The 143,782-nt window shown below is 46.5% G+C and overlaps 5 protein-coding genes and 3 non-coding genes across 11 annotated transcripts in view; 1 reads left to right on the top strand and 7 right to left on the bottom strand.

Moving 5' to 3' along the window:
• Window positions 1-24,777: 24,777 nt before the first annotated feature.
• On the bottom strand, window positions 24,778-58,130 carry LOC118587937 (myelin associated oligodendrocyte basic protein). Of its 4 annotated transcripts, none has more exons than XM_036194129.1 (7): window positions 57,980-58,130; window positions 53,141-53,221; window positions 37,858-38,067; window positions 37,332-37,648; window positions 33,350-33,572; window positions 26,616-26,695; window positions 24,778-26,525 (listed from the first exon to the last, which is right to left on the bottom strand). In XM_036194129.1, exons 3-4 carry the CDS (start codon window positions 38,061-38,063, stop codon window positions 37,366-37,368), a joined length of 489 nt encoding a protein of 162 aa, XP_036050022.1. In that variant the 5' UTR covers window positions 38,064-38,067; window positions 53,141-53,221; window positions 57,980-58,130; the 3' UTR covers window positions 24,778-26,525; window positions 26,616-26,695; window positions 33,350-33,572; window positions 37,332-37,365. The 4 variants fall into 4 exon arrangements, with proteins under 4 accessions (XP_036050022.1, XP_036050023.1, XP_036050021.1 ...); XM_036194130.1 differs by having other exon boundaries at window positions 37,370-37,648; window positions 57,980-58,129; XM_036194128.1 differs by having other exon boundaries at window positions 37,376-37,648; window positions 57,980-58,128.
• A 23,171-nt stretch (window positions 58,131-81,301) lies between these two features.
• On the bottom strand, window positions 81,302-85,956 carry Rpsa (ribosomal protein SA). Its single transcript, XM_036192915.1, has 7 exons — window positions 85,876-85,956; window positions 85,103-85,268; window positions 84,243-84,361; window positions 82,432-82,677; window positions 81,916-82,044; window positions 81,661-81,826; window positions 81,302-81,467 (listed from the first exon to the last, which is right to left on the bottom strand). The coding sequence occupies exons 2-7, from the start codon at window positions 85,233-85,235 to the stop codon at window positions 81,373-81,375; spliced, it is 888 nt and encodes a 295-aa protein (XP_036048808.1). The 5' UTR covers window positions 85,236-85,268; window positions 85,876-85,956; the 3' UTR covers window positions 81,302-81,372.
• LOC118588121 lies at window positions 82,230-82,374 on the bottom strand. The gene has a single exon (XR_004945522.1). It is a non-coding gene; the product is annotated as a small nucleolar RNA SNORA62/SNORA6 family (small nucleolar RNA).
• Window positions 83,978-84,180, bottom strand: LOC118588119. Its single transcript, XR_004945520.1, has one exon. It is a non-coding gene; the product is annotated as a small nucleolar RNA SNORA73 family (small nucleolar RNA).
• Window positions 84,560-84,712, bottom strand: LOC118588120. Its single transcript, XR_004945521.1, has one exon. It is a non-coding gene; the product is annotated as a small nucleolar RNA SNORA62/SNORA6 family (small nucleolar RNA).
• Window positions 85,957-88,561: 2,605 nt separating the features above from the next.
• Slc25a38 (solute carrier family 25 member 38) lies at window positions 88,562-103,168 on the bottom strand. The gene is made up of 7 exons (XM_036191620.1): window positions 102,962-103,168; window positions 96,997-97,118; window positions 96,040-96,124; window positions 93,069-93,248; window positions 92,757-92,931; window positions 90,540-90,706; window positions 88,562-89,482 (listed from the first exon to the last, which is right to left on the bottom strand). Exons 1-7 carry the CDS (start codon window positions 103,088-103,090, stop codon window positions 89,360-89,362), a joined length of 981 nt encoding a protein of 326 aa, XP_036047513.1. The 5' UTR covers window positions 103,091-103,168; the 3' UTR covers window positions 88,562-89,359.
• An 11,040-nt stretch (window positions 103,169-114,208) lies between these two features.
• On the bottom strand, window positions 114,209-115,287 carry Ccr8 (C-C motif chemokine receptor 8). The gene has a single exon (XM_036192067.1). The coding sequence runs from the start codon at window positions 115,277-115,279 to the stop codon at window positions 114,218-114,220; it is 1,062 nt and encodes a 353-aa protein (XP_036047960.1). The 5' UTR covers window positions 115,280-115,287; the 3' UTR covers window positions 114,209-114,217.
• Window positions 115,288-135,545: 20,258 nt separating this feature from the next.
• The window catches only part of Cx3cr1 (C-X3-C motif chemokine receptor 1), an 11,801-nt gene continuing 3,564 nt past the window's right edge, over window positions 135,546-143,782 (top strand). The window contains exon 1 of the mRNA XM_036193083.1: window positions 135,546-135,747. The gene's annotated coding sequence lies outside the window, so the exon portion shown is untranslated. The remainder of the gene's footprint in view (window positions 135,748-143,782) is intronic.

Raw genomic sequence — 143,782 nt, 5'->3', positions numbered from 1 at the left:
AGGCACCTTTGTGGTTCTTTGGGAACCCGTCCTAGGCATGACAGGCTTATGTAGGACCACATCAAGGAAAAGAACATCATTAAAATTATAAATAATAGTTGACCTTTCTTCTGTCTTCATCTTTGTAACTGGACAGCTAGATATTGAAGCACTAATCTAATTAATCTTATCAATACAAATCAGGAGTCAAATATTGAGGTAAGAATTTGAAAGATCAGAGAACTGGGAGCAGCCACAGTCACTTCCTACCTCTTCTGTTCCTCTGTCCAAAAGGGCCAAGATCTTCTCTCAGCCCCGCCTTACCACTTCCTGTCTTCTGTCTATAGTCCTCCAAACCTCTATGGTCAGCTAGTGGCTAGCTCTACCCTCTGACTCCAAGCAAGCTTTGTCAGAACACAATCAAAATATCACACAAGACATGATGCTGTCCCTATGCTTAGCTAGGTTCCAAAGGAAGCCGAGTTCTTCCTTGAGATTGGCAGACTCTTGAACCAAGACAATATAGCATCTTTCAGGGGTTCTAATGAAGATTTAAGTCACACTACTCCTGGCCTGGGTAGAACAGTTATTCTTCTCGTCATAGGTAGAAAGCACAACTCCATTCCAAGTTCCCTGTAGATCAAGTTGACTAAAGATGGACATTGTAGCCCAGGGTGAATTTGGGTAGGGTGGAAAGACAATCTGTTGTTGGTGAGCCTGGCAGGTTTCTCTACCCAGAATGTGAATTATAAAGCCACGGTCCCAGCAGCCAGTCATGGTGGTGCACATCTATGACCCCAGGGCTCAGAGATGGAGGTAGTACAGCCATGAATTCAAGATCAATGTGAGCCACATAGAGAGAACCAGAACAATAGCCTGTGCTTACATCCTGGGATAGGTAGTTACCTGCATAAAGAACCAGGGTTTTTGTCATCCTAATGGTTCTGTAGAGGGTGTGAAGGAGCAGGAATGATGTATACACCCAAGAGTTGAAGACTTCAAGTCCTTCTGCAAAGGACTTCAAGCCCAGAAGCCCAGTCAGACTTTGCTTCCTGTGTGGTGCCTATCAGCATAACCCCTTTTCTTAAATCTACACATAGCTCATTCTACCTCTGGCTGCACATGGTGCCCTGAGGCAGACACTCCTTGTCTTCAGTGTGAATGTACAAAGATGGCAGGGTGGAGAACAGGACAACAGTGCAGCTATTGAGAGCACAAGACTGCCTGAACAAACACTGTCCCAGGACTTAAGCTGTATTCTTGAGACACAGAGATACAGACACAAAAGGAGGATGGAGGCACACAGAGTTACAGATACACAGGGAGGCAGGCACACAGGGATGCAGGTATATACAGGGATGCGGGGACAAACAGGGATGCAGGTATACCCAGGGAAGCAAGCACACAGGGAGGCAGACACACACAGGGATAGAGGTACACAGGGATGCAGGTATACACAGGAAGGCAGGCACACACAGGGATGTAAACACACACAGGGATGCAGGCACACACAGGGATGCAAGCACACACAGGGATGCAGGCACACACAGGGAGACAGGCACACACAGGGAGACAGGCACACACAGGGAGACAGGCACACACAGGGAGACAGGCACACACAGGGAGACAGGCACACACAGGGAGGCAGGCACACACAGGGAGACAGGCACACACAGGGAGGCAGGCACACACAGAGAGACAGGCACACACAGGGAGACAGGCACACACAGGGAGACAGGCACACACAGGGAGACAGGCACACACAGGGAGGCAGGCACACACAGGGAGGCAGGCACACACAGGGAGACAGGCACACACAGGGAGGCAGGCACACACAGGGAGACAGGCACACACAGGGAGACAGGCACACACAGGGAGACAGGTGCACACAGATGCAGGTATACACAGGGAGACAGGCACACACAGGGAGACAGGCACACACAGGGAGACAGGCACACACAGGGAGACAGGCACACACAGGGAGACAGGCACACACAGGGAGACAGGCGCACACAGGGAGACAGGCACACACAGGGAGGCAGGCGCACACAGGGAGACAGGTGCACACAGATGCAGGTATACACAGGGAGACAGGCACACACAGGGAGACAGGCACACACAGGGAGACAGGCACACACAGGGAGACAGGCACACACAGGGAGACAGGCACACACAGGGAGACAGGCGCACACAGATGCAGGTATACACAGGAAGACAGGCACACACAGGGAGACAGGCACACACAGGGAGACAGGCACACACAGGGAGACAGGCACACACAGGGAGACAGGCACACATGGGTGCAGGCACACACAGGAAGACAGGCACACACAGGGAGACAGGCACACACAGGGAGACAGGCACACACAGGGAGACAGGCACACACAGGGAGACAGGCACACACAGGGAGACAGGCACACACAGGGAGACAGGCACACACAGGGAGACAGGCACACACAGGAAGACAGTCACACACAGGAAGACAGGCACACACAGGGAGGCAGGCACACACAGGGAGACAGGCACACACAGGGAGGCAGGCACACACAGGGAGACAGGCACACACAGGGAGGCAGGCACACACAGGGAGGCAGGCACACACAGATGCAGATATACAGAGGAAGACAGTCACACACAGGGAGACAGTCACACACAGGGAGACAGGCACACATGGGTGCAGGCGCACATATGGGCACACATAGGGATGCAGACACAGAGGGGCATGCTGGAAACAAAGCTGTTGTGATAGGCAGTGCTGCAGTAGAATTGGCTCATGGAAGGAAAGTAACACTCTTAGAAATGAATCGTTTTGTTTCACCGATTTGAACATACTCTTTCACAGCCCAACAGTCGTGAGTATCAGGACATGTGACAATCACTGTGAAACAAACAAAGTCACTAAGGTTTCATCAGGAAACTCAGCCACGGCTGTTCATAAAGTCACTTCAACTGAGCTGTATGCACTGTCACACCTACAATATATTGAGACTAACTTCAGGGGAATTTCCATATGATTTAGCAGTAGAACAAAAAAAATTCATTGTGTGGAGACTGGAAGGTGGATCAGTCCATGAAGCTCCTGCCATGCAAACTGATGAGTACTTGAATTTGGACCTCCGGAACCCATCTAAAAGCCAGGCACAGCAGTATGCATCTGTAACCCAGCACTGGGGGTGGGGATTAGGAGATTCACTGGCCAGTCAGCCTAGCTGAATCAACAAGCTCCAGGTTCAGTGAGATTCACCAATCTAAGATAGAGAACCATTAAGAAAGAAAATCGATGCTGGCTTCACAAATACATGCACTCACTTACACACCCTCGCATGCAAACTTGTACATCCAGCGCACAATCATTGTGTGCATGAGTTACTTTTGCTGCTGTAACAAAATGTCTGACAGAAGCAAATTAATGATGTGAGGATTGATTTTTGGCTCAAGGTTTGAAGAGATATAGTCAGTCATGGTGGAGAAGGCATACTGGCAAAAATGTCGCACAGCTGATCACATCACGTCTGTCATCATGAAGCCAGGAGAGAGATATAAATACTAGTTCTCAGCTATCTTCCTCCTTTGTATTCAGCCCATGACCCCAGCCCATGGGATAGTGTCAGGGAACAGCCTCAGGGGCCCACCCTGAGGTGTGTCTCCTAGGTGACTCCAAATCCAGTCAACCTGACAAAGAAGACAAACCATTGTGTTTGTGCATGGAAATGGAGCAGCCATATTTATATCTGGAGGCTGGACATGCAGCTCAGATGGTAGAGTGTTTGCCTAGCATGCAAGAAACCCTGGGTTTAATCCCCAGCATCTCCTGTGGTGGAGCACATGGTACCAGACTTAGGAGCTGAAAGCCAAAGGACCAGAGGTTCCATGTCATCCTCAGCTACAAAGTGAGTTTGAGATCAACATGGGAGACATGAGACTCACATATTATATTAATGAAGCATATTTGTTGTTGAAGGAATTATTGCTATCTTGTATTTTTTCAAATGAATACCTAAATACTTTAGGAACCTTGTGGGGAAAGAAACTGTACATTGTTTCTGAGATAAATGTGCAAAATGGTTCATCCCTCACCACAGGGTAGTTAGACCCCGCAGAGCTTAGCTTGCCTAACTGTGACATGTACTATTCGAGAGCCTCTCATCTGCAAACATCGTCCCTTCTGCTCCCCACAGAGTTTACTGCCTGTGGGTAGATCCCATCTTCCACGCCTGTCAGCAGAGGGCTACACCTCTCCCATGGAGGGCTCTGTGAGCTGCAGGCATTTAATGTTCTCTTCTTGTTGCCAGACAGAAATCTAGAGGGAAATCCAAAGACGAAGACTCAATTACTTTCTTCAGCCACTGGGAAAACCTTCCATGCTTGTTTGAACATAATGGGTTTGCTTCTTATTCTTAGAATATCTTCTCCTTCAGGAAATGCTAATGATGTCCCAATAACATTTACACTCAACACCAGTAAGAAAATGTAAGTCTGTTCTTCTTTAAGATTGTACTCACTTTTATCTATGTGTACCAGTGTTTTGTCTATGTGTGTGCCAAATGCACGCAGTACCCACAGAGGCCAGAAGGTGACACCAGGTTCCTGGGGCTGAAGTTACAGTCTGGGAATCAAATCAGGGTCCCATGTGAGCAGCCAGCATTCCTAACCATGGAGCCATCTTTCCAGCCTCAGGTCACTTCTCTATGTTAGTGTGTGGCCTTAGGCTATAAGCTTGTATAGGGTAAATTGACTAGATACCTTTGATTTCAAGGCTGGATTAATGATATGTTTATATTTGTCACTAAGATATAGTAACATTCAAAGGACATATAAGCTCTGAAACATACATTTGCAACTGAGCATGTGACAGTCACCATTTTTAATTACATATTTAATTCATATTATGCTAAGGAAGTCTCAAGTCTTTCAAAGCATTGAAAATAAAGGATCTCCAAGAATCTGGTCGCCACAGGTAGAAATGATTCTAGTAGCATCTCTAATTCCTTTGTAATTAAATAGTTATTGGCTGCATATTGTGAATTGGTTTTTAAAAGGTCGGGGGGAGGGGAGGATAATAAGTGTGTGGCCTGTGTTGCTGCAACACCTAACCCACCCGTGCCATCCAAAGCATCCCTACTGATGAGAGCCACACAGAACCAGGTGTAACTATCTATTCAAAGTAGCATTAACTGGTGTCCACCTCTCTCAAGAGGAAAAGGGCCTGTCCAGTTCTAGAGAGCCGACATTCTACAGGAAGACAATATCCTATGTTGTGGGCCTCAGTTCCCCTGAACAGGAACAAAAAGTAGTTGTCTCATGGCTCAGTAGGAGAAGGCACCTGTCCTCAAACCAAGACCTAACAACTTCATTCAGTCCCAGGACTCAATGGAGCAAACCGCCTCCTGAAAGTTGTCCTCTGACCTCCATTTGCATGCCACCATACATGTATGTACACGTATGTGCATGCATGTGTGCATGCACATGCACACACACACAAATAAATAAACAAAAATTAATTTTAAACAAATTTTAAGGTATCAAATCACAGCCAGAAAGGTGTCCAGGGTCAAGTTAAATTAAATGAGATGATAAATAAGTTTGTACATGGGAGGAGCTTAAAGAGTCATATGTCACAGGTCTGGGGAAATAAGTAAGGTGCTTGTTACAGAAACATGAGGGCCCAAGATCAGATCCCCCTACATAAAAAAGCTGGCCATGACCTTGTATGCCTGTAACCTCAGCACTGGGGATCGGAGATGGGTGCACCCTGGAACTTACCAGCCAGTCAATGTAGCCAAGGTCATGGTTCTGTGAGAGACCCTTCATCAGACACTAAGCTGGGTCTGGGAAGATGCTCTGTGTAAAGGTGCTGGACCCCGGACCCACAGAGGGGAGGAGAAAACCAGTACTTACAAGTTGTCCCCTGACTGCACACATGTGCACAGGGAGAATGGGGGATCACATGAAGGATAAACGTTTCAGACCTGTATGACAAAGATTTTTTAATGACCTGCAGTCTCTTTTACCAGGTCAGGAAAGATGTCCATGCTCACGATCATCTATCTTCCTACAAGGGAACATCTCGTGCTAGGGATCCTGAGTCAACTACAAATGCATCACTGGAAAAAGACTCGAGGTCGAAAGACTGCAGCATCAAAGATGGAAAATGACTCAAGATGAAAGACCGAGACTTTGAAAGAGAAAAAACATTTGCTGACAAATTGTCTTGTGTTAAGTCCTGACAACAGGCCTTCTTTACAGTGAACAGTAGGAAGTTCAAAGACAGGGAAAGTCAGTTTGCCAGGCTCCTTGGACCAGATCCCACTGGTTCTGAACCGCTTCTCCCCGGTGCCTCACACACTGAAGCCCTGAAAGGAAGAGTGGGGAGGACAAATTCCACCAAAGCTATTGCCTTGGGAATGCATCGGCAGACATTCGCCTTTAATGGTTTTTTGTTTGTTTTTCAGTTTTTGTTTTTGTTTTTGTTTTTTTGTTTTTTTGCCAGAGCTGAGGACCGAACCCAGGGCCTTGAGATTGCTAGGCAAGCGCTCTACCACTGAGCTAAATCCCCAACCCCTGGCTTTAATGTTTTATTCTTTGTTTCCCATGAGACAGCCTGACTTACAGTTACAAATATCAAACATGACCTGTCTCTGGGATTCCGAGAGTTAACATGACAGTCCCACACACTAGAATGTCACCAGCATGAATACGGCTGTGTCCACGCTTCACTAGCCTCATCATGTGCAAAGAAGCCAGAATACAGGGTCCCTCAGGGTTTGACATGTGGATGGTCCTCCTGTATGCTGCTCTCATTGGTTAATAAAGATGTTTGGCCTATGGTGAGGCAGGGTAAGGTTAGGTGGTGCAATCAAACTGATGACTCTGATGAAGAGGGGCAGAGTCAAGAGAGACCTAAGCCAGCCCTCCAAGAAGCAAGATGCCAAAGGACTGATAAAGCCATGAACCACGTGGCAATACATATAGATTAATAGAAATGGGTTAATTTAAATGTAAGAGCTAGCTAATAAGCCTGAGTGACTGGCCAAACATTTATAATTAATATAAGCCACTGTGTGGTAATTTGGGAAGCAGCTGCCAGCTATTTGGGATCAAGTGAATGGGACAGAAAACTCTGCCTCCATTTACAGGACGCAGCAGCCACAGCCAAGAACATGCTATTGGACTGGCAATTCCGTTTGTAATGAAATCTAGTCAGGAACACTCAGGAACCTCCCCACCTGTCAGTAGTCCCCACCCTTAGAAACAACTCAGAGAAGCCAGAATCTGACAAGTAACTGATTATGAATACCAGGCACACAGCCTTATTCACTGAATAAGGCAAATCTATGGAAAAAGTCAGTAAGTTGTGTTCCTTCATGTCATGGACTAGCTGTTTTAAAAGTTCTTCTCAAAAGGAAAATATTTTCTTCTCTCTCCCACTGTAGATGTGTATATGTATGTGTGTGTGTATGTGTAAGTATGTGCATATATGTATACATGTGTGTATGTATACATGTGTGTGTGCGTGCATGTGTACATGCATGTGCATGTAATGTGTGTATGGCTCTGAAATCAACCTTGCTCCTCAGCATAACATCCATCTTGTTTTGTTTTGTTTTAAGCAGGATCTCTCACTGGCCTAGAACTCACCAAGTAGGTTGGTTGGCTTATGAGCCCCAGGAACATGCCTGTCTCTGCCTCCCTGGAGTCAGGATCACCAGCACACAACACTACTGCCGGGTTTTGTACCCGAGTTCTTGTGCTCCGTGCTAACTGAGCTACCCCTCCAGCCCTGTTGAGTGCCACTGTTCCTGGAGAGAAATGAACATGTCTGCATGAGAACGGCGGCTCCCACAGGCTCGGTCACACATCTGAGTACTTGATCCCCAGTTGGTGAAACACACAAATGCTTAGTTTTCACAGTCCCAGAGCCTGGGGAGTCTACAAATTACGCCATGGCCTCCTGCAAAGGCCTTCTGTTGGCCACACAGAGTGGAGAGCACCGGTCAGCAATCTTACTCCTCTGTTGTCACAGCACATACCCTGAAGGGTTAGAAGGTGTGGCCTTGTTGGAGGATGTGTCACTAGGGTAGGCTTTTTGTCCCCCAAAAGAATAGCAGCTTTCCCAGTTAGCTCTCTCTGCCTCATGCTTGTGTCTCAAGGTATAAGCTCTCAGCTACTGCTCCAGTGCCATGCCAGCCTGCCTGCTGCCATGCTCCCACCATGATGGTGATGGACTCACACCCTAGAATTGTAAGCTCCAGATAAACTCACTCTTCTTTAAGTTGCCTTGGTCATGGTGGGTGTCTTAGTTAGGGTTCCTATTGCTTCGGCAAAACATAATGACCAAAGAGCAAATTGAGGAGGAAAGGGTTTATTCAGTTTATTCTTCCACATCATAATCCATCACTGGAGGAAATCAGAACAGGAACTCAAACAAGGCAGACACCTAGAGACAGAAGCTGATGCAGAGGCCATGGAGGGGTACTGCTTACTGGCTTGCTCAGCCTTTCTTATAGAACCCAGGAGCACCAGCCCAGGGATGGCACCACCCACCATAGGCTGAGCCCTCCCCTACTGATCACTAATTGAGAAAATGCCTTACAGCTGGATCTCATGGAGGCATTTGCTCAACTGAGGCTCCTTCCTCTCTGAGTCTAGCATGTGTGAAGTGGACACACAAAACCAGCCAGTACAACTGACCCCTTGTTGACTTGATACACCAACACATCACTATTAAGCCACAACCTATCCTTTCTTATTAATCCCCAAGATCTCACATTAAAATAAATAATTTTAAAAGTTCCACAATCTTTACAAATTCAAACACATTAAATTTTCAGTCTCTTTAAAATATCCAATATCAGAGAAATCCATGTGTCCCTCTTTGGGCCTCCTTGTTATCTAGCCTCTCTGTGGCTGTGGACTGTAAGTCGGTTATCCTATACTTTACTCCTAATGTCCACTTATAAGTACACACCCTGGGTAGGGGAGATTGCAGAGATCTCCTGGGTAAGCTGGGGGCAGGGCTGGGTGGGGAGATGGGAACTTGAGGGAGTGGGTTGGGTGGGCTGGGCACAGGAGGTAGGATGGAGGGGGAAAGAGACGTCTTGATGGGGGTCCATTTCAGGGTTAGGGAGAAGCCTGGTGTCAGCTAAGACCCTCTAGTAATAGTGGAGAGGGTGCCTGAACTGTCCTTTCCCTGTAATCACATTGGTGACTACCCTAATTGTCAGCAGAGAGCCTTTATCAGGAACTGATCGAAGGAGATGCAGAGGTCCACAGCCAAGCATGGGGCCAGTCTCCGGAAGTCTTCCTGAAGAAAGGGAGGAGGGATTATAGGAGCCGGGGGGGGGGGGGGGCAATATCATGATAGGGGGAACCCACAGAGATGCTGACCTGAGCTTGTGGGAGCCCATGGACTCTGTACCAGCATTAGGGAGCCTGCATGGGGCCGACCTAGGCCCTCTGCATGTGTGTGACAGTTGTGTAGCTTGGTCTCTTTGTGAGGCTCCTAGCAGTGAAATAAGGACCTGTCCCTGGCACTTAGCTGGCTTTTGGGAACCTGTTCCCCATGTTGGATTACCTTGCCCAGCCTTGATGTAGGGGGAGGAGCTTGGTCCTACCTCAACTTGATGTGCCATGCTTTGTTCAAGCCCCTGAAATGCCTGTTCCTTTCTGAATGGAGGAGGAGGAGGAGTGAGTGGATGGGGAAGGGGGTAGATGGGAGGCAGGTGGGGGGAACAGGAGGAGAGGAGGGAGGGGAAACTGTAGTCAGCATGTTAAATAAATAAAAAATGTTAATTAAATAAAATAAATTAAAAAAATAAAATATCCAATTTCTTATAAAAGTTCAGTCTTTCATCTGTGGGCTCCTTTCAAAACCAAAATCAAATTAAATACTTTATTCAAGAGGGAAGAACCAGAGCACCATCACAATCTGAACCATGCAAAACCAAACTCCAACAGTATAAATAACTCAATGCCCAATTAGCTGAGATTCACTCACAATCTAGACTCCTCCAAAGGGCTTGGGTCTCTTCTCTGGCTCTGCCCTCAGCAGCACACACAGCTTGTCTTCTAGGCTCCAGCTGGCTCCACTCCACAGCTGCTGCTGTTCTTAATGGTCTTCCCATGATATTGGCATCTCTAAAGTGCTGGGGTCCCTCACTGCAACAGGGCTGCACCTTCACCAATAGCCTCTCCTAGGCTCTCTTCATGGTGCCAAGCCTTAACATCTTTGCATGACCCCTTCAGTCCTGGGTCATCAACTGCCACTGAGGCTGCACCTTCACCACTGGCCTCTCCTGCCTCCCACAGAGCCAACCCCCAGCTGTTCTCTACAACCCCTTCATGCCTCCAAAACCAGAACCACCTGGGTTATGCTTACACATTGCCACGACCAGCTGCCAGCACAAGGTACAACCTTGGCTGTCTCTAGACTACAGCTCTCAGAAAATTTCACCTCAGTGATGCTGGTCTCTTCTTAATCACCACTAATTTCTTAGCTCCAATAATCAGCATCAAGTATCCTAGTGAACCAAAGTTTTGTTTTAGTAGTTAATCTTGTTAATCACAGCTGATTCTTCAGCCCCAGCTAACCAGAACCACAGAATCTTAATGCAGAATAACAAATGGTCCTGATCGTCTTTAAACTTCCCTCTGAAACTTCCCAAGCCAGGCCTCCATCCTCTGCACTGCTCTCAACGTTCTTATCTCCAACTTACCACAACACAAAGAGCTCTTAACACCCAATGGCTTTTCTAACCCCAAGTTCCAAGGTCCTTCTACAATCCTCCCCAAACATGGTCAGATCTTTCACAGCAATACCCCAGGACACTGGTACTGATTTGTCTTAGTCGGGGTTCCCATTGCTGTGGCAAAACACCATTACCAAAAAGCAAGTTGGGGAGGAAAGCGTTTATTTGGTTTACGCTTCCACATCATAGTCCATCATTGGAGGAAGTCAGCACAGGAACTCAAGCAGGGCAGGAACCTGGAGGCAGGAGCTGATGCAGAGACCACGAAGAAGTGCTACTTACTGGCTTGCTTCCCATAGCTTGCTCAACCTGTTTTCTTATAGAACCCAGGAGCATCAGCCCAGGGATGGCACCACTCACCATGAGCTGGGTCCTCCCCCACTGATCACAAAATGAGAAAATGCCTTACAGCTGGATCTCATGGAAGCATTTGCTCAACTGAGGCTCCTTCCTCTCTGAGTCTAGCTTGTATAAAGTTGACACACAAAACCAGCCAGTACAGTGGATTGTTTGTTCGTTTCTCTGTGTAGCCTTGGTTGTTCTGGAACTCACACTGTAGACCAGGCTGGCCTTGAACTCCTGCAGATCCACCTGCCTCTACTCAAGTGCTGGGATTAAAGATATGTGCCTCTACTGCCCCCCCCCCGGGGGGGGGTGGTCATGGTGTTTTATCATAGCAATAGAAAAGTAATGAAGGCCAGGGGCCCCCAACAGACCAAAGTAATGATTACCCACAGTCTACCATGGTGAACAATGGTACATTGGGGTTACACACAGGAGTACAGGTATGAGGGGTCACCTACAGGAGCATGCACTACTCGGACAGCTACATCTGAACACCCACCCCAGCATGGGTGATGACCCATGAGAGCTGGAACCTGGGAGCTCACTACCTGACTAGATAGATTGGAGAGCCTCAGCCAGGTAGCTCTTCTCTTCTGGGCTTCTATAACTTTGGGGAGGGGGTCTAGTGAAATTTGTTTCATCTTCCTTAATTTGGGAAGGTTGTTTACTTAATTCTCAAAGGGCCCCATCCTCCCTCCTGGGAGGAGCTTTTCAGTTCCATGGGAACTGCTACACAGCACTCCCCTGTTCTTTATCAATTATCCCATCTCAGGTCTTTTGTTACAGACACAGAAAGCTGACCAGGACACGGGAGGTGAGCCTTCCTACAGAAAGCTGGTACTCCAGGCTGACTGAGGGAGACAAGACCAGCTCTGGCATTCAGGCCACGTGATCCCATTCTCTCATCCCACTGTGTGTGTGCACATCCTCAGCCCATTTCCCAGCCTCAGCGCTGACTGCAGCAATTCCCCCCTGCTTCCTGTAATTGCTCACAGTTCTAAACTTTCTGCCATGACCAAGTGGTTCATGCAACTGCTTTTGTATCTCTAGCAATTTCCACTTGCAGAAAGTAAACTAGGGACAGAGCACAGAAGAGATGTAGTGGGTAGCCATCCCAGCATTGGCCTGGAAGTTCCAACCCCCATTGAGGCTTCAGTAATGATCACGCCCACAAGGCTGGGCAGAGGAGGGAGCGGAAGAGGAGGTCGCTCTCTTGGTTCGGGGACACTGGACACAGGAGGTAGACCGAGCAGAGTTCTCCAGAGAACACCGCCGGACTGTGCTATACCTTTGCCAGACCCTGCAACCTACCCCTTCATTTGTAAGTTACCCCACAAAATAAACCTCCCTTTTAACTACGTGGAGTGGCTTTAATAATTTCACCAATAAAGAGCGCTTCTCACTCCCCAGCACTCAGCAAGAGGTAGCCAAGACTTCAGACAGCAGTGAGGCCAGGAGGAGCCCCATGCACCAAGCCACAGGCATCCCTTCATTTCCCTTCTCCAAGGCTCCTCCTGAAGGGTCCAGAAATACAGGAGTAAGATGGGAATACAGGAATAAGATGGGAATACAGGAATAAGATGGGAATATAGGAATAAGATGGGAATACAGGAATAAGATGGGAATATAGGAATAAGATGGGAATATAGGAATAAGCTTAAGAGATGGAAACTGACAGCCATCAGCTTGGCCAGCAAAAAGAGATTAACCTTTAACTGGGCCCTTCCGTGTTTTATGATGGGCAGCTCTGTCAGCAACCCAAATGTTAGTCTTTTACTAAAGACTGCCCTCTGTAGCCCTGGGATTAGCTATTTTTTAGTAACTTCCTACCACTCACTACCAAAACCAAAGTTAACTTTTAATGAGTTCTATGTGACAACCTGCTTTGCATTGCTTCATATTCCTCCCACTATGGGAACCCAGCCATGTCAGGAGAAGTTGAGGCTTGGGCAAACATCAATGAACTGTGTCAGGAAGGGCTGCAGTGATATACAAATATGGTTTAGCTGAAACCCTCTAAAGCCTTGTTAATGGAAAATTGTAAAACCTAAAAGCAATTTTCTCTAAAAGTTTAACTTCGAAATTGTAAAAATTCTTTTGTTCATGCCTAATGCTTTCCCCTTACTATAAAAAGGGCTAATAACCCCCCTCCAACTGCCACAGCCCCAGAATCCCGAACTCACTGTGGTCACACCTAGCTGATAAGCTTTTGTGTCCCTCGGTGATTTTCTTTTCCTTCTTTGGTTTCTTCTGCAATAAATTCTGCTTCTGGTTTAATAGACTTTGGTGGTCTGTCCCCCATTATTGATTGACCCCGGATCCAACATTTCAACTCTGAGGATGGAGCTTAGAGGTTTGCATTCAGCTCCACTGGCCTGCAATGTCCTTTGCTAAAGCTCTCTTCTGAAGGATGAGCTTCTCATTAAGAAATAGAACGAGCTCACTCCACTGGATATGGAGCCTAAATTGGCCAATTCAGTTGGTTTGATCTGAGCCATGTCTCTCTTCCTTAATACCTAGTAACCCTGAGAAAAACCACACCGACTCTGTATTAGTTATCTCTCTCATTGCCATGACAAAATGCCTGAGCACCTTGAGGTAGGGTCCTGGCTTGAGGGTGCAGTCCATCATGGCAGGGACAGCATGGTATCATCAGCATGAAAATGCTGAGTAGTTTTTTAGTTTGGTTTTATCTTTTTGTGGTTCCTAGGACCTCCTGTGTGCTAGGACACCCGTTCTACCATGGAGCTGTATTTCCAGCCCTTTTGTGTTGGTCTGTGTTCTGAGACACGGTTCATGCAGCCCAGGCTTGCTTTGAACTCACTGTGTGGTCAAGGGCGACCTTGAACTCCTGATCCTCCTGCCTTCACTTTCTAACAGTGGGATCACAGGCCTGGGCCACCACACCAGGATGGAAGTGAGGAATTCTTACCCTTGAAGGAAGCTCTGAGCTGAATCTCTTGCAAGAGCTGTGTTCGGGCAAAGCAAACACACATGAATGCAGCTGGTGAAATCAGCCCCAGCCTCACAGAACAGCTAAGCAAAAGTGGGCTGGGCTTGCAGGCGTGCTCCTGGGATAGTCACATCGGTTGATGCCTCCGTGTTGATGGCCAGGGAGCGACCTAATTCCCCTAGTGCAATCTTGCAGGGTTGCACCTGGCTGATAACCAGTTATTGAGGAATTAGATTTCATCTGACCGTTGCCATGCAACTGAGTGTTTCCCAACCACGTGTTTGCTTCTGTGAGAAATTACAACTGGAGCCACGTGCGGTTCTTGCTTTCCTCTCCAAGCTCAGTTTAAATGGAGAGGACATAATAAAAAGGTTCAATCTACTTGATCAAGGGGTCTGCAACCATCTGCCCAAAACTCTGGAAGCCCAAAGCAGAACTGCTGTTTCAGACACAAATAATAAAAGTATGGACTCCCGAAAGTTATCCTCTGACCCCCACACCTCCACACATAAGCTGTTGCCTCCAAGTGTGTACATATATGCATACGTGCATGTATCTATGTATGCATGCATGGGATATTTTTTATGGGGAAGAATAAAAGTAGTGGAGACAGACAGGTTCTTTCTTCCTAAAATGTAATGAGGGGGTCGTCTGCAGCCCCTGTGTGCCGTGGCCCCACTGTGCTGTGGCTCCCATGACATCCTCTCCCTTTCACCCTCCAGACAGGACGGTTTGCTCTTTCTGCAAGGTTTGCTTAGCTCCTCATGACATGTCCTCTCCTTCTGTCTTCATGTGCATCAAGACCTCCTGGACTTGGAGCCAAACTCACAAAAGAGCTCAAAGCTCCATTTGCCTGCGGAGCACCTCCAGCCACATCCACAAAGTGACACTAGAGTGCTGAGTTAGCATACCGCAATCCATGCGCGTGCTCTGTAAGTGGATTAACCATTCTGCAGGCCTCTTCTGCTGACCTCAGGGTTTCTTCTTGTCTTTCCAGAAGCTGAAGAATGCTGAGACCACAGAGTGAGGATTCTGAAGCTGTGCCAAGTGGACTCTGGGTAGGCTACAAAGAGACTCAGACTTGGCATCACTGGGTGACCCCCACCCCTTGAGAATCATGCACTGTCCAATTCCAGGCAGGGGTGCATCTGCAGCAGAAGTGAGCTCAACCAATTTAATAATGATAATGTTTCCCTAAGATTGAAGCAGGGATTTTGTCTGCATTTATCTCTGTATGTGTGTGTTTGTGTAGGAGTGCAGGTACACGTGTGCCACAGCACACATGAAGATCTGAGTACCGTCTCAGGTGGCCATCCTCACCTTCCATTTTGTTTGAGTCTCTGTGATAGGAGCAGAAGGGTTACTGACCTATCCTTTTACATGTGTTCCTGGCATCCAAACCGATAATCAACCCAGCTCATACCACTGTTCAGAGCTGGTAGGCATCACAAAAACAAGATCTGCCCGTGCCTTGGCTTTGCCTCCCTGTGTTTCTGTCTGCAGGTGACCTCAGTCTCCAAGTTCAGCGTGTCTATCATCTGCACCCTACCCCTTTCTCCTCTGGAACAAGAACTCGGCTGTGGCTCCGGCCACACCAACACTGCCATGCAGCCTGCATTTGCAAGCTGTGTGCCGTTTCTCTGGCCTCATTACCCAGAAGAGGAAAACAGCAGATGCATTTCCCCTCAAAGCCATTTTCATCTCCTCAAGTCAGAGTCAAGACAAATGCTGACTCAGAAAGCTGACTCTGTGAGGAAGCTTCCAATTGCCTCTTACTCCTGAAGAAGAGAAAAATCTCTCTATGAGTACAATGATAATTAGAAGTCAACCTTCATCACTGGCATCAGCTCAGCCAAAGCAAGACACAATGGCCCAGTGGCACCGAAATTATCAACACAAATACCAAAACATTCCTGGAACCTCAGGGCAGAAGCTCCTGTGAACACCAACAGCCACATAACTGAGAACATAGGGTTCAAACCGTCTTTCAGGACCACTAGGTAATATTTCCAAGATGGTTGTTGCCCTTTGCGGGGAGGGGAGAACGAGTTTGGATTTTTTTATATTATTATTATTATTATTATTATTATTATTATTATTGTTATTATTATTATTATTATTATTATTATTATTATTATTATTATCATTCTAGGTCTCCTGGGAAATGTCTGAAGACTCCAAGGTGATCATCTCTGCCATCGTCATTGTTCAGAGAGGAGACTGGCTGGAGAGACAGAAAGAGGAAGCAACTGGCTCAAGGGGCCCCAGCTATTCATGGCTGGAGACTCCACCCCGACAGCTTGTTCTTCCCAGCATTCATCTGTTGCATCATGGAGTAAATCTGGCCTCAGTTCAGCTGCACAAAGGGTGTTGTGAAAGGATATATACTACTCAGTGTTTCTAGGACTTGTATATTATGTGCTTCTATCAAAGTAGGTAAACTTGGCCTTCCAAGGTAACATCTTCAATGGGGGGTGGGGAGGCAGCTGAACTTTAATGTGAAACTGCAACCAGCGCTCCCTCTCATGGGTGTATATTCAGGTGTCAAGGTCTTTGGAAAATAGACTTGAAATTGAGAAAGGCTACATGAGAGAAGGGTGAGGAGGGGCAGTGCTAAGTGGTCGTAGTATTGAATCAGCTCCTAATGACTTCTGCCCATAGATCAGAGTGTCTCTTAACCCTCATCAGAGAAGCTTCTTTTACAGTAGATGGCGATTAACACAGAGACCCACAGACTAGGCAAAGTGAAGAGGGTGAGAGACTCTGGAGAGTGCTCAGCTGTAACTCTGGTACCTCTGAAAGAGCAGAGACAGTGGATAATGACAAGGGAACAATGTCACCTGGATGCAACAGGACAGCTGCACACATGAGCTCACAATGATTGTGACAGCGTATACACTGTGCAAACCCCAGCTGATCAAACCCCAGTGTGAATAGAGGGGACCCCTAGATGAGGAGCTCTTGACAATTAACAGCTGCTGGAGAGGAAGAGTCAGTTTTTCATAAGTGTGTGGGCACTGGTAATTGACCAAACTCCAGTGGGCACACATCCAAGAGTATATGGGCAGTATCAACTGTACTTGATGAGGAGAAAAGAAAAAAAAAAGACACTAAATTGAGTGGGTAGGGAAGAAGGGGTGGACCTGGGAGGAACTGGGAGGAGTGGGGAAGGGATGGGTATAATAAAAGTATATTGTGTGAAATCCTTGAAGAAGAAGAAGGAGGAGGAGGAGGAGGAGGAGGAGGAGGAGGAGGAGGGAGGAGGAGGAGGAGGAGGAGAAGGAGGAGGAAGAAAGAGAAAGTCTACTTTTATTACTGTTTAATGAGTCATTGTTTGTGTGTGTAACTAGGTGATTTTTATCCCCCTTACTCTGAGTTTTAGAAATTCTGGGAAAAAGAATCTTTTCAGCTTAAGTGAAAACAAAGCTTGTTTGTTGACATTTGGTTGGATGGGGCGTCATGGTCAGCCATGCTAGTGTGTTTCTATGAGGATGTGTCCAGGTCAGGTGAAAGTGAGTGGAGAGAGCATGGGCCTCATCCAACAGTTTAGGGCCCACATAGTGGGCAAAGGCTGACTGTCCTGCCTCAGGAGTAGCTGTGACACTCACTACTGTTGGACTTTGTGTTAGTCAGGGTTTCTACTGCTATGAAGAGACACCATGACCACGGCACCTCTTATAAAGAAAACATTTAATTAGGGCTGGCTTACAGTTCAGAGGTTTAGTTCATTATCATGGTGGGACATGGCGGCATGCAGGCAGAGGTGGTGCTGGAGAAGGAGCTGAGAGTCCTATATCTTGCAGGCAACAGGAAGTGGCCTAAGACACTGGGTGTATCTTGAGCATATATGAGACCTCATAGCCCGCCTCCACAGTGACACACTTCTTCCAATAGTGCAACTCCCTTTGGGGGCCATTTTCTTTCAAACCATCACAGACTTAAAGCTTGTTTAGAGTTACAAGCTTACTAGCCTTTGGATTGGAACTGACACCAATAGGGTCTCCCTGGCCTCAGGCTCTTGGGTTCCCTCAGATGAAAATCTCTCCATCAGCTCTCATGTCCTGAGTCCTCAGCTTACAAGTACAGATCTCAGAACTTCTCAGCCTTCAGGCTCACAAGCCAGTTCTTTGTTTGTTTGTCATTTTGTTTTTGTTTTTGAGACTGTGTTTCTCTGTGTAACAGCCCTGGTTGTCCTAGGATTTGCTCTGTAGACCAGACCAGCCTCAAACTCAGAGATCCACCTGGCTCTGCCTCCCGAGTGCTGGGACTAAAGGCATGTGCTACTACTTCCTGGCACAAGCCAGTTCTTGATAATAAATATCTCTAGGGGCTGGAGAGATGGCTCAGTGGTTAAGAGCACCGACTGCTCTTCCAGAGGTCCTGAGTTCAATTCCCAGCAACCACATGGTGGCTTACAACCACTTGTAATGAGATCTGGCACCCTCTTATGGCCTGCAGGCAGATATGCAGACAGAACACTGTATACATAATAAATAAATAAATCTTTAAATATCTCTATACACAAACAGATTGATTCTATATTCTGAGAAGCTTGACAAACACATTTGATTTTAAGGAGCTTGAAAAAAAAAGTGGTAATCTGGGGACATTGCTCCTGCTAGCCCACAGTTGGTAGCAGTGTTGGGGCACAATGAGAAAGAAATCAGTGAAATGATACCTACCTTTCACAATAGCCTCAAAAAAAGAAATCTGGGGAATGGAAAGATCTCCCATGCTCATGGATCAGCAGGATTAAGAGTGGGGGGGAGGAACATCTAAAAAAAGCAATCTACAAATTCAGTGCAATCCCCACCAAAACCCCAACATAATTCTTTACAGAACTTGAAAGGATAATTTTAAGCTTCATATGGAAACACACACACACAAAAAAAAAACAGGATAATCTAAAATAATCCTGAATAATAAAAAGAATCGCTTGAGGTATCACTAGCCCCAATTTCTGTACTATAGAGCTATAATAATAAAAACGGCATGGTATTGGCATAAAAACAGACACATTGGTTGATGGTATCAAGTTGAAGACCCAGACATAATTCTACATACCAATGGACACCTAGTTTTTTACAACAACAACAAAAAGGCTCAAACTATACACTGTAGAAAATACAACCTCTTCAATAAATGGTGTTGGTCAAACTAGACAGCTGCACGTAGAAGAATGTGAATAGATCCATACTTATCACCCTGTGAAAAACAACTCAAATTGATCAAGGACCTCAGTGTAAGACCAGATGCCCTGAAGCTGATTAAAGAGAAAGTGGGGAGTAGGCCTGAACTCGTTGACACAGGAAACGACTTCCTGATCAGAATGCCAATAGCAGAGGCACTAAGAACAACAATTAGTGAATGAGACCTCATGAAGCTGAAAAGCTTCCATATGGCAAAGGGCACCATCATTTGGACCAGTCAGGATGACCAAGATCAATAGAACAAATGGCAACTTGGGTAGGCAAAGATGTGGGGTAAGGGGAACACTTATTTATTGCTGGTAGAAGTGTAATTTGTACAGTCTCTGTGGAAATCATTCAGAAAACTGATAATAGATCTACCTCAAGATCTAGCTATACCACTCTTGGGCATGCACTCAAAGAACCCTACATCCTACCACAGAGACACTTGCTCAACCATGTTTATAGCTGCTCTATTCATAATGGCCAGAAATTAGAAACAGCCTAGATGGACACTAACTGATGAATAGAAAATGAAAATGTAGCATGTTTACACAATGGAATATTATTCAGCTGTTAAGAAAAAATAAAATTATGATGGAGCTAGGAAAAAGTCATTCTGAGTGAGGTAATCTAGACCAAAAAGGACAAACATTGTATGTTTTCTCTTACATTCAGATGTTAGCTTTTAAACTTCCTATATATGAAGAACCACAGAGTTTAGGTACCTAGGAAGGGACCAGGAAGGAGTAGAGGACTCCCAAGAATGGGGAGTAGATCCACAGTGTTAGAGACAAGCAGGAAACGGAAAAGGAGGGCTAAATAGGGAGGGGTGGGAGAGAAGGGTAAAGAGGCAATCTGGGGAGGGACAACTAATACCAAAGGCCATTCATAATACCATATGGAACCCTGCTACTGTAGAAGTTTCCTAAAATGTGACATATATGAAAATAATTTAAATGGAACCACCAAATAGTAGGTGAGATAATTCCCCAACTAGACATCTCATGCCACCAAGTAAAACCTCCAGAACTCAACAATTTGTTGTCATTAGCCAAAGGGGTCCCATGGATAAGGTTCTAATGCTGAAGACACCACTTATTTATGTCATTGAACACAGAAGTTGAGCTAGTACCCACCCAGGAGCTTCATCCCTACTGACTAGGGTGCTGGAAGACACTCTGCACACTATTGGAGGAGAAAGATCTCATCAGTGTCACCCAGCTGCAAATGACTAGCCTGTAAGTGGCCACTGGTGTAACGGTGGCACAAACATTATGGGATAATCAACCACTTTTTAAAACTGGATTTAAGGCCCACTCCAAGAGAAAGAACTCGGGCCTCACATTGCTAAAGTGGCCAAGAACCTGAGAGTAGGTTTTCCTGGAAGCCTGTGACCCACTATTATTCTGTTAAAGGAACAAAGCAATAAAATGACTCTTAATTTCATACTATTATACCCACAGATCAGAGCTTTACCCAACCCATATCAGAGCTATTTCTTCTTCAAGTAGATGGAAATTAATGCAGAGACCCACAGCTGGACAATATGCAGAGAGAGATTCTTCAGAGCACTTAGTCCTAGATGGGATGTCTTCTCAAGGCTGTGTGGAAGGGAAGGTGGAAAGACTGTAAACGCCTAAGGTGAGGGGTGGCTACAAGGAAACAGTGCCTTCCAGACTCAGAAGGACTGGTGCACATAGAAACTCACTGAGGCTGTGGCAGCATCCCTAAGATCTGCTAGGCAAGCGCTCTACCACTGAGCTAAATCCCCAACCCAACAGCCGACTATTAAAAAATCTGCAGAGTTAACCACTCCTAGTCAGGTTCTTGACTACACAGGGCTTCCCAGTAACTGATTTCAGGAGAGTGTGCTTTCTGGACAGTCTGGTATGCTGTCTTTTTTACATCCTGGACTTTCCACTATCTGGTGCTCTGCCCAACCTTGCCTTCTTCCAGCATCTAGGTTGATTCTGACTCTTTCCCTGCCCTGAGATATGGACTCAACTGTCCCTCACAGAGAGAATCACTTCAGAATCCAGAGGCATGGGGCCCACAAACATCTTTGGTCCATGTTCCAAATAAAATTGTTCAAAAATACACAATAGTACAAAGTATTGTAAGGACAGAGAAGATAAAATCTCTAAAAACACATCCATGGATTTGAGTTAGAAGTGTGGGCTTGTCATCCTAACACTCAGGAGGATGAGGCAAGAAAGTCATGAGTTCAAGGCCAGCCTAGACTATTTATCAATATTCTGGCTCAAAAGGAAAATTAAAAGGCTGCTGTGGATGATTGATTGGTAAATAAAACACTGATTGGAGCTGGGCGGTGGTGGTGCACGCCTTTAATCCCAGCACTCGGGAGGCAGAGCCCAGGCAGATCTCTGTTAGTTCGAGGCTAGCCTGGGCTACCAAGGGAGTTCCAGGAATGGCGCAAAGCTACACAGAGAAACCCTGTCTCGAAAAAAAAAAAAAACCAAAAACACTGATTGGCCAGTAGCCAGGCAGGAAGTATATGCAGGACTAAGAGAGAAGAGAATTGGGAGAACAGGAAGGCAGAAGGGAGTCACTGCCAGCAGCTGCCAGGACAAGGAAGATGTAAGGTGCCAGTAAGCCACAAGCCACATGGCAAACTATAGATTAATAGAAATGGGCTGAATATAAGAGTAAGAGCCAGTGGTAGGGCGTTTGCCTAGCAAGCACAAGGCCCTGGGTTCAATCCTCAGCTCAAAAAAAAAAAAAAAAAAAAAAAAAAAAGTAAGAGCTAGACAATGGTAAGGACTGAGCTAATGACCAAGCAGTTTAAATAATATAAGCATCTGTGTGTTTATTTTATAAGTGGGTTGTTGGACTACCAGGGCTTGGCGGGGGCTAGAGAGAAGGTCTCCAGCTACAAAAGGCCCCTGGCTTCTGCTGGGTATTCCACATCATCTGTTTTAGTCCCTTTGCCTCAACTTTAGTAAAGTTTATTCATCTAATTCTGAGCAGCATTTTTCTCATTTTCTCAATTGTTAGGGACCACGAAACATTGTCTCTGATCCCACCAAAGCACAGGTCCACATCCCAGTGCTGCCCACCGCCCCATCCCACCCACAGCTCATGACGTATCTGTGTTCAGCCATCCCGAAACTGGCTCCACAGCATCTGGGTTCTACCAATTCTCAGGTCTCTAGCACTTTAACACCAACATCAGACAGGAAAGAAGCCCCAGTTTCTTAGGGAATCTCCCCAAAAGCTAAGAGCTCAGGGCTGGAGAAATGGTTCAGTGGGTAAAGTACCTGCTGCCAAAAATGACCTGAGTTCGATCCCCAGGATTCACAGGGGAGGGAGAATCAACTCCTGCAAGTTGTCCTCTGACTGCCATGTGTGCACACTCATACACTCACTCATATACACACTCATACACACACACTCATACATACATTCATACACACACTCACACACACATACATACATTCATATACACACTCATACACACACACTCATACATACATTCATACACACACTCACACACACATACATACATTCATATACACACTCATACACACACACTCATACATTCATACACACACTCACACACACATACATACATTCATATACACACTCATACACACACACTCATACATTCATACACACACTCACACACACATACATACATTCATATACACACTCATACACACACACTCATACATTCATACACACACTCACACACACATACATTCATATACACACTCACACACACATACATTCATATACACACTCATACACACACACTCATACATACATTCATACACACACTCACACACACATACATACATTCATATACACACTCATACACACACACACTCATACATACATTCATGCACACACTCACACACACATACATACATTCATATACACACTCATACACACACACTCATACATACATTCATACACACACTCACACACACATACATACATTCATATACACACTCATACACACACACTCATACATACATTCATGCACACACTCACACACACATACATACATTCATATACACACTCATACACACACACTCATACATACATTCATACACACACTCACACACACATACATACATTCATATACACACTCATACACACACTCATACACATGCTTGTGTTCACACTCACGCTCATATACACACACTCATACACATGCTCATTCTCTCTCTCTCCCAGTAAATAAATGTATTTAATTTATGTATGTAATTAACTGAGAGCTTAGGACCTTGAGCATGAGATCGGACAGCTTCTTGACTGATAATGACAGTTAAGGTGGGACAGCAGAGGGTAATGATCTGTATTCGACCATCTTGTGTGAGAGCAGAGGAAGGGATTGTCAGCCACAAGGAAGGAAATGGGCATGAGGGGTAGGGAAGGAGCAGGATGGCAAGGGGCCAATAAGAAGTAAGTACAGGATACCTGCTGTATTTCATATGTGCATGAAAACACTCATTGCTTTGTGTGATAACTTAAAAAGCTACAAAAAGACAAAAAATAAAGAAAATAAAGAAAACAAAAGAATAACAGCAGTAAAATGTAAAATAGAAACAAATACCATTTTCAAGTTTAAAAAAAAAAATCCCATGTTGAGACAGGCAGATATCTGTGAGTTGGAGACCAACCTGGTCTACTCAGGGAATTCTGGGTCAGCCAGGGGTATGTAGTGAGACCCTGTCAATAATAATAATTTTTAATCCCATGTCAAATTTTTCCACTGAAGCCCCACAAACTGAATTTATCTTATATATCCCACGTAGATTTTCCTTGGTAGTGACATTAAGTTTTAAATATACATTTTTTGTTTATTTTATGTGTACAAGTGTTTTGTCTACACATATGTATGTACACCCTGTCTGTACAGTGCCCATGGAGGTCTGAAGGGGACATCAGATGCTCTGGACCTGGGCTTATGCATGGTTTTGAGCCACCATGTGGGTGCTGGAAACGGAACCCAGGTCCTCTGGAAGAGCAGCCAGTGCTCTAACCCCTGAGCCATCTCTCTAGTCCGTGACTTTGTATATTAGAGGCCCACAGGTAAGCAGACAGTAGACTTGCTTTGCACCAGCCTGCGCCAGTTCATGGTTAAATGATAGTCAAGTGTGGGACAGACACTAGAGAGCTGTGAGTGCTACCTTCAAGAACCTACTGGGCAGCCTCGTCCCCTTCATTCTGAGAAAATCATCACCGTGGGAACATTCACACTATGGGAATTAGCAAATGCTCACCCAGGGCTTCCTACCTGGAGATCCCAACAACTCCAGGCACATGCCTCAGTTTCTCCCCAAACCTAAGATTAATTAACGTCCAGGATAGTCTACCATATGTCAGACATTGTGGCCATGAATTCCTACTCAAGAAACTTATAAAGAACAGCTTTTGGAGTTTTGTGTAATTTCTCTAGTATTTACTGGGGAATGTTCCTCAGAATCCATATTAAATAGAAAAACATTACATAACGATTACAACGCGCTTCAGCTATGATGCCCAAGGCACATTATGCAGCGACCTACCAGCTTGAAGGAATCTCCAGACAGGCTTGATCCACCCCCAGGTTTTATTTCAACAGAAGACAGACAAAGTGTAGTAGTTTCTGGTTATTCACATTAATGGGCTAATATTTAATGCTGTGCATGGGCTAACAAGTGCTCTATGTCTTGGGGGTGGTATGGAGGGAAGGGTGAGATGAGCAGATGAGCGAGCACTAGGGATGGAGTCCCCATGATGTTTCCTTAATGCGTTGGGGTGAAGCTCACCAGTGGGCTACTGTGCACTCCTATCTCATCCCGGTTCTTCCCAGCCCAGTTACTCACAGGAAGGTGACAGCCTTGGGCAGCTCACCGTTAGGACCTGTTCGTCAGAGAGGTTGTCACTTAGATGTTCATTTAGCACCAGAGTTTCTGCATGAAGTTGTTCTGCAGTTAATCCCCTGCCTTTGCATCGGGACTTCCAGGGCCACACCGCACAGGTTAGGAAGCTGGGACCCTTCGGGGATCGGATCTTGGGACAGTATTTGGCCTGCTTCTTCTTGCTGGGGTGCAGCATTCTAAGCCATCTCTTCCTTCCTCCTTGCTGTCTTCCTCTCTCTCCAGCTCCACACCTTGAACATGGCCCCCATCCCTGCACTCCAATCTGAACTTTACCAGGTCTGGCTGTGAGGGTGCAATGGTGGACTTTGGGGTCTTTGGGCATCTGCCTGTGCTTGGCCACCCCAGTTCCAGCACAAAACCGTTCCTGATGCTCTTCGTGTCCCTACATTGAGTGTGCCTCCACCCAGTACTGCTCATTTTACATCCCTCCACATTCCCCAACATCCTCTTGTCCTCTCCTACTTACCTGGTCCCTAAAGGAAAATTTGAGAGCTGTATTCCAATTGGTTCCCTTTTCTCACAAGCCAAGGACTCTATCCCAGACCCAAAATTGATTCAAAGCAAATGTTTTTGGTGTTTAAGATTTATATAACCGTGGAAACATCCCAGGATGTTCACAAATTTCCCATTTACCCTCTCCAAACAAATGTATGTCCCCTAGTATTGTTAAACTATTTCTACGTAGCTTTTAGTCTGGGTTATTTCTTCAAGCCAGGAATGATTTCTTATACTTTTATTTCTGAGAGGATTCATTTTTAATGTCTCTGTCTTTTGCTATCATTTTAAATTTTATTGCATAATAGAAAAAGTATGAGATTTTTATGGCTTCTCCTTATTGAGCAATAAGCAATATAGGATTGTGGGTTGTCGATATTTATACTTAGGCTGTCATACTGGGTTTGCCACCTTGTGCTTGCCTTCTGTAGTCCTGGCTCTGCTTTCTAGATTCACCTGCTTGATATGGTCTGCCTGACAGACTGGTTTTAACTGATGTTTAGGATTTTATTTGCAAATATCCCAAAATTGATTCTCTCATTCCCTTATGGAGAGACATTATGGCTAATTGCATTCTATCTTCTCTCTTAACTACAAACCATGATCTTTTAAACAAATTTGTGTGTTTCCCTCTTCTCTAAAAGTGTGTAAGTGTTCTCCAGGATGGATGCCTAAAATTATAGTCACTTGATTAGAGGTTTTAAGATACCCTGCCTTGCTAGTGTCCTGGGGTACAGTGGTATGATGACATGTGCCATGACAACATATAAATTCCCACCAGTAGTATCTAGGACTTTCCTCACATCATTGCCAATGCTTGGCAATTTCTTTCTTATATTTGCCATTTGGATAGTTGTGCAACGTGGACTTGTTTTGCACATCCCTGAAGACTCACAAATCTTCAGATAGAGGAATCTGAGTCCTGGGTAGAATAAACAGACAGAAATCTGTACTTAGTGACATCACAGTGAAAGTTCAGACCAAATAAACAAAGGGAAAAATAGAATCTTACCATGGAGAGTCAAGAAGATGGATGGCAAATCTCTCATTGGCAGTTACAGAGGGAGGTGATGGAATGGTATCGCCAAAGTGCTGAGGGGAGACAAAACCTGTCAACTAGAATGCTAAGCAGGGGTGTTCAATCCCCAGTTCTTCTGGCAGCTGCACCCCTACATTTCCCATGGGCTGCCTACATTCTTCAGAAGTGGGTACCCCATTAAAGGGATGGACATGTCTGTGAAGGAAGGCAAACACCTGAATCCCATGACCTTTGGTCATACAATCGATCCTAAAACAGGGAGACCAATACAAGAGACAAGACTGGCAGACGTCCATATCCCTGAAACCAGCTCAACCCTGCTCCCTCCAAGCCTTGGAGATGTAGCTCGTATGTTTCTGATTCTTATATCTGAGCTTCCTGAGAGGAAGCCTTTTCTGAGATATAAACAAAAGAGGAGATGCCAAGTAAAACACAGAGAAAGTAAGAGAGGAAACCAGTACAACCTAAGAGGTTATTAACAGAGCTGACAAGATGGTTCAGTCTGTTGATCTGAGTTTGATCTTGGGTCCCATGTGATAAAGAAGAAAGCTGCCTCCTAAAAGTCGTCCCCTAACCTACACACACACACACACACACACACACACACACACACACACAATATAAGTTCCAGCTAGATTAGATACACTTTTTTAGTTTACTGACAGGAGTTGTAGGCTTGGTAGAGGGCAGGTGGGCTGTGTAGCTCAACCAATGTGAAAAATAAAAAGAGAGGCAGCCACCAGAAAACAATGTACCAAAGCATTGTCCCTCAGAGAATGAGTTTGGTAGACCTACCTGCCAGCAACTTTCCCACCCAGAAAACAGAGGGACTCGATTTCTCTGTGTGTATTCCCACCCTGAGCACAGAAACCACTCAGGCCCCCATGCCATGGTCTTGCACACACATGCTCTGTTTATTGGGATGAAAGACAACACAGTCCATGGAAATGACAGAACTTCGGGGCTGGAGAGTTTCTGGAAGTTTCTGTAACCTGAGTTTGTCACTGAACAGGTAAATGACTCAAACACCACAGGCAGAGCTGTTGAAATGACACCGCTGGTTAGTGTCAGATTTAGAGGAAGCCTGGATCTGCTAACTCTGAAGTCACCTCCATTCCCTTGGACACAGCACTGCAATCTCCATGATGTGCCTGGGGAAGTCAAGTCAGTCACCATTTGAACACGCTAACCCTTTAGACTCTAAGCTCTTCCTTGGTGTGCACAGCAGCACTGTGGGACAGGCAAGAGAGACCACCATTCTTCTACCAGTCAAGAAAGTGATGGGTTAAAGGTCTTGTGCAAAGTCCTGCTGCATCCCAGTTCCATTTCCCTTGATGTGATAACATATCTAGATTGCAGAGAGAGAGAGAGAGAGAGAGAGAGAGAGAGAGAGAGAGGAGAAAGAAAGGAGGGAGGAAGGAAAGAAGGAGGAAGACAGGAAGGAGAAAACCGGAGGGAGAAAAGGTTTATTTTGCTCACAATTCCAGGTTACAGTCCGTCACTGCAGGAGCTGGAGACAGCTGGTCACACCACATACCCAATCAGGAGCAGAGAGAAGTGAATGCAGGCATGCTTAGTGCTCAGCCAGCTTTCTCCACTCTGATCGCATCGAGCCCCAAATCCAGGGATGGTGCCAGCCACTTTCATTAAGGAAATCAAGGCATAGCCCACAGACATGCCCACAGACATGCCCACAGCCCAACCTGATCTACACAACCTCTCCTGGAGACTCCACCATGTCAAGCTGACAGTCATCGGTTTATTTAAATTATTGTTTCATTAGCCAATATGGGCCTCATCGGTCAATGACATGGTAGTGAGTAGACCTTGCTGTGAACTTGAGGGCTGATGCTTCTACTTCTGTCTTTTAGATACAGTATAACAGTGTTTAGCACTCTAGGTTGGCTCCTGTAAACCATGAGTGAAAATAGAAATTAGTTCACCCCTGAAAGACTTTAAATAAGAGCCTGACATATTGAGACAAAATGAATTCTATATTTTGAATAAAATCATACACACAAGCCTGATTTTGTTTTTAGTCATTTAAGAATACTGCCCTGGGCTAAACAAGCTGCCCACCACTTTCCCTGCATGAAAAAGTCACTCTGTGAGACTCTCCTACATCATCGTTGTCTCCATGAAGGCTTAAGCCATCAGAAAAGCAGCTGCCTCAGCCACTTCCGAAGCTTTGTTGGAGGATAAACGTGCAGGAAAGGTGTCTTTTGTTTTCACAGAGACTTGGGGAGGAGATGAAATGAGCTGTCAGATAAGCAGCATCTTATGTGGCCCTGTGGCCCCAGAACCTTCATGGGAGGGGAGGATTGACTCCCTCTGAACAAACACCAAATAAATAAATCACTTTTAAAAATAAAACACAGATTCATTCAAAAGTGAGGAGAGAGATTAGGATAGCCTTCCTAGAGGTGATTTAGAGTCATTTCTTTGTAATCCTCCCTCTGCTGTCCTTTCTCTGTCCCTAGCCTGTCCTTGACACCACACCACCACACCACCACACCACCACACCACCACACCACCACACCACCACACCACCACATCACCATCATCACCACCTCACACCACCACCACCACACCACTACACCACACCACCACCACCACACCACCACACCACCACCACCTCACACCACCACCACCACACCACCACACCACCACACCACCACCACACCACACCACCACCACCACACCACCACCACACCACACCACCACACCACACCACCACCACCACACCACCACCACACCACACCACCACCACCACACCACCACCACACCACACCACCACCACCACACCACCACCACACCACCACACCACCACACCACCACACCACCACCACCTCACACCACCACCACCACACCACCACACCACACCACCACCACACCACCACACCACCACACCACCACACCACCACCACCACAGCACCACGCCACCACACCACCACCACACCACACCATCACCACCACACCACCACACCACCACACCACCACACCACACCACCACCACCACCACCACCACCACCACCACCACCACCACCACCACCATCACTGTGTGTGAACTAGCTGCCTCACGTCCTACATAAGGACAGGAAAGCAACGCTTTAGGCAAGGGCCACCCCACACCCCACCATTGAACTCAAGAACTCACTGTAATCTACAATTCTCCCTTCCTCTTTCCCCATTCCAGTTAAAAGGCCCCTCTATTCATGGACGTTTCCCTCACTGTTGTCCCAAAGCTCCCTTCCCACCTCCTAGGTTCTTAGGTCCATCAGCTAATTGTCCCAAGCCTCTTTGTCACACACTCTGCCAACTCTTACCCAAGAGCATTTCTTTTTTGTTTTTGTTTTGGTTCTTGGTTTTGGGTGTTTTTTTGGTGGGGGGAGGCAGGGTTATGGTTTTTTGAGACAGGGTTTCTTTGTGTAGCCCTGGCTGTCCTGGAACTCACTCTGTAGACTGGGATGGCCTCAAACTCACAGAGACCCACCTGCCTCTGCCTCTGCCTCTGGAGTGCTGAGATTAAAGGTGTGTGCCCCCACTGACCCCAAGAGCACTTCAATATACTCAAACAGCTCCTGAGTTAACCACCCACACCCTGCTAGTGCTCAGCTTCCTTCAAGGCCAAGATGAGGGCGTTGTGTTTACATTCATAAATTCCTGCTCTTCATTTCCCTTTTCTCTACACAGAGGGGTCATGTAATGGGTCACCAGTAATTCCTTGTGAACTACAATAGATGTTTCAGATTCCTCAAAAGGATTCATACTTTTGGAAATTATTTTTAAAACTGCTTTTTAAAAACAAATAAACATTTTTTAGTCAACAAGTATTTATTGAATTCTTATTAGTGCCAGATACCTGAAGACAGCATAAATCAGTTCTGGTAATCATGGGATTTACATTAGTCAAGGCATTGTTCAAGAATGAAACAATAAATAAATGAGCAGGATGATTCCAGAAGACTACAACCAAAACTTAGTGTTACAGATTCAGGTGCTGTGGAAGAATCTCTGAGATGATATTTGAGCTGAGGGCATGTGCTCGGGAACCACAGGCCAGAGCATGGCAGGTTCTGGGTAGCAAGCACATAGCCCCATGATGAGCACAAGCACTGAGGACAGATGCTGCATTTGTTCACATGTACACAGAGAGACAGAAAGAAGAAACCATGTGGTCTTTCTGGATAGGGAATGAGATTCTGAATTACGGGCAGGATTGGTCCATCTTAGAAGGACCATGAGTCTGGTACTCTTTCATTTTCTTTTTCTTTTTCCATTTTCATGTGTATGTGTTATGTGATGTGCATGTATATGGGCACGCATGTACAGAGGTGCACTCTATCTTCTACCATATTCACTGAGGCAGGGTTTCTTATTCAATCCCAGAGCTCACTGATATGGCTAGTCTTGCTAAGTAGTTGCCCTGGGGATCTCTTGTGTCCACCTCCTGAGGCTGGATTTAGAGGTGGGTTGCCAGGCCACCCAGCATTTATGTGGGTTGTGGGAATCTAAACTCCAGTCCCCATGTTTGCATGGCAAGCATTTCTAACCACTGAGTCATCCGCCAAGCTCTGAGCCTGGCTTCCTTATGAGTAGAGACATGGCCTCCTTTCTCCTAAGGAGAAACATGTTGGGAGGAGCAAGGAGTAACAAGGGTGAACATCTACTGCCTGTAGCTCTCTCTCTCTCTCTGGTTCTAGCGTTTGGAGTCTACAACTTATCTAAGTTTGGGCTTAGAATACTGAAATTGCTTCTGGGGCAGACCCATAAGGAGCCTGAATAGAGACAGATCTCCAGTTCCTCTTCTTCCACCCCCACCAGTTTGGGCTGAGTAGGGAAAGTGGCCCAAGTGGAGCACCTGCTTGGCCTCTGATGGGAACACAGTAGAACCCTGAGTTTAGGCCGGGGCTCTGAAGTGGTGTGTGTACCAGTGTGGACCTTTCATGGTGACCTTCTGTGGTTGAGGTCTTCAGGAAGACAAGAATTAACTTGGGACTTAGAGGGGTCCTCTAGTATTTACACTTGGGCAAGAAAAGAAGAGCTGGGAAATGTTCTCCCCAAGCTAATCCCAACACACATACACATACACACACACACACACACACACACACACACACACACACACACACACACACCTGTCCACAAGAGTCCAAGGCTCTTCCATCTGGCCCAATCTCTGTCCTCACAGCAAGTGCAGACATGAGGTACAAGCAAGTGGGATAGGGTTAAGGGTCCAGAACAAGAACTCATACTCAGGATCACTCTTTCCCAGAAGTCTGAGGCTACAGATCTTGGGGACAATCCAGAGCAAAGAGAAGGAAAGTTAACTGCCAACCATGCTCAACCTGTACAGTTGAGCCCTGAGCCCCTCATCCAGGAACAGCCTCATACTCTGGAAGAAGTCTTGGATTACTAGCCCTCTATTCCCCAGCACACATGCACTTTACTCTCCCTTCCAGAAGGTCAAGTTCCTTTCCCATTCTCTTGATCTCTCTTTACCACAGACATAGATACAGAGGGCCAGCCAGGGAAAGCCCTAGAGCACCATCTCCCCAGGAATTAGGGGAGTTTTGATTGGGAAACAGAAACTTTCCCAGCTCTCTTTCTAGACCTACACAAGTGCCTAGGGACATCTAACCAAGTCCAGGATCCCTCACAGGAGGGAAGGGGATAGGACAACAGGGCTGAAGCCATATGACCTTTCCAAGTTTTATCATTTGAAAGCATTTGGAGCTGTGCTGGTGAATCTGTACAGGTGACAGGGCCATGTAGAAGACACAGAACTATCCAGGTGAGTGCTAACTGTACATGTGACAGAGCCATGATACAGAACTATCCAGGTGAGTGCTAACTGTACATGTGACATAGCCATGATACAGAACTATCCAGGTGAGTGTTAACTGTACAGGTGACAGAGCCATGATACAGAACTATCCTGGTGAGTGTTAACTGTACATGTGACAGAGCCATGATACAGAACTATCCAGGTGAGTGCTAACTGTACATGTGACAGAGCCATGATACAGAACTATCCAGGTGAGTGTTAACTGTACAGGTGACAGAGCCATGACACAGAACTATCCAGGTGAGTGTTAACTGTGCAGGTGACAAGATTTCAAAAGCAGGGCTTTAAAGGGTTGTTCTCATCCAGACAGGGACAGGAGCTGATGATCTCAAAGCCCTGTGTGAGGCTGGAGACGGGCCTGCAGAGCGGACAGAGGCTGCTGCTCCTAATCTTTTCTCTGTTAGCTACGTCTGACATGGGAATTAAACACAACTCCTTTTGTCTAGGAACATCTCAGCACTTAAGGATTATACAACCAATTAGTATCTTACTCTAAAAATCACACAGACCTTCACCAGTGTCCACTCTGTCTCTAGCTACTGAGAAAGAAGGCTCTCTAAACAGAGAGCAAATGGCATGGGAAGAAGAGGAGCCCAGGCAGAGAATCAGGGAGAGAAAGGCTTAAGGATCAAGAGCCAGGTTCAACCACCAGATGCAGGGGTAGAGGGGAATAGAAAGAAGGAGGACTATCTGTGGATTAGCTCTGCAGACATTTGCCAAAGACCCTGGAGGCCCATGCACCTGCCAGAGAGAAAGGCTTGTAGATGAAACCAAAAGACCCCTTTCCTGAGCTCTGGAGCCCAAGGGGTCCTTTTAGGACTCAGTGAATGAAGTGTGGTACAAAGAGGCCCCTCCTCACCTCCAGGCAGGCTGCCCTGAGGCTCCCACACCGTGAGGACTGAGGGCATCTGTAAGTGTCGTATCAGCAGGTGTCTGACCCTGCATCATACTTGAGGCCAGGTAACTTGTCTGAGGGCAGATGGGTTATGAAGTAGTAAGTCCACAGGCGGAGGCTGTCCATACACAGGAAATCCCTTCTCTGTCACTTTTTTCTTGGCGTTGACCTGCTTCTCCTTTTCAATCTGATTTACAAAGAGAAAAAGAAAGTTTCACAAACTGGTAAGTGGTGTGTACTTCCTATACAGTCTTTAATACAACTGACTTCATGGACCTTTCTAAAGGATGTATTTATTTTTATTTTGAGGTGTGTGTGTGTGTGTGTGTGTGTGTGTGTGTGTGTGTGTGTGTGTGTACCACGTTCATACAGTTCCCACAGATGCCAGCAGAGGACACTGGAACTGAAGTTACAGTTTTGAGCCCCCATGTGGGATGCTGGGAACTGAACTCAGGTCCTATAAGAGTAAGGTGGTGTTTAACCACTGAGCCCTGAGTGAAAACTTGTGACTTTATTTTTCTCCTCAGAAATGCAGCTTTAGAAACCCTCTCTCTGGTTTCTCAACTCTTGTAGTCTCTGGTCAAAATGGACACAATTTTTTTTTTCTGGACTGAGCCTAGGAAAGATATATTTTCTTAAGTCCTCCTGTTTCTATGCATAATAATTTTTGGTTTCCTGGCTACTAGTTGTAAGCAATTTTGCAACACAGAACACAATAGCAATAACAGTACATTCCACTCCTAGAACAGAAACAAAAACATTTTACAACTTGTGACTGTCAACTTGCCTGGATTTAAGAGTAGCCAAGGAAATACACCTCTGGGTCTAGGAAGGTGTTCCCACAAAGGTTTAAATGAGAAGGCTCAGCCTGAATGGGGGGGGGGGGCGCCAGCTGATGGGCTGGGGCCCTGGGACTGAATATGAAGGAGAACGTGAGCTGAGCACCAGCGTTCATCTCTCTCTGCTTCCTGACTGACAATGCAAAGTGACAGACACCTCATGCTCTTGACACCAAACCTTGACACACAGTGGACTGTGTCCCTTCAAACTGTGAGTCAAAATGAACCTTCTTAACATCACTTTCCAGATATCTCATCACAGCAATGAAAACAGTAACTGATACCACGGACTGAAATGTAAATGTGTGCACACATGTGTAGACTATATGAACACTGTTATAAAGTTCTAACCAGGTTGACAGATTATGAACTAATTTGACAGGAATGAACTACATTCAAAAAGATAAGCAACATTTAATAAATTGATTACAAATATGTGGCCCCAGACAAGCACTGGTCACAAGTTTATCTAAAAGCTTGGACTCAAACCTGAAACTGAAGTCCTTCACATTAAGCCGTGTCAGACCGTGAGGTACATCACTTGGTCTCATTCAGTCACTAACATCAGCCAAACCTGAGTTGGGCTCTGGAGATATGAGTGTAAGATTGCCTGAGCCTGATCACACACAGTCCTGCAAGGGATACACAGAGGTAAACAAATCCATGCATGATGGTCGGTGTGTCAAGAGAGCCCAGCAGAGGACAGCCATCTGCTCAGCAGGAAGTGTGAGGGGTCATGAGACAAATCTGCCAGGACTCCTTACCACTGATGATACTGGCAACTCCCTAGATTCAAAAGAGGAACGCTCTGCCTCCAGGAGATACTGGGCACATCATTTGTAAGATCAGAGGGTGGTGGCCCACAAGAGTCAATCCTCCTGTAAAACGCCCCCATCTTGCTCTGGTGTAGCTTTCAAAGTTTGAAGTTACAAAGATTTCCCACAGAGCGGAGCAGAAGAAAGAAACAGCTCAGGATCATGTGGGGTTGGGGAAGCAAGTACCCGAAATCCATTCATGGAAGGTCTGCACAGCAGTGGGGGCTCCCTCCAAGAACAGGCTGGCTCTATATACATCTCAGAGTTGAATTCATCACATAAACTGAGTCCAAGTACTCCAGTGCGCGTCTCTCACTGAACACCAGGGTGATGTCAGTATCTAATGGTTGGCAATTGCTGCCACAGAAAGTCTAGCAGGGATTAGAACTTCTGTCAGTAATCCAAAGCATGTCTGGGGCCATTCTTGACAATAAACCTTGAAGATACCAAGCCATACCTCAAAATATGTTTTCAGCATAGATAGCAGTTCAAAACATACACACCTAGGTATATAGATTGAAATGAAAAATATGCTGGGCAGTGGTGATGCACACCTTTAATCCCAGCACTCAGGAGGCAGAGACAAGCAGATCTCAGTGAGTTCGAAGCCAGCCTTGTCTACAGAACGAGTTCCAGGACAGGACAACACAGAAAAAACTTATCTCAAAAAAAAAAAAAAAATGAAATATGCACAACTGTCTCTACTGAAGGACATGATTATAATGTATACCAAAAAAAGCTAGAATAAGTAAAATCACAATATATAAGACCAATGTGCAAAAGAAAATTATCTTTACTAGTCATAATGAACAATGGAAATTGAAGTTATAAAAAGGTACTTTTTATAAGTACTCTGGGGTGTGGATCCAATCTCACGGAGTGACAGTTTCTTACAGTGACAGCTCTGTAATCTTAGGATCCTGACATTAAATCCCAAATTGTAAAGACATGGGAAAGAATAAACTAAAAAGGACATGCCTGGACCACTCCCATTGAAAAAGAGTTACTTCTGCTTTCCATTGATATTCTAAAAACAAGTTATTCTCTGGTTTCTGCAGAAGACTTATTCAAAAGACTTATTATAGAGCCAAAAAGTCCTTTGTCTAAATTGTTTGACCTCTCCACACAATACCTCAGGAACAGCATCATATCTGAAAGCATATTGGCTTTTTAACCCTTTTCAAAGGTCTGGCCCAGCTGCTCTGATGGACTGTAAGTTCTTCCTGTTAATGTGCCTCCTACGCCTCCGATTTGAAATAGTCCATCAGGTCAATAAAGAAAATAAACTGTACAGTGGTTAAATATCTGTTCTAGTGCACTGCCTTAGGTCCTCTGAGATCAGAGAAGAGAAAATGAGTGTGCCGGGTGGGGCTCAGAGGGTACGTGAGGGCCACAGGACAGGAGCTGGTCCTGTCCAGGGTGGGAGAACACAGTCTGTGGTGACACCTTGGCTGATGTCTCTGAGTTTGGTGAATATGGTGGCGGGGGTCCAAACAAACCTGTGTCTGAGATGGAGTTTTTTCTCATCCTTTCCACCTCAGCTTGGATTCCACCCACTCAAAATGCCATCTCCTAACTTCCCATGAAGGATTGCCTCTTCTTTATAAATTGACGTCCTAAGCTCCCTACATTCCCTGTGTATCAGAAGTCAGCCAGCTGATCCAGCCATTTGCTGCAGTCCCTTGGAGGGATTTAGTGACCAGTCAACCTGGATTCACCTCTGCTAAGGTGTTAGTGAGCCGTAGCCAGTTAGTCCCCTTGCTAGGTAAATCACTTGACCTGGCACCTCACCAATGCTTTCATTTGGGGGTATCACAAACATGACAGCTGCCACAGATGATGTGGGTCATTTATTTAGGGATATTTAAATCGGACTTGTTTGCTACATCTGAAAATAAAGATACCCCCAAGCTTCACTGGTGACCCTTGAATGAGATTCTCAGGGGGGTTCTGGGATGTGTCAGGAAGGTGAGCGGGCCCTCTCCTTCCACACATGCTCAGATATGACTCCTGGGTGTCACCTCTCCTCTCTGAGGCACAAGAAGGGGGAGAGCAGACTCATGTCAGCCTGCCACTGTGGTCAACAGAATGAGCTGGTAAATGAGTGGCCTGCAGTCCTGTGGGACGGCACAGACGCAGCCTTCTGAAGTGTGGACAGTAACATCTGGGAGGAAAACAGAAGCCACGCCAGGTGTTTCAAACAGAGGGGGTTTAATGAAGGGAGTGGATTCACAGGCTTGGTACTGTGGAGAGATCCCCCAGGTTAGTACTTGCAGAGAGCCGCTTACTGACCTTAGGCTAGGGGGACAAAAGGCAAGAGATGGTGTTACCAGAACCTAGGAGCTCTGGTGGGAGACGCCCCACGGCTGGCGCCTGGCCCTCTGAGAGGGCTGCTGCGTGCTGGTTGCTTGGACTTCTGAGGGGGCTTCTGCTTGGCTGGTGGTGGTCGGACCTCTGGGCGGGGACGCGGCTGGCGCTCAGTCCTCGAAGGGGACCTTGGCTTGGCTGGCCTCGGAGGGGACTTTGGCTTGGCTGGCGGCGCTCTGACCACCACCGGGGATGCAGCTGGCTGGTGCTTGGGCCTCTGAGGGGACGTGGCACGGCGGCGGCTGGTGCAGAGAGGGCCAAAAGAAGCTGGAGGCTGCAGCCCGGGCTCTGCACCGTTGCTTAAGGGATGCTGGCAGGAGCTGGAGATAGCAGGAAAGCCCTACCCGCCCGCCCCGCCCTCTGCTTGCCCTCCTGCCTTCCTAACAGAGAGCTGACAGTCACAGGGGAACGTAGTGGAGAGACAGTGTCCTGGCCCAGAGCCCGCGCTCACCTGGTCTTCTGGCAGGCGCAGCAGATCCAATCCTCCTCCTTCTTCTGGTAGAAGCAGCCGCTCTTGCAGATGCTGTACTTGCGGTCCACGATCTCACGTTTGGAGTTGAGGAAGGTGAAGGGCGGGCAACAGTGGATGCTGAAGTGCTCCGAGAACTTCTGGTTCTTGGAGAGCCTGGGGCCCTCCTTGGCCATTTTCTGACTCATCTCACTGGAAACCACCAATAAGGGAGTGGGAGGAGACACAAAACAGCATGTCAGGGAGGACCCTTTGGCTTCAAGTCCACATTGGACATTGCTTTGTGGAACAAAGATGCAGAGCTCCGGTGAGGGCATTTAATAATGCTTATCTGTGTGTTCTCTCTCTCTCTCTCTCTCTCTCTCTCTCTCTCTCTCTCTCTCTCTCCCTCTGCATGTTTTTGTGGTGATGTGCATGTGTATGTGGGTGCTTGTGTACATGCATGTGGAGGCCTGAAGACACCCTCAGGTGGTGTCCTCAAGGGCTGTTCATCTATATTTTTTATTTCCTTCCTTCCTTCCTTCCTTCCTTCATTCATTCATTCATTCATTCATTTATATTTGAGACAGGGTTTCTTTCTAATCTAGAACCCATAAAGTAGGCTAGGCTGGCTACCAGTTGAGCCCCAAGGATCTGCCTGTCTCTGCCTCCCCAGCCCTGGAATTACACGCATGCCCCATCACGCCAAGCTTTTTAATCTATATTCTGGGAATTTAACTCAGATCCTCACACTTGCAAAGCAGGCACTATACGGACTGAGCTATCTTTCAAGCCCTTCATACAATTAACAAAATACAACAATGAAGAGAACATATTGCTGGGTGATGGTGGCGCACGCCTTTAATCTCAGCACTCAAGAGGAGGAGGCAGGCAGATCTCTATGAGTTTGAGGCCAGCCTGGTCTACAGAGTGAGTTCCAGAACATCCAGTGCTACACAAAGAAGCCTGTCTAAAACACAAACAAATAAAACAAAAATCCATCAGCGAGGTCAACATGTAGCTCTCAAAGCACAACCCTCAACAAAAGAAACCAGGGGCACAGAGAAAACGCTGCCTTTCTCTTTACATGGGGTCCCAAAATAAGCAAAACGGACCTAGTCGCTAGGAAGCAGAAGCATGGCTGCATTTGGGATTCGCAGGGCTGAAAACCTTCTTTCAAGGAAGGAGACAGTTAAGGAATAACACCAACACAGAAATACTAACAGTACTAACACAACACATGGGAGCTCAGATGACTTCACCAAGAGTTGACAGAGATGCACACAGGTAGTGGACTTGTGCTGCACACTGGAAACATGCCAGGTCTCAGCACACTCAAGGTCACACACACACACACACACACACACACACACACACACACACACACTATAATACATAGCTCCAACACCAGGAGGTGTAGAAAAAAGAATCAAGACTTCAAGGTCATCTTTGACAGAATAGGAAGTTCAAAGCCTGGGATATGAGAGATCCTGTCTTGAACTAAAATCAAACAGAACAAACAAAACCAGTAATTGTGCAGTAAGATTGCCCAGCAGGTAAAACTCTCGGCAAGCAAGTCTGATGACCTTGGGTTCGATCCCAAGAAACCACAGTAGAGACTTTCAGAAGTTGCCCTGCATTTCTGTCTCAAAAAAAGGTTTAAAGCCAGGCATGGTGGTGCACACCTATCACATTATCATATGGAAAGTACAGGTAACACAGAAGCACACCATAGCTTGGTACGACAATTCACACCATGATAACAGAACATCAAAAAACCTGTATTGGAACCTAGAAAACCTGGGTGAAGGAAAGTAATGAACTCTGAGGGTCTTGCTTCACAGTGAACCACCATAAACCTCTGAATGCTTGTCCCTGGAGGATATTTATGTGAAAAGACAGTGAAGGTCTGGAGGGATGGCTCTTCACTTAAGAGCACTGGCTGCCCTTCTAGAGGACCCAGGTCCAGTTCCCAGCACCCATGGCACCTCACAACCCTCTGTAACTCCAGTTCCAGGAGATCTGATGCCCTCTTCTGACTTCTACAGGCACCAGGCACACACATGGTAAATAGACATACATGTAGGCAAAAAAAAAAAAAGAAAGAAAAGAAAAAAGAAAAAGACAAAAAAAACTCATACCCGTAAGAAACAAATTTTAAGTAATTTTTTTAAAAATTAAAAAATACAGTTAAGAGAAAGGAATTTATACACTACAGTTGGGCATTATTACTTTCTAGTTTAATGTCATAGACACAATGTTACCTGCAGTATTTCTTAATGTTTTATAAAATCTGTGACACATGTAAACTTATAAACCCATTTATAGTTTATATCATATATCTGAGAAATCATTTTTTTCTTTTTCATGTGTGAGTGGCATGCATGAGTATATGCATGCATGTGTGTATTAATGGTTTTATGTGTGTATGCATGCACACACACATGTGGAGGCCCAAGGGTGATGTCAGGACTCATCCTCCACACTTTCCCACCCTATTCACTGAGGCAGGCTCACTCAATCAAACCCAGAACTTGCAGGTGATGGCTAGTATTGCCAGCCAGCTTGCTCTGGGATCCCCTGCCTCTGCCATTCATGACTGGAACTACAGGTGGGCCTCCACACTCACCCAACATTAACATGGGTTCTGGGGATTTGAACTCTGGCCCTCTTCTTATGGAAAAGCCTTTGAGCACCTAGCATCTCCCCCCTCTTCTGAGTGACCTTGTTATTTCAACACTTCACTTCATCAGTGAGCCCTTGCTTTCCCCAGTCCATCAATTTCCATGTGGACTTAGTATTTCCTTTGATTTTTCTTGAGGTTTGTTTGACTGGGAAGCAAGGACAAAGTTCATGGTCAGCTTTTCAGCTTCACTTCTTTCTCAATATGGGTGAGTTCTTAAGTTTATCAAAGATTTTTTTTTAATCCATTGTCAAATTACAAACAGATAAAGTAGTTTTGTTAAGTTGCTGTCTGACCTCAACACATCAACTAAGAAGAGGAACCACATGACCAACTCTCTGATGCTGGCCCAGTGTGTATTTAGTGTTGTTAAGAGTTCCATATTTGATTTAGAACTTTGCATGCTTCTGGAAACAGTTTGCAATTGTCTAGGGCCCTAGTTGGCTTTAAGTGTCTCCTTGACGCAGACTAGAGTCCCTAAGAAGGGGTTTCGATGGATGGACTGCCCAGATCAGATGACATGCTGTGGAGACTGTGCTGATTGATCACTGCTACAGGAAAGCCGCTGTGGACAGCACCATTCCCAAGCAGGTGGTGGTCCTGGGCTGTACAAGAAAACTAGCTAAGCATAAGCCCAGGAGGAAGCCATCAACCAGCATTCCTCCATGGTTTCTGCTCCAAGTTCCTGCCTGAGCTCTTGCCACGACTTCCTTCAGTGGTAGACTATGACTTGGCATCTGAAGTAAACCTTTACTCCCTTAAGTTGCCCTTGGTCAGAGTGTTTTATCACAGCAAGAGGAAAAAAGTCATACACATGGTAAAGATTTTTGTTTAATGCACACCAACTGTAACCTAACAATGTATTCCTAGGTATAGTAGTTATCTTGGATCATGGCACTATCTTGCAGAGACAGTGAATCCAACTCAACATGCCTGTTCCCAGCTCCAAGAAATAGGATTATTTCTAGCCTTTGGGCCTCACCACATAGCTTCTGCCTGTCCCCTTCCCATCCAACAACTACACAGCTCACTCCTTGTCTGAGACCTTGCTCAAAGGGAAGGTTCCTTTCAGAGTCTTCACAGAACCTTCCCTTCCTCTAATGAGCAAGGCTTCTCCTTGTGGCCTGACTTCTGATATAATTCTAAAAGATTTAAAGACAGAAGCATGTGAACACCTGCAGAGATGAAGTATGAAGGGAAGAAAATTGGAAAAAAGAATCATATTCACAATAGCAATAAAATCCTAAAATACCCAGAAATAAAGAGGAAACTAAAATGTGTAAGTTTCTATGGAAAAAAATGAAAGCTACAGAGATAATAACATAAATAAATAAAAAAGTGTATGTAGATAGAAACTGTCTATATCATAAAGATGAGAGTTTTCCAAAATAAACTCATGGATGCTGTGCACTTCTTACTAAAACCACCAAAGATCTTACATGAAGAGTTTCCATCTGACCTGACAGAGCAGATGAGAAACTCTCGGGGCACAGTTAGCATTCGGCACTCACAAGGAGCAAACCCCAAGGAATCATGGAGAAGAGTCTAAAATCCAAAATCCTAAAATGGAGAAGGAGGAGAGAGGGAGGACAGAGTCTCCCTCCCCAAGCCAAGAATCAGTGGCTGCTGGAGGGTAGCATGGAGTGACATGGAGTATGTCACCCACACACACATAAAGGCAGGCCTCGTGTTCAGGAGCAGCGGCCAACACAAATCAGACTCCGTGTTTTTTGTGGCAGCAGAGAGGAGTTGGGAAAGGGGAAAGAATATACCAAAATACATGGTATAAACTTCTCCAAAAATAAATAAAAATATTAAAAATTAAGTAAATTATGTTTTAAAGTCCTAAAAGAGTAACAACTATTTTTACACCATGTATGGACATGCATTCCTGAGAGTCAGAATTTAAAATAATCTGACACACTGCAATGTCAATGCTTGGGACGAGGCAGCATGGGGATCATAAACTCAAGGTCACCCTTGGCTACATAGTGAGTTCCAGGCCAGCTCAGGCCACATGAGACTCGTTTACATATTTTACAAATATTTTGTATTATATATTACAACATACTACAACAAATACTATAAATTTACAACGATTTAACTAATTAAAATAAAGAACATAAAATAGTGTGGCAATGGCCTAAAACTAGACAAATGGAACAGTAGGGTAGAGAAAACTAGAACTCCAAAGCAGATCTATATATACAGGAAAACTTGGTGTGTGGCAAAGGTGTCCTAAATCAACATCAGAAGGAGGGGATTTTTTTTTTCTGGTTTTTCAAGACAGGGTTTCTCTGTATAGTCCTGACTGTCCTGGATCTCGCTCTGCAGACCAAGCTGGCCTTGAACTTACAGAGATCCACCTGGCTCTGCCTCCCAAATGCTGGGATTAAAGGCATGTGCCACCACCACCAGGTGAAGGAGGGGATTCTTTGTGAAGAAAGCTAACATAACTGGTACAAGATGATATGACTAAAGGAATCAAAATTAAAACTACTCCACATCAGGGGCTGGAGAGATGGCTCTGAGGTTAAGAGCACTGGCTGCTCTTCCAAAGGTCCTGAGTTCAATTCCCAGCAACCACATGGTGGCTCACAACCATCTGTAATGAGATCTGGTGCCCTCTTTTGACCTGCAGGGACACATGCACGCAGAGCACTGTATACATAATAAATAAACAAATCTTTAAAAAAAATACTACTTCACATCAAAAGACACAACATCCACAGTCAAGACAAGCTGCGTTGGAACAATACAGCACATATAACACACAAAGAATTTCTTTTTTTCATTTTTCATGGGTATTTTACCTGAATGTATGTATGTGCACCATGTGCATGCCTAGTACCCACAGAGACCAGAAGAGGGCATCTGATTCCCTGAAACTGGAGTTGTGGAGAGTTGTGACCCACAATGTAGGTGCTGGGAGTCCAGTGGGAACCCCCCAGTGGAGCAGCCAGTGTTCTTCATTATTGAACCATCTTTTCAGCCCCCAAAGTCTCAAATTTTTGCCCGTCTGAGAGGTGAAGTATTTTGCAATACAGACTGGATAAAGTAAACTAAAATTCAGAAAAGTAAAATGAAATTCAAAATTTCAAAATTCAATTTGAAAACTCTGTAAGTATAACTTACTGTATCAACAGATGAAAGGGATGATATAGGCAGTAGTGTATTAAGGAAGCATCCCCTAGGGGGAACTGGGTGATGGCTCAGCAGGACCTGAGGACCTGAGTTCAATCCCCAGAACCTACTGTGTGTATCTGTAATCCCAGCAGTCCTACAGCAAAATGGGAGATGGAGACAGGAGAGTCCCTAGAGGGTCATGCGCCGGCTAGCCTGGACAGCAGAGAACAGGAAAAGGACCCTGTCTCAAATAGGGTGGAAGGTGAGGACCAACGCCTGAGGTTGTCCTCTAACCCCACAGTACCCATATTCACATATATTAACACACATGCACACACACACACACACACACACACACACACACACACACACGCACGCACGCCATATATACACAAATTAACTATTAACAAATAAAATAAAAAGAGATTTTTCAGTGAAACTCAGTGTCCACTCCTGACTAATCTCTCAGTATAGTAAGAATAGAATGTGATGTCTTAACAGCTTGGCATCCTAGTCAGACACCTGAAGAAGGACACCACTGTCAACCAATGTTGTGTTTGAAATCCTAGTCAGTACACTTTTTAAAATTTGTGCTGGGAGTTAGCAGTAAAGTGTTCACCATCACACACAAAGACCTGAATTAATCCCCTGGAACCTGCATTTTAAAAGTACAAAATAAAACAATAGCCAGGTATAGTGATATGTATATAATCCCAGCAGTGGGAAGGCAGAAACCAAAGGATCTCTAGGGCCTGCTGGCCAGTCACTCCAGACTAATTGGGGAGTTCCAAGTAACTGTGAAAGACCCTGTCACAAACAACAGTGTGAACACTGTCCTGAGGAATGAGACTCAAGGTTAGCCTCTGGTCTCCACATGAACCCACATGAACATGCACATATACATGTGCATACCAAAAATATTCTGGTGCTCTCAAACTCTACAAACCATTAGAGCGAGGGAGAGAGACAGAGAAGGTCCAACAAATTCCTAACACAGGGACTGCAGAGACCGCTTAGGGGTCAAGAGCATGGCTGTCCTTCCCGAAGACCCAGGCTTGATTCCCCACACCCACATGGCAGCTCACAACCGTCTCTGTAGTAATTCCAGCTCCGTGGAATCTGGTGGCTTCTTCTGACCTCTACAGGTACCAGGCATAAACATGGTGCACAAGACATACATACAGACAATGACCATACACATAAAAATACTAAATAAATAAATTGAAAGTATGTTTCAAAAGATCCTTGACATAGGTCAATATACAAGAATTCAAACATTGGCCGTGGTGATATTGTGTTCCCCAAAATAGTGTGCATCCTAATAAATTTATCTGGGGTCAGAGAACAGAACGGTCACTAGATATAGAGGCCAGAAAATGGTGGCACACATGCCTTTAATCCTATCACTTGGGAGGCAGAGATCCAGCCAGATCTCTGTGAGTTCAAGGCCACACTGGAAAAGCCAGCCATGGTAACAAGAGCCTTTAATCCCAGGAAGTGATGGTAGAAAGCAGAAAGGTATATAAGGCTTGAGGATGAGGAACTAGATGCTGGTTAAGCTTTGAGGCTTTTGAGCAGCAATTCAGCTGAGAACTATTTGGATGAGAACTCAGAGGCTTCCAGCCTGAGGAAACAGGATCCGCCAAGGAACTGGCTAAGTAAGGAAGCTGTGGCTTGTTCTGCTTCTCTGATCTTCCAGCATTCACCCCAATACCTGGCTCCAGGTTGATAAGAACTTTTAAGATTTGTGCTACAATTGGCAATATATTATATATTATATCACATAACACATAAAATATAAAATAAAAGATGCTATTCATGCTGACCACAAGATCACTGGACATCTCAGGTATAAATATATCAGACAATAGAAATAAAGAACTTTCCTTAAGAAATGTACACAATCAGGAATGGAGAGATGGCTCAGCAATTAAAGACACACCTGCTTTTTTTACAAAGTATGTGGGTTCAATTCCCAGCACCCACAGCTTACAACCTGCATACACACAGGTACTCACACAAACATATAAAATAAACATTTTTAAACTAAAAATTTTTTGAAGGCTTAAAAGGAAATATTTAATACAATAATATGCTTACCAGGTAAATCTACATGGTTAATGTAATTCTGATCAATATCAGATTTGCATGTAACTGACAAGGCCATCCCATAGTCCTTCTGAAAGCATGAAGACCCAAGGATAATTGAGATAGTTTTGAATAAGAAATCCATGTCATACCAAATATAAGCCTCACTATGAACTACACTAGCTGAAGTACAGACATATACACACAGAGACACATATTGAATAAGAAACCCATGCCATACCAATATCATCACTCACTATGAAGTTCACTAACCACATATTAGTTTGGGAAAAGACGTAGATCAATGAAACAGAATTGAGATTCAGAGGCAGATCCCCACATGTACAGTGGCATTATCTATAACAGAGAGATTGTTTAAAATGATCAGTGGGTAGTTTGATGGTTAATTTTAGCTATCGATTTAATTCAATCTAGAAACACTGAAAAGAGTCTCAGTGAGGGGTTTCCTGGATCTTGTTGAACATAAGAGCATGTCTGGAGGATTATCTTGATTATATTAATTAATGTGGAAAGACCCACCTATGTGGCTGTGGGCCACACACTCTCTAGGCAGGAGATCATGGTCTGTATAAGAAAGGAAAAAGTGTCTGGCAGTGGTGGCCCACACCTTTAATCCCAGACTCAAGAGGCAGAAGCAGGCGGATCTCTCTGAGTTGGAAGCTAGCCTAGTCTACATAGTAAGTTCCTGGACAGCCAGAGCTATAGAGTGAGAACCTATCTCTGACGGGAGCCATAAGCCTAAGTGGCCCTTGACACACATGCCGCCATATTTGGGCTTCTCTCCTATAGACCTTGCTTAAGTCTCCATAGCACCAGAACCTCTTCTCACAAATACCAGAACCTCTTCTCAGAGATCAGGTGACCAAGCTGCAGTTAGGCTATTAGGCAGTTAGGCAAGAGTAGATAGATAACCCCCAGAGCAACATTCCCTGCTAGCTGAACAACCCATGATTAAAGTCCCCTCCCTGCTTGCACCCCACTTTGCTCCTGCCTATATATGCCTTAAGAAGAAAATAAAATCTTGGAGCTTGATCAGACATCCTGTCTTGTCATTCTTTGTGTCTCTTGTCCCTCTCATTCACCGGCCCTCCCTTCAGGTCCCCATTAAAGACCCCACTGGCTGAGGCATGTATCCAAAATAAGAAAGAAAGGAAAGGAAAAAAGAAAGAAAGAAAACGGAAAAGGTGAGCCGGACACAAGCAGACATGAATTAACCAATGCTCTGTGCCCTTGACTGAGTATGACGTGACCAAATGTCTCAGACAAAGATCTGGAGAGGAGGCAGTAAACACGTGGTGTGGAGTATGAGCCGGCACTGCTGGTGCTTTGTGTATTTAACTTTCTTTGCCCTCATGACATCACAGTCACTCTACTTTGCAAATGGGAGAAGGCAGAGAATTGGGGAACGTGAAGGTGGACTAGAGTGGATTCTTAACTCTGACACGATATTCATCCTTACACAGGAAACAAGAAGAGCAGGGAGAGAAATGGGAGGAGAAGGAAGAAGACAAATCACACAGACTGCTTCGTGGGGAACAACGAAAATTCACTCTGTGGTGTTGTCACCCACTAAGGGAGGCAGGCACCCTCAGCAGTGACCCCCACATCAACACACCTTCAAAGCAACCTTCACTTATTTTCAGCCAAATCATGATGGTTCATGGTGCATGCAGATCATGCTTAGCTCTATTCCTATTTATCCCTTTAATCTTTAAACATGTGCTCCATGGCCTTAACCTGAGCATCCTTAAGAGGGTACTCCTTAACTGAGCATGCTCAGGAATAAACTCCTTAGCCCATGATGCTCATGAATGTGCTCCTTAACTGAGCATGCCCAGCAATGGGCCCTCCCAGTGTGATCTGTAGTCTCCCTGAATAAAATCTCAGGCTTCCTTTGTTCAAGGACAACATGGCTTTGGACATGACTCCAGAACTCTCCTTGCCTGTGGCTGGTAAGAAATCTTCCTCCATTCTTTCGTGCCTCGGTTGGGCTTATTATGACATTGCATTCACCAAGATATGAACCCATTGCCTTTAGTCATGTAATGACTTAAAGCTACAAGGTCAGAGGTGTGCACATGAGGGTGCATGTGAAGGTCAGAGGACAATTTACCAAACTTGATTCTCTACCTCCAGCTTACATGTGTCCCAGGGATCACACTCAGGCTGTGGCGCTTAGCAGCAAGTGCCTTCACCTGCTAACCCATCTTCCTGGCTTGGTTGGTAGTTATCTACAGATAGGCTTGACTCTGTAGTACTCAAAGAAAAAGAATTAACAGCTAGGAAATATCAGCTCACATCCATACCGATGGGCCCACAGAAAAGGAAAAAGTGACATCAGCAGAGGAGAGGAGAGGGCAGCCCATGAGAGGTGCTGGGGAGGAGCACAGGCCAGTGTACTGACTGCTATTGACACTTAGACCAGTGATCCTTGGGTTGTCAAAGAGCCCTGACTCCTTGTAAGGAAGGAATGCATGCACATGCCGGTGCACATCCAGTGTCTCCACTGTGAAAACAATGATCACCGGGCAGAATAAATCCACCAGCTCCCTTAGAGAACATTAGCAGCTCCTAACGCTCACTAATCTTCTCTTGGGCCGGAGGCTAATGCTTCCCTCTGAGTGTAGATTTACACTGTAAACACTGCAGCTTCTGTGTTCATCATCCACAGCAACCAAAATGGAAAAGAGAAGGAAGCCAACTCCAGCCGGAAGGCTATGAATTCGTGTCCTCCAGGGATGTTATTTTTTCCATGTGTCCCCTTGATGATGAGTGTGTTGCACATTAATACAATGAAAACTGGACAGCTGGTCATTGGCAACAGGTCAGCACCAGGTAATGGACGATGATAAAAGCATTTATTTTGAATTAGGAGTCTTTCCGCAGATAGCCACAAGAGGCCAAATCCATCAGGGATTTGGAGACTATGCAAAACACAACAGAATAAAAGGGTTCCAGTTATCCTGGAGGCAGTCGCCCATTGGGAACACAAACAAAGCCATGTTAAATGTCTTGTTGTATTGCTTTGTTTTAGGCAACAAAGACAACTGAGTGTGGGCTGCTCCACAGATGACTGTCTCACAGGCTATGCAAGAATTTCTTTCTCCTCCTCCTCCTCCTCCTCCTCCTCCTCCTCCTCCTCCTCCTTCCCCTCCTTCCCCTCCTTCCCCTCCTTCCCCTTCTTCTCCTCCTCCTCCTTCTTCTTCTTCCTCCCCTCCTCCTCCTCCTTCCCCTCCTTCCCCTTCTTCTCCTTCTCCTCCTCCTCCTCCTCCTCCTCCTCCTCCTCCTCCTCCTCCTCCTCCTTCTTCTTCTGTTGTTTTGGTTTTTTGGTTTTTTGAGGCAGGGTTTCTCTGTGGAGTTTTGGTGACTGTCCTGGATCTCGCTCTGTAGACCAGGCTGGCCTCAAACTCACAGAGATCCGCTTGGCTCTGCCTCCCAGATGCTGGAATTAAAGGCATGCCCCACAGCCTCCTAGCAAGAGTTACTTCTTTTTTTGTTTTTGTTTTTGTTGTTGTTGTTAATGACACTCTGTTTATTTATTGGTGGTGTGCACGTGCCCTGGTTCAAGTGTGGATGTCAGAGAATGACCTCCTTTCAGGAGTCAGCTCTCTCCATCTGCCCAGTGGGTCTTGTGGTTAGAACTCAGGTCTTCCAGCTTTCAGCAAGAGCCTCTGCCTGTTGAGCCATCTTACCAGCCTTCAGGAGGATGAGGCAGGCGGATCTCTGTGTGTTCCAGGCCATCCCAGTCTTCAAAGCAGTTTTAGGCAGTTACATAAGAGAAACCCTGTCTCTGGGCTTTTCCTGTTCTCTAACTTCTGTAAATCTTACTCTTACTCCTTGACTGGCTGTGTAGCTGGATGGCTGGCCCCTGGAGTCCTCTTCCTCTAGCTGCTAGATCTTCCAAGAGTTACTTCTTGATAAGCAAAGTCTCTCTGCTCATAGCAACTCTAAGAGGAGGAACATCTGTAACCCAAGTTTGACATCTCAAGCACATAGATAACACATGAGGCAAATTTTAGGTGTGAACATTAGTTACTACAATGGAGCAAAATAAACAAGAGGTATGGTAATCTAAATGTTACATAAGTAATACACCATTTTAAAACTAAAATTATACAATGTGTTATCATCTATGGACACAAATATTTTTGAGATTTATTTTTATTTTATGTGTATATATGTTTTGTCTATTTGTGTGTGTGTGTGTGCGTGTGCGTGCGTGTGTGTGCGTGTGTGTGTGTGTGTGTGTGTGTGTGTGTGTGTGTATGCTCCATGTGTACACAGTGCCTGTGGCCAGAAGAGGGTGTCAGATCTCCTAGAACTGGAATTACAGGTGGTTGTGAGCTGCCATATGGGTACTGGGACCCAAACCTGGGTCCTCTGCAAGAGCAGCCAGTGCTCTTAAATGTTGAGCTGACTCTCCAGCCCCTAGACACTGGAATCTCCATTGGGATTTAAAGTGAACAGATAATTATATCATCCTGGGTATATGGCAGTGGTGGCACACGCCTTTAATCCCAGCACTCAGAAGGCAGAGACAGGCGGATTTCTGTGAGTTTGAAGCCAGCCTGGTCTACACAGTGAGTTCCAGGATAGGTTCCAAAGCTACACAGAGAAACCCTGGCTCAAAAAAACAACAGTCACATGGGTGGCTAAATGTGGAAAGAGACAAGACTATGTGATGGTCACTCTTGATTGGGGACATGCTCACGGGCATGTCCAGTATTTCCAGTGAGGTTTAACTAAGGAGAGGAGGTCCACCCTGAATGTGGGCATCATTCCCTGGACTGGCAACTCAAATTAATAAAATTAAAAATTAAAAAATTTAAAAAAAAAAAGCAGGTTGAACGACAACAGTCATCTCTCTCTGCTTCCCATTGCCATGGTGATGTGACCAGCTGGTCACACTCGTGCCGCCACGCCTCCCGCCATGGTGGACTGCACACTCAAACTGTGAGCTGGAACAAACCATTCTCCCTGAGTCGATTTTGTCAAGTGTGTTGTCACAGCTTTGCGAAAAACAACTAACACAGGCTCTGCCTGAGCCTCAGGGCACTCCATGTTTTCAGGCGAGGTGAGGATGAATAGAAAAGCCAAGATTTGGAGGTGGGGTCTCAGAGCTGTGAGACCATGGCAGCCAGAGGGAAGAAGGGCTTCAGACGGTCACGTGTCTTGGATAATTCCAAGGGCAGCTTACTCTAAAGAGCACAGAAATGATGGTGACCACAGCAAGAGTCGTCCCCTGGAGTGGTTGAGATAGAAGCGAGATCTGAGGGTTTGTGGAGGGAATTTCAGCTAAGGATTTGGACAGAGAAAAAATAAGTAAAACAGGAGAGAAGTTGGAGAATGGAGGGAACAGAATGTGGTTCCTGGAGGGTGTGCGGTTTACAGGGGCTTTGGGGGGAGGTGCTGATGTCTGGGTGAGTGTTGGCATGTTGATTAGTTTAGTTAGCATAATGAGAGAGGTGAGAACATGCAAATGTGTTTGTCCAAAACATCTACAGAGAGGAAGTAGGTAAAACAATCAGAAAAAAAGCTAACAATATTCCTGAGGGAAAACTTGAGGTGTGAAAACATAGAGCACATGGGAAGGGTGGGCTGAATGCATGATCTTTGTTTTAAAAAAAAAGTGGGGGGAGACCGAAGGTAATGACTCAGATCAAAGCTCTTGCTGCTCTGAGATGACCAGAGTTCAGTTCCCAGCACCCACACTGGGTGACTCACAACCTCCTGTAACTTCACCTCCTGGGGACCTAGTGCCCTCTTCTGGCCTCTGCAGTAAGTACATGCATGCAAACACACTTTTCAAAGAAATGAGGAAGGATAATGGGGCCAGATGAAATTCTGATCCACTCACATCCATTTGTCCGGTGAAATGGGAAGCCAGGGTATCAGCTGAGAACAAGAAAGGGGAAGATTTGAGGATAAAGAGGCAAAGGAGATCTTGCAGCAATGTGGACAGCAGGCCATCAGCAGCTTTCCAGGTCTTGACCACAAGCCTGAAGTGCTCCCAACCTGCTCCATTGCGCTTACACCCAGCTGTTCTCAGTAGCAGGATGTCTGAGCTGAGATTTGTCAGGGAATTTGCAAGACTGCAATGATGGAATTTAGAATCTGTCAAATGACAATAACAACAAAAACAAGCTAGAAAAAGAGGGATTGATGGACAGATGTATGGACTCACAGACAGACAGAGGAGTAAGCACCATGTAGACTAGAAACGCCTTAGAAAGAATGATTGTGCCAGGCGGTGGTGGCGCACGCCTTTAATCCCAGCACTCTGGAGGCAGAGACAGGCAGATCTCTGTGAGTTCGAGGCCAGCCTGGGCTACAGAGTAAGTTCCAGGAAAGGCACAAAGCTACACAGAGAAACCCTGTCTCGAAAAACCAAAAGAAAGAAAGAAAGATTGTGAGAGATACTTAGCAGAACCATTTGTAAGGAAGGAAGACTGCAAGTGAGCCAGCCGCTTGCACAGTTGTTGATGTGGTGCAGTACTGGCAATGAGCGCGGCGACGGACGCATGAGACAGGGTGGATGACACACTGGAGTGCTGAATCCTTGGATGGAGTTGGAGCAGAAAGAGAGAGGGAAATTCTATTTAAAAACCATCAGTGGAGAAGGGTGAATGAGAAGCCAGCTGCGGACGGACACACACACACACACACACACACTGGCCCTGGGGATAGAGCACAAGCTTGAATGATGGTTTCCCTGCAGAGGGAAGAAGCTATAAAGGAAAGGATGATAGTGACCTCATTCTTGAAGCTGGAGGGATGTGAAGTACAAAATAGCCCCATGGGAGAGACAAGGAAACTTCCTTCCAACAGGACTGGCAAGACCCAGTCAGACCGAGACACAGAGGGAGCCCCTGAGTAAAGTTCACGGTCTGAGAGAGCACACTCTTTTTCCATTGAACGGCTATTGTGTGTGTGTGGTACAGGGGAGTGTAAGTGGACACATGGTAGCTTGGGTTACGCTTTCTCTAACACAGAGAATTAGTTTTCATACTTCTGTTCTCCAGACCTAGAATACCAGAGGATAACTGACAAACTATAAAAAGTGTTTAAGCTGCTGGGCATGATGGCTCACAGCTGTAATCCCAGCTCCCAGACAGAGGCAGGTGAATTTCTGTGAGTTAGAGGCCAGCCTGGTCTACATATGGAGTTCCAGGCTAGCAAGGGCTTCATAGTGAGACCTTATCTCAAGAGAAAGGAAGGGAAGAAGGGAGGGAGGGAAGGGTGGAGGGAGGAATAAGAGAGAGTGCCTATGGACGGTGCCTTTACTCAATCTCTTGCTGATTTACATGCTTCTGTGACATTCGGAATAGCTGCAGTCATTTATGTGACCACTTAGATGCAGACCCATACCTGTTTTTTCATCCGCATGCATCTGGTAGCCTGGACTCTGTTCCCAGCTTGTCTTTATTCTCATTTGGTTCGTCGTTGCCCCTAGGAATGAGGTGGTAGCACACACTGGTCAGTTAGCGTGCTAGACTTGGCTGCAATTCAGTCAAGTGTGTTTCACATGGAGGCTTGCTCTCCCAGTCCTAAAAAGGAGTGTGATGGATCTGGACACTGTCTGAAAGTCTGGGGATGAAGGAAGGATAAATCTCATGCTGTGTACTGTCTTATCACTATGGGGGAAAAATGACACCCAGCCGTTAACTTAAGTAAAAAGCCTTAAGTCAGGACTGGGAAGACAGCTCATTTGATAAGGCAGCTGTTGTGAGGGCCTGATGTGGCCAGAGGCCTCTTCATCAGGGAAGAACTTCCTGGAACTGTTAGGACGTTCCTTTTTACACCTTTCCAGGTGTCTTTTCTCCTCCACATTTAATATCGTTCCCATGTGGTTCTTAGACTGTTATCACTAAAATGTGAAGCCTGAGCTCGGGGCACACTTGGATCTCCATGTGCTAGCTCAGTGTTGGCCCCGGGGACTTCCAACAGATATTTGTTAATTGAATGGGTGAATGAATGGAAAATGAAACATGCCACAAGCTTTAAAAAAAATCAAAACTAAAAAACCAACAGGAAGAATGCCTGAATGTAGACTTCCAGTTAATTCAGAATTCTTTAAATTATCTGTTCACATTTTTAAAAATTATTTTGTGTGTGGCCACATGCATACTATAGCCCCAGAATTCTTTATGACATCAAGTTTTAACACTAAGTTAACTACACATCGGTGACTGGTTAACATCAGTTAATCAAGAGTATTGGTGGTGCCAAGACTATTCCAGGTATGACTACTGGGAACCTGGATGCCAACGAAAAGCTCCATGTGGTAGCAGGTAAACTGAGGTATAAAGGAAAACCACTTCTGCTTATCCTCAGTGTTGGGAAGGCACTGTGGTTCTGAAGTTCCCAACTCACTCAAAATCCGTGATTTAGTGGGTTATTCACTTGTGAGACTGTTGTTGCCTTATGGAAGGACTAATTCATTGTGTAGAGATGTGGGTTATAAGGGGAAGTGATATAGTCTGTTTTTTCAGTGAACTTGGGCCCCCAGGAAGGTCAAGAACAACAACAACAATAATAATGATAGTGATAAGAACAATATTAATAACAAGATAAATACAGGCTCTGACACCTGGTTTTCATTTGTCCCTCAGGAAGGTAGTGCCTCCCTTGAGGCCTCAAGGTGCAGATGCTCCTGGGAACTACAAGTAACAAGTCTGTCTGTCTGTCATTCCTTGGCTTCCTCCTATCAGAATAGTGGCAAAATCCAGATTCGTTTTTAAGCAGGCTGGTTCCATGGTCACTCTGTGCATAGATGCTGCAGAAAGGGTCACAGGAACAGCAGGAGTCAGGGTAAGCTGCACAGCCAGCAGAAGGAGTCACTCTCAGAGCCCAGCTGATATGGTCTAAGCCAAGGGACCTGGCCCAGCCAACTTCTACATTGTGAGAAGCAGACTAACTCTCAAGCACAAGACTTTCCTGGCCTCTCAGACTTGCATATCCTGGTCTAAAATTCTTTTGACTGAAAAAATGGGACTTCATGTCACTTTTCCACACCAAGATGGCTCATCATGGGAATGTATAATTAATTATAAAACACTTTATTCGCGGTTGTAGAAATAGCTCAGCAACTAAGAGCACTGTCTGCTCTAGCAGAGGTGTGGGTTTGGTCTCCAGCAACCACACTGTCATTCAAAATCATCCTTACTCCAGATCCAGGGACTCAAGATCCTCTCCTGACCTCCATAGACATCAGGCATACATATGGTATGCATACATACATGCAGGCAAAACACCCATACACATGAAATCAAAACACAAAATAAAAGCCTTTACCAAGCCACGTGGTAACATCTATGGCCTTAACACAGCAATCAGGATACCTAAAGCTGTTATCAGAGCTGGACCCTGGCAACTCACACAAGCTATGTTTGGTCTTCTGTCCTCACAGGTCAGTTAAAGAGACTAGTCAGTGAAAAGCAGGAAAGGATTTATTCATTGTGGTCAGGTGTGATCACAGGGTGGTGTGGCCATTGTGATCACAGGTGGCCTCTTTCTGGGAGATGTGTGTATATTCTGCCTCACAGGTTTTGAGAGTAAGAAGACCTAACTGGTCTTAGAAACATCTTGAGGTTTTAATTCCCATCAAGGAAGAGGTCTGTGCTGGGCATGGGTGTTGGGACAGATGCTTGGTCTCAAATCCACTAAACTCAAGGACATAGAACTATGGCATTCATTTATATCAAAGGGCAATTCAGCTGCAAACATTTATGAGTTTCTTATAATTTCCATGTATGGAGATCTTAGGTATTCCCTTAAAATCCTAGCCACTCTTCAGTGGAGCTTGGATTAAAAGTTTACATCATCAGTTCACCCTAGTCCAGTCCCAGCCCAGCAGAATTCTAGATCATCAGGGCAGATCCCCTGCCTCCTAAGCCCTCTCTACCCTGATCCTCAATTGTTTCAACTGAAAAAAAGGAGGGGTCTAACACCTTCATTTAATACCCCTGAGTGATTCATTATAGGAATACATAATCTGTCTATCTGTCTGCCTGTCTGTTTGGAGGCAGCCTGTTCTCCAGTTCTCTGTATAGCTGCAGATGAGCTTGAACTTCCGATCCTCCTGAGTCCTGGGATTGTAGGTATGTGTCACCACAACTATACAGTTCATCCAGTGTTAGTAATTGAACCTGGGGTGCTGTGCATGCTTGACAGGCACTAACTGAGCTGCGTTCCCAGTCCCACAAACCTTTAAGCATAAAACTCATCAAACCACAGGTGACTCTTTAGATACAGCAGTCACAGTCCCTAATGCCATGCTTTCCCAGTGAGGGTAACATCTGTGTTGAGTGGAAGTGCTGGAACCATGAGAGAAAGTGTCTTGACTGGTCAGGAGCCTGGTCATAGCATCAGCCAATATAACTATCAAAAGCTGCTTCCTCTCAGCTTCGTTCAGACCAAACACTGAAGGACATTTGACAACAGCCTCAAAGCTGCCAATGTCCTAACTGAGGAGATGGCTCAGTGGGTAACGAAGTTGCTATGCAGGACTTGAGTTCAGATCCCCAGCACCCACATAACAACCATTCATGGGCACTGTACATTTGTAACCTTAGCACTGGAGTAGAGACAGGCACATCCCTGGAGCTTCCAGCAAACCTGTCTAGGTCAACTAACCAGGCTCAGTGAGGGAACCTGTCTCAAAAACTAAGGTGGAGAGTGATAGAGGAGATCACATGACATTGGCTTCTAACCTCTACATACTCACACATGAGTCTACCTAGGCATTCATTCATAATACACACACACACACACACACACACACACACACACACACACACATCAACAACAACAACAATAAACAAGATAGTCAGAGAATGGCTGTCCTAGGTACATTTGCAGGTTAAAGGAATCTGAACAGACAAGACAACCAAAAGCAAAGTGTGAGCCTGGACAGGCTGCTAAAGGCATCAGTGAGCTGGGGGGGTTCGGGGTGGGGGCGAGAGGTAGGACTCGAGATTATACAGCAGATTAGTATGCTTCCTGTTAGTTTCCTGACATCAATGATGTGTGCACTTCATCTCAATGGCTGGGGGGAGGGGTAAGACGCAGGTGTTTGCACATACAGAAAGAGTAATCAGGAAAATGTGGAGAGTGTTAGCATTTGCATGAACTAGGCACAGCTGGAATTCTTCATACTGTTTGCAACTTTTCTGTAGATCTGAAGCAATTTTGAGATCTACTCACCAGCAATCCCCTGCATCCTAACTATTTCCCAAACAGCAGATCTGTGCACCTGGCTTTAGCGCATTCCCTGCCTACCTGTGCTGTTCACACAGCATCGAAACCTTTTCTCCATTTTTCTCCTAATATTATAGCCAAGTTCATTGCTTTATTCCCCTGGCCCAAATCTTTCTTCCACTGTTTTCCTCAGCCAGAGACTGAAGACTCGCATGACTTCCGAGAGATTTTGAATGAGACAGAGCATTATCACCAGTCCAGTTACATCTCACTGCTGCACACCCCAACTTACAAACCCAGCTGTGTGCCTAAGAAGGCACACTCACTTATATTTCTTTAACTTTAACTCCATCCACTCCTTTTTAAATGTTTTTGTTGGCATATGTTTATTGTACATAACCGTGGGCTTTGTCACATCATTTTTATACATGTACATTATTATTTCAGTCATATCTATGCCATCTCCACCCTCCCCCGTCTCCTTCCACTGCGGAATCCCCTCCCTCTTCCCAACTAGCCTCCCCTTCTGCTTTGGCTTTCTCGTCCCTGGGGGCGGGGTAAAATCCTGTGAGTTTCATTAGGGTTCTTTACAGGAACATGGCAACTAACCAGTGTTACCTGGTTACATGACCAGGACAATGTCTCTCTTCCCGTTAGCCAGCAACTGTACATAAATCCTGGGGGAGGGGGGCACAACAACTCGTTTTTAAGCCATGATGATAAATAAAAGAAGAAATAGGGTTGGGGAAACACCAACAGCACCATTGGTCTCTCTCCAGCAGCAAAGCTGTAAAACCAAGAAAATACAAGCATTTTCCCCAGACAGGCAAGCCCAGATACCAACAGGGACATGTCTGAGGCCCCTTTGCCCAGGTCAGAGTAAAGGACTGTTCTTTCTCTCTTGGGCTAGCTCCATTCTTTTACAACCTCCCAACCCCCACTGCCATTGTGGCAGGCTTCCCCTGCGACCCGTGGGAATGTATGCCCTTGCCGAGAGCGCCCTCTTACCTGCAGGTAGTGGCTGCTGCGTGAAACAGATTCCTGCAGATACCAGGCCCTTGTGGAACTGCGCTACCTCAACACATGCAGAATATATAGGGAGAGGTTATATGCCGGGGTTTTCGTTACAGAAAGTGTTTTTGATAGGTCCTCAGCCAAGACGTACTTTACAACAAAAGCCACACAAAGATGGTACAAAGGCCACACAAAGTCTAAACAAAAGGCTAAAGAACGACCAAACAAAAGCTAAAGAAAGTTGAAACAAAGAGTGAAACAGAGAAAACAAAGGCCAAACAAAGACAGGGACAAAGGCCAACAGAGTGGAAGAAAACTCTGAACAAAAGCTAAAGCCACAGCACGCATGCATGCGAGCACACCGCATCCACACTGCAGCCCATGCTCACTCCGCATCCCACCACCACATAGTCAACACCTACACACAAAGCCTCCCCCTCACCAAGGCTCATTCCTCACCACTCTGTGCACATGTGCCATATCTCTCCGTACCACACGGCTGCTCATCTCACAGAATGGCCATGAGCCCACTATGCTGGAGACATGGAGGGATATGCTTATGCCTTCCCATAATGTCAAAATGCATTAACAAAACTTTTCCAAGGTTCCATTGGTTGTTGTGGATAATCCTGACTTCCCTTGAACACAGGGTTTTTTATGCCAAATTTAATGACCAGAATTAGCTCTCAGATCAAACATTACATGTCACACTATGTGCAGGTTGGAGAGTGAGTCCAAAAGGATTCAGAGCCAAAGAGGCCCCACTCTAGGCAAAGCTGAAACAGACAGAACCACTACAGGTGTATTCTAGCTTCCTTCTGCTGCTAATAGAACACTCTGATCAAAAGGGACTTAGTGGTGGGGAGTGGAATTATTTTAGCTTAAACATCCAGGTCACAATCCATCATGAGGGAAGTCAGAGCAGAAACTCAAGTGAGAACTTGAAGCAGAAACCATAAAGGAATATTGTTTGTTCCTAGGTTCATGCCCAGCTAGCTCTCTTACAGAGCCTAGGACCATCCACCTAGGGAATGGTGCTGCCCACAGTGGTAGCCCATCCTATATCACTAATAATCAAAGAAATCCCCCACAGACATGCCCACAGGCCAATCTGATCTAGGTGGCCAGTCCCTCAGATGAGACTTCCTTCTCAGGTGATTCCAGGCATGTCAAATTGCCAGATAAAGCTAACTAGGACAAGATGGTAGATAAGTAGCAAGGAATTCAGGTGAAGAGCTTCCAGAGATATGTAAAGGTGAATGATAGGATACAGCAGCTGAGGCTTGGGACCATGGAGGTGAGGGTCATTTGGAAGGTTGGATGGACAGATTGATGTTCAGATGATGGACAGGCAGAAGGCAGTTCAACTGAGCCTTGTCAAGCACTGGGGAACATGCTAAGCTGAAACCCTGTGTACAAAGGCAGGTGTGCATGAGTGTGTGTGTGTGTGTGTGTGTGTGTGTGTGTGTATGTGTGTGTGAGAGAGAGAGAGAGAGAGAGAGAGAGAGAGAGAGAGAGAGAGAGAGAGAGAGGAATGTCTTCAGAATATGAAGACAGGAATTTTGAGTGTGACTCCCATTGCAATGTGGCTTGGAGTGTGTGGCAAGCTGTGGTATGGTAGGCAGTATGCTTCCTGTGGCATCGGGGCATATTGGTGGGCCTGTGGTTTGTGTGCAGATGGGCTGTGTCCTGCTCTAAGTCACTCCATGTTGTATGGAACTGTGGCTTTCGGGCTGTTCCCCACCCTGGGTGGCTCCACCTTACTAGTGACATTTGGTTCCATTTTGAGTGCAAACAGGGAGGCAAGATGGCTCTTGTGTGTGCACAGAAACACCACCTGTCCAGTCCCAGCTATGGAGTGCAGATGTGTAAATATCTCATTCCTGAAAGTGGCTTGAGCAAAAGAGACCTCAAAGCCCACCCCCACAGTGACACACTTCCTGCAACAAGGCCACACCCACTCCAGCAAAGCCACACTTCCCAATAGTGCCACTCCCTATGAGCTTATGGGGACCAATTACATTCAAACTACCAGGGGTGCGGGGGTGCAACATTACTTATTAATGTGAAGCAGAGACTATAGGAATGCTGCTTGCTGGGTCACTCCCAGGCGCATGCTCAGCTAACTCAATTGAGAGTCCCTCCTCAGATGATTCTAGGCTGTGCTAATGACAAAGCCAACTAGAAGGTGAGACAGCCAGCCATATGTGTGAAGATCAGAGACACATGTACCTACCACGTACACACATAATAAATAATGTACTAGTGGTTTTGTTGTTTTTGTTTTTATTTTGCATTTATTTATTTATTTGTGCTGTTTTGAGAGAGGATCTCACTATGTAGTGTTGGCTGCCTTGGAACTTGCTATGTAGACCAGGCTAGCCTGGAACTCAAGAGATTTACCTGACTTGCCTCCTAAATGCTGGAATCCAAGGTGTGTGCTGCCACACCCGGCTTATAATTTAAATTTTTAACATTGTTTTATGTAGACAAATTTCTAAATGGTCTTACTAAATAAAAAACACAGAGCCAGATATAAGAGTGGAAGCCTGAGAGAGATCAGGGAAATAGGGAAAGCCACAGTTAACCTCACCTCACCAACTCTGGAGCTCCCAAATGCGAGTCACTTCCTGTCTACCCATGCCTATATGCCTTGCTGTTCTGCCATCTGATTTGCTCTCTCTGTCCAGCTACATCACTTCCTCTTCCTGCCCAGCTCTATCATTTCCTGTCTGTCTGTACAGACCTCCAGACCTCATGGTTAACTAGTGTTGGAAATAGGTGTTTGCCACCATGCCTGGCTCTGTTTCCAGTGTGGCCTTGAACTCACAGAGATCCAGACAGATCCCTGCCTGCCAGGTGATAGGATTAAGGGCATGTGCTACCGTTGCCTGACTTCTTTGTTTACTTAAAATGGCTTGCTTTTTCCTCTGATCTCCAGGCAAGCTTTATTTATTAAAACACAAATAAAATATCACCACATTTCAGCACAAATAAAATATCACCACAGTTTTCTGGTGGTGCATGCCTTTAATCCCAGCACTCAGGAGGCAGAGGCAAATGGATCTCTGTGTGTTTGAGGCCAGCCTGGTCTACAGTTAGTTCTAGGGCAGCCAAGACTACAGCGAGAAACCCTGTCTTGAAAAGCAAAACAAAACAAAAGTCTTAGGATTTAAAACAATGACTTAAGGGAGTCTACCACTGTACTTCCCAGACTGTGTCCAGTCTCATGGGATGGAAACAGACAAAAGGCAGGCAACATTTACATATGCTCTGTTGTATAAATATGAAAATGAGCATTTTGTTTTATAAACAGCTCTCAGGCCATTGTAGTTATTGGAGGTAACCAATGGTAATGAATAGACTGTTCAAATCTGGGAAAACAAGCCCAAGTTTCTCCTCATTTGCCCTCAGTCTTTGCTTCAGGGCTAAGTCTGGCCCATCTACAGTTCTGACCTCTGCCTCACAGGTTTACTGCCTCTTGGGTCTCTGACTTTGTGTGGTAAATAGAGGACTCTGATGCCAGCTGGACTGCCAGCCGCTCACACAAAGCTCCTGTGTGTCCCCAAGCCTCACGCCCAGCGTCACTATCTGCCTCCCCATGTTCTGCGAGGGCCCAGTCACAATTGTTTCTGGTCAGTGATGACCTGTGTGCGAATGGACACCATGTTCCCTAAGTAAGGGACTGTTCCCCCATTTTGCTGTGTTAGAAGTCCCTTGACTTTATAACCAAGTCATCTAACCATTCATTTCATTCACAGTACACTGGAGAAAGAAACTGTGGGGTGGAATGGCACTGTGGCCCAGTCTAGCCACACCAGAGACCCAGAGGAAGGCCGTGCCCAAGACACACCAGTCTGCGGCAGTGATGCTGATTGCTGATGTCAGCTGTCTAGAGACATGTGTGCAGTGGGGCAGGAGTCTATGAAGGAAATCATCTTGGAAAAAAGCAAATCTCTGTATTCTAACCCTGTGCTTACTAAGTAGTGTCTGCTAGGTTGTTAAGAGAGCGCCAAAATGGCCCCATTGGGTAAAGATGCTTGGGACAAGCCTGACAAACTGAGTCAACCCCACAGCCCACATGGTCAAGGAGAGGACTGAATCCTATAAGCTATCTTCTTACCTCTACACTGTATACCATGGTACACACACACACACACACACACACACACACACACACACACACAAAGAGGGGGCAGAGCACACTCATACACACACACAGAGGGCAGAGCACACTCATATACACACACAGGAGGGTAGAGCACACTCAAATACACACACACACAAAGAGAGACATATACATACACATACACACAAACAGCACAGAGACACACAAACACACAGCCACAAACCACATATGTACAGCACACAGAAAAACATAGCCACCCAGCCACAGAAAGACAGACAGAACACAGACCACACATACATATGCACACACACACACACACACACACACACACACACACACACAAGCACACAAGATGTGCAGAGATGTGAAGTAGAGTGGGGAGCAGTTGGGAGGAGGGTGAGGGGTGAGGAGGGTGAGCAGGAGTGGGAGGAGGAGGAAAGAAGGCATGAGGGAGACAGGCTCACAGGACGTACAGAGGGAAGAACTGTCTGAATGGAAATGAAAAACTGACGTCCTCTACTACCACACACTAAGTGTGTTGGGCCACCAACTCACTCAGCAGATTTTCTCCAGGAAAGCTATTTGAAAGCAGGGAGACTGAAAGACAGAGAAGGGCAGAGAGGAGTCCCTTTGGATTCTATTTAACACTGGATGGAGGATTCTATTTCTAAGCAAATGAAGTCTTCATGTACCCCTAGAACTTTGTTTTGCCTGGTCCCCCAGAGCTACCTGAATAATGATCTCCACAGCTGATGACTCCAAAACTTTTTAAAAGACCTATTTTCTTTTTTCTCTTTCTTTTATTTATTTATTTTTTTTAATTTTGCATGCATTGGTGTTTTTTTGCCGTGGGTGTCAGGTTCTCTGGAACTGGAGCTACAGACAGTTGTGAGCTGCCATGTGGGTGCTGGGAATTGAACCTGGGTCCTCTGGAAGAGCAGCCAGTGCTCTTAACCAATGACCATCATTCCAGCCCCCAAAGACTTATTTTCAGTGAGGGGTGTGTGTGTGCACAAGTGTGTGAGCATGTGTGTGAGTGTTTTGTGTGCGTGCCGGGGTGTGTGTGTGTGTGTGTGTGTGTGTGTGTGTGTGTGTGCGCGCGCGCGCGCGTGCGTGTGAGCACATTACCTCAAAAGCCAGAGGAGGGCCTTGAATCCCCTGGAGCTGGAGTTGTAGACTGTTGTGAGCCACTTAACAAGGGTGCTGGAACCAAGGCTGAGGTCCTCTGCAAGAGCAGTTCACTCAGCCACTGAGCCATCTCTAGCCCCAGCCAAAACTTCCTTAAAACTTACAGTTAGGGGGTGGAAATGCAGTTGTCTCTTTCTTTGTTAACTTGTTCTGTTTGGGGCGGGGGGCTATTTAGATTTGGTTTGGGTTTTGTCTTGTTTCGTTTATTTATCTTTTGTTTGTTTGTGACAGGGTCTCTCTATGTAGCCCTGGCTGTCCTGGAACTCACTATATAGACCAGCTGGCCGCAGATTCACAGAGATCTGCCCACCTTACCTCCCAAGTGCTGAGATTAAAAGTGTGTGCCACCATATCTTGCCTTATTTTTATTTTTAAGACTGGGTCTTGGCAGTCTCTCAAGGTGACCTCTCATTCATGGTCCTTGCTCATACATGTTAGTTTGGGCTGTTTAGTTGACACAACTAAGCATCACCTGAGAAGGGAGTCTCAGCTGAGGGGCTGCCCAGATCATCATGGCCTGTGGGCACGTCTGAGAGATTGTCTGGACGGCCAATTGACCAGCCTTTGTGGATAGCCCCAGGTCCTGGGCGGGGGTTCTGTGTTGCATAATTATGGACAGTCTGGCTGAGTGTGAGCAGGCAGGTGGGCAGCAGGCAGCATGGTGCGTTCATTTCCCGCTGAGCCTGACTGTGGAGTCCAGTCACTGTCTCCTGCATCTGTGCTTCCCTGCACTGAGACAGTAACCTGAAATAGTAAAGTCCTTTCTCCACCGTGCTGCTTTTACTCTTTTGTTGATCTTGTTTTGTTCCGTGTTTTAATAGCAGCCACAAAAATCGAACCTAGAAACTCCTCCTGCCTCAACTGTGATTACAGGCTTGTTCCACCAAGTCCACTGGAAAAAGAACCAATTCCAGTAAGAAAGGGTCTGTTCTGGCAACCACTGCGCTGCACTGCCCCCTGGTGGCCAGAGCGAGTCATACCAACAGTTGAAGGGCATAGAATGACTACACAATGCCATTGGCTCTTCCTGGATTGTCCCTGCAGCTTCCTTATGGCCACTGAAGGCTGTGATATCAACCAACACAATTTCCACACCCTACCAGGTCCCACAGCAGGTGACTGCCATGCTGACAGAGATAAGAAACTACCCAGAAATGGGCCAAGCCCATTTACGTCTCTGTTCCGTGTCCCTTCCAGTTCACCGACTGTCGGGGAGTTTCCATGTTGTGACAGAACTGCTCCTGATCACTGCATTAAAGTACCCAGGATGAGCTGGGCAAGGTGATGCTCACCTATCTTCCCAGCACTCAGGATGTAGGGGCAGGAGGTCTCTGTGAGTTCAGGGCCAGCCTGGTCTGCAGAGAAGTTTCTGGCCATCCAGGCTACATAATGAGACCCTGTCTCAAAAACAAAACAACGAAACGCACCAGGATGGCTGAGGATATAACTTTTGGCACAGTGCTTACTTCCTACACACAACACTAGGGGTTCTACCCAAGCACTGAATAAAACCCATCAGGGTGGCTGTTGTATGATTTTTTTTTCCTCAGGAGATGTGAACAAACATTATTTGCTTAGATAAGGTACTAACAACAGAGAAAAAATTCTGCCCAAATCTAGTTTAGTGAACTAAAGAGTTTCTGCATGTTACAAGAGTACGGGTGAGGAGTTACAGAAGCATGGGTGACTCTGGAGCTGCCACATCACCCAGCATAGCATAGGCAGCCACCCACAAAACCTGCATCTCTGAGGCACCCAGCACAATCTGCAGACAGCTCAGCCTGCCTGAGAGCAACTACCCAGCAATCATGGCTGACTGTATAACCTTGGGGAGGGCCTTCGTGTATCTTATTTCAGGAATCTCCTGAGACTTCTGTGTTTACTTCCTGGATCTTAAGGAGCCTTCCTCCCTCTGGGAGCAAAGCAGAAAACATGCAGTTCCCTTCACACTGGAACCTCTGTCTGTGATACCAAAGCCCTCTTGACCTTGTTATTCAGACTGGACCCTTTTACTGGTGCTTCTGTATTTCCTGTGTTGATTGATGTGTCTTTCTGGTCTAGGTCTCAAGCCTGGCTGATTGGCTCTTTAAGTGGTGGATAATCCCCAAAGCACACTTGCCTTTGGGAGCAATGGGAAAACAGCACAGGGGTGTCAGCCCCCTCCACTGAGATAGTTCCAGAGACTAAGGTTCCCTCCAAGTAGGTTTGAACTTATTTTTAATGAGGGGTGTGTGTGTGTGTGTGTGTGTGTGTGTGTGTGTGTGTGTGTGTGTTTGCACACACATTTGTGCATGTGAGTCTCCTATTTGTTGTATAGGTCTCTTTTTTGTTAATCTTATTTATGTTTATGTATGAACACTTTGCTTGTATGGGTTCATGTGCACCAAGTGTGTACAGGTGTCTGAGGAGGCCAGAAGTGAAGGTTGGATCACCAGAAGATAGAGTTTCAGATGGTTGTGAGCAACCAGACATAGGTGCTGGAAAACAAACCCAAACAATATAATCTTAAAAAAAAAAAAAAACCCTCTAGCCAGGCATGGTGGAAAACACCTTTAATCCCAGCACTTGAGAGGCAGAGGCAGGTGGATCTCTGAGTTACAGGCTAGCCTGATCTATAGAGTTAGTTCCAGGACAGCCTGGGCTACACAGAGAAACCCTGTCTCAAAATAAACATAACAAAACAAAAAATCTAGACACAGTGGTCCACACTTGTAATTCTAAGACAAGAGAAGCAGAAACAGGAGGAGCCCTAGAGATTGTCAGTCTAGTTAACCTATTTGGAGAAATCTAGACTACTTAGAGCAGTGGTTTTTAACCTTCCTAATGCTGTGACCCTTTAATACAGTTCCTCATGTTGTGGTGACCCCAACCATAAAATTATTTTCATTTCTACTTCACAACTACAATCTTGCTACTATTATGAACAATAATGTAAATATTTGTGTTTTCCATAGTCTTAGGTGGCCCCTATGAAAGGGTTGTCTGGCTCCTAAAGGGATTGCCACCCTACAAGTTAAGAACTACTGACCTGGAGAAAGTGGATGGTATCAGAGCAATGGCACTTGGGTTTGTCCCCTGACCTGTGCACACACAAACACACAATCAGTTCCTATAACTTTTAAGTCAGGTGTGGTGGCACACACCTCTAATCTCAGCAGTGGGGAGGCAGAGGCAGTTGAATATCTGTGAGTTCAAAGCTAGCCTGATCTACGTAGTGGAAGCTTGTTTTAAAAAAGAAAAAGAGCCTGGTGGTGGTGGCACATGCCTTTAATCCCAGCCAGGAGGATCTCTTGTGAGTTTGAGGTCAGCCTGGTCTACAGAGCAAGATCCAGAACAGGCACCAAAACTACAAAGAAACCTTGTTTCAGGGGGAGGGGGGGGGGGGAGAAAAGCATATATGTAGCAGGAATCTTAAAGAGTCTTGTTAATAAAATCAAACTTGAGGCCAGTTATTGCAGTGAACGCTGGAAGATCAGAGAAGCAGAACAAGCCACAGCCACCACACCTCACCAATTCCTCAGCTGATCCTGTTTCCTCAGACTGGATGCCTCTCAGCCGAACAGTGCTGCTCCAAAGCCTAAAAGCTTAACCAGCCAAATGCTTCTAGTTCCTGGTTCTCACGCCTTATATACTTCTCTGCTTTCTGTCATCACTCCCTGGGATTAAAGGCGAGTCACCATGCTTGGCTGTATCCTTGAACACACAGAGATCCAGGTAGATCTCTGCCTCTGGAATGCTAGGATTAAAGGTGTGTGCTACCACTGCCTATCCTCTGTGTTATGTTATATGGCTGTTCTGTCTCTGACCCCAGATAAGTTTATTAGGGTGCACAATATTTTGGGGAACACAATACCACATTTCCCCTTTTTTGTCTAAAATTTAAAGAAGCTTATAACTAATACAAGAAAATTATCCAATAAGTATATACAATATAAATAGTCAAGAATTAACGATGTCTAGTCCATTAACATTTGACAGATTCAGATAAAAATTCCATTATATATATATATATATATATATATATATATATATATATATATATATTAACAATGTCCAGTCCAGTAACATTTGATAAACTCAGGCAAAAAAAAATTCATTACTTGTCTTATTTAAAACAAGTAGTTCCTTTTTAAAAGTATTTTTTCTTTTCGTAATAGATTCAGTAATCTACTTTTTGTCATTTTTATATCTTCCCCTTTTTCTTTTTACAGTAGATTCAGTGGTCTACCCACTTATCGTATTATTCTTCATCTTTTTTCTCAGAGTAGTTTCATATCTACCTCATATCCATATTCTTTTTTCTTTTTTTTTTAAACAAAACTCTGAATCTAATCTCCTTGTTTAGCTTTTTTCCTGACCATTAACAATTAACAACTTGTAACCAACCATTGTAAACAATGACAATATCCAAAACTCATTAAACAACCAAAACCTCCCATCCCACCTCTTGAGAATGTGGGCATCATTTTCTTAAAATTACTTCCTGCTTTCTGGGGGTGAAGACATCTTTAGGGAATCCTGAAAAGAAAATTTTGGGTTAATTGTCACATCCTGTATCATTTGTCCAGTCGCTGCATAATGAGAAAGTGCAGGGCTTGTCACAAGTCCTTGTTCAAGTAGTCTGTCAGGCTGGATCATCTCAGCCAGTCATCTCAAAATTATCCTGAGCAGTTTGTAGTCCAAAGTCAATCTTTCTGTGGTGTTAATCAGCTTAATGGCTTTATCATAGTCCTTGTGGAAACATCCTTGTGGTGTCCAGTCATCCTTTTGAAGATTTCAAAGTCACTGTTAGGCATGGTCATGGTTCCCTGTAGACATTTTTGTGTGTGTGTGCCTCCTCTGTGGTTTGGAGAAATCAGTCTGATAAATGTCTGTCTGTCTCTTGGAACCATGAATATTCTTCCCTAGAAGAGAAAATCTTCACAGCAATTTCTCCCCACCATTTGTCTTGCCAAACTTTTCCAAACTGACCTTTGCCAATGCTTTCTTGTAACACAATGGTCCTGGCAATTCTTTGTCCGAGGTAGCAGCATCACCGCAGTCACCAACATGATGAGAAGAAGCCAGCAACTCGGAACAGCAGCCGCTGCCTCCATAGTCCCACAGCTGCCACAGTTTGTAGCTCAGTGGTAGAGTGCTTGCCTAGCAAGCTCAAGGCCCTGGGTTTGATCCTTAGCTTAAAAAACAAAAAAACAAAAACAAAAACAAAAAAACCCCCACAGAGCCAAATGCAGAGTTAATAGCCCAAGAGGTCAGAGCAATCTCTAAGAGCTATGACCCCAGGCAACTTTATTTATTAACATACAAATAAAAAATCACATTTCAGTACAAATAAAATATCGCCATATTTCCCCTTTTAATAAAAAGAAAAAAGGAAAAAAGTTGTAACTAATATAAGAAAAACTATATACAAAAGTACAATAACTATATACCATATATACAAGCAATAAATACCTAAACAATGTCTAGTCCATTTGTATTGGACAATTCAGAGAAAATAATTCCATTATCTATCCTATTTTGGTAAGTCCAAAATGTACCTGATTCACTTTCTATACTAACTTATATTACTAACAGAACTGTCTTATAACGTCTTTCAAATCTATACTCTTACACCTCTTAGTGAGTTTCTTTTCTGAAATTCTTAATAAGGAAAACTATAACTATAACTAACTTATCTTCAACTCCCTCAGAGACCCAAGAAGGAAATAATAGCACCTAATAAAAAATAAAAACAGGAAGTGCATGCAAGCAGCTTCCAAAAAAAAATGTGAGTTGACAGAAACAGCCAGCTGCCTGGACAGTCACCTGAGGTTTCTCCGCAGTGTTGGGGCATCATCTTCAGCCTATAGGCTTAGTGTATCTGACAGACTCTTTTGTGAACTAGGATGTATACAAGGTCAACAGTTTGACCTCACATTTGATGAAAGCATCCACGTACCAGAAACACCTGAATTCCACTAGTGTCATGTCATGATTCAGGATTTTAAATTCTGGATATTGTTGATGTCTTTTCAATTCAGCTGTCCATTCTTCTTGGCTGTGTATATGTGGCTTCATCTTGGCATCCTGTTCTTCTCCACATCCCTCTATTAAGTGCCAGTCTACTATTGAGAGGTGTGAGCTTAGTTACTCTTCAAGAATAACTGTTTCATCTGCTATTCCACTGCACATCAGAAGCCATCCGTCCACCTCCTGTTCAGCTGCCTTCAAAGAAAAGGGCATGGTACCTTTTCCAGATTGCAAAGGCCACTCACTTCAGGGATGGCGCCATATTGTTCTGGCCTCAGAAGATGTTTTGTTAAAGCCACAACCACACTTGTTTTGGCAAGAATCGGCAGTCCTTTGTTTCATGTCCTGTCTGTCCTGTTTGTCAGCAGTTGATTTGAGGATACTTTTGTCACAATGAAAGTTAACTCCATATGCAGTTTCTTCAATGCCCATATTTTCTCTGAAGTAGATTGGTACTGCCAGGAGCCGACATGTCTCATAGTCATAACAAAAAAGAAAAATTTTCTAAGTTATTAAAACATTTTAAATGCCGTATTCTGTAGATCTCTGAAGGGTTTGAAGATGACTTATCTAAAATATATCTGCTAGATCTTGAAAACACACCTAATATGACTACAAGTTCAATTGTAATGTCTAACTACTAACTTTCATTTCTATATATCCTAATAGTTGGTAATAATAACACTCAAGGATCAGCAAATTGCATTACATTGTTAAGTACAATAACTTAAAATATGGTGATATTTTATTTGTACTGAAATGTGATTTTATTTGTATGTTAATAAATAAAGTTGCCTGGGGGTCAGAGCTAATAGAAAGCCATAGCAGAAGCTGGGTGGTGGAGGTGCACGCCTTTAATCCCAGCACTTGGGAGGCAGAGCTAGGCAGATTTCTGTGTGTTCAAGGACACAGCCAGTATGGCGACACACTCCTTTAATCTCAATACCAACCATAGAAGACCTGGAGGTCTGTACAGACAGGCAGTGACGAGGAGGTCATGTGATTGGGTTTACAACCAATGAGAAGGCAGAACAGAAAGTCAATAAAAGGACAGACACACAGGAAGTAGCTCTCTTGCTGTGGGGAAGGACAGCAGAGGCAGTGAAGGGTAAGAAAGGGTTTTTAGCTCTTAGCTATTGCTCTGACCTCTTGGGCTCTCAACTCTGCATTGGCTCTGTGTTTCTTACTTAATGAGACTGTTCATCTACACATATACTTTTTAAAATAAGTGGTAAAGAAATGCCACAAATATTCGCCCCCCCCACAAAAAGCTGCCATGCAATTGAATTAAAGAGGAGGTGGCAAATGTTGAGCTATGGTAGGGCAGTTCAACTCCAACTCAACTCCAGGACTCAAGAGACTGAGTGAGACAAGAGGTCTGCAAATTCAAGGCCAGCTTGAGCTACATAGTAATGTTGGGGGATGTTCGATCACACTGTGAACCCCAAGTTTGCATTTGTGTTAATAAAATTAACCTTGCCTCAGGAGGCTGCGTTGGCAGCTAGTTGACAGAAAGGAGTCATAGAACATCAGAAGGCATCCAGGAGAGGTAGACACAGGAAGTAATAAGGCGGGGTTTGGAGTGGCACAGCTCTTTCTGGTTGGGGAAGCAGAAGCACCGGTCTTTTGGAGATGCTGGCAAGGAGGGCAGCTAATTGTGACTCATCCTCTCTGGGCCAGCAGGCTTCACCCCAGCCTTTGAATCTTGAGTCTTATTTATAAATAGAACAATAGAGATTTAGTTAAAGCTACTTTTATTAGCAGCAACAGAACAGGTGCCTGTGGGAACAGAATTCTGCCAAGCCACTGCTAGAGAAGCAGGCCGGTCACTGCTGAGTTGCAATTGCTGGTTGAAATAGCAGTAGGTTAGCCGGGCGGTGGTGGTGCACGCCTTTAGTCCCAGCACTGGGAGGCAGAGGCAGGTGGATCTCTGTGAGTTCGAGTCCAGCCTGGGCTACAAAGTGAGTTCCAGGAAAGGCTCCAAAGCTACACAGAGAAACCCTGTCTCAAAAAATTTTTTAGATAAATATATTAATTAATTAATTTATTTAAATTAAGGTGCTAGTTTAACTACTTCAATTGATGTAAGAAATATTAAGGTCCATGCCGCAAAGCCACATGTGTTTCTAAGGTAGTTTTAAGTCCTACCAGAGTCCATAGAACACCCCACTAAACAAAGACACATAGGCAATCAGCAAGAGGGTTGTTTATTCCAGCATGCAAGGGTCTGCCAGCCAGACAAAAAAAGGGTTGCCATCCCTACCCCCACCCACAAAGCACATGCTCCTTTTATAGGCAGGTGGGAATGAGGTCATCCTGAAAATGATTGGCTGGGACTCCTTTTCCTGCTTTAACAGGGTACAGAAACTGAAATTGAAACTAAATTAAAACTCAGGCCTATTGGAGGCTGGACCAGGAGAAGGCCAGCCATGGGGTTGCTATGGCCCTCAGTCTCCTTCCTTGGTAGTTTTCAACGTGCATCTGGAAGCCTTCTTCCTCAGAGACACTTTCAAGGTGTGAGGGTGCTCCCAGGGCCCTTACAGGAGGCACCCTTTGTGCGACTCAGCCTCCCTCCTTCCTAGGTCATCTAGCCACCCCTAAAAACCTCCTGGCCTCCACTGTCTGGGCTTGTTTCCTCGGTTCCCACAACAGCCAGACGTCCTGCGGTCACACATGTGCTGGCCTCCTCCGTGGCTCCTGCCTCTCAGCTGTATGTAAGCACCTCAGCTCAGATCCCTAACTGGATTCCCGGATTTCTTCCTGATACTTACACCATGTTACCCTAGCCAACAGGCTCCTTGTTCAACCCAGGCTTTTCACTGGTAACTGCACACTCTTCTGGGCCCAAGTGCCAGACCAGCCCCATAAGACAGGTAGGCTAAGGTCTAACTGGCACCTTGTGGGGGGTGCATTTGAGGACCCCTGGGGGGAAGGGTCTGGAGTGCTGGAGCGAAACCCAAGGGTCCTTGAAGTCAACGAGGCGGGCATTATGGACTGGTGTTGCATTTACTGGGGGACACTGGGGACAGGGTGGAGGCTGTTGGAGTTGACTGGGGGCCATTTATGTTAATTCGGGGCAATTGGACTCAGGCGGGAGTCTGAGTTGACTGCGGACCATTGGAGACAGGCCAGTGACGGTTGGGAACAGAGGAATGTGGCTAGGAACTGACTTCCGGCCTTTGGGGACAGGCTGGAGGGTATCTGGATCTGGCTGGGCACTGTCAGAAATTAAATGGTGACCGTTGAAGCTGTTGGGGGTTGGCAGGTGACCATTAGAGACAGTTAGGAACTGTTAGGACCAATCTGGAGACACTGGGAGCTGGCTGGGTTGGAGCCACTAGGACTGCGTGAAACCCAGAGGGAGGCCAAACGTGTGCCTTGGTTGGATCCTCCAGGACCACAGAGGCCAGAAGATAGGAGCCAAGGAGCAGGCGCAGCAAGGACACACGCACACCAAAGAGTCCTGCCCCAGTGGCCTCCACTCAACTTGGACCCTCGAGGGGTGAGGAGGAATCCAACTTCCCGCCCAACTGTGGAGCCCGGGCTGATGGACGAGAGCATTCAGGGCACAGAGAGGCAGGCCTGGAACTCAGCAAAGCCTGGCCTGCATGGGGCTCAGCTGGTCCCCAAGTCCCGGAGCTCGCCTACTCTGATCCAGGAAGCCCCCGTAAGTGGGCTGCTGCATCCACAGGAGAAACACGGGGTCTTGGGTTGGACTGAGTCTCCTGTCGTACTGTGGATGTTTCCGGATCTGTGCGAACACAGGCTTCAGTATTAGAAGTCTGGACAGGGCCGGATCACCTCTGACTTCTTTCTCTCTACACCTGCGAGTGGCAATCCAGGTAGCCTGGGCAACTTGTCCCCCAAGTCCAGTCTAGGCCAGTGCTGCTCCATGTCAGGAGTGTGCATTCATGTACACAAGTTTGAGCTAAGCATGCGTGTGTGTACACGTGTTTGTGTGTATGTTAAGCATGTGTGCTAGAGGTGGCTGAGGCGAGTAGAGTGTATCAGATTCCCTACAGCCCTCTGTAAGAGCGGCAAGTGCTCTTAGCCACTGAGCAGACTCCCCAGCCCCAGGAAACTCCCTTTGGTCCTATGGCAGTGCCTTTCAGAAATGAGCTTCTCCATGTACACTGTTGGGTGGACTCTGAGGCCCTGATGCCGGGCTTCTTGTTGGCAGATGACAGTGAGGCCGATGTGACAGAAGCAAAGACAATGAATTAGAAAGTGGTGGGTTGTGTGATGTTTTTGTAAACCCAAGTCTGTAAAATCAACCCCTGGCTATCTTGATAACATGACTCAGAAACCACCCCCAAAACACCAGAGGTGCCATAGGCAGCCACGCAGCTCCCAGCCAGGCAACTCCCAGTCAGGCTGCCTCCTGCATCCAGCCATGTAGCTCTCCCGCCCCCCACCCCCAGGATAGCTAAACCCGAGGGAAGCTTGAGCTAAGATGGGATGTTGGGAAGATCCATAACCTACAAACCTGGTTCAAATCTCTGTTCTTCCTCCCCATCCCCACGTCTCTCACCTGACCACACGGTGAGTACTGAGTTGGAGGAGACCCAGTGAGATTTCTAAAGAAGTTGTCCAACTTTTAAAAGGAATTTTAAAAAGTTTATTGTGGGTACATGTGAGGCAGTCAGAGGACAGCTTACAGGAATCCAGTCTCTACTTCCACCATATAATCCTAAGGATGGAACTCAGGTTCCCAGGCTTGATGAGAGGTACTTTTAGTGGTTGAGCCATCTCAGTGGCCCAGTCGTCACATTTCTTAACCCAGATCCCCCTTTATAAGAGTCACTCTCTGGATAGCATGAGAGACTCTTACTTTGTCCTCCCACACTCTGACTCTTTCCTTTCCCATCCACAGGCATCACTCCAGGCTTGAACTAAGATGGCCATGGGGACTCAGAGGACCAACCTTCTCTCTGACCCTCACACCCCAGGGCCAGTGCTGCAGAACAAAGGCCGTGGGAAGTGGCCCTGCCATGTCTAGATTCAGGAATTAATGAGAGATGGTCATGTTTCAAGAGCTCAGCCCCACAGTGCTGCTCCCAGTTTGCTTTCTACATGGAAAAGGCCCAGAACTCCTGCCCTAAAGAGAATCAGTCCGGGCCCCTCAACATCCTTGCCTGGCACCTCCTTTCTTCAGGAAGAGAATTCCTAGACAAGGACTCAGCCCACAGCTCCCTGCCCTTCCTCTCCTAGTACTGGCTTTTCATCCTGGCGAAGGGTATGTGAACAGAAATCCACAGTTCCGTGTTTATGACCAACCCATGAGAACTAAACTGTTTTGTTCTTACACATTTTTTATCTTTAGCCTCCCAATGACTTGGGCCTTAAGATTTCCTACATTTGAAGTCTCTCTGCTCCGTATTTATGGGATCATCACCCATGGACAGACAGTTCTTATAACTTGACGATCCCAAGGTCGGAGAAGGGACAAGAGGAAGTGAGCTCTGAGAGTTGTGTTGCTGTGTTTCTGAGAAACAAGGAGAAAGGCTGGCAGCTTTGTGTGCCCACCCCAAGCTGTGCCCTGGGGCTGACATGTTAAAGTGGTGTCCTTTCTCCTTGAACCTTGGGTAGATCCTACGGCAGAAGCCATGAAGGGTCCAGAGTCAAATTCAGCAGCAGCTTTTCTTAGTTCTCTAGTTTTTTCTGTATTTTGGCCATTTCCCAAGTGTTAATCTCTCTTCAATTACAGCACCATGTTAAAGAGCCGTTGCAGTTTGCCTAATTGAAATACAGAATCTGGGAACACATGCTAAGCAGTGTACTTGCTCCTGGCAGTGGGGTTTGCAGTTGATTGCAGCTTGTCCTCGGTTCACTCTGGTTCTTTGCACTAGAGAGCCATCACATTCTACCCAGATTTTAGCTGCCCTGCTTGAGGTAGTCTGAGGTCTACCCTGTGCTAGGAAGTGTGAAAGGCAGGAAGACCCGCCCAGGGACTTCCTCCCTATAGAAGTCAGTGTCTCCAGAAAAGATTTGCCTTTATTCCTTCCCCACTACCCATAATTTTCTCATTTCTTCCCCCTCGGAGTTAATTGTTATGGGCTCCTAATAGGAGCAGCTTGACCATTATGGTCATAGTCTATTAGCTAAATCTTAGGAATATGGGTAGACAGAGATTTCCTGCACTGCTGTGGAATATTTGTACACTGTGTGAAGATGTGTTCCTATGACTGGTGCAATAAAGAGCTGAATGGCCAATAGCTAAGCAGCAGGTATAGGTGGGACTTTCAGGGTCAGAGAGGACTCTGGGAAGAGGGAAGGTGGACATGCCAGGAGATGCAGAGCAAGCAGGATGTTCAGGAGGAGAGGTAACAGCAGCCATGAGACATGTGGCAGAATGTAGGTTAATATAAATGGGTTAATTTAAGTTATTAGAACTAGTTAGAAACAAGCCTAAGGTATAGGCCAAGCTTTCATAAGTCTGTGTCATTATTTGGGAGCTGAAGAGACATAGAAAGACCTGTTACATTTGTTCCCAATGCATATCATATAAATCCACATAAGGCCTGAGAAAGCTTGGGGGGAAAAAAGGGTCCAACAGGCATGGCTACCAAGCACTTGAATGGGGTTTATGAGCAGCAGGTGGTACACTACTTGGTGGCAGGAGACTAGAAGTGCCTGCAGGAGCTGGGGCCAATAGACGGGCTCCAGGCCAGGGCCACAGGCATGAGGCTCCTCTCTCACTGACCTGAAGTGGGTGGCCACATGCTAAACAGAGCCACACAGCAGAGGGCCTAGCCACCGCTTAGCAGTGAAAGGTTTGGCTCATGGTCAGAAAAGGCTGCAGATACGCAAAGTCAGGTCCAGACTGAGAAAACCTCTAAACAGATACAGTATACTTTAAAATGTGCTTAGATGCTGAAGAAAGAATAGGAAATGGGTATGGACAGTCATAGAAAAATAGTTTTAAAATAATAAAGTGAAGTCTTTATAAAGAAAGTAAAGTAATATAAAAAGGATAAATCACATAAGGATGGGAAACACTATGACACAGGGAGTTTGGGCCTTATATGGTGTTTTGTTAATTTTTTTTGAATGGTAATGAACAGAAAACACCTACTGCTGAGAGATATTGGATTGTGGGAGGGACTGCCAAATTAAACCAGCCTACATATTTTAGGGACATCTAACTTTAGAATGGAAGCCAGAAAAATGTATTGTGTTGGGTGAGAGGTTATGTTTGCTTCCACAGAAAACGAAAAGCTGTGTATTCCTTCAAAATTAATAGACCAGAATTGATTGGGGGAGACCTGAGTATCCTGTCTAGAGTCGTGGAAAAAAGTCAAAACAGACTATAGGACAGGTGACTTATATGCTGATCCCTCTGCATGGAATAGATGAGACATGATAAACCTTGTTAGCTACAGAGTTATGATTTATTACACACCATCCTTTCATATGGCATGGATAGACAAGTAGCCCAGGTGATCCAGGCTCTCAAAGTGCCTGTTAGTTTCCTCAAAATTCTGTATCCAGAAAAACTTCAAAGCTATCTCAGATGGTCTAGTCTCACAGACTACTTCAGCCAGACCTCAGATAAGCTCTACACTTTCCCATCACATAGACTAAACAAAAATAATAATAATACAGCTAGCTCTTGAAGGCCTTGACCAGTGAGTGATGAGTGGGACAGCTGGTAGCAGGCGTGGCCACCCAGGTCAGCCTGGGTTTCTTTTGGTTCTCTATTTAGGTAGGTCTGCCTTTCAGTTCCTGAAGGAAGGAAGCACCTTACATTTTGCTTCTATTTGTGTTGTGTGAAATGGCACTTGCCATTCATTCACCTATAGGAACAGAAGCAGATGGATGATATGAAAATACTCAGACCCCTAGTGATTATGGGTAGTGGTCAGGTAGAACCTGGAGACTTGATGAAAAATTTTAATGTCTTAAAATGTCCTGTGTTTGGGTTGGAGAGATGGCTCAGCAATTAAGAGCAGTGGCTGTTCTTCCAGAGGTCCAGAGTTCAATTCCTAGCAACCCGCATGGTGCCTCACAACCATCTGTGACATCTGTTGCCCTCTTCTGGCCTGCAGGCATACATTCAAGCAGAACACTGTACACATAATACATCTTTACTAAAAGAAGCCCTCCATTTTAATGCCTTTAAGTGCAAGGATGCTCATTTTACCCACGTTTATAACAACCACCTTGTAAAATGTTAAAATTACAAAGCTAAGTAAGCTATTTATAGCCACTTACTAGCTCGTTCTAAAAGCTGTAATACCATGGAGAAATGTTTATTGTAAACTCTAAGGGCAGCAGTTGATCAGCAACGTGTCAAATATGGAATTAGCTGCTCTTGCTGATTACATTTCCCTGCTGAAGTTTATTGTTTGACAAAGTGTTGATAAGCACCCATGCCTTGTTTCTCAATAAAGAAAACATCCCAAGGACTTTCCCATTGTCTTATTTAATGAAAACCCCAGCAGCCCCTTCTTGTGCTCATGAGAGAATTGACAGGAATGACTTGTATCTGTGACCTGTGGCATCTGCCAACATGGCTCAGCTTGTGACTAGACAGTGCACCTTGGCCAGCAACTCAGTACTGTCTCCTGTCTGTTGAGCAGGGATGTGGCTGTAGACTGGGGACAACAGTATGTGGCTCTCTCAACTGCCTAGGCTTCCTTCCAAACTGTCCAACAATGGCGTCAAGAAGGAATGTCCCAGGAGTCCAGACCAAGGTGGACAGTGTTCTTAAGTCATGTAGCATCACTCCCACCACAGCTCATTAGTGAAGACAATCACAAGGCCATAGCCATAAAAAGGAGGAACAGTCTTCCTCTGGGGCAGCAGCAGCATGAAGTGAGGCAGGCAGGATGAGCCTTTCTTACATTCTAAAGCGGGTATTTAAATACTTTGTCTTTGGTACACTAGTTTCTCCTCAGATTGCATTTGCTGTCTCATGTATCCTTGTCCATTTAAAAAAAGTATTTTCTGGGGGGACTGGAGAGACAGCTCATAGGTTAAGAGCACTGTCAGCTGTTCCAGGGATCTTGAATTCAATTCTCAGCATCCACATGGTGGCTCACAAGCATCTGTAATGAAATCTGATGCCCTCTTCTGGCATGCGTGCATACATGCATGCACACAGAACACTATAATAAATGTATTTTTTGCCTAACCCCTAAGTTAAGATTTTGTTAAGAACTTGTATTTCAGGGGCTAGAGAAATGGTTCAGCTATTTCTTCCACAGGACTGAGGCCCAATTCCCAGCACCCACATGGCAGCTCACAACTGTAACTCCAGTTTCAGATCTGACAAGCTCAAATAAATGTGCACACTTAAAAAAAAAAATAGACATTTACGTTGCTAAATAATGCCAAATTGTACCAATCTCTACTCCCACCAGGGACTACATACCTTTGTTCCTATAATCCGGTTTTACCCAGATTTTTTTCTGGCAGATTTGCAATGTAATACAGCCCCTAATAATCACCTTTATGCTACCTGGCTGGTCAGTAAGATTACTTCTGCAGGCTAGCTGGATCCAACTGGAAGGCCTGTCTCTTACAGGAGACTGCCCAGCAGCTGAGGAAAAAGATGACTTAAGTCAATCCTTCCATTCCCCTCACACTAAGGATTGGTCAAACAGTGGTCCACTCTGCAGTAGTGCAAGCCCTCAAACCTAGCTGAACGCCTTCCCTCCATTTGGTAAGGCATGGCTTTTTAGCCTATGCCCAGGTAAAACTCGGGATGTTACTATTGCAAGCAAGGAGCATGGACCTTTGTGAGCCAGCAGCCGGTGCTTTCTCCTTAAAATGTTCCATCAGATGACAACATAATTGACCACTTATCTCATTTTCATCCTTCTGCACTGTCAGTAGCCAGCACTTGTAGCACACACACACCCCCCCACCCCCCCACCCCCCCGCTGCTTTCAAGACACATTTTTGGTTCAGGCATTTCTGTGATTCTTAACAGCCCAGGGCAGGTTTGTAAAAAACATTAGGAACACACTATATCCATGAATCCAGAGTATCTTTTGGGGGCTTTTTGTTCGAGAGGGTTTCTCTGTGTAGTTTTGGTGCCTGCCTGGATCTTGCTCTGCAGACCAGGCTGGCCTTGAACTTGGAGATCTGCCTGGCTGGGACTGAAGGCATGCGCCACTACCACCCCACTCAATTTGGGGTTTTCTACTTTTGTTTCTCAAGTACTGAACTTACAGTTGGGCCACCATACTCAGCTTCTATTTTCTAGTTCACAAACCCCTCTCCAGCATGCTGATCCTCCTATTCATACCTAGATTGCTAGTTAAGATTTTGAAGCAGCCATTAAACTGGCCCAGCATTCCTCACACACCTGGTCAGGGGAACCTTTGGACTTTAATGAAGGGTATGCCTTTCTTTTACCAAATTCAGGGGGCAGTACTTAGGTGGTACAATGTCTTCCATTGAGGACATGCTGAGAACTTCTGGGAACCCCGATTGCTCCAGCAGGAACCACTGCAGGCAGCAGGTGCTAAAGCTGTACTGTGGAGTCCAAGGAGGCTCCTTTAGGTTTTCTTGGCTCCCACTGGATTTTCTCATCTCATCGGATGTTTCCTTTTCTGTAGCCTAATATGTGACTCATACTTTCATCCCCACACCTCGGCTCACTGCTGTATCCTGGGTGCTTAGTTAGAATGCTTGGTCCAGGATTAAGTGCTTAATAAATAGGTCTAATGTAAGAATGAGATTCTTGGATCACTATAGGGCTATTCTTAAATCTAGCATGCATCTAAATGATGCACAGGTCAGAAACTCCAAGTTCACCATGGGACAGGAAGTAGAACAAGCACCTATACCCACCTATCTAGGTTCTTCTCCATTCGGCCTCCCGGTGCTGCACTTACAGACTATACCACCAGGACCATCCAAATGTGCTTCCATAGGCAAAACTTATGTCTCAAGGACCTATGAATGTTTAGTCACACGCAGAAAATCTCCACATCAAAATTTGTAGATTATTAAACAGCCAGCATTGCTCAAAATCATAAAACCAATGCTAAGTATAGGCTGTTGTGGGGCAGACATCTACACCCAGCCTGGTGCCAGTGGTAAGCTGAGTGACAGTTACGGCATACCATAAGCAGCACTTAATATTCTCCAAAGCTTACACCAGCAGGAGAAAAAAAGCTAAGGAGACATGCTGAGGATCCCTTGCTTCTCCAAAGGACCAGAGTTCTGTTCCCAGGACCCAAGTTAGGAAACTCCAATCCAGTGGATCTGATGCCCTCTTCTGGCCTCCACACTTTAAAAAAAAAAAAAAAAATCCCTATTTTGTTTATCTTAAAGCCTGGAGCTTCAACATACTTACTGGCTCTACAGTCACAAGTGATAGGACACATGTCAGCACCAGGAAGTGCGGCTCTGCCTTCAAGACCCTTCTCCATCACTCCACAGATCTATACTAGCACAGATTTGCCACCAAATCTAGTAAGGCTACTACTACTGCTTGGGTATCACTACCTCAGGACCACTGGACAAGTGCGATGTTAACTGTTACGGACACAAAACCCCACTGGCACAAGCCTTTTTTTTTTTCTTCATATTTTTTTTCCCGGAGCTGAGGACCAAACCCAGGGCCTTGTGCTTGCTAGGCAAGCACTCTACTGAGCTAAATCCCCCAACTCAGCACAAACCTTTTAATGTCTACACCCCAGAAGAAAGATTTCTACATCTGAGGGAAGCCAGAACAGAGACCCTGTATAAAACACCACACCTAGCTAGATCTCCCCTATGCAATTTCCACACAGGCCCCAAGCAGCTTGTTATTCTACAGGCAACCTCAAAGCAACCTAGATTTGAAGTGGACCATGAATGTGCTCTAACTATATTTTACAAAACTCTTCTAAAACCTGTTCACAAGCTGAGGTATTTAACACAAACCAGGTCACTATCCCCTCCCGCCAAGCCTGTGTATTCCCTTCCATTCCCTCAGCATCCTTTACACTCCAGCAGCCACCCCAGCCCCGGTCTGGAGTAAAGACCTCAAGAGACAGCTTGTAGGATCTTTATTTTCCTTCCACCTTTTTTCCCTTTGCTCAGGTGTCTGCAGAGGAACTCAGGACCACTCGGTGGTGGCGCCAACCCACTCGGTGGCCTGTGCTGTGGGAGCTGCTGACCAGTCCTCAGTGGCTGGCTGGGCACTCCAGTCTTCTATTAAAAAACAAAAACAAAAAACCATCAGTTCTAAGAACAGAGTACTACTACTTCTTTCCCCACCCAACCCAACAGCCAAGTGTGAAGACATGTATCCACCCATCCTCGCAGTGAGGAACAGCCCACACTGCAAGGTCAGACAGCATCCTCAGGCTCCCTAGCAGCCTGGTGCGCCGGCCTGGATACCCACCAGTGGGGAACTGCTGGATGGGCACAGAGGGCACCTGCACACCCTCGGACCAGTCGGCCACCTCTGGCTGAGCAGCAGTGAACTCAGGAGCTGGTGCGGTCCATTCGCCCTGGAATTCCTCCTTGGTCACAGCCTTCTCAGCAGCGGCCTGTTCCTCCTTCTCAATCTAGTTTTTAAAAACACAAATTTAGCTTCACTGAACCAGACCAAGGCACCCCACTCAGTGTCAACAAGCATTCGTAGAGTAAGCCTTACCTCCTCTGGGTCTCTGTAGAAGTAAAGATCAGGCATAACTTCCCATGGGTGCTCACGGGAGATAGTGCCACGCATGCGGAGTACTTCCCGGGCCAGCATCCACCACATCAGACCCACTGAGTGAGCTCCCTGAAAGAGTGTGAGAAACACCTGTCAGCACAAACACAAACCTGTCCCCACTCACTTCACTTGCCCTGTACCCAACACTACCTGAGGGCACATACATGCAGGCAAAACTCTCATACACAAAATAATAACCCCCCCCCCAATTACTCAAAAGCAATCCTTCAGGACAAAGCCCAGGCCTCTCTCACACTTGTAGCAAAGGTCACTATCCAACTCCACTCACTGCAGAGTGGGTGTTAGCGAAGACCTTGCCCCTCGTTTAGCACACTACCTACACTTGGGAGTTCATCGACCAGTTTATGACCTCAACTCCAAGCTCTAACAATGTGCAGAGGAACTGGAGGATTTTCCCAGAGTGCTCATTCATCAACTCTCCACCAGGGCAAGTACCTTATTGTTGCACGGGATGGCAATGTCCACGTAGCGCAGAGGAGAGTCTGTGTTACACAGCGCAATGGTGGGCAGGTTGACATAAGACGCCTCTGTGAGGGGCTGGTGGTCAGCTCTGGGATCAGTCACCACTAGAAGCCGTGGCTCCCTGAAGGCTGCTTGGATCTGGTTAGTGAAGGTCCCCGGGGTGAACCGGCCAGCAATTGGAGTGGCTCCAGTGGCGGCAGCAAACTTCAGCACAGCTCGCTTTGAAGGGAGACCGAGTGATCATTTTCAAGTTTGGTCTTGTAGAACTGTTGATACCCGCTCTAGTCACATGCCACCCTTCAAACACCAAACCAGCTCTTCCTTGAACACTCTCTTCTCAGGCTAACTGCAGTACTTGCAGACTCCATCTCCTCTTCTAGTCTGAGGAACCCAAATCATCTATGCAGATCACTTCCAAGTCACCTTACATGTCCCAAGTCCCTCAAAGGGCAGTGACAGGTGCAGCAAACACCTCTGGCTTCTCATTAAATTTTTATCAGGACACAAGGCAAGCACATCTTCCTTTTCCTCTAGAAAACACTCTTTTTGTCTTATATTTAATTGAGTGGTTTACTTGCAATGTATACAAGTACATCACCCATGAGCATGGAGATCAGGATCAGGGAGTGTTGGATCCCCTTGAACTGAAATCTGAGTGCTGGCAGCTGTCCCATTTTGAGGGGTATACAGAGTTCCCATCTTTGTAGCTTTGACATTCACAATGCCTATACCTCATCCCAGTGATTTCCTGACTCCCTCTAGGAGATGATCCTTTCTACTTTATTCAAGCACCTAAACACTTCCTGGCCAGCTAACAGTAATTAAACCATATTCTATCCTGTTCTGTAACACAGAAGGTCTAGTCAAGTCTACTCTTGAGGAACCACTTGCTAAGACACTCACAGGACACTCACTGCAACATTAAAACAGAGAAGTGTTGTTAGAATTTAAGTCCCTCAAAACCTATGAACTGCATTTTCACTGACTCAGCCATCCTACAAAACAAAAATATCAGTTTCCTTAACAGAAAAGATAAAGTGAGGTGACTGAGGTGAAGTGCACCTCACTTCACAACTGAGATACTTAAGTTAGCAAATAATTTTAAGAACTCTGAGCCGGGCAGTGGTGGTGCACGCCTTTAATCACAGCATTCGGGAGGCAGAGGCAGGTGGATCTCTGTGAGTTCGAGGCCAGCCTGGTCTACCAAGCGAGTTCCAGGAAAGGCGCAAAGCTACACAGAGAAACCCTGTCTCAAAAAACCAAAAAACTCTAAAGAACCTGGACAAAGCTCTACAAGGACCAGGCTCATTACCTCCTTTAAATCAGAAGTAACAAAAACAATTTCTTTTTTGTTTGTTTGCTTTAAGAGACGGGGTTTCTCTATGTAGTTTTGGTGCCTCAAACTCAAGAGATCCACCTGGATCTGCCTCCTGTGTGCTGGGATTAAAGGTGTGCGCCACCCCACCCAGCCAAAAACAATTTGTTAAACACAGCACTGTCCACTGTCTGAGGGATGTGGGACTGTTTCCTGCATGGTTTGCCTCCCCATTCATCGTCCATAGGACTCTGAGAAGTTGTAGGAATATGCAGGTGCAGGCACAAAGCCCAGCTTCATCTCCAACGTTGTGGAAAGGGACTGTACATCACTGGACAATGCCTATGCTCCCCCATGCCACTAGGACAGAGCCCAGGTAGAGTGACCTCCTGGGGTATCCACGTTGGAAAGCCTCTACTTTTCTATATACTTCCAATGTCTTTTGTGGATTAACCTCCATTCTACAAACCTGCCCAGTGTTCCTGGAGGAGATGACGCTGACATCAGCAGGGTTCTCAATGGCAACAATAGCACGGGCTGCAAGCAACAGCTTCTCCCAGGTCCTCTTCAGATTTATGATGTAGATACCTAGGTGAGATGGGGGGAGGGGAGGAAGCTTTCCAAGTTTGTCAACCTGGCACTCACTAGGCAGACCAGGCTGGCCTAGAACTCAAGAGATCTACCTGCCTTCCAAATGTTACCAGGCAACAAATGGATTTTTAAAGGGGGTGTTAGGGATTGATCCCAGTGCCCCAGATAGACACTCTGTAGGAAGGCAGACTGCATCTATGTGGCAGTGACCACTATCAACTCCAGTCATAGAGGCATGCTCTACTGGTGTTAGCGAAAATCCTGCCTCATTCAATGTAGCACACTTCCGACACCCAGGAGTTCACTGGCCAAGGATAGCCTCCACTCTGAGCTTTAATAGTGTGCAGTTTTGGTTCCATCTTCCCCTGGGATCGTCCTCCATCGGGTACCAATCCATCCTACCAACACTCCAGTATCTCAATTAACTGGTGAACTCACTACCCCCCCCAACCCATCCTGCCAATCTTTCTCAGTTTATTCTCACATCTCATTCTACGTCCCACTAAACCCACATAGTCGATGCCTAGGACACTATCTATGATACAGGATGCACTCTAAGAAATAATATTACCCAACCTTACACACCCTCCAGGATCCAACCCCAACCCAGCAATTGTAGTATCCCTCCACACGACATCAGAACGTTCAGTGTCAGTACTGCCCAGAGCAGTGCACCACCCACAAGTGTAGTCAGAAGCTTAAAAGAAATTTCCCCAATTATCAAGAGCGAAAACTGACCATCACTTTTCCTTTTGTAGATGTACTGCTCCATCTGAAAGTCAAGGTTGGTGCCACCTAAGTGGGTTCCTGCAGCCAGGAATTTGAGGACATCCTCCTCCTTCATCTGCAGGACATCAAGGGCTCCGGACATTGTGTAAGTTTCCCTTTAAGTTACGACGGGAATCTGAAAAAGAAATAATTCATCTGGGTCTTCTCTCCCTTTTCTGAGACTAGGTCTCCATGGAGCCAGAGTTGTCCTAGCACTCACTAAGATTTCCCTGCCTCCCGAGAGCCGGGACTAAAGGCTTTCTCTAGTCTAGTAGGTGCAGCTGAAGTGGGATGTACTCTTATTCCACCTCTTTCAACTTCTCTGGCCGCCTACCACACTGCACTGGACCAAGTAAGTGGCTTTGGTAGCAGGAAAAACAGCCGATTGAAGTTAACGCTTCCGCAGGCACACGGCAATTAAGGGCACGTCTGGACACGTTAGAGTTGTGCAAGGGCAAGCATGTTTGGGTGTTCCGGGGTATGTATCCCGAGCCTGTGACCGGCAGCCCCGGATCCATCTCGCTGCGCCTCACAAGCACTTCCCCAGCACCCTGCCGACCGGGCCCCGGGACGGCGCCCGCCCCACCTCACTGGAGGCCGCCACGTGGCGACGCCACCGCCGGGAGCGAAGCTGCTCGGGTGGACGCGGCCTCGGCACCCTCGGCAGCCTCGGCACCCGGCACGGAGCGGGACGCTCGAGCCCGCGGCGTCGGGCGGCACCGAGGCGCTCACGAGAGACTCACCAAGAACAACGCCGTATGGACCCGTCCCCGAGTAGCGCGGAAAGGACTGGCGGCCGGAAATGACGTTCTTAAATAACCCACAGCCAGCCAATAGCAAAGCAGACTAACCGAAAAGAGGGCAGAACTTTCGTTTCAGAGGGAGGCTTGCGGCGCATGTGCAGACTCGGCAAGCTACGTCGCCGTGGAGCGGAAGTTGAAATGGCCCGCGCCTGGCCCAGCTCTGGGGAGCGCGCGGGCCGGAAGTAGCTGGCTGACCGAGGCTTGCGACTCGGCCTCGGGGTGCAAGGTTCGCTAGTCTTGTTGGAAGGTCTATGGGAATCAGGTCTGGGTACAGCAGGCACAACCTGGAGAATTGCACGTGCTCTCTGGAGGATGAATTACCAACGCGCAATTCAGACTTATCTCTGTCTGGGGTGTTTCTTGACAGTATAAAGGACAAGACTGTATGCATAAATTTATTTTTCAGTCAAAGAGAAAATGCAGTTAACAAGTTTAATCTGTCCAGTAGGATACTATGCAGGCATCTGAGTATAAAATATGTCCCATAGTACAAAAGCATTGGAACGTAATACCTACAAATATAAAACTGACACCCTATGTAGAAAGAAGGCTGTAAAAATAAAAACTAGACTGTCAGTAAAACAAAATGCATTTACTAACCCCTTACAACCAGCTGAGGAGGGGCCCCAAAACAGCTTGACCACACAGCAGCCATGACAGGCTTAGGGGCCTAGACACAGCTTCTGTGACAGGCTTACTGGCAGGCAACACCCAGATCCAGGAAAAGCCTTAAGCAGATACCACCCAGGGATCCACCCAGGGATGAAGAAGTACCTGACATCCCAAACATCCCAACCATTAGATAAGGTGGCCAGATGTCCTTGAGTTTAGCACACACCAAATTTTGTTTTACCGACATCCCTAGACAATTGTCAACCAAGCAGGGTCCTAAACTCTGGAAATCCCCTCACCCCAACCTCTGCTATGATTAAAAAAACCCACCCCACCTGAGCTCGAAGCTCCAGAACTTGAAATAAAGGCTCTTTGCTTTTACATGCGGATTCGGTCTCCATGGTGGTCTTTTGGGGGGTCCCCAAGATATGGGCCTAACACCAGCCTAGGGCATGTGCGGTGTTACTGTCCCCGTTTCTTTGACACAAGCCTGGGCCATCTGTGTCAGAGCTTTTAAAACACCAGAGGAGCACATACTACCTACCCCTCTACTCCTTGGAGTAAGTAATGGCTCCTTCCTAAACTTGAGACCACCCCCCCCCCAAAAAAAAGGATGGGCACCCAGTAGGATATTACAAAAGTGTTGAAAGGTATGTGGAGAAACGTGGAAGACTGGTCATCTATTTACAACCCTTTTATACTGTTTATACTGCTAGGTGGTAGAGTGCTTGCCTCACCTCACAAGGCTCTGTCTGGGTTTAAGTTCCCAGAACTTCGGAGGAAAATCGGCTCTGGCCTGGGCATGGTGGTACATCTCTGTTAATTCACACTTTGGAGGTGGGGGCAAGAGGATGTGAGCTTGAAGGTGTATTAATACCCTGTCTCAAGAAAAAAAAAAAAAAAAGTAAAACTAAAAAAAGAACAGAGTACTGAACTTCCACATCAGGAATGTACCTCAAAATATTTGATGAGTAAAAAAATACAGAATGCTCTAGAATCTATTAAATGATGTGTTCAGAAAGACAAAATTACAGAAAATGAATTGTGGGCTGGGAATGAGGATTATGAGATCTTACAAAGAGATGTTTTAAAACTAATGTAGGGTCACGGCTGCACTTTTTGGACAGGGTCTCACAAGGGTGACTGAGTTTCCTATGACAGGTGTACTAGGGATCTAACCCAGAACCTTGAATGTATATACATCAAGCTCCAAACCACTGGCCTGTGTACTTCAAACAAGTACATTGTTTAGTGTGTAAACTGAAGCTGCTTTTGTTTTTCCTTTGGTTTTCTGGGACAGGGTTTCTCTGTGTAGCTCTGGATGTCCTAGAACTCACTCTGTGGACCAGGCTGGCCTCAATCTCAGAGATCTGCCTATCTCTGCCTCCTGAGTGCTGGGATCAAAGGTGTGCACCACCACACCCAGCTCTAAAGCTGCTTTTTTAAAATTAAGTTTTAAGGACTTCTATGACAGGTCGAAAATTAAGTCACCTCAAAACTCCTCTGCTATCCTCAGGGAGAAAGACATACTATTTAGATTTACCAAGCATACTATTTAGATTTTCCTTTCCTTTCCTTTCCTTTTCTTTCTTTCTTTCTTTCTTTCTTTCTTTTCTTTCCTTCTTTCTTTCTTTCTTTCTTTCTTTCTTTCTTTCTTTTTTTTTTTTTTTTTAAATAAAGATAGGGTCTGATTATGCAGCCCTGGCTGACCTGGAACTCCCGGAGAGCCACCTGCCTCTCCCTCTCAAGTGCTGGGATTAATGGCGTGCTTCTCCTCAATCTGCTATGCTTATTTTCATTTTTCTGTTTTTCAAACAGATCTCAATCTAAGTACTTTTACTTTATCCATCTGAACTTTATTTATGGAAAATGTGAGAATAACACAGATTAAAACAGTACTTTGGGGGTAGTAGTGGTGCACGCCTTTAATCCCAACACTTGGGAGACAGAGGCAGGCAGATCTCTAAGCTCAAATCCAGCCTGCTCTACAGAGTGAGTTAAAAGACAGCCAGGGCTACAAAGAGAAACCCTATCTCAAAACAAAACAAAAAGTACATTTGAAGCCTAGGAAGTGATTGTGTCCATTCTCTGGGGCCTACAGGAGGTTCCCTGGGAACAAAATTAATATCTATCTTATTTCGGGAGTGTTTTGTTTGTTTGTTTGTTTGTTTGATTGCCTCAAACAGTATCCAGCCTGTTGATGTCTTTATTTTAAAAAATTACATTTATTTCCTTATTGAATATGGGTGCTTGCACAGTGCACGTGAGGAAGTCAGAGGACAACTTGCAGGAGTTGGTTCTCCTCCTCCATGGGTCCGGGGATCCAATGCAGGCAAACGCCATAACTCTCTAGCCATCTCACCGCTTCACGACGGCTCCCGTTAGGTCCCTAACTGAGACTCCTGCCCTCAGATACGGCAGGAGGCCCACAGCCTCTCTACTGTGGGATTCTGTGCTTACCAGCATATCTAAGATGCCCTATGATGTAGGTAGGTGGCTGAAACAGAGCATTCTGGCAGAGGTCTCTCTAGAAATGCCTCTCAAGTACCCTTGTGAGGCAACCAAGCTCGACTCCCAGCTGCCTGTGTGTATTGGCTGGGAGTGTGTCTGAAGCTGTGGGCATTGGCGACTCCACTTTGGAGGCTCTGGGGGCTCCAGCACTCCACCGGGTTTTGAATGGGGGACTAAAGGCAACAGCGTTTATGCCTGGTTCTTCAGACAGTGCTTCACCTGTCGCCAGGAGAGCGAGCTGCAGCAGCCCACGGCAGGGACCAGGCAAGGCAGCAGATCTTCCTTCCCCAGCCCTCTCTTGTCAGGACTTGAGGCCCATCCTGGCCATCATTTCTTCATAGACAGTCCATGCCATGGCAGCCATCAGAGTTCTGCGGAGGGCCCGGGGAACAGCGCCTTGAAAGAAGCCACGCAGCCCATGGTTCTGTGATGAAAACCAGTGTCAAAACTTCAAAAGCAAAGTTCAATGCAGCTCATTTCGCCCCATCCCAGATGGTTTGTTCTCCATTTTAGAATCTTAGTTTTCAACTGTGTGCCAAACCTATGAATAACCAATGACCCTCCAATTTTCCTGTAACTGTAAGGACTATCTCTTTAGATCTGCACCACCTAGAAAAACTTCTTAGTTTAAAAGGAACATTAGAACCTAGAGTGGTGGTGCATGCCTTTAACCCGCCACTCTGGAGGCAGAGGCAGGTGGATCTCTTGAGTTCCAGGTCAGCCTAGTCTACACAACAAGTTCCAGAACACTCAGGAGCTGAGAGCACTTGCTGTTCTTCAGAGTTTGCTTTGCAGCACCCACATGGCAGCTCACAACTGTCTCTAACTCCAGCACCAGGGGACAAAGTGTCCCCTTGGAGCTTCCATAAGCACACACACTAACATGTACACACATACACATAAATAAAATTAAAGGGATTTTTAAAAGAACGTTACAAGATTCTTCTGGGGTGCCAGAGATTGGAACCAGACCCAGGCAGGGGTAAAAGCTCTCTATACTGGGAACTCCCTTATGCAGTTTGGTTTGTGTGCAGTTTGGTTTGTGTGCATATGGTTCTGTTTACTTGCTTTGAGATGGGACACCCACTACTGCAGCCCAGACAACACTGCCTTCAAACTCATGACCCTCCTTCCACAGATCTCAGAGCTAGGGTGACAGGTGTCCACCACTATGCTCAGCCAGCTGCACCATTTATACACTGCAAAGAAGCGCCAAGCAGCATAGGAAACATAGACTAGGGCTGCTTGCCAAGCCAGGGATCTGGATCAGGTGGTCAGAACTGGCATTACCATTGGAAGCTGGTAGATACAACGTCCTCTGCAAGAGCAGCATGCACTCCTAACTGCTGAGTCAGCTCTGCGGCCCCTGGGAACATGCGATTCTAATGCTCCCCAGTGTTGCTAGCACACTGGGAGGAATATGTGCCGCTGCTCTCCAGACATCCCTGACCACGAGAGCAGCACACACTTTGTAGCCTTACCTGGAAGATGAGGGTGGCCGCTCGGCCAATCCACTGAGACTTTGCTGGGGAGAGCTGCATATGAGTTTTGATCACATCTGCAGGTTGAGTCACCAGCGAAGCCAGAATACCGGCTAATACCCCACAGCTGAAATTAACCAGGGGCATCAGAGCAACATCCAACTGGTCTGAAACAACACGGGCAGCGTGAGGTTACAAAAATCACGTTCTCAGACAGATAGTGGAGAGGCAGGGTTAACCAGTGTGCTCAGGGCAGGTCTGACCAGGGTCCTGTGATGTGTCTGGATGATGGTGTCACGGGAAAACGCATTATTCAGTATAATGATTTAAAACAATTAATATGTTAATTATATCTGACAGTTAATTTAAAATATCTGACAGCTCTGTAGCACCTGACTGGACAGCGCAGGTGTGGACGCCCTCTGACTGGACAGCGCAGGTGTGGACGCCCTCTGACTGGACAGTGTAGGTACCAATACTCTCACCTTGTTACTGACTCTAGGTAGGAAAACTTGAGTTTTTATTCATCAAGGACACTGTTGGCTTTAAAGATTCAATATACTCCAGGTGGTGGTGGCGCACGCCTTTAATCCCAGCACTTGGGAGGCAAAGGCAGGCAGATCTCTGTGAGTTCGAGGCCAGCCTGGTCTACAAAGCAATTTCCAGGACAGCCAGCATTGTTACACTGAGAAACCCTGTATCAAAAAACCAAAAAATAAATAAAATAAAATGAAAGATTCAATACACATTCCCAATATTAAAAAATTACTCATTAATTCCAATTTTTAAGCATTTATGGACATGAAGTTTTCTTTTTTCTTTTTTAGTTTTTTGAGACAGGGTTTCTCTGTACCTTTGGAACCTGTCCTGGACTAGCTCTGTAGACCAGGCTGACCTCGAACTCACAGAGATCCACCTACCTCTGCCTCCCGAGTGCTGGGATTACAGGTGTGCGCCACCACCACCCGGCGTGAAGTTTTATTTTTTAATTAATGCATATTCATTGTACATGACAGGTCAAGCTTGGTGATTCCTATATTAATCCTAGTGCACTGGAGGTGGAGGTAGGCTGATCTCTAGGAGTCTGAGGCAAGTCTGGTTAAAATAGTAAGTTCTAGGACAATCAGGGATACATAATAAGGCCTGGTTTCAAAAGGAAAACAAAATACATTGTCTTAAATTTCTATCGCAAAAGGCGGCTGTGACCTGCAGGCTCACACCTGTCCCCACGTAGGAAGGAGGAAGGGGCCATTTTCCCAAACACGACAATTGCAGCTATCAGACACCAAGGTGGAATTCCATTCCCACTTCCCCAATTACTCCCAGAGTTTGTTGAGTTCAGGCTCATTCTGCAGAATGGGTTTCAAGCAACTCTGCTCTGCTCTGTCAGCATTTACCATCCACAGACTTGGCTCACGGTGGCCCACAGCTTGCGGGGGAGGTCTGCACAAGCACCTCAAGTTTGCAGTTCTGGCCTCACCCACCTGGAGGGCTCAGGAGAACAGTAGTAGGGATTGGGCAGGGGGAGTGAAAACTTTTCCTCAAGTCCCCAACCAGTCAGTGCTCCCCTACTGGCCTGATGGAGACCACACCAAGAGCTCACTGAAAAACAGACTGGCAGGCTGTATTCCCAAAGCTTCTGCCCTGGGTTCCTTGATCATGTCTGGGGCATGCTATTGCAGAACCTTGGCAAAACACACCCTGTTTCTCACCCAGCCTACCCTCTCTCCTTTAGAAGACATCAACTCTATAGGGCCTCCTATCACCCAGCCTCAAAGTGGCTCCTGTGGTAGTTTGAAAGTTACTGGCCCCCACAAGCTTATTGGGAATGGCACTATTAGGAGGTATGCCTTTGTTGGAATAGGTATGGCCTTGTTGAAGAAAATGTGTCACTCACTGTGGGGGTGGGCTCTGAGGTCTCAGACCACTTCCTGTTGCCTGTGGGTCAAGATGTAGGACTCTCAGTTCTTCTCCAGCACCATGTCTGCCTGCATGCCACCACATTGCAGCATGATGATAATGGATTCAACCTCTGAACCGTAAGCCACCAATTAAATGTTTTCCTTTATAAGAGTTGCTGTGGTCATGGTGTCTCTTCACAGCAATAGAAACCCTAACTAAGACAGCTCCATTCCTAAAACTACAATGACTACCCCAGAGAAAAGGCAAAAATCCAGACTCTCAGAGACTCCTCTCACCCACCACATGCTCCCTTACCTGTGCCACGGAGCACTGCAGTTTTGGTCTGGCTGTAAAACATCAGGTAGAGTCCCGAAAAGGGCGCATCACGGAGGAGAGTTGCTGTGAGGCCTCTGAAGAGGCCTCGATGGCCTTCACTGCAGTAGATGCTCCTCAGGGCTGTGTAGACGTTCTCATAGCCGTAAGTCCCACTCTACAAAGGAGGGCACAGCTAGTGACTGGCACAGACTGGCATCTGAGCATGTTTTACCCTGAGTCAGACTACACCCCTGGGGCTGGCACAAGTGCTCACTACCCGGAACCCGAAGGTTCTAAAACGGTTAGACTTACCTCATAGCGCGTCTTGATCACCGTGATAGGGGACATGCAGACTCCTGCGACAGAGCGTGAGCCCATGCCCAGGATGACCGACTCCAGGGCAGTTGGAGGATGGCCTCGAAAGAAATACTGCTTCAAAGAATACAGAGTGCCAAAGTAGATTCCGACACCAGGGACACACCTTACGATGGACTGTAGGGGAAGGCAGAGAGAGTTAGGATGAAGCCAGACACTCAAACATACAAGATGCCTTCTGGAAGGTGATCCCTAGGAGACCCCAGGGTGATCCACATGCAAGCTGCTTGTTTTAAGGTATGAAGGGAGCACCAATGGGAGGAGGGGCAGAGACAGGAAGGCATCAGTCAATAAGGAGTATATCAAAGCAGCTCCAGCTGTGGCTAAGTTAGTCCCCTCTACAAGCTCCAGCCACCAGTGAACACCCCACCCCTGTGATCTTTCTGCTGAAGGGGCGTAGTTAAACATCACTTCCCATCTTTAGTGGCTGAAGGCTGCTGTGGGTGGAGGGTGGGAACCAAGGCTTGGTACTTTCAGCCAGGTGGGTCCTTGGGGCCAGAAAAAGCCTCTGGGCAAAGAAATAAAGGCGTGGCCATCCCAGCCCACGTTCACAGAGGTGGCAAAGGTGAGGACACTGACAGACAGTGGGATGCCAGCTTCGGAGCTGGTGCTGTGCTGACAGTCACACTTTAAGAGTGCAGATGTTAGTGACCGTACAGGAGACAGGGAGGAGGCGAGCAGTCCCCTCATATCTGTTGGGAAGGCTTAGCCAAAACAGCGGATGACCCTGAGCCCTATGCACACTGTACGTCTGTCTCCACTGTTAAATCCAGGTGACAGGGCTTCCCTTCTAGACGAGGCCTAGTGATAAATCTGTATGGCTGCAGCTCCCTCCCTCCCACCTCACTGTCCTGCTCTCCCCTTCTTGTGACACTTAGAGCCAGTGAAACACCTGGGGGAGGAGATAAGGCAAGGTGATCGACACAGGCACTGGGGGAGGTCAGGCTCCTACTGACCTGATGACCTGTCTGTCACAGGGGACCATCCATGATGACCCCCATGGCTGGATTGAGGAGCAGGAGATGCTGACAGCCAGGACATCCTGACAGAGGAAAAGCTGCAGAAGAACTGAGACCAGGAGTTCAGCTCCTCGGAACCTCTGCAGGAGTCACAGCTCCGCAGGGCACTCAACAACGACCTGACCCCATGGTTTTGTCCTTTACTGTGCGACCTAAAACACTTCAACCAATTTTGGTAACATCCACGTTTCTTCTCCTCTTCTGGTATGTGACTCACAAGGTCTTCCCATGCCTTGCTTGTTTTTGTTTTCAGACCAGGTCTCACTATATAGCCTTGGCTGTCTGCTAACTCACAGAGATCCCCCTGCCTCTGCTTCCTGAGAGCTGGGATTATGCCCAGCAGTTACCTTTAAAAAAATTGTTTATTTTGTTTATCTGTATAGATGTGTGTCTGTATATGGGTTTTTACATGTAAATGAGAGAATGCAGAGTCCAGAAAAAGACAATGGATCCCTTGGACCTGGAATTAGAGGCGGTTGTGAGCTGCCAGACATGGGCGCTGAGATGGAACCCAGGTTTAAACACACAGTTTGTTTGCTCAACGTGGGCCCTTAACCACTGAGCCATCCTCCAGTCCATTCGCACATCTTTATAGCCTCCAATCTGTTCTCTCACTCCCTGCCAGGCTTGGGCACGTCTCATCTCTGCTGTGCCAGCTCTGTTGTGGACGCAGGCCCCACTTGCTGGCGCCTTAGAGACGAGCCTCACTGCTTCACATCTGGCCCTTGTTCAGTTTCCTTTCCCAAGTCACGTCAGCATGCCAGAATGTGGCAGCCGCTTCAGTCACACGTGTGGCTTGTCCCTGCCCAAGGCTGCTTCTGAATGCAGGTGACTGTATCCCCCACTTGTGCTGAGTGGCTTGTGGTCACTCATTTCGGGAGATCTGTTGCTGAAGTCTTTAAGCAGGCTCCATGCCCTCTGGGCTAACACGCTGCCATCAATTAGACCATATTTCCTGTCCCTGTCTCCACTCACGAATGCAGTGCACTGTCCACCTCAGCCTAGCACTTTCCACACGCCATGGCTGTGATCACATGAGGCTCTTAATGTCTGCAATCTGAACTAGGGCAACACAAACAGCCTGACTTCTTTCTCCTTCTCCACCACTTCACGGACACAGCGTTCCTTCCTACCACAGTTTTTCCCTTTCTTCTTCCCCTTCCCCGCCCCCAAAGCCCTGTCCAGCTTCCCACAGTCCCACTGTCAGCGCCAGTGTGTGCTGAGGACATCAGTCAGTAAGATACAGTAACTTCATGGTTCCCCAGCGGGTGAGCTGATAACTAGGACAGCTACTGAGTGATTGACAGGTGAGTGGTGAGCATAGGTCTGATGTGTGAGTGATGCCTCACACTCAGAACATTGTTCAGATTGAAATCCCATGCGTTGTTCATCTACAGAACTTTCTATTTAATGCTCTGGAGCAGGGCTGACTGCAGGGAACTAAAACCAGAGCATACGCTTTGTGAGGGCACAAACCATGTGATTAAACACCTTGTCATCAGATGGTGGTGCTGTTTTGAGAGGCTGCAAAATGTCAGTGGTAGGAGGCCTGACAGCTGGGAGGTATGTCCTAGCCCCGCCTTCTTCTAGCTAGGCTCCTTGCTTCCTGATTTGCTGAGATGTGACCAGCTGCCTCATGCTCCTCCCACAAGGCTGTGGAGAGCTATTCCCGCTGCCACGCCTTTCCCACCAAGATGGACTCCATCCCCACACAAACCCAGACAAGCGTCTCCTCTCTTTAGCTGCTTCTGTTGGGGATTTGGACACAGCAATGAAAAGTAACTAATACACACAGATTGGGGAGGAGCCATATATGGCTCTAAGCAACATATGTTGTCTAAGCAACAACCGGTGAGGTAGAGGAGAACCCAGACCAAAAGGCAGCTTACAGGAGACATCCCTTTCCAAAGGCCCAGAGGACTTTCCGTGCGAACCACCTTCAAGAACACCGCCAACATCCCGACACGCTTGGAACTGAAGAGGGCAAAATGGACAGGGAAAAAAACAAACGTTAGACTACACCTTCACAGCGGCATTCCCATCAAAGACTGTCTAAAACACAGGGACCGCTAGACTGCATCTTAGAATTGCTCTCTGAAAAATTAATTATGTATCGTGTGTGTGTGTGTGTGTGTGTGTGTGTGTGTGTGTGTGTGTGTACTTGCACACACATGGAAGTCAGAGGACAACTTGCAGGAATCAGTCCTCTCCTCCCAAGTCGGTCCTAGGGATCAAGCTCAGATGGTCAGGCTTGGCAGCAGGCCCCTTCACCAGCTGACCTGTGTCACCAGACCTAGAATTCTTGACTGCCATGCATCCATGCTTTTGTCCTCATGCATATTTGCTTATCTATCATACCACAAGCAATGGGATAAACTCCACTTTACATACACTTTGGGTAGTTCCCATAGTGCTGAGAGACACAAACGCATTCAAAACGGATGGTATTTTTAAAAAATTAATAATAACAACCCAGGACCAGGTAGCACAGTCATAATGTCACAGGCTAGCACAGGAGCAGTGCAAATGTTACTGAAGAAGGTCCTCTGGAGCTGTTCAAAAGGACCCCAATTAATCAAGAAAAATCAAATTATAATGTGTAGGTATATACAACTTTTTTTCTTCAGAAAACAGTATCCACAAAGCACATGACCCAGCACTCAGGAAGCTGAGACAAGAGGATTGCAAGATCAAGGTCAGTGTAGGATACACTCTTGTCTGAAGCAAACACAACAGAAAGGAATTCCAGTCTGGCTTGTGTTTCTCTCATGTCATGAAGTTGATGTAACTTGTAAGTCTAGTCCTGTGTCTGAGAAACCTGGCCATGAGGCAGGGCACCAGCCTACCGGAGGTCTGAGAGTTGCAGGGTCTGCAGGCGGGTTTTGAGGAGATCCAGAGGCTGGAAGAGGAGGGTGGAGCAGGTGCCACTGATGGAGCCACAGAGGAAAGCCTTGATCACCGGATGTAACTGCAAGAGATGGTGGCGTCAGCAGGCTTACCCACCAAACCCAGCTCCTTTCCCCACCCCAGGACCTGCCATGCCTTCCTGAGGACCTTCAGGTACTACCTGTCACAACCCCATCCCAGCCTACTTCTTGGGCTCTCTGCTTCCTACTTTGCTGAGCTGTGACTACGTGCCTCATACCCTCCCACAACGCTGTTGGGAGCTACTCCAATTGCCATGCCTTTCCCACCAACATGGGAAAGTAAAGTCTGCAGCCAGTACTGAAATGTGCACAGCAAAAGGGACCTCTCTGGTCTCACTATTTCCTGCTTTAATGTTGGCTCCACTAGGCAACACGTCCATTTTCATGGCACACTTCCCTATCTGTCCTTATGCTGAGTGTAGTTTGACCAGTGATTCCCCAAGCTCTGGGTCGTAGGATCTGCTGGTATTTATAGGAACAAGTCCAAACCCATAAGAGCATAAGCTTGGCCACTATGTATAGCTTCCAGTACTCCATTAATTTCTGTGCTTAAAACTCAGCCTTTCCAGCAAGGGCGGTAGTGGTACACACCTTTCACCCCAGCACCTGGGAGGAGGGGCGGGTGAGCTTGAGGCCAGCCTGGCCTATGGAGTGAGATCCAGAACAGCCAGGGATACACAGAGAAACTCTGCCTCGGAAAAACCAGCAAGACCAAAACCAAACAAAACCTTCTGCCTTTCTTCTGCCCACCCCCTCACTGGGACCCAAGCAGACCACACACTGTGCAGAGCAGTCCTGGCTATGGCCGGCCCTCAAGCCCTGCACTGTCACATGCTGGCTTATCTTCTGGCTCCACTCCTTTCAGACACTGAAGTACCTCCCTCAGGCACATCCAAGGAGTGCCACCCCTCACCCCCAACTTCAGGGTACTGGGTTTCCATGACAGCGTCCCCTTTCCAGAATGCAGCAGTATCACCAACGACAACGAACAGACACTTCACAACTCTCTCTCCTCCAAACAAGACTCTTGGCACAGCCCATCTGGAGACCTCCTGTTCCTCCATTTAGTGGCACCTGTACTCCCCACCCCGGCTGGCTCCTGAGATCAGACAAGATTAGGCCCATTCCAGGTGGTATCGCCATGGACTACTTTTTAAAATAACGCTTCCTAGAATGACCAGGAAGTGTCTGCTACATCAAACTACCAGGAACCCAAATGTCATCTGAAGCACCCATTTAAGAGAGGAGAGAGCCCACCCTAACTAACTTCCATCAAATACACCTGGACTTGGGTCCCAGACCACTGGGACTAAAGTTCTGAGAGCTGATGACGACAGTCCTGGGGTACCAGCAGGGCTCTCCGAGACAGCAGGCAAAACCAGGCGGTGTGTGTACTTCAGCACATCTGTACTGGCAGTGCCCTCTCCCCCAGAGATGCCAACTATTCTGCTAAGCAAAACTCCCCACAAAGCTGCTCCTCAGCCTCACCTGAGTCTTTGCAGTGTTGGGGGGTTCAACCTCCTCATATACCAGGTCTCTTTCTTCCTTGGACATCTCTGCTCTGCCTGGAAACCTGCTCCAGAGCCTGTTCCCAGTGCCACACTGTGCCTGTCACCTTCATGCCTCGGGCTTGCCATCTAGTCAGAAGTCCTCTGGTAAGGCTCCTGCGGACTCACTGGGGCCTGCACATCCCAGGCCCCCTCTTCCGCCCTGGGCCTTAACTTACTTGAATTCTTAAGTGCATTTGATATCAGCGGCCACCTCTCTCTCGGTACGGTTCCTTCCACGCACCCCCACCTCACCCCACCCCGGCTACAGGTCTCTCTCCCCTCAGCTTGTACATCAGTGCTGCTGCACCTCTTATCTCCTCAGCCCTCAGCCCTTTCGGAGCAGCCCCACCCACAACCAGTCTTCACACACACTCCCATTCCACCCACACCTCCAGCCCACTCTCCGCCATCCCAGGGTCCCCTCCTGTCCACGGGGGCCCATAGGGGTCTCAAACCCAACAGTTCAAACTGGAAACTTGGGCAACGGTCCCCCACACCTGCCTCCTCCCCAGTCCCCGGAGACTCGCTCTGCCTGCTGCTTCCTGAGCATGTCCTGATGACTGACCCATCAGTTAGCCCTGTCTGTCCCTCCAACCTAAGCAACAGAGAGGTTCTCTAAAGAATGAGTTTATTCGGGAACGAGCAGGGGTTTGCAAATGTGGTATGTGGGCCAGGAGAGACCACATATTCCTGAACCCCTCTCCTTCCAGCCCCAGCAATGAACCCTGTCCTGGGCCCCCTCTCCTTCCAGCCCCAGCAATGAACCCCATCCTCAGCCCCCTCTCCTTCCAGCCCCAGCAATGAACCCTGTCCTGGGCCTCCTCTCCTTCCAGCCCCAGCAATGAACCCTGTCCTGGGCCTCCTCTCCTTCCAGCCCCAGCAATGAACCCCGTCCTGGGCCCCCTCTCCTTCCAGCCCCAGCAATGAACCCCGTCCTGGGCCCCCTCTCCTTCCAGCCCCAGCAATGAACCCCGTCCTGGGCCCCCTCTCCTTCCAGCCCCAGCAATGAACCCCGTCCCCTCATTTCTCTGGCCACTGCTCACGGCTCTTCTTCCACTGAGCCATGCTCTCACATCCCTCAGCCAGCTTCAGTTTCCTTAGCTTCTAGCCTCTCATCCACATACAACTGCTCTATGGAGCTCCACACAAACCCACACTGCCACTGCTCAGATGTTTACCATTTGTAAACCTGAACTCACGTCCCTCCTTTACTCCGACCTGGTGCTCCTTGGCATGCCACATCCAAGTGAACACCCTGCTGTTTATCCATCCTGGTCTGGGCCTCTCCACACTTGCTCATTCTGCTCCTTGATCAGCTCTCAAGCCATCTTCTGGACCCATCCAGGCTCCAAGGTCCACTTCTCCTTCCCTGCTGACCGCCACAACGTTTTTACCGTAACTCTTTGACCCCTCCTCCATCTACTTCCTATCCTAAAGCCAGGGTCATCCTTAAAAACTGCAGATTGGAGTCTGCAGCTTCAATGAGACGTGTTCTGTTCACGTATAAATGACCAACTCATACAAGCAAACAGGATGAAACAAAGGTTATACGTAAAGGTAAATGTACTAGAAACTACTAAACATGACAACTCTGTCAGTAGTACTCATCCAGAGTAAATAAAAATATGATTCGGCTGTTCCCTAACTCTCCCAGATAGTGTCACCTACTGTTGCAAGGCCCTCGGCCAGCACACAGTCCCTCCTCACCTCCCTGGTCCATACAGTCACCATCCGCTAGTGCCATAAGGTGCTCTCCCTGCCTCCCTCTCGCCTCTGAACACCCAGACATTACCCCTCCACCTCAGTTCCTGTGCTGCTCACAAAGCCCAGGTCAGGTTCCGTGTGTCTCTCTGGACACCTGGAGCAGCCCCCTGTGGCCATCATCCTTAAGACACAACTCCATCTCCAGTCCTTTCAAGAACTGACATGGAATCAAGGCATGGTGGCACACACCTTTGATCCCAGCATTCCAGAGGAAGAGGCAGGAGAACTCTGAGAAATGAGGGGCATCCTGACTACATATTGAGATCCAGGACAGTCAGAACTACATAGAGAGACTCTCTCTCTCAAAAACAAAACAAACCAAGAACTGGCATTCAAAAAGTGTGCAACATAGAGAGAGATGAATGGTTCTTCCTAACAAGAAACCTGTACTCAGTTCTCCCTTGAGTGGAAACCCACAGGATAAGGCCCAGTAGCCCCTGAATGTCCTATCCCAGAACAGGATAAAATCACTCCCAGCAAGGTTACAAGAAGGAACAGTAACACAGCTTCTGGGCAATTCTCCTAGGTACTGCTTCTCAAAGGCATCACACCCTGTTTATCTATCTGTTCTGGGAACTGAACCTAGGGCCTCAGGCATGCTGGACAAGCATGTTACCACTGGGATACTTCCAGCCCTGCACCCACTTTATTTTAAGGCTGCTGTCCTTCACCTCCATGCCTGATAGCAGAAACTGCATTTTAAATGTCTTATCTTCACAGCACAGTGACTGAGAACATTACTGGCTCAATAAATACTCACTGAATCAACAAGAAAAGCCAATAGCTTTTTTTTGGGGGGGGGAGTTCAAGACAAGGTTGCTCTGTGTAGCCCTGGTTCTCCTGGAACTCAGTCTGTAGACCAGGCTGTCCTTGAACTCAGTGATCTGTCTGCCTCTGCCTCCTGGGATTAAAGACTTGTGCCACCACTACCCAGCCACAATGTCAATTCTAATAAATAAACCAAAAACTTAAAAAAAAAAAAAAAGCAGGTAACGTAAAGAGCATTGTGATTTCTGTATGTGTACTGAATATCCTTTGAGTGGATTGAGTTTTCTGTGGCTATTGTCGTACTTGTTTTGAGACAGGATCTCACTATCACACAGATCTGTCTGCCTCTCTACAGGAGCCACTGGGCTAGGTCCTGGGTTTAGTTTTATTGGTTGCTGAGGTGCCTTACCACAGGGCTACACCTCCAATTTTAAGAATGATTTAATTTATTTTAGTAGCTCAACCTTTTTCACAGCTTAAAGAAAGGTGAATATTGCAATTTTCTTTTCTTTCTTTCTTTTTCTTTTTTCTTTTCTTTTCTTTCTTTTTTTTTTTTTTTTTTTTTTTTTTTGTTGTTGTTGTTGTTGTTTTTTGAGACCGAGTTTCTCTGTGTAGTTTTTGGTGCCTGTCCTGGATCTGTAGACCAGGCTGGCCTGGAACTCACAGAGATCCACCTTCTTCTGCCTCCCGAGTGCTGGGATTAAAAGCATGTGCCACCACTACCTGGCTGAATATTGCAAATTTCTAAGCGTGAGAACGGACAAAAACAATCAGAAGGGGCTGCATAACAGTCAAAAGTGAGCAGTGTTCTCCCAGAAGGCCATGGGGTTCCCAGCACCCATATGGGAAGCAGCGCTCACAACCACCTGTAACTCCAGCTCTAGGGGATCCCAACACCCTTTTGGCCCCCGTGGGTACCTGCACTTCTGTGCACATACCCCCACCACACACACATATAAGTAAACATAAATAACTAAAAGCATAATCAGCAAATAGGACTACACACAAACACAAGTCGAGTATCATTTCAACGGCCAATCAGTTCCACAATTTCTGCCACTCAACAAAACCACAACCAACAAAATCCCTACATCCAATACACAACATTAGGGGAAAGATGGCAGTCCAGGGAGAAAGGGCATGTAGTTTTGAAAGACATGATCCTGGAGCTGCCACGGATATCTTTAAAGATTTCCACACAGAGGGGAGCACACGCCTTTAGTATCTGCACTCTGAAGACAGAGACAGGCCAATCTCTCCGAGTTCGAGGCCAGCCTGGTCTAAATAGCGAGTTCCAGCCAGGGCTGCACAGTGAGACCCTGTCTCAAAAAAAGGATAAAAAAAAATTTAAAAATATCCCCAAAGGAGTGCGTCCTCCTCCCACTAAGAAGTGTCGCCACCAGGTCCGCCCCGCCTCCCGCCGCACCCCCGCCGCCGCCTATGGCTGGCGAGGACCCGCCCAGGCTGCGGAGACAGCGCCCCGCCCCGCCCCGCCCCGCCCCGCCCCGCCCCGCCCCGCCCCGCCCCGCCCCGCCCCGCCCCCGCCAATGGCAGCCCGGCGCCCGGCCGCGCAGCCAATCTGACTGAGGGGGCGTGGCCTTCGCGAGCCGTGGAAGCTGAGGCAGCAGCCCGAAGCCGGACAAGGGAGGCGGCCTGCACCGGGCGGCCTGCGGGAGGCCCGGGGTGACCCGAAGCGCTCGTATCCATTACCGCTAGAGGGTTCTAGATCTGGAATGTTCTAGAAGCACTGTCCCCCGGCACAAGGCAGTTCCCGACCCGGTCCCCTGTCCCCAGGAGCTCACCATGAGCGTCTCCACCGTGTCCTCTACGTCCTGCGGCGGCAACAGCGCAGAGCGCGCCTTCTCGATCACCGGGGACGCGAGCCCGGCCCCGGTGACAGCGAGGCTCCGCGGCTCCGCGCTCACGCCCATCCCTCCCCACCAGTCCGCCCGCCGCAGGCAAGCCTCAGTACCCGAGTCTAGAGGGTCTGTGTTTCCGGGGGAGGAGAAAATAGAAGGAACCAGTCAGGAAGGTGAGATTCCACTTCCGCTTCCGTTGATGGTGAGCATCATGCACCGAGTAGCGTTCTCATCGCCACCTGGTGGTTACACGCAGAATTGCAGAGTCTGCAGTTCTTGGAGAACCAAAGGCTTGCTTCCTGCTTGGGGCATTTCGAAATGTGTGACTGACTGAATTTTTTAAAAATCTATCTATCTGTCTGTCTGTCTGTCTACTTATTTATTTAGTTATTATGTATACAGTATTTTGTCTGCATGTATGCTTACATGCCAGAAGAGGGCGCCAGATGGAATTATGGATGGTTGTGAGCCACCATGTGGTTGCTGGGAATTGAACTCAAAACCTCTGGAAGAGCAACAAGTGTTCTAACTGCTGAGCCATATCTCCAGCCCCTTCTTTGTACTTTTTAAACTATGACTACTAGACCATTTAAAATACCACATTGGTTTGCATTATATTTCTGTTGGACATTACCAGTCTGGACATCTAAAATTATATGGTTTGTGGTTCACTCGCACATTTTGGCTTCCAACTTCCCATATGTCTATGTGGTTGACCTATGGAGGAGATCCTGATGTCCTTGTTGAAAATGCATGCACATAGCATCAGCGCCTGGCCATCTGGAGAGTAAAATCTGAACTTATAAACATGCGATGTCAGAACCCCCCTGCTGCTCAGGCACAGCCCCTGCAGCAGACTTTTCCCCTCATAGGTTACACCCTGTCTGTGAGTCCCTAACTAACAGACCTCCAGTGTCAGGACCTCATCTGGGGAAGTAAGTTTACATCAAAGGAATGTTGGTCACCATACATCCAGCTCCCAAACCCCTTCCCTACTTCCTACCTGGAAATCAGAAAGCCTGGCTGCAGGCTTGTGCTGGTGTTCTGGCTAGTTTTATGTCAACTTGATACAAGCTAGAGTCATCTGAAAGGAGGGAGCCATAATCGTGAAAATGTCTCCTTAAGATCCAGCTGTAAGACATTTTCTTAATTAGTAATGATGGGAGGGGGAAGCAGCCCATGGTGGGTGGTACCATCCCTGGGCTGGTGGTCCTGGGTTCTATAAGAAAGCAGGTTGACCAAGCCATGGGGAACAAGCCAGTAAACAGCTCCCCTCCATGGCCTCTGCATCAGCTCCTGCCTCCAGGTTCCTGCCCTGCTTGAGTTCCTGTGCTGACTTCCTTCCATGATGAACAGTGATGTGGAAGAGGAAGCCACATAAACCCTTTCCTCCCCAACTTGCTTTTTGGTCATAGTGTTTCATTGCAACAATAGAAACCGTAAGACAGCTGTCAACCCTCACCCATCCTCAGAAAGGTACAAGAAGAACTCCCCACTTCTATGTGGGCCTGGATTCCTCCCTTGAGAGCCCTTGCCACAATACTGTCTGTCTGTCCACGGCATTAATAACTCTTCTAATAAACTTCTTAGTCCCAAAAATCCATTTCAGTGTCCCCTAAACCCACATTTGAGGTCCCTTTGGTTCTGAACACCTCTAGTTTTTTTTTTTTTTTTTTTAAGTTAAGTGTTCACCTATGTGCCTTCATGAGTTTATGTGTATCATGTGCATTGGATCCCCTGTAGCCAGAGTTCCAGGTGATTGTGAGCTGACAGGTGAGTGCCGGGAATCAAACCTGGGTCCCTGCAAGAGTGGTAAGCACTCTTACCTGCTGAGCCACCTCTCCAGCCCCAGCTCACCCACCCTGGTTCTTGACAGATCTTCAAGGGGCCCAGCTTCCTCATTTGCCCAGCAGATAAACAAAGCCTGGGCTCTGGGATGTGTCAATGAGCAGAACAGATGGGGGTCATATCCAACAGGCAGGCAGCTGATTGCAGGCACTGGTGGACATGTTTGCCCTGTTTTGCTTGTTCATATGTTCAATCCCATAGTCCAAATGTAAGTTACCAGATGTCCCCAGAGCATCCTCCATACATTCCTTAGGTCACATGTTCCAAAAAGCCATCCTTGAGTCTAGAACAGCTCCTCGGCCTTCCCTTGACGGACATGTTCTTCACACACTGGAACCACTGTAATAGAGAGAACTTATTTATTCCCCTCCCATTGACTATGAGACTATGGAGAGAGTAGAGTCTAAAGAATTAAAGCTCCCCAGGTATCTCATGCTGGGGGAAGGGAAAGGCTGAAGCCCAATGCCAGCCAGAGGAGAGACTTGAACTTGCCTCCAGCAAGAGATGGCACACAGTTCTGCAACTTGCCAGACCACCTTGCAGGAGAGACAGAGCCCAGGCAGTGATGATGGGCCGGACCACACCCTGACCAGGACCGCTGAGCTCCGCACACTGCTTGCCATCTGTTTAAACCCAGGCCTATGTCAGACCCTGGAGAGGGACTTGGGGGTCCCTGGGCCGCTTTATTTGTTCCTCTTTCCATGTGGCCACATCGAATAAACCTCTGCATTTTACTATGACTTTCCTTGGTTTTAAAAAAGCTATGTGTATGGGGTGGGTGGAGTATGTGCTCAGGCATTGGATTCCCCAGAGCTAGAATTACAGGGACTTATGAACTGCTGGACCAACCTGCCAGACATGTTTACTGGGAACAGATTTAGGCCCTCTTTCGAGAGCAGTCCATGCTCTTAGCCACTGAGCCATCTCTCCAGCTCCATGATTTGTTTAATTGGTGTGTTTGGGAGGGGTGGATGAACGTAGCTTTCTGGCACTCCAGGAATGGCATGGCATGTGGGTACACGGTGGCACACTGAGGGAAATGAACTCCAATCCTTTGCAACTGTAGGCCCCTGGTGGTACCGCTAGTCGATGAACAGCAGGTGGCGCCAGAGCACAGCCGCCAGCCCAAATCCTCACCCTGTGCTTGCTTCATTTTTAGCTCCATTTACTGGAAGGAACTGGAAGCAGCAGTTAAATCAGTTACGGCGTTTGATAACTAAAAAAGGCTATCTACTGTCTAGTTTATTACACTAGTAAGAATTAACTTTTATGTGTGCAAAAGGAGCCGACAGTTACATAAAGATCTCAGACAGCTGGGTGGGCAGGCGGGACAGATGGCCCCTCGGTGGTGATATATTGTGTACCCCAATAAAACTTGCCTGGGTGTCAGAGGACAGAGCCAGCCACAATATTAAACAGAGGTCAGGCAGTGGTAGCACACGCCTTTAATCCTAGCATTTGGGAGGCAGAGATTCGTATGGATTTCTGTGAGTTCAAGGCCACCCTGAGAACAGAGCCAGGTGTGATGGTACACCCCTTAAACCCAGCACTAGAAAGGAAGGAAGATGGCAGGGCACAGAAAGGTATACAAGGCATGAGTAAACAGGAAGTCTCTCTCTTGAGGCTGAGAATTTCATAGAGGTAAGAACATGGCTGGTTTATTCTGTTTCTCTGATCTTTCAGCTTTCACCCCAATATAGGGCTCCAGGTTGTTTTTTTGTTTTTTATTAATAAGACCTTTTAAGAATTGTGTTACACCCCTCCATCTCCATTCACCCCATCTCAGTCTGACTCTGGCTTCCTGAAACTCAGGGGACTTATCTCAGGCCAGATGTACCCAGAAGGTACTTGGCTGTGTCCCATCAGGAAAGCTTGGCCGTGATTCAAGATAGCAGAGTGAATCAGAAGCATGGGGAGATGTGCAGAGAGGGGAATGCCTGAAGCTTACAGCCTGATAAAAGGTCTGGGGACCCCTGCTCTGCTCCTCAACCCTCACACTGACTGCAGAGTTGCCTGACCTGTTGCGCACAGCATGGCGTCATCCCACAGGGCTGGGGGTCCCATCAGAGCAGACGGAGCTTGTATGAAGAGAATGGCAGCCTCGCTGATCCACGAGGGTGATAAGGTTAAGAGCTCTGGCTTTGGTGACGTCCCACTCTAAGCTTCCAACTTGGCAGCCTCTTCTCATACAATAATTATTTTTATTTTCTCCTTAAACCTTTTTTTATTTTTGAGACAGGGTCTTATGCATCCCCTACTTGAAAGGATGAAACACCTCTGATGGAGTTACAAGCCAAAGCTACCAGAGTTAGAAAGAGCTTTATTAGAAAGAAACCAGGCCTGAAGAGACAGAAGGATGGTGGGAGCAGAGCAGAGAGGAAACAGGAAAGAAGAGAAGCGCAGGTACAGAGGGTGGGGGTCCGTGTGAGGCTTTTTAAGGCAGGGATGCAGTCGCCTGTTGGTGATGTTAGGTGCCAGACAAGACCCCGAGCTGTGCATGTACAGAATCCTAACATTCCAGACCTTTGCTTATTATAAAAAAGCAATTACATAGGAATAGGGGTGTCATTTCTCTGGGAAAACTGCTTCTAGCTGACTTGGTGGGCGTCAGCTGGCTCTTAGGGGGAACAGGGAAGGGGATCTTCAAGGTAGACAGGAATTGTGGGATGATGGGCTGTCTGTCGTCTGTTACTCTGGAGCCGTCCATCGCTCTTGGCTTGGTACCCTGGCCACTTTTGTGTCTGACAGGATGCTGATGAGACAGGAAAGGCCTGAAGTAGATCCGACCTGTCCAGATGGATTTAAGCTGGTTTCTGGAGCTTGGGAAAAATTTTGAACATGTTAAGAAACAGCTGTGAGAAAATTAGTGACCATTTGTGGTGCTTAGTACTCTGCTTGTATTGGTGAGTGTTAATGGGAGAGACAGAGAGATTGGAACATGTTAAGCTTTATCAGAAACAGATTGTTTAAGGCACCTGTTTCCTTTACTAGTTTGGTATCCAGGAGACAGGTGATCAATTGTTAAAAGCATTTAACAGTAATAGATGGTTATATTAAAGTCTGTTTTTGTAGAGCCCAGACACTTTTGGATCTGGGGATGTAAATACCTTCTAGCTGTTACAGTTTCTTACTTGATGACCTCTGGACTCTGGTTCTGTGTTGATCCTGTACCATTAGCTGAGCAGTGAGTTAGAACAGGGAACTGGGAAGAGAAAAGCTTTTGGTGCATGAGAACATATTTCTTTGGAATTGGGGACAAGACAGAGATCAGGGCCCTGTAACCACAGGCGGGTGGGTCTGGAGTGAGGCCCATGGAAAGGAGCAATGAAAAGATAATGAAAGCTCCTGTCTTAGCTGGAAATCTTTTCCCACTAAATAACCCTGAAAGTGCAATTAAATCTAGTGAGGTGGGTAAGGCTGTCCTCCCTACCCCGACAATAGGAAAATGAGGCGAGGTGACATCCCAAAACTCCCAGGTGTCTAGAAGGAAAGAAATAGATCGCTTCCCTGCTGTGTTCTGGGTTCCCTACCTGCCTGTAGCCAAGCCTAGATCTGCTGGAGGTCTTAGCTTGATGTCCCATGCCACCTTGGTGCCTGGGGGCAGTCAGCTGACCGGTTGGTTGTCTTTCTAGGTGGCACTTTCAAGTAGGCTATTGTTGGCCTGGCAGGGCACTCACTAGCTCGTGGCCTGTTTCCTCACTTAAAACAGGGACCCAACAGCTTTCAGGAGCCAGCGAGTGCCAGCACCTGGCAATTTTATCATCCCAGTCACGACAGCAATGAGAAGATGAACGGCGCTGGTTGGTCAGCTGTAGCTGAGTTTTCCTGCCCGGCCCAGTCAGGACAAATCTCTCTACCCGCCAGGCCCACAGTCAGGACAAATCTCTCTACCCGCCAGGCCCAGTCAGGACAAATCTCTCTACCCGCCAGGCCCAGTCAGGACAAATCTCTCTACCCGCCAGGCCCAGTCAGGACAAATCTCTCTACCCGCCAGGCCCACAGTCAGGACAAATCTCTCTACCCGCCAGGCCCACAGTCAGGACAAATCTCTCTACCCGCCAGGCCCACAGTCAGGACAAATCTCTCTCACCCGCCAGGCCCACAGTCGCTCAGACCCAACCAGGAAAGCACACAGAAACTCACATTGTTTACAAACTGTATGGCCGTGGCAGGCTGCTTGTTATCTACCTTTTCTATCTTAAATTAACCCATTTCTATTAATCTATACTTTGCCACATGGCTTGTGGCTTACCAGTGTCTTTACATGTTGCTTCTCATGGCGGCGGCTGGCGGTGTCTCTCTCAAACCTTCTACTTCCCAGAATTCTCTTCTCTCTTGTCCCGCCTATACTTCCTGTCTGGCCGCTGGCCAAACAGCATTTTATTTGTACAGAGCCATATCCACAGCACTTCCCCTTTTCTTTTTTTTTTTTTTAAGGAAGATTTTAACTTTTACATAGTAAAATTACATATAACAAAACAATTATCAAGCAAGAATTACAGTTACAATATTAAAGAAGATATCCTATCTATCTTATAGTTGTGAGTCCAAGGTTTTATATCTAATTTATCTTTTATCATAACTGAGAAAATTATAACTATCTAGTCTTCAACCACATCAAAGACCTCAGAAGGATATAATATTACCTGAGAACCGGGAGAAGGATGCAAGCAACTTTCAGGAGTCTTGCAGGGTAGACAGAGACAGCTGACAGCCTGGACAGTCACCTAATGTTCCTTTGTAAAGTTGGGGCATTTGTCTTCAGCCCACAGGGCTAGAGTCTCTTGGTCACTTTTCTCAGTGTCCTGTAGAATGTCTGGCAGTTTCCTCTGTGAAGCAGGAACCTGAAGGACCATTTTGTCAAGCAAAGTTCAGTGGTCATCTTTCTATGGGTCCTGCACGTCCAGTCGATCAAGCAGTCTAGGCAAGAACAGTTTCTTGCCCAAATGGCTATTTTTGCCAAGGTGAAGATAAACTCCATATGAAGTGTCTTCAATGCCCATCCTCCTCTCTGAAGTAAAACAGTGCTGCCAGGAGCAGACATGTCTCACTGTCCAGAAAGTCTAAATTTTAAAAATATTTTAAATGCCATATTCTGTAGACCTTTGAAGTGTTTGAAGATTACCTGTCTATCTGAAATATCTCTGTGTATACCTAGAAGACTTAACTAACATGGCTCTGAGTATGATTATCATAGATGGCCAGTTATTAATCTATTTTTAATTATCCATTACAATTTTAAATGAGCTATACAAACATAATATCTTAAACAAGAGTAGAAATATACACACAGTATAACAAAATTAACTTTAAGTTTGTACAATAGACTAAAATCTATACCAATGTAAAACATTTTAAATCAGTTGTTCTTTAGAAGTAAGTTCATTAATCTACCCTTTCATCCTATCATATCTATATCATATCCCCTTTTTATCTTTAGAAAGAGATTGCATTTATAATCAACCTGTTTTAAATAAAATAGTGGCTTTTCTCTGTCCCACATCAGAGGGCTCTTCTGATTTGGGACACAAGAATCTATTAACCTTTTTTTTTTTTTTTTTTTTTAGCAATATGTCTGGGTTTAGAGAAGGAGTGAGCCAATTCAATCTCCAAAGCCAGCTTGATAATTTTGGGAAATTGGACGTAGTTTTTCTTACTACTTCCTGCTGGAGGGGGGCACTGTATCTTATGGGAACACAAAGAAAATTTTAGGATTATGGAGTAGTCCATGAGGGTAAACCTCTGAGCCAGTTGCCTTGAAACTATTCTGGATTTCAGATCATCTGGGCCATTGTGTCATTGCAGACCTTTTAGGTGGTCTTGCCTGATCAAACCTGATGTATCTTAATCTGAACAAATCCATAGCCTCTGTCTTTCTGTGGAAACAAAAGCAGAGACTCTTTTCCAAAGCAACATATCCTTATATCCAAATTTTGAAGTCAAGGTACCTTTAAAATTTACATATTTATTTAATTCAACAGCTTTTACGATCAAATCTTTTTTTGCAGTTAAAAATCCCAAAGACAACACAAACCAGATTCTCTGTGTAATATCCATCTTTGTAAGACTGAAACGCCACTTTGGCTGTTGGCTCCGCCCACCTCAGCTTCCCAACATGGCGGTGGTACAGTTTACTGCCAGCTCTGGGTCTGGAGCCATGTGTACCATCAACTATCAGAAGCAGTTCTATCAAAGCAGCACATAGCCCAGAAACCTTTTTTTTTTTTTTTTTTTTTTTAACTAGCAAAGACTAAATCCACCATGCAGCAGAGTAAAGTGCCGCTTGTAGACTCCTCATTCCCGCCGCACTGCAGGTCAGACGCACATGCCAGGAACCCACCATAGTATTCAAACAGCAGGCTGCCGCTAACTTGAGAGAGACAACTAGGAAGCTGTTTTTAGCTCTGTTTTAGAATCTTTTTTCTCAGGTTTTAGGTGGAAACTCTTGCCCCACGTTGGGCGCCATTTGTAGTTGGAGTTTTCCTGCCCGGCCCACAGTCAGGACAAATCTCTCTTACCCATCAGTCCCACAGTCACTCAGACCCAACCAAATAAACACACAGAAACTTATATTGCTTATAAACTGTATGGCCGTGGCAGGCTGCTTGTTATCTACCTTTTCTATCTTAAATTAACCCATTTCTGTTAGTCTATACTTTGCCACATGGCTTGTGGCTTACCAGTGTCTTTACATGTTGCTTCTCATGGCAGCGGCTGGCGGTGTCTCTTTTCCCCAGCCTTCCACCTCCCAGAATTCTCTTCTCTCTTGTCCTGCCTATACTTCCTGCCTGGCCACTAGCCAATCAGAACTTTATTTACTCAGAGTGACATCCACAGCAGTCAGCAGGAGAGTCGTGTCCACAGCTATTGGAGTTAGAATGGGCAAGAGGGGATAGGATGGGGAAGCCAGGCCTGGCAGAGAGGAAACAGAAAGAGAGGTGCAGAGAGAGAGCGTGGGGGTGCTGGGACACAGTCGCCTGTTGATGACATAATAAGGTGCCAGACAAGACCCTGAGCTGTGCATGTACAGAATCCTCAATGCCTTTAATCTCAGTGCTCTGGAGGCAGAAGTAGGTGAATGAATCTCTTTGAGTTCCAGGCTAACCAGAGCTATGTAGAGAGATCATGTCTCACACCCACCACTCTCCCAGAAAGAAGTATTACTGGGCAGGAAGGGAATATCATAGAAACAATAGAAGCCATTTAATTAAAATCCAAGGAGAGCAATCCTTTACTTGTCTGTATCCAATAACAGCTTCAAAATATACAGTAAAGATAAACAGTAAAATATACAGTAAAAATACATAAGCCATAATTAAAGTTCGGTGTTTTGATGTACCTCTCCTAGTGACTCACAGAGTAAACAACCAGGAAAGAAAAAAGCATCACTGCTTTGGCCTGTGATGGGAGCTCATCAGGCGAAGGTGCCGGAAGTCGATCCCTGAGACCCATGTGTGAAGAAGAGCACAAACCCTTCTGAGTTGTCCTCTGAGTAAGCAACTTTTCAAATAAAGAATACAGAAGTCTTGGTGGACTGACATTTTCTTCATTAATGTGGCCACTGGTAGCTGGCCATGCTCCTGCAAAGAAGACCCATATCCCTGTAAGTTCACTGAATCACAAAAGCAACCAGAAGGAAGTAGAAATATATATAGAGATAGATAGATAGATAGATAGATAGATAGATAGATAGATAGATAGATAGAGAGGAGCAGTGTGATCAGCCACTGTTATCTTCACAGAAGCTTTGAGCAGTATGTCAGCTACCTGTTATCTTCATGTGTGAATGAAAACCAGATCTTGCATCATAAAGTAATTCTCCAAAAATTTCAAAGAAATGAAATCTTAGATGCATGTTCTCTGGGAAGTAGACACTGTATTAATGTTGTGATTTAAATAAGAATGGCCCCCAAAGACTCATGTGTCTGCATGCTTTGTCCCCAGTTGGTGAACTATGTAGAAAAGATTAGGAGGTGTGGCCTTGTTGGAGGAGGTGTGTCACTGGGGTTTTAAAAGCCCATGCCAGGCCCAGTTCTTTCTCTCTGCCTACTGCTTGCAGAGCAGGATCTAACTAAAGCTCCCAGCTACTTCTCCAGCACCACGCCTCCCTTCCTGCTCCCCGGCTCCCCTCTGGGATGGTCATGGATTCACCCTCTGAAACTATAAGCAGCCCCCAATTAAAGGCTTACTTTTGTGAGTGTCTGAGTCATCGTGTCTCTTCACAGCAACAGAATACTGACTAAGACAGAGGTGGAAGCCAGCTTCTCAGACTTCTGGCTACGATCAAACTTAAAATCCATAAAATGCACCCAAAAAACAGTGCTCAGAGGGAGCTTTGTAGCATTAAGTTAATATTTAGGTGCTAGAAGATTCCACTCCAGGGAGCCCATTGAAAATAAATATAGAAAATAAAGCCCAAAGGAAACAGATGAAAATAAAATAGAAGTCAGTGGGCAGAGAAGTCAGCAGGAAGTCACTGTGGCCAAAGGCTGGCTCCCTGCAAAGATTAAACAACTGATATGTCCCATAAAACTCATCTAGGAGAGAGAGACAAACCCACAAACGATTGTATCAGGACCGGAAAGGGACATCCTCACACTAAAAAGATGTTCAACAAAATTATTTTTGAAGATTTCATGCTAATGTATTTGTGAATTTAAACAGAACAACAAAATTCTTTACAAATCACAAGCAGGTAGAAAAACTGAATGTCTCTGTCTGGTAAATTAAATGCAAATCTTTTGTACAAAGCACCCTAGATGGGTTTATTAATAAACTTTATCAAACCTTCAAAGAGGAAGTAATGCCTTTTTTTTTTTTTTTTTTTTTTTTTTTTTACAGAAACTTTCAGAAAATAGATTTTAAAGGGAACACTTTTCAATACAGTTTGAGAAACCAAACCTGGCCCGACCATTATAAAGTGAGAAAAATTACAAAACGTTGTTTCTCATGAACACAAGCACAAAAATCCCAAAACTAAGAGGTCACTTTTTTCAAGAAAAAAAAGTACTTTATCTCTTTTAAAGAAGGATGGTGCTATCCAGATATGGTGAGCACGCCTCTGATCCTAGCCCTTGGGAGGCAGAGGCAGGTGGATCTCTGAATTTGAGGCCAGCCTGGTCTACCGAGCAAGTTCCAGGACAGCCAAGGGTACAGAGAGAAACCCTGTCTCTAAAAACCAAAAACCAACCAACCAAACAAGCAAAGGGTTGTGTTCTTGCATTTAGGAAGCTGAGGCAAAAGGATTGAGAGTTCAGAGCCAATGAGATTCTGCCTCAGTAAACCAGGAGAAGAGGGAGGAGGGGAGCGGGGGCTGGGAGAGTGATGGAGACTGAACCTGTGCACTCCCTCCTACAAGATGTAGTCCAGGGTGGAGGAATGAGAAGAGCGGGTATGTGAGGACAGCTGCCTTTCCCATGCTCCCACTGGCATTTGCCTCCCTATGTAGAGGAAGATATGGCTGCAACTTTTTTGAAACACATCTTCAAGGTTCTTCTTGAACTTCTCTCCTATGAAGGCATAGATGACAGGGTTCACACAGCAGTGTGTGAAAGAGATGACTTCCGTGACATGGGTGGCCAGAGCCAGCCTCTGGCTCATGGCACATCCATCCAAGACGTGCATGTCATGCAGGGACGTGAGGAAAAGGACCACGTTGAAGGGGACCCAGAAGAGTAAAGAGACAATGACCACAATGAGCACCAGCTTGACAGCCCTGGTCCTGTTGTGGTTCTGGCAGCCCCGCAGCTGGTGCAGGATCTTGGTGTAGCAGAACAGAAGGATGGCAAAGGGGAGCAGCAGGCCCAAGGTGTTCACTTCAAAGTGAGCAGAGAGCTTCCACCTCAAAGACTGATTGTCATAAAATGGGAAACATTGTAGAATACCATCGTCAGAGGCCACTTGATAAAATACCAGCATTGGAATGGCGGCCGTGATGGCAATCAGCCACACCACCAGGCTCAGGGCTGTGCCCACTCTGGCTGTCCTCACTTTGATGGCATAGACAGCATGGACGATAGCCAGGTACCTGTCCACACTCATGAGGGTGATGAAGAACATGCTGCTGAAAAAGCCAATATAATAAAAGCCAGAGACCACTTTACACATGACCGCCCCAAACACCCACTGGTCCAGCAGGTAGTGAGTCTGAAAGGGGGACGAGAAGACAAAAAGCAGGTCAGAAATGGCCAGGTTCAGGAGGTAGATGTCTGTAATACTCCTCAGCCTCTTGCAGGCCACAAGGACCAGGATGACCAGGCTGTTTCCCAGAAGGCCCAGCACAAACAAGATGCAGTAGAAGATGGCAAGGTGCAACCTGCCGCCTCTGAGGAGGAGCTCTGTGTCACAGGGGACGGTGAAGACATCAGGGTAGTAGTCGGTCATGGTGACATTGGGTTCCAGGGTATAATCCATCGCGGCAGGAAGACCTGACCAAAGAGGCATATGAGGGATGCTGAGGAGTGTGTTCACACGCTGAAGCCCTTAATACCCCGCCCCCATCTGGGCCTCAATATCAGGGTGTTAATGGACACACGTGCTCTACCACCAAGCCATATTCTCCCTAGACCCTGCTTCCTTTAGACAGGGCAACTTGCTACATAGCCCAGGCTGGCCTCCAGCCTCAGCCTCCCTGGTGCTGGTATTACAGATCTGTACCATGTACCACCTTACTTGGCTCCTCTCTCCCTCCCCCCCTCTCTCCCTCACCCTCTTCTCCTTTATTTTAACTAATTAATTAATTTATTTTTATAATTTTGAGATAGAGTCTCACTGTGTAGCCTCGGCTACCCTAGAACTTACTTTGTAGACCAGGCTGACCTCAACTCATAGAGGTCCACCTGCTTCTGCTTTCCAAGTGCTGTGATTAAAGGCGTGCACCACTATGCCTGGCTTCTCTTTCATGTTGTATGTCCATAAACAATATATAGGCAGGATGTGGTGATACATGTCTTTAGTCCTAGCACTTGGCACTTGGGAGGCAGAGGCAAGTGAATCTATGAGTTCAAGGCCAGCCTGGTCTACATAGCAAGTTCCAGGACAGCCAGGACTACATAGAGGAACCCTGTCTCAAACAAATATATATATAATTTGTGTATTAATTCATAAGTTACATAAATGGTTTTATATTTCACTTTAGATGTATCCCATGATATCCATGAATTTAGTTCATTCTTTCATTGACCCCAGAAACAATTTAAAATGCAATAGGAAAAGTGATACCAGCTACACTAAAAATGAAAAGCATCAGGTTTGCCAGAAGTAAACCTAATAAAGGCTACAATTCAGCCATAACCAAAACCAGGGCTGGGGAGAGTCATCTCTTTAAGATGCTTGCTGGACAAGTATGGAGCCCTCAGTTCAACAGAAACTTACGTGTGCTGGCGTGTTCCTGTGATCCCCGTTCTGGAGACAGAGACAAGCAGGTCTCTGGGGGCTTGGTGAGCACAAAGCCAATGAGAGATTCTGTCTCAAGAAACAGAAAAAAAGAGACCTCTGCCTTCAGTGAGCCTGCATCTCAAGAAAGCCATCCCAAGCCTCACCATGCAGGCAGAGTCATTTTCAAAAGAGAAAGCCACAAAGATGGCACCTTTTGAAGTTCCAAGTCTAGCTTTGTCTGTCTAGACTGTCTTGTGGGAAAGACGAGAAACTGGAGGAAGAGGTGGAAGGGAGAGAGGAGGGAGGCTGAGGCCCAGAGTGGTGACTGAGTGGGTGAGATGAAGAGATGGAAGAGGAGCCGATAAAAGGGAAGGCGTGCTCCACCGAGAGCCATCAAATGACAAAGGACTGAGTGTGGGGAGAGCAGAGGAGAGACACAAGAGACTGAGGGGACTCCACACTTCCTGCCATCTCACTTCCCCACACCCCCCTAAAACCACACTGCGGCATCTGCTGAGACTCAGCAATAGTGAGTGCCTCTGTGTGCCTTGCTGGGCAAGTCCTCTAAGCTTTCGCTCCTTTATCACCTCTGTGATAAAATGCTGACCAACCCAACGGTAAGAAAGGAACTCGGTTCCCAGTGTGGCCACAATCCGTCACGGTGCCTGTGAGTTCCAGTGTTGTCAGCTTGTCAGGTACCACCTTGGAGAGGAGCTCCCAAACACGGCTGAGTGTGGAAATGGGAAGGCATGCTCACTGTGGGGCCACCGTTCCCTGGGTGGGATCCTGGACTGTGTAGGTGGAGAAGGGGGCTGGGCAATGGCGTGTGCTCCTTGATCCTGGTTTTGGATATGATGAGGCCAAGGCCTCCAAACCCCTGCCACCTCAACTGCCTTGCTATGATGGGTCTGGGAACCTCAAACAGAAATCAGCCCTCTGTCCTTTGAGTGGCTTCTGTCAGAATATTTTATCACAGCATCAGGAAAAGGAGGCAAGAGGATAGGAAAGGATGGTGGTCACTGTGTGTCCTCAGTCAGGAAGCAGAGAGCAGCAAATGCTGGTGCTCTGCTTTGTATGTACATATGTGTGTACGTACAGACGTGTGTGAGTGTGTATGTGTGTACGTACAGACGTGTGTGAGTGTGTATGTGTGTACGTACATGCGTGTGTGTGTGTACGTGTGTGTGTACATATGTATGTATGTGTTTATTTACTTTTGTTTTGTTTTGTGATGTTTTACTGAGTGCCAGCTTACAGCCTCTGTTCTGCCTGTGTCCTGAGATCCTGAGTTAAAGTGACTCAAAGGCAGTGGAGAAATTAAACTTCAAGCACCCAGCACAGGCTGTGGCAAGGTGACCAGTGTCCTTTCGCTGCATTCTAGTGAGATGATCAGCAGCAAACCGTGATGCAGAAAGAAGGGGGAAGGTTTGATTCGGCCAGGAAAGGGAACTGTTTGAAGTGGTGAACAAAGAAGACTTCAGTGTTAAAGAGTTTGCCGCCATGAGCAAGAAGCCAGGTGAGCTGGAGGGATGGCTCAGTGGTTAAGAACACTGGCTGTTCTTCCAGAGGACCTAGGTTCAATTCCTCGCACCCACATGGCAGCTGTCTGTAACTCCAGTTCCAGGTGATCTGACATCCATATATATATATGCAGGCAAAACACCAATGCACATAAGAAAAAAGAAAAAGCCAAGTGGTCTGGAGGGATAGTTCAGCACAATTAATTCCCAGCATCCACATGGCAACTCACAACCATCTGTAACTCCAGTTCCAGGGGATCTGACGCCCTCTTCTGGCCTCTGTGGGCACTGTACACACGTGGTGCACATACATACGTGCAGGCAAAGCACCTACACACAAAAATAAAACCTGAAGAAAAAAGGAAAGGTCAAGCAAATTGGTACAATAGAAAGGGTCCCTTGAGTGCATTTAAGAAATTAACAGAGGCCGGGCAGTGGTGGCGCATGCCTTTGATCCCAGCACTCAGGAGGCAGAGCCAGGTGGATCTCTGTGAGTTCGAGGCTAGCCTGGTCTACAAAGTAAGTTCCAGGAAAGGCACAAAGCCACACAGAGAAACCCTGTCTCGAAAAACCAAAAAGAAAAAAGAAAAAATTAACAGACCTCCACTTATCTCCAGCACAAGGTATAAAATTGCATAAGCATTTAAAAGATTTCTCTTTTAAAAGGTCGCTGAAAGGCAGGCTGTTTGAGCAAGGTTGCCAGGGAAGCATTTCCCTTGACTCTCCTCTAGACATTACTAGCCAGCAGCTATGGTCCAGGGGTCCTGACTACACACAGGCTGAGCAGAGGCTGTGCTTGGCTTTGCCCCATGGCACTCTTTCCACAGCCTAAAGAACACATGACTAGCCGGGCGGTGGTGGCGCACGCCTGTAATCCCAGCACTCCGGAGGCAGAGCCAGGCAGATCTCTGTGAGTTCGAGGCCAGCCTGGTCTACAGAGCTAGTCCAGGACAGGCTCCAAAGCTACAAAGAAACTCTGTCTTGAAAAAATTTAAAAAAATTAAAACAACAACAACAACAACAAAACAAAACAAAACAAAAAAACCCCACGTGACTTACAGAGTCGTAAGCACTTGTATCCAGACTTTTTTTTTTTTTTGAGCTGAGGATCGAACCCAGGGCCTTGCGCTTGCTAGGCAAGCACTCTACCACTGAGCTAAATCCCCAACCCCTCAGACTTTTAAAAATAGTTTTCATTGTTTTATTTATGTATGGCTATGTGCCGCATGTGTGTGAGTGCCCTGGCAGGGCACTCCAGAAGAGGGCTCCAGACCCCCGGAACTCGAGTTACAGGTGGTTGTGAGCCACTGACAGGGTGCTGGGAATTGAACTCACACGAGCAGCAAGTGCTCTCAACTGATGAGCCATTTCTCCAGCCCCTGCATCCAGATGTTTAGTGAAAGCCTGTGGAGATGCCAGCCAATGTGGAACAGAGTCCTAAGTCTGTGGTGATATAATGTGTAGCCCAATATATTGTACACCCTAATAAACTTATCTGGGGATCAGAGGACAGAGCCACTAGATTAGACATAGAGACCAGACACTGGTGGCACACACCCTTAATTCTATCCCTTGGGAGACAGAGATCTGTCTGGATCTCTGTGAGTTCAAGGCCACACTGGGAAAAGTGTCAGGCAGTGGTGGCACACACCTTTAATCCCAGCACTTGAGATCTCATGCCTTTGCTTGGAAAGCATACACACCTTTAACCTCAGGAAGCGACATGGCTGGGTGGAGAATGGTACATAAGGTGTGAGGAGACAGGAACTAAGCAGCAGTTTGACTGAGACCCTCAGGGGTGAGGACTCAGGGTTTCAGTCTGAGGATGTGTGGAAACAGGAACTTGCTCTCTTTTGGCAGCAGAGGATTTCATAGGGGTAAGAACTAGTGGCTTAGCCGGGCGGTGGCGGCGTATGCCTTTAATACCAGCACTCGGGAGGCAGAGCCAGGCAGATCTCTGTGAGTTTGGGGCTAGCCTGGTCTACAGAGTAAGATCCAGAAAAGGCACCTGTGGTGGTATTGTGTTCCCCAAAATATTGTGCACCCTAATAAATTTATCTGGGGTCAGAGAACAGACAACCACTAGATACAGAGCCAAAAATGGTGGCTGGAAAATGGGTCAGAGCAAGCCATAGCAGAAGCTGGGCGGTGGTGGTGCATGCCTTTAATCCCAGCATTTGGGAGGCAAAGCTAGGCAGATCTCTGTGTTCAAGGATACAGCCAGCAAGGAGACACATGCCTTTAATCCCAGGGAGTGACGGCAGAAAGAGAAAGATATATAAGGCGTGAGGACCAGAAACTAGAAGCATTTGGTGGTTAAGCTTTTAGGCTTTGGAGCAGCACAGTTCAGCTGAGATTCATTCTGGATGAGGGTTCAGAAGCTTCCAGTGAGAGGAAACATGATCAGCTGAGGAACTGGCGAAGTGAGGTGGCTGTGGCATGTTCTGTCTCTCTGATCTTCCAGCATTCACCCCAATAACTGGCCTCAGGTTTGATTTTATTAATGAGACCATTTAAGCTTCCTGCTACTGCCGGGCAGTGGTGGCGCACACCTGTAATCCCAGCACTCGGGAGGCAGAGGCAGGTAGACCTCTGTGTTTGAGGCCAGCCTGGGCTACAGAGCTAGTCCAGGACAGACTCCAAAGGTACAGAGAAACCCTGTCTCGAAAAAGATTCCTGCTACAGGCACCTACACAGAAAACTCTGTCTCAAAAAATACAACAACAAAACCAAGAACTAGTGGCTTGCTCTCTGCCTCTCTGATCTTTCAGAATTCACCCCAATATCTGGCTCCAGGTTTTTCTATTTATAAGACTCCAGTAATTTGACTTACACGAATCTGTAGGGAGCCTCTGAGAAGCCAGCGCATGAAGCTGTGGGAATGAAACTCCAGCTGCAATCTGGCCTTCTGTGGGTGATCAACTTCTTCACGGGAGCTTGTGGTGGAGACCATCCATCTGTCAGTTCTCAATGCTGGGATCCCGAGTTAGGGGTCCTGGTCAGCAGCGCCATGTTTCCTCTTCTCCCTGTCTTCTTCTAGTCATTTCTGTTTGTCCGTTTTGGTTTTCGAAACAGGGACCCTCTCCAGAGCCAGAAACCCTCTGACGCTCCGCAGGCCTCGCACTCTCAGGTCCTGGAATTTCAGGCAGGAGCCGTATTTAGTCTTTTTTTTTTTTTTTTCTAACAATTTCACATGCACATCTGCTGTTTTAGTAAGTTTTGGCCCAAGGTGCCTTCTCTTTAAATTGAGGCTGTGGTGAATGAGGCTGTTTTCCTGATTTCTTTCTCAGAATAGTTGTTACAGGTAAATAGAAAAGTTGCTTGGTTTTGTATGCTAATTTTGAACACTGATACGTTGCTAAAATTGTCTATCAGATCTAAGAGTTTCCTTCCTCCCCTTCCTCACTCCCTCCCTCCTTTTCTCCTGGTGTTCAAGGTCAAGAAAGCTAAGAAATGTCACAATTCATGCAAGTTCAAAACCACTTGCCCAGTACCAGTGAAAGAATTCTATTTGGGAGTGTACTAGGCAGACTACTGCAGATGAAAACCCTCAACCTAAACAGCCTTTTATAACTAGTTCACATTCCAGCACTCCCAACAGAATGCTGAGGCCACCCTCTGGTGTTAGAGGGGCATGCCTCAAGCCAGTGACAACTGCCAGGCGCTGGAAATTCACAGGTGAGTACCCAAGTCCTCCACGGGACGCAGGAGGACAGACAGCTGAGGTCACAAGCATCACCCTGTTTCCAGATGACTCAAGGGCTCAGCAGAATACCAAAATAGCTTTAGCTCCAGGATACAAGAGAAGAAATAAAAACTACATGACCCATGAACCACCTAAAGGTTAAACCATGCCCTTTTCTTGGGTAGAAGGAAAATGTGATAGAGGGGATTTCTAGACTTTAATATGTTTTAATTTTTCTAAAAGTTGCACACACACACAGTCCTATTCTCCAGAATCACCAAGAGCCTGTCAACTACCCCTCCCCTTGCCAGGAATCATCATCAAAATTTCAAAATCCGGGCTGGAGAGATGGCTCAGTGGTTAAGACCACCAACTACTCTTCCAGAGGTCCTGAGTTCAATTCCCAGCAACCACATGGTGGCTCCCAAACATCTGTAATGAGATCTAGTGCCCTCTTCTGGCCTGCAGTCATACATGCTGTATACACAATAAATAAATAAATCTTTAAAAAATTTTTTTCAAAATCCTGTTTATCCTGTTCTTTCCATCCTGGTGCCTGAAGCTACAGCCGCTGTCCCTCTTAGTGGCTGCTCACACTTCCTGTGGCCTGAAAAGTAGTGTTGGCTAGACGAATGGCCTTATTTATAAAATTCTTTATTCTCGGAAAAAATATTTATTTGACGTGTGTGTGTGTGTGTGTGTGTGTGTGTGTGTGTGTGTGTGTGCGCACTTAAATGTATGCATGTGCAGCACTTTAGTGCAATATCTGTGGAAGTCAGAAGGCACTGGATCCCTTGAAACTGGAGTTACAGATAGGTGTAAGCCAGCATGTAGGTGCTGGGAACTGAACCCTGGTCCTCTGGAAGGTCAGCCAGTGCTTTTAACTGATGAACTGTCTCTCCAGCCCTAAATTATCTATTTTTAATTTTAGAGTATTCTGATAAGTACCAATTACGAATTGTAAGTCCAATAACACACAATGTCAAGAGCCCTTAAAGCTCTTACTTCATATTCTCATTTTGCATAAAATATACTTTAAGGTTGATTGACAGGCCACTAAAATCCCTCTCTATAAGAGATGGTCCAAATACAGACAGTAAGAAAAATGTGGGGAAAGGCTGAAGAAAGGCCTTCTGGCAAGCAAGCTCTTCAGGATCAGGTGATTTACACTACTGTGCTGTATGGTCAGCCTATGCTATATTGCAAAACCCTGACTCAAAAAACTATGAGCTGCCTGGTTGGCCAGAAGAACAGGATGGTGAGACCCTATTGCTGAAGATAGCTTGGTTGCAGAACACAGAGAAGCCACTCTGGAACAGCACTGAAGCTTCATTCCTTCTGTATGGCCATCGTGGAAACTGCTTTTGCAGGCAGATGGGAAAGAAAGATCAGCCATGCTCTTCCCCAGTTTTGGACCCTACATGCTACAGCAGCAACTTACCAGATAAGAGGTACCTACTGATACAACATGGCGCATCTGTTATTGGGGTAACCCACTAACTTACACTTGGATCTGATGCCTGCTCCACAGAAGGAAGTACATGCTTGGTATTGTGCACCTGGGCCCATGGGTCAGGAGGTCAAAAGTGTAAGAGGTGAGCACACAACTTTTGTTTTGTTAAGTGAACATGTCGCCAAACTGCCTCCCAAATATTTATATCTATGCCCATAGACTAGGGCTGTCATTCAGGAAGCTTTTCTTTGCAGCAAGGAGCAATTAATGCAGAGACTCATGGATGGTCAGGGTGCTGAGGACAAGAGACTGTTGAGTGTTCAGAATTAAACAGGACATTCCTATCACCTCCCTCAGAAGATACCATGGGAGAAGGGGATAAAGAATGTAAGAGTCGGAGATGGTTGGAAGAAGGGTAGTGGAATACTGTCTTAGGACATGGCACAGCCCTTGAACTTGTTATCTCACAGAAGCTGTGGTTGCCTGCCAGGGTCCGCACAAGGCTGAGCCTAAAAATATTCGGTCATAGATGAGTGAAGGGCTCAGGGGTTCCCACCTCGCCTAGGAGAAGAAGTTATCATCTTCAGAAGCCATTGTGAGTCATTCATGCCCCATGAGAGCTTCACATCCATGCCCACATGAGTGGCCCTGATTAAGTGGGTCATGTGAAATAATAGAAACAAAATAAAAAGACAAGGAAGAGGGATGGGGACTTGGTTTGAGGAATGGAGGTTGTTGATGGAGGGACAAGTGTGGTCAGAATCCATTAGATATGCATGGAGTTATCAAAGAATAAATTAATTTAAAATTGGAGGAAAAAACCCTAAGAGCTCGGTGGAGTACTTGCCAAGCATTTACAAGGCTCTGAGTTCCATCCCCAGCACTCATGTGACAGTGGGTTACATGTGATGTGCAGGGCTTTCTGGTTTTATGTGTATTCAATGAAAACTCTGTTTTCTTTCTTTTTTTGAAGAAACTTTCTGAGTTGAGAGAAAAGTTTGAGTTTTGGGGGACTTGATTTCATACACAATGGCACTCTGCAAAAATGGGCACCAATAGTTGCTTCTGTATAAAGGAGTGGAGTCCCACCTGTCAAGTCATTGCTGTGACGAGCCTTTCACACCAGAAAGCAGCAGTACCTGTGAGCCTGGCCTTGGAGTTCTCTTGGCTTAACCTCATCCTGCTTCAATTCAGACAGACACATCTCATCTTTTTTAAAGTCTTTATATGTGTATGTGGTTGTGTGTTTGTGTGGGTGCACATATGTGTGTGTGTGTGGAGGTCAGAAGTCTACTTCAGGTGTCATTGCTCAGGACCCTATCTTAGTGTTTGAGGCAGGGTCTCTCACTGACCTGGACTCACAGAACAGGTTAGACTCGGTGGCTATTGAGCCCCAAGGAAGCTCCCATCTCTGCCTCCCTAGTGCTGGGGTTACAAGCATGTGCCACCATGCCCAGCTTTTAACCTGGGTTCTGGGATGGGTCTCAGGTCCTCACATTTGTGCAACAAACATTTATGAACTGAGCCATCTCTGCAGCCTGCCCCCTTTTAAAAAAATCTTTTCATTGTTCCCTGTCTCCAGTAAGTTAGAGGTGCCACTGTCTTGTCATTTCTCACCCCTATTTCCTTCTCACCAGGACACAGGTGCAGCCAACATTTTGAAATGAAGATCAAGGCAAGTTTTACCTTCACTAGGCCTGAACACATGATGTTATGAGCTCCTAAGATATACCAACTCCCAGCCCTGATCAGATCCTGTGGTAAAAGAATCCACAAGAAAGCCTGCTAGCACGAAAGACATCTCAACCTACAAGACATTAGTCGTGGAAGACATGTCCCATTGCCTCTTCTGTGGTCTAGTGATAAGAAGCAAGTCATGGGTACTGACCAACACTCAGCACAGGACATCACTTAAAGGTGTGAACACCAGAAGATGAGGACTGAGGCTGAGTTTTCCCCAACAGCCATCTTCTGTAGATGTAATTGTAAACAGTCTTATTAAATAAGAAACACAGAGCCGGGTGGTGGTGGCACACGCCTTTAATCTCAGTATTTGGGAGGCAGAGGCAGGCGGATCTCTGTGAGTTCGAGGCCAGCCTGGTCTACAAAGTGAGTTCTAGGAAAGGCGCAAAGCTACACAGAGAAACCCTGTCTCAAAAAAACCAAACAAAAAAAAAGAAAAGAAAAGAAAAGAAAGAAAGAAAGAAAGAAAGAAAGAAAGAAAGAAAGAAAGAAAGAAAAACATAGAGCCAAATAGTTAAAAGCCCAAGAGGTCAGAGTGTTATTTATTTTGGCACTCTTACCCCAGGAGGAACACGTCCCGAACACGACAAATCCACAGAAGAGCTGCTTATTAATATGGGATAGGAAGAGACAGACAGACGTACAGACGTGACAGGCCACATGGTCAAGAGAGGAGGAAGAGAGGAGAAGAAGAGAAGAGAGGAGAGGAGAGAGAGAAGAGAGAGACCTGTGCAAAATGGCGCCGGCTTTTTAAAGAGTGGGCCGCGCATGCGTACAGGACCACATGTGGCTACTCCAGGCATGTGTGTAGATTACATGGCCATGTGCGCTTTACACAACCATGTAAAGCCATGGAGTCCTAGCCACGCGAGATGTTCTGACCTGGAAATGGCTATTTTGAACCGGAAATAACTAGGCAGTCCACTGGGAAAGCCCAACCGTATGGACATGTTGTAATTTTCTATCACAGAGCACTAGCGAATAGCCTTTAGCTTACCAGTTGCTGCTGTCCTTCTCCTGAGAGAGAGAGACCTTCTCCTGTGTGTCTGTCTTTTTATTGCCTTTCTGTTCTGCCTTCTCATTGGTTCTAAACCCAACCACCTCACTTCCTCATCACTGCCTGTCTGTACCTCTAGGTCTCTGTGTTGGTACTGGGATTAAAGACGTGTGTCTCCATGCTGGCTGTGTCCTTGAACAGACAGAGTCTTTGCCTGCCATGTGATCAGATTAAGGGCATGTGTTACCACTGCCAGACTTCTGCTAAATGGCTTGCTCTTAGCTCTGACCCCCAGGCAACTTTACTTATTAACATACAATAAAATCATATTTCAGCCTGGAGAGATGGCTCAGGGGCTAAGAGCGTGTGCTGCTTTTGCAGAGGACCTGAGTTCGGTTCCCAGCACCCATATCAATAGTTCAAAGACCATTGGTAGCTCAAGTTCCAGGGGATCCAATGCCCTCTTCTGGTTGCTTTGGACATTGCATTCATGGGCACCAACCCACACACAGACTCACATATACACATAATTAGAAACTAAAATAAAAATATTTTTAAAAAATCACATTTCGGCACAAATAAAATATCACCATAGTCTTCTAAGACTGATCAGACACATTCCAAGGAGTCCTCATCCTGTATCTCAAGTCTCCTAATCTTTCACACTTTCCATCTTGTGTCTTTCTGTATCACACCAGCATCAGAACCTACATAAAGTCCATCCCTTCTTCATCTGTGTTTAACCCACCACTCAACTCATTTATTGAGTTCATATTTCCAATCAGTCTGTGTAATTTATTTCTAGTATATCTATTTGGTTGTTTTCTTTTATTCAAACTATAGTTGATCTTATATTGTCTTATATTTCAATACCTTCCTGTGTTTCCTTGAGCATTTTAGTTTTTTATTGTTGTTTTTGTTTTGTTTTGTTTCTTTTGGTTTTTTTGGAACAAGGTTTCTCTGTGTAGCCTGGCTGTCCTGAAACTCAACACTGTAGACCACGCTGGCCTTGAACTCACTACCTGCCTTTGCCTCCCAAGTGCTGGAATTAAAGGCCACCCCCCACCCCCACCTCCACCCTGGGCTCATTTTATACTTTTTATTTATGATGCCTGCATCTGAGATGGGCCTGTTGTTAAGAGTCAGTGCTTTTCTGATTCTTGTTTGTACCAGCCTGTTCTTGTGTGCTTTGAACTTCTGACTGTGAGTTCATAGTCCTAGGATTTCTCCTTAAGTCACGCCAGACGTCTTCAGCTTACTTCTTGTGGTTTCAATGACAATGTCCTCCATAAGCTCCTGTTTTTGAATACTTAGTTCCCAGGTGGTGACTCTTGTTTGGAGGGGTCATAGGGTTAGGACAAGGAGCCTTGCTGAAGAAAACATGCCACTGGAGTAGCATTTGAGAGTTCATGGTGTCATACCATTTCCAGTTCTTGGCGTCATGGGGTGAGAATGTGATGCCTTGACTTCCTTCTCAGGCTGCCCCATACCATGCCTTCCCTGCCATTGTGGGCTCTCCCTCTGGAAGTTTAAGCCAAAATAAACTCTTCCATAAATCACTTTAGGTCATGGTACAACAGTCACTGATACCTCCCTCCAGATCCAGGTTCACGCCATGTTTCCCACTCCATCCTTTGATAATTTAGACTGTTTTTCCAACTGACTTCTTTGAAACTCATCAGTTGTATCCCCTTTCTCTCTTGCCAAAAGGTCACCTTGCCCAACTGGTTCCTCCCCCGGGACGCCCTCTGTTGTGCACGGCTCTCTGCTCTCAGTTTCTGGAGACCTCTCCCTACCTTTGTCTCTTAAGTTTAAGGTGGCATGTGTAGCCGGAGAGCTTCTCTCCAGGTCCCGCCAAGCCCTGGCAGTCTGACAGTCCACTTATAAAATAATTACTCAGACGCTTATATTATTTAAACTGTTTGGCCTAATGGCTCAGGCTTCTTGCTAGCTGTTCTTATATCTTAAATTAATCCATTTCTATTAATCTGCTGGTAATTGTGGCTTACCAGTACCTTACATGTTGCTTGTCATGGTGGCTGCTGACAGCTCTCTCCCCAGCCTTCCACTTCCCCCAGTTCTCTTCTCTACTTATCCCGCCTATTCTTCCTGCCTGGCTACTGGCCAATCACTGTTTTCTTTATTAACCCATCAGAGCAACACATTTGACATACAGAACATCCCACAGCAGGCATGTTGGTTGCTTTTGTCCTCACTATGGCCAAAAACTGACAAGAAGCAGCTCCAGGGAGGAAGAACTGGTTTGGGGTCATGATTCAAGGGATGCAGTTCATCCTGCTTGGAGGCCATGGCAGTGAGACCAGGTCCTGGCAGTGGCAGCAAGAGGCTGCTTGCTCACATCTCTGTGGAGCAGGAAGCAGAGATAGAATGCCACTGTTGGCTTTTCCTTCTCTTACTTTATTCAATCCAGGACCTCAGCTCAAGGGATGGGACCTCTCATATTCAGAGTGTTCCAACCCCTCCCAGGTTACTCTTCTCTGGAAATACACTTATATACACATGATCTGCCCCCCCCCCAAAAAAACTCCTGTAAAATATGGGCATGGTGGAGCATGTCTGTAGCTAGAGTGTGGGGAGAGTGACCAGCCAGACCAGCCACTTTGAGCTCTGAGTTCAATGAGAAAATAAGGGGGATGGAGCTAGAGAGATGGCTCAAAGGTTAAGAGCACTTACAGCTCTTGCAGAGGATCCAGGTTCAGTTCCCAGCACCCACATGGCAGCTCACAGCCATCTGTATCTCCAGCTCTGTGGGGATCTGATGGCCTATTCTGGTCTCTGTGGCACTGTTCAAATGTGCTGCATATATATGCAGACAAACATTCATACACATAAAATAATCTTTATTTATTTTTAATTTTTAAAGATTGTCCTTGTTTTATATTCATGATGTCTCACCTACATGTTTGTCTGTGCTCTATGTTCCTGGTGCCTGTGGGGGTCAGGAGAGGGCACCATATCCCTTGGAACCGGAGTGACAGATGATTGTGAACCCCTAGTGCTGGGAACTGAACCTGGGTCCTATGTGATAACAGCAAGTACTCTTAACCACTGAGACTCTCAAGCTCCTAAATAAATCATAAAAAATAAAATAAAACAAGGTAGTGAGCAACTGAGGATGCCTAATGCTGAGTTCTGACCTCCACATGCACGTGGGTACACACACCACAGAAACATGGGCATTCATACACAAATATGTACACACACACACACACACACACACACACACACACACACCAGGGCTTGCTGTACCTGCAGAGGCGGAGCTTTGTCCAGCAGAACTAGAAAGCACAAAGGGCTATGGTTGAGAGAGAAAGCACACAGCCATGATGTCTACCAGACAGGCTGACTAGTATCCTTAGAAATGTCTATCGTTTGTGGGACCTGTTAAGTATGGAGTGAGGCAGCCAGAAAGTGAGGAAACTCTCACTATCCTGAAGTTCCTTGAATCCAGTTTTTTTTCCCCAGAGTTCCCACCCCCCGCCCCCAGGTAGGCTTTGGGGACCACAAACTGAGGATGACCAGACACAGAAAAAATACTGAGTCAGATGGCAGCTAAGCAACAGAATGACCTTCCTAAACCCCCTTATCTCAGGGCCAGCATGAAGTTCTAAACCTGCTGATTCCCTCCTTCCTGCTGAGGGGGCTGGCTTTCCCAGAGCCTCTGCTGGCTGAAGCAATGGGCTCTGAGGAAACAGCCATGCTGGTTTCAGTGGGTGACTTTATTCTGAGTTCCCATATAAAAATGTTTCGTCAACAATGGGCCACGTGCTTGTTCAATGGCAGTACTAAGAGATGATATCTGCTAGTGACGTAGATCCCTCTCCGTTTGTGTAAGGGCTACCCTGTGATGTTCAGATAATGACAAAATTCTCCAGTGACGCCTTTCTCAGGTAAAACCCCTCTGTGGAGGAACGCATGACTGTACGCTATCTATATCTTCATAGAGAATAAGAACTGTTGACTAGGAATGGAAATTAAGAACTATTTTTAAGACACTCTTTGGTCATTCTTCCAACCAGCCCCCAAACTGTGGAAGAGCTGACTGGGCACGTCTCTAACATGTCGTACCTGGGGGAGGAGTGCCTTGCAACCTCTCCAGCTCTAAACACCTGAAGTGCTAGCCCTCTAAAGGTCATGTGACCCAGTTCTAGTGGCGGCATAGAATTCTCAGGCCCTTAAAATACATTCTTAAATGAATGGTTGTTCTGAGAAAAGCCAAGGGAAATCCTCATCTTGTCTAAATACAAATTCGGAGAAGCACACTGGGAAAATGACTGGTCCCTGAGTCCCCTGGGCCCTGGACATGCAGCTCACAGGCTGATGGCTGGAGGCTGGACCTGACCTCAACTGCACAAGGCGGGCTCACTGGTCTATTTCTGGGCTCCAGGTCTTGCTGTAAGGGCTGGCCCTTTTTGCTGTGCTGTTAAGCCTGTCTTAGTCCAGGCCTCAGGCAGAAGTTTACCTCATCACCTCAAGGGGGAGCCCCAAGATTTCCAGATAGGATATTGCTGAGGGAAGGTGGGACCGACCAGGCCAGCCCATTCGAGTTGGAGAAAGAGCCTTCTGGAAGGAGTGTTGGCTACCTATTCTGCCTGCAACCCCTGAAGGCATCTGCTCTGAAAGTTGCCTTGTTCCCAAGGCCAGATGTTGCATATGTAAATTTCTGATATAGGTGATAGGAGGCCTCAAATTATCTCTTTAACTTCCTCCAGCTTCATGTCTCCTCACCTGAAACAAAAGGCTGCAAATTAAAGTGACAGGCTGGAGAGATGGCTCCATGGTTAAGAGCACCAACAGCAATCACATGGTGGCTCACAACCACTTGCAATTAGATCTGGTGCCCTCTTCTGGCCTACAAGGGCACATGCAGGCAGAACACTGTATATATTAAATAAATAAGTAAGTAAATAAACCTTAAAAATAAATAAAAAATTAAAGCGACAGGTGCCAACCAGGGAGCAGAGGGAGGGGGGACAGGGAGGAAGGGGATGAAGTGGGAACATGAGCAAGGTACAAGGATACAATGAAAACTCGAACCCCATTATTTTGAATGGGTGTTATAATCTCAGCAGGAGGATCAGGAGTTCAAAGTCATCCTCAGCTCCATGGGGAATTCCAAGCTAGCCTGATAAAGACATCTGACTGGATATTTTAATTGCTGGGGCTACTGTGACAAACTGTAACAGTCTGGGGCCTTAGCAGCAGCACCTGGTTTCTGGTGGTTTTGAAACCTGGAAGTCCAAGCTCCCATGTCAGCAGCTTCGCTTGGCTCTGAGGATGTCACCTGTGGTGTGCATATGGCCCCTGCTCAGGAGCCTCTGCACATGCACCTCACAGGCTGGCCTCGAACTTGCCACGCAGCCCAGGGTGACCCTGAAGTCATCCATCTCCCACCTTTGAGTGCTGGGATTCCAGGTGTGACCCCTCCCACACACACCTGCTTGCCTGGTGCAGGAGATCATGGGATTCCAGGTGTGCCTCTCCCCCCCCCCCACCCACCCCCACCTCCGCGGGTGCAGATCAACCCATAGCGAGCACTATTCTCACCAAGCCACGCCCCGAGTCCTGGGTTTAACATGGAGACCCTCACGCATGAGCAAAGGTTCAGAGCAGCTGGGAGCGAGGATGGATTGTGAAGGGGGCCCTGAGACACCAGTGGCTCCATCCCGGGTCTGATGCCTGGCGTCTCTGTTGCACGGAGTTCTGACTTTGCTTCTGCTTTCAATTTTCATGGCATAACTGAGGATATAACAGCAGTCCGACCAGTACCATTTACCCTTCTTTACCTGCTCAAAACTGAACTTCAGTACATCACACGGCAGTCATGACTTAGCCTCTCGGTATGGGTGCCCAGGGCACACAGCTCAGGGCTTCAAGATTCCAGAGTTTCTTTTTTCTATGAATAGTAAACAGGGCTTTTCAGAGACTAGAAGAAGACTACCCGACAGGTGAGAGAGAAAAAGGCCGCTGTCACTCGATCCTTGCTGGAGGACTGGGTGGGCACAGGGACTGGGCTGCAGGGATGAGGCCCGTGAGGGAAGGGGTGGCTCTGCGAGGCTCCCTGACAAGTGAGGCATCCGTTGCGCTGCCTGGCCCCTCCTGGTGCCCCCTGGCCCCTCCTGGTGCCCTCTGCCGTGAAAACGTGACTGAAGCCAAGCCTCTCAGGCAGACAGCGCTCCTTCCTGAGTCCCCAGCTTTCTAATCTCTCCACTCTCCTGGGTCACTTCTAAAACTTACACTAATCTTGCCTTAATTATCTTCGGGTTCTTGCTGCTGTTTCGAGAGGAGACCTCACTCTGTAGTCCAGGCTGGCCTCCAGGTAGCAGCAATCCTCTGACCTCAGCCTCCTAAGTGCTGGATCCCAGGGATGAGCCACTACCCCCGAGAATGAACAAATAAGTCAGGTGGATCACACAGGTCATACCTACAAGAGGACAGTGCTCAATGGTGGTGGTTAATTATTATTAAATAGTTGCGGTCTGTGGTGGTTTGAATGGGAATGGCCCCCATAGCTCATATGTTTGAACACCCAGTTGGTTGAACTGTTTGGAAAGAATTAAATGATGTGGCTTTGCTGGAAGGGCTGTGCCACTGGGAGTGGGGACTTTGAGGTCTCTAAAGTCCTTCCCAGTGTTCTCTGCCTCCTACTTTTGGATCAAGATGCGAGCTCTCGGCTGTTCCTGCCTCCATGCCTTCACTCTATTATCATAAACTCTAACCTCTGAAACCATATGCTCAGTTAAATCCTTTCTTTTCTAACTTGTCTTAGTCACAGAGTGTTATCATAGCAATAGAGAAGTAACTGAGGTAAGGGGTAAGGGGCAGAGCTGGGAATACAGCTCAGCTGTGAGTGTCTACTGAATATGGCAGCATGTGCCTGTTGTCCGATTGGGAAATTGACCTTAGAGCTTGAAAGGCTGAAATGAGGACTTCAGTGTTCCAGGATAGCATGGACAACACAGCAAGACCCCATCTCAAACGCAAGATGAATAGCAGCTAAGTGACAACTGATGATTTATTTTGGAATAAAAGTACTTTTGCTTCAATTTGTAATGGACCTTAGCTCTTCCACCTCAAATGTTATCATTCAGAAACAATTTAATCAGAGGCTGGAGAGGTGGCTCAGTAGTTAAGAGCACTGGCTGTTCTTCCAGAGGAACTGGGTTTGATTCCCAGGACCTACATGGTGGCTTATAACCATCCGTACATCTAGTCTCAGGAGACCTGAGATCCACTGCCCTCTTCTGGACTCTTGGGGTCCAGGTATGCATGTGATGGTGGGCATACAGGTAAACACATATATACATAAAATAATAAAAATGGTTTTTTAATAAATAATTTAATCAGTGTGGTGATAGTGTGTCCCCCAATATATTGTGCACCTTAATAAACTTATCTGGGGTCAGAGGACAGAACAGTCACTAGACCGACATAGAGGCTAGAAAATGGTGGCACACATCTTTAATCCTATCACTTGGGAGGCAGAGATCCATCTGGATCTCTGTGAGTTCAAGGCCACACTGGAAACAGCCAGGCATGGTAACACACGCCTTTTATCCCAGGAAGTGACGGCAGGAAGCAGAAAGGTATATAAGGCATGAAAACCAGGAACCAGAGTCTAGTTAAGCTTTTAGGCTTTTGAGCAGCAGTTCAGCTGAGAACCATTCGGATGAGGAGTCAGAGGCTTCCAGTCTGAGGAAATAAGATCAGCTGAGGAACTGGTGAGGTGAGGTGGCTGTGGCTTGTTCTGTTTCTCTGATCTTTCAGCGTTCACCCCAATAACTGGCTCCCGGGCTTGATTTTATTAATAAGATCTTCTAACAATTCGTGCTACAAATCAGTGGCTAGAAAAAGACTCAGTGGTTAAAAGTGCTTACTGCCTTCCAGAGGTCACAAGTTCGGTTCCCAGTACCCACATCAGATGGCCCACACCTTCCTATCACTCTAGTTCCAGAGGATCAGTGCCCTCTTCTGGATTTCATTTATGCTGTACACAGTATACATATGTGGCACAACCATACACACACACACACACACACACACACACACACACACACACACAGAGAGAGAGAGAAAGAGGGAGAGAAAGAGAGAGAGAGAGAGAGAGAGAGAGAGAGAGAGAGAGAGAGAGAAGGTGTTGTTTATTGCCTCAGGTCCCCAAAGCAGACTTGTTTCTTTTCTCATTCTAAAATGGAATGTTCCATCAGCTGAGTGCCTCTCCTAAATATTGTATTCCTCAGTGAGTGTGGGTGTCCATCTGGGGGACTAGGAAACAGGCATGAGTGTGCCGACCCTCATCACAGAGTTCTATCAGCTCTGGCACCCATGGAAAGGACAGGCTGACTTGTCAGCCCTCAGCAGGTGAGGCAGGGAGGCAAGCACTCCCAGCACATGCATAGGGAAGGGTGTGTGTGTGTGTGTGTGTGTGTGTGTGTGTGTGTGTGTGCTGGAGGAAGAGGAAGCGGTTAGAATGCAGTGGGAAGTAAAAGGTTGTTGAGAACAAACTCAGACAGACCAGGGGACAGAGGAAGCCCCCTGAGTGTTAAACCTGGAGAGCTCAGGATCACTCTCTGCATACTTGGAATGCTGAGGTGAAGACAGACAGATGGACGGGATTGGTGGGCACAGGGTGCTCTCCAGGCCGCAGCTGGAGGTGGAGTTGTGTCAGAAATGGACACTGATGAGATTGTTTGACAGGAACAGGGGAGAATCTTGGCCAGATTCCAGACAGGAGCACAGGGGGGAGGTGAGTGCAGCTAAGGACGTGGCTTGTCTGGTACACTGCTTGCCTAGCACATATGAAGCCCTTGAGTTTGATCCCCAGCACCTCATAAACCAGACGTGGTGGAACATATCAGCCCTTGGGAGGTGGAGGCAGGAGGATGAGAAGTTCAGGTCGTCTTCAACTATAGAGTCATTTAAAGGCCAGTCCAGCATATGTAGGACATGTCTCAGCAACAACAAAATAAAACAAACAAGAACAAAGGGGTGGTGGGGGTGGTGGCGCGGGCCATGTAGAGACAGCTCAGTGGCTAAGAGCACACACTGCTCTTGCAGAAGACACAAGTTCAATTCCCAGCACCCATGATGGGGAGTTCACAACTGCCTGTAACCCAGCTCCAGTGAGATCGCAGTCCTCTGGCCTCCATGGGCACCTGCTCACATTCACATATGCATAATTGATAATAAAATTAACCTTAACAGAAATTTAACAGAAATGAATGAGAAGCAAGGTTGGGTGGGTTTGGAACAGCAGTGGATCTTGGAGGAGGGAGGCGGAAGGATGAACATGAACCAAATACCAAGTGTGAATTTCCAAAGAATTGATAAAAATAAAAAACAAAAATCAAGAGCTGACGCAGGACAGAGTGAGTACAAGGAGCTGACGCTGGGTACCCCAGACCTAGCTGCTGGGGCACAGGGAGAGGGCCAGTGTCTGAGCATCTGTGAGGCCTCTTGGCCTCTGCAGGGGAAGGTGAGCAAATGGGGGGAAGGGACTAACAGGTGGGCAGACACTTTCCCTGTGGTGCTCCTACCTCAGCGCCAAAACAGCCTCCTAAGAACCTCCCCACAGTGTGTGCCCTCAGCAGGCACAGGCAGGCAGTAGACCTTGCTGAAGTGAAAGGCGAGGAGGTCAGTGAGCCTATGCCCAGGACTGCCCAGTGGGTGCCAGATGCTTTCTAGGACGATGGAAAGTTGAGGGGCTCTCACAGCTTGCCTGAGACACCTATTAATGAGAGGTGCAGACCTGGCTTGTGTTCTGCTGGCCTCCAGAGCTGCAGACTGTCATCTCACTGGGGATATATGACACAGCCCCCAGCCATCCCCAGGTCCGCCCCAGGCAGCAGTCCCTTAGACTTTAAATGCAGGCTCCCTTGTGATAACTGGTTTCCAGCCTGGAGCTTCTGAGCTTGCTTGCCACAGGATCTAAAGATAGGCTACCTCACAGGAAGCCAGATGCTATTGGCTAACTTCACAAATAAAGATGCCCTCAGAGAGAGGGAAGTATTGGCATCTGGTAAAGTTTGTGTGGGACTGGGGGACTGACTGGCATTTCCTGCAGAAGTTCCGTTCCTATCTGCCCAGGTAAGTGCAGAGGGCTCCTCCCACACCTGAGGTGGGGCAAGTCAGGCCAGCCTGGCACCTGGTGCTGTTTCTCTTCTGTGTCCATTTTCCTGAAGATGCAGATAAAATGGGGGTGGAGGCTGAAGGATGGAGAGTCTGTGATTAGACCTTTTGAGCACTCACAACGTGAAGTGTGAGTAATTCCATTTTAGGGTTGTGGAGAAAAGTTCAGGCTGAACATTACCAGAAAGGGGTGGGGGGAGCCGACACAAAATCACATTTGGGTGATAGGAAATATTGGTGTTCTTAAAGATTAAAATTGATACTGTCAGTCAGACTTTGTGGTTCATGCCTCTAATCCCAGCACCTGGGAAGCTGAAGCAGGAGGATTGCTATAACTTTGAGAGCAATCTAGGCTATGTAGTGAGTTCCAGGCCAGCTTGGGCTTTTGTGTAAGACTCCATCTTAAACAATAACAACCACAAAAACTAGCATTGATGGGTTTTATTTCTTTTTTTAAAAAGTGTGTATTCTTCAGAGACCCACATTTGAGTGTTTCTAGATGAAATTAGTCATCTAGTTTAGCCATGAGTTAAGAGCTAGATGAACTATTAACTGAATTGATAATCCCGAGAACTGAGTGGCAGGTGCTCAATGGTTCCCCTGGACTGTAAACAGGCTTGAGAATATAAAAATAAAATCACTATGCTGAAATGTAGCACAGTTGGTAGAGTGTTTGTCTAGTGTGCAAGAGGCCCTGAGTCCAATCCCCAGGACCATGTAAATTAGTCATGGTGGTGTGCTGTGATCCCAGCACTCAGGAGGTAAAGGCAGGGGGGTCAGGAGCTCAAGGGTATCCATGGTCCATAGGAATTTTGAGGCCAGCCTAGGCTTTATGAGGCTCTATCTCCAATAACAATAATGATGATGATAATGACTCAAAATGACTTTAGCATTTTTACTATAAATATGCATTTATATGGAGAAAAACTGAAAGAGTATTGCCTGAATCTGCAAAGTTGCATAGTTTTATGGATTTTTTTTCCTTTTCTCAAATGCCATTTTGGTAACTTCTCCAGTTGTTATAATGAACATTTATGGCATTTATAATAAACTGGGCACAAACTCATTTCTCAGTTTCATAAATGTTCATAACCATGGCTGAGGGCTTGGCCATCTGAGCCACTAGGAAATGTGGTCTTTGGAAGGAAGCAGTAAAAACAGGCCTTTTCCTGCTTGACACAGACAGACCCTTCCAGAGGACCCCTGAAGACCAGCTGCAGCTGGCTTCTTCTCAGTGACTGTGTTATCTTCTGGCAAACACAGACCCCAAGTGCCTGCAGCCTTCCTTGCTCTGGACAATTATAGCCAGAGTCCAGAGAAAGGCTGAGAGTCGAGGATTCTCTTCCCTCCTCCCTCCCTCCCTCCCACCAAATTCCCCTAGATTTTGTTTGGTTTTTATCCCTGTCCCCACGACTTGAAAATACAATACTTGAGGTGGGAAGAAATTCAGTTCAAGGTAAAGACGCTCAAACCATAAGAAAACACTCTGCTCAGACACAGGTCATGAGCGGACCTGAGCCTACTGAGAGGGAGCAGGACCAGAGCAAGCCCTGACCTGTTGAGCCCAAGACACTTATGAGAGTCAGCAGGGTGGGGCAGTGACTGGACTCAGGGGCTTCTGGAAAACAGAATGGCCCCGGGAGGGGCTGTTCAGCGACTTCTGGGACAGAGGTAAACAAACGTCATTTGCCAAAGAGATGGCCCCTGGGCAGCAGGAACAACCCCATACCCCAGTCTAGTCTGGTGAAGCAGTAAGTCTATAGGGGTCACTACAGGAGCATGCCCTTGAGTTAGCCCACGCTCACCCCAGTGGGATGCCCACTCATGAAAGCTGTCTCCTGGGAGCTTCTTGCACCCATTGCGGGCAGCTACATGAAGGAAGACTCCTCTCCTTAGCGTGCCTGCAGCCCTTAGGAGCTTCCTGAGAAGAAGAAGGAATCCTGAAGTTTACCTGAATCCTATGCACCCCTCTTCTTTCCCTCGCCCTTCTGCTTGGCTTAGTTTTTATGGAGGGATGCTGGGGCAGAAAACAGTTCCAACTCAAATTTAGTCTGACTAACCTGGCCTTCACACACCCCTGTTTCCTGGGAAGAACCTACCCAATCCTAATCTGCGTAAAACCTACCCTCCCTGCACTTTGGCTGGTCCCATTGCAGAGAGAGGCCTTGGGACATAGTCCTGACTCGGTCCTTCATGCTGACTCGGTTTCCTGCTTTCCAGTGGCAGGACCCAGGCAATGGAGTGCATTGTGAAGGTTAGGGAGTGGTGTGTAAAGTCCTACACACACTGATTGGACCTTCTTTGGTGCTTAAAAAACACTATGGGCCAGCAAGGTGGACAAGGCGCCCACTGCCAGGCTTGACTCCCTAAGTTCGATCCCTGGGACATGCATGGTAGAAGGAAAGAACCAACTCCCTCAAGATGAACTCTGACAACATGTTGCAGCATGTGCAGTTACTAATTATTAAATAAATAGATGTGCTTTTAAAATTAGTATATGTCTGCTACTTCAGGGAAAGTGAAGCGACTTCAGGGGTCTTAAAATCACTGACTACTTTCAAAGGAGGCTGTTAAGGGCCCCAAGTCATAGGAACAGGAAAAAAGACGTCATATTAGAGCTGATCTACTTCAAAAACAATTGCTAGTTCCTTCCTCTCCCAAGCCAGCTGTGCAAGGGAGGCCATGTCAGGCACAGTCTTCCCAAACCAGAGAACTTCTTCCTGTGGTTCAGAACATGTACTTGTACCTCCCCAACCCAGCCAGAGTCCTGAGCCTGAAGACTTCCAAACCAGGCCCTTAGGGATGAGCTTTGAACTCACACACTGTTCCAAACCGGGCTGGTGAGGAGTGGGACCAGGACGATGGAGCCAGGGCTATGGGGCCAGGGCAATGGAGCCAGGGTGATAGAGCCAGGGCAATGGAGCCAGGGCCCTAGCCAACCTTGCTGATACCAGTGCCCAGGAGTCTCAGAAGCAGGAGAGGCTTATGTCACTCATGTCATTTCCTGCCAAGAAAAACCAAAGGAAGCCTAGGGTTTCTGATTGAATCTGGGGTCTACCTTTCCTCCTGGGGGCTCATAATATGCAAACCTCCTTGCAAGCTCCAAGGCCCACGTTCCACCCCAGAACTCACATAAAAACCCTGGTGCAGCAGTGCACACGAATAATCCAGCACTGAGGAGGCAGAGATGATCCCTGGGGCTCACAGGCTAGTCAGCCTGGACTACCCAGAAACCTCCAGGACAGTGAGAGACCCTGTCTCAAGGAAGAAGGTAGAAAGTGCTGAAGAACGACACACATGCACAAATAGGTCCACATACACCAAACACACTTACATCCCCATACTCACCACACACACACACACACACACACACACACACACACACACACACACACACATCATACCGAACCCAGGGCCTTGCACTTACTAGGCAAGCACTCTACCACTGAGCTAAATCTCCAACCCTTAGCTTTTCTTTTTTAAAAAGTAAAATTTATAGCCCAGGGATGGTGGTGCATGCTTTTAATCCCAACACTCAAGAGGCAGAAGGGTCCCTGTGAGTTCAAAGCCAGCCAGGTCTACATTTCGAGTACAACAGCCTGGGCTACATAGAGAGACCCTGCCTCAAAACCAAAACAACAACAAAAAGTACACTCTATTATACAAAACCTTACAAATAATTCTTTTAAATCGCACACCAGCTGGGCGGTGGTGGTACACACCTTTAATCCCAGCATTCGGGAGGCAGAAGCAGGTGGATCTCTGTGAGTTCCAGGCCAGCCTGGGCTACCAAGTGAGTTGCAGGAAAAAAGCACAATGCTACACAGAGAAACCCTGTCTCGAAAACGCCCCCCCCCAAAAAAAAATCACACACCAAAATTAATCTGACCCAAAGTTTATGCAGCATAATGAACAGTTTGAATTGGAATGGATGTAGTTAGTAGCCTGGTGACCTGTACTTATCTGTAAGGCCAGGCCACACCCAAATTCCCCAACTAGAGTGTTCAGCCCAGGCTCTCCCTCCCTAGACCTTTATCTTTATTTTTATTTTTGTTTCTTAGACAATAAGAACCATCCTTAGGGGAGATGTCACATGTACTGTAGAGGGTTGGTGACCCCTATGCTACATCCATTCCCAGGCTTCTGGGTGGAAAACAGGCATCCACATCCCTCCACTGCAGAGACAAGCTGTGTACTTTACATTCCTGGTTTCCCTAGAGCCTGTCTGTGAGTGTGAGGACTTTGCTCATACACTCAGAGTGACTTAATTAACATGAGCTTGGTGGCTGGCACCTTTAATACCAGTAGTCAGGAGGTTCAGGCAGGGGGATTGCAATGAGTTTGAGACCAACTGAGGCTAAATAGGGAGTTCTGGGTCAGTATGACTGATAGTATGAGACCCTGTTTTATTATTAAAAGGCTGTTTTGCCAGGCGGTGGTGGCGCACACCTTTAGTCCCAGCATTCAGGAGGCAGAGCCAGGCAAATCTCTGTGAGTTCAAGGCCAGCCTGGTCTACAAGAGCAAGATCCAGGACAGGCACCAAAACTACACAGAGAAACCCTATCTCGAAAAATTTAAAAAAATAAATAAAAGGCTGTTTCTCCATTACTTTTTTTGGTGTGTTTCTCCATTACTTAAAAAAGTGATAAAACATTTGCTTTTAAATTTTCGCAGTTTATTTTGATAGAAATAAACAAATACCACAAAGTGCTTTAAAGAGGAAAAGGGAGGAGAGGTGTCATCCCCAAATATGGCATGTTTTTGAAGGAGGTAACTCCTTTACCCAGGGGCTTCTGTAGTTTCTGGTTAGATTTCCCTTGATGGTATTTCTTTGGCTTGGCAGTGTACCTTTGATGTGGGTTAAACCCTACTGGGTAACGTTGTCACGATACTTTACATGAGCTCATAGCTATAGAGCATCAGTCAGCTAACTTGCACAGAAAACTGGGTGGAAATTGTAAAATGTCCTTCTTCCTGAAGCCACTGCTCTCTCTGTACCCTGAGACATGTGTGCTTAAAAAAAGAAGAAATGGAAAAATAGCACTGCCAGAGACTGGAGCCACAGCTCTGTCAGTGGAGCTCTTGTACTGCAAACACAGGGACCTGAGTTCAATCCTCAGAACAAACTAAAAAGCCACACTGAGGGACCCAGGAGAGTGAAAATCTAAAGAGAGACACTGGATTTAAAAATCAATAATCAGGATGTGGAGCCAAAAGAGAGGGGCACATCATAAAAAGATGCCAGCAAGAAGAAAAGAACTTGGCCGCCTAAGAGGAAGGGAGGGGAAGAGACCAGGAACAGATTGGACCCACGGGCGAAAGTGCCCCCACCCCACGCACAAGGAAAGCTAAGAAGAAGGGAGTGGGCATGAGAAAGGACCACCAGGATGGACAGTGAGAGTGAGGAGGAAGTTTTAGAAAGTGGGTCATACACAAATCATTTCTGGTTGGATCTAGAGCAGCGGTTCTCAACCTCCCTAATGCTGAGACCTTTAATGGTTCCTCATGTTGTGGTGACCCCAACCATAAAATTATTTGTGTTGCTACTTCATAACTGTAATTTTGCTACTGTTAGGAATTGTAATGTAAATATCTGTTTCTTGATGGTCTTAGGAGACCCCTGTGAAAGGATGGTTCAGTCCCCAAAAGATTGTGACCCACAGGATGAGAACTGCTGATCCAGAACATTCTAAGCTCTGCTTCTGGGCTCAGCTCAGACACCCCAGTTCAATATCAGTTAGTAAAACTTCAGGTTAACTGCCATGGGGCAGGCCTGTGACCTCAGGCTGGCCTTTGCCTCATTATGTAGCCCAGGCTGGCCTCAAACTGAAGATCACCTTGGATTCCTGGCTCTTCTTTCTCCTGCCAGGAAGTCCTGTCTTCAGGTTCAGAAGACCCACAAAAAAAAAAAAAGGCTTGTTCAGATCAGACCAGAAGGTTCCTTTGCTCTGGCTGAGGTTGGAGAATGAGTCTGGCAAAGTGAGTGTTCTTTGCTGTTGTGAGGTTTCAACTCGAGTGGAATCCTCAGGCCCTGGGGCTCCTCTGCTGACACTGGGTTTGAGCTGACACAGCCCACAAGCCCAGGTAGATAAAAGAGATGTACAACGTGTGTCACCCCTGACACAGGCAGCTTCTCGTGATTTGCCTAGAAGACAGACACTGCTGGAATTTCTGGCACGAATGTCTGTCCCACCAACAGACGTGGCCACTGTGATGAGTGAGAAAGGGTCCTTCCCACACTGTTCCAGCTATGGAGCCTGGCCAGCCCCTGCTGGGGCCCCACATGCTGAGGCTTACCTTAGTGCTCTAGGCCTTGCTTTACTCCCTCACTGGCTCGCTCACACTTTCTTTCTGCACACCCGATAGCTGCAGGGCTGTCAGTCTATGGGCCCAGTAATCCCAGCCACAAAAGATCTTCTGCATCCCCTGCACAATCCTCCAGAAGGCGGACAATTGGAAGGTGGCATTTTCTTGGAACTTGTCATTGTATTATTACTTACTTTAGCTTTTCATAAAATCCATATTTGTGTTGATTTTTAAAATTGAAAGTCAATCAATTAAAATATTTTCCAATTGGAGAATACTTCCATGGCTAAGAGGAAACGCAAAGCTTATGTGGTAAGAGCTTCGTCTCCTTTCCCTCTCCTTCAGCCTCCAGCTTCGATGCCCCCACCACTGGCTTATCCCTCCAGAGAGACTCAGACACACAACCTCTTCCAACCTTTTCACAAATGGCAGCATCCACGTCCATGGGACCTCACATGGATCTCAGGGTTTGATGTTCTGTCTTTCAGATTCACTGTGGTTCAGTTCGTTCTGTGTGGACTGAACAGAGAACTTTGTAAAGAGCGACTCTCTCTCTCCTCCACTTTCAAAATAAGCAGGAAATGGTGTACTTTTCATGTCAGTGGAAAAAAATAATATTTTTAAATACCACATTTCCACAGTGCCCAGGGTCCGTCAATACGCAAGACTCCACAGCTAGCTTGGATGTGTCTAAAGGTTGGAAGGGCTCTGTGAGTGTCTGCTATGAGAAACACATTGGAATAGGCTCTCTTCTTAGAACAGCTCATGGTCAATCAGGAGATGGAAGCCAGTTTTGCAGAGGGACACCCCCGCTGCCCCGCATCAAGCCCAAAGGCTCCAAGTTCACCCTCTCTTAGTTCCCAGATGCTGTGGGGCTGGCAGACAGAACCCAGGCACATAGAGGCAGAACAGTGTGTCCTGGCTTTGGACTCCTCTTGAGGTCAGCTTTGCTAACTTTTCACACAGGGAGAAGGAGGAAGAAAGTGACTTCCTGGAGTCCCTCATTTATGATCTCAAGGGTCGGCTTTCATATTGCCGCATGGCATGTCTTCCCGTATTAGGGAAGATAAGCTTCATTTACATGCCCCAAAGGCTAAGTAACAATTCCTGCTTGCTTATCTGTCAACTCTATACATATGAAATTACATGGGGTTTTTTTTGGGGGGGGTATTTATTTATTGACTTACTAGCATATTTTTGAAACAAAGTCTCAAATATCGCAGGTTGAAATGAAACTTACTATGCAGCTAAACTGAGGAAAGGTAACCTTCAACTCTGACCTCCTGCCTCCATCTCCCAGTTGCTGGAATTACAAGCCTATCCTAGCAAGCTTAGTTAGTGCAATGGTGCAGATGGAACCCAAGGCGTACTTTCTAGGCAAGCACTCTAACCACACAGCAGTCCTCGGTCCTGAGGTGACAGCTACAGAGATTAGAAAGCCTGTGAGGCAGCGACTGGTAATGACTAGCTTGGATGCTGCTGAGTAACACAACAGCAGAGATTCTGTTATTATCTTATTATATATTAGGAAAAAGGTCCTGCAGCTTGGAGCAAAGAACACTTCTGCTTTCCCTAGAGTTGAGAGCTCCATCACAGCCTGAGTGGTCCAGAGCAGCAGCCTTGGCCCAGTCCATCACAAAAGAGGCTGGCTGAGATGCAGAATTCACAGGCAGGTGATACAGGAAG

This window comes from Onychomys torridus, chromosome 7 (assembly GCF_903995425.1).
Source record: "Onychomys torridus chromosome 7, mOncTor1.1, whole genome shotgun sequence".
NCBI lineage: Eukaryota > Metazoa > Chordata > Mammalia > Rodentia > Cricetidae > Onychomys > Onychomys torridus.
The sequence above is the reverse complement of the archived record's forward strand: the minus strand, read 5'-3'. Positions and strand labels throughout refer to the sequence as shown.

Coding starts and splice junctions, on each gene's coding strand:
- Ccr8 (XM_036192067.1), bottom strand. CDS start 115,279: ATGGATTATACCCTGGAACCCAATGTCACCATGACCGACTACTACCCT.
- Rpsa (XM_036192915.1), bottom strand. CDS start 85,235: ATGTCCGGAGCCCTTGATGTCCTGCAGATGAAGGAGGAGGATGTCCTC. Junction 82,678..84,242: donor CCTCCAGGAACACTGGGCAG/GTTTGTAGAATG, acceptor CTCCCTTCAAAG/CGAGCTGTGCTGAAGTTTGC. Junction 81,468..81,660: donor CATCCAGCAGTTCCCCACTG/GTGGGTATCCAG, acceptor GTTTTTTAATAG/AAGACTGGAGTGCCCAGCCA.
- LOC118587937 (XM_036194128.1), bottom strand. CDS start 38,063: ATGAGTCAGAAAATGGCCAAGGAGGGCCCCAGGCTCTCCAAGAACCAG. Junction 37,649..37,857: donor TGCGCCTGCCAGAAGACCAG/GTGAGCGCGGGC, acceptor TCTCTGCACCAG/CCGCCGCCGTGCCACGTCCC. Junction 33,573..37,375: donor TCTCCCACCAGAGCTCCTAG/GTTCTGGTAACA, acceptor TTTGTAAATCAG/ATTGAAAAGGAGAAGCAGGT.
- Slc25a38 (XM_036191620.1), bottom strand. CDS start 103,090: ATGGGCGTGAGCGCGGAGCCGCGGAGCCTCGCTGTCACCGGGGCCGGG. Junction 90,707..92,756: donor TGCAGTGCTCCGTGGCACAG/GTAAGGGAGCAT, acceptor GTGTTGTTTCAG/ACCAGTTGGATGTTGCTCTG. Junction 89,483..90,539: donor CGGCCACCCTCATCTTCCAG/GTAAGGCTACAA, acceptor TTTTCATCACAG/AACCATGGGCTGCGTGGCTT.